This window comes from Taudactylus pleione, unplaced genomic scaffold (assembly GCF_031769625.1).
Source record: "Taudactylus pleione unplaced genomic scaffold, aTauple2 ptg000256l, whole genome shotgun sequence".
Lineage (NCBI taxonomy): Eukaryota > Metazoa > Chordata > Amphibia > Anura > Myobatrachidae > Taudactylus > Taudactylus pleione.
In genome coordinates, this window is record NW_028284658.1 from 19,971,715 (window position 1) to 20,115,893 (window position 144,179).

A 144,179-nucleotide genomic window follows, 5' to 3' on the forward strand; every position below is an offset into this window, starting at 1 on the left:
GATCATACGATCTATCATTCACATCATCTAGTGCGTACGAACTGTATCGTGTATGATGCGCGCTCCCGTGCGTCGTAAGACACATCTTTCGTCATCTGTACATGCAGCCCAATCTGGCAATATCATTAACGATTTGTAGCATATCTTTGAATGTGTACGCACAACCAAATGACTAAACGATATGTGGTATAGATTTATGGTTTTATCTATAGTTTAGGAGAGCAAACCACATATTGTTATCAATGAAATGATTAACCGACGACCGATAAATCGTTTGATCGTTTGTTAAATCATCTAATGTGTATGCACTATATTGTCTGTCCGGAAGTTGAAAGGAAAACGTTAACGATGTCGCAGCGTTTGCACTTCGTCTAGTGTTTACTCAGCTTAACAGAGCATGTTTTCCATGTATCCTCACAGAATCACAAGTGAAATAATTAGCTCCACCTGTGGATCTTTTAAAATTTGTCAGTCAGTAATGCATACAGTACATGCCTATTATCCCAGGAATGCCGAGAGGCTCCCTAAATCGTTGGCGCTCCCAGCAGCCAGGAGTAGTAGACAAATCTCCCGGCCAGCCGCCACCTCCTTGCATCTCCCTGGATCGCCACGGCTCCCCTCCACATCCCCATACACACATCCCCATAGCGGGGGGCCTATGATGCGATACATGCTGAAACGCGCCATCGTGGCCCCGCCCTTCACAATGCCGTTAATCTCCCAATACTGCATCATCTCCCTGCCACACCTCCTTTATGCCACAACACGCCCCCCCGCCATAGAAGCCTGGCTGCCCCTTGCCGGAAGGAGGGAGCTGAATGTTGGCAAGTATGCAGTAATTAATACAACTGTGCACCAGCTAGGAAAAATGAAAACCATGCACTGTTAGGCCAGTTGCCTGTTTAGAGGCAAATTGGAACGACATATTGTGTGGATTGCACATTGTGTATGCTCAATTGCGCACTCTCATGCTTTGTATACATCTTCTGGTTGGCTGTGCTGTACGGTCTGTCAGAATATATCGTGAACGATGTGGTGCACATCGTGTAGTGTGTACGCCAACCAGGTGGCCAGGTGATATGTCGTTCTGATTTGGCCTCTGAAGAAGTCACACCTTAAAGATGGTTGTTCTAGTGTGTACAGGAGCAATGATAAATCGCATTACGATCAAACGACATGTTAAATCATTCCGTCGCTTCAAGGATTGCACCGTACACGCTCAATATAATTTGTTCTGGGATGAAGGATAATTGGAATGACCATAGCATCATTTGCACATCACTGATGTGTACCCAGCCTTAGTGCTTCCTGAGGAATGAGCTTTGGAAATACTGATCTAATAAAATGCAGCACACTTTTAATTAGTAATTGTACCTATTCCTTCATCATGCAAACACAGGGCCTGATTCACTACGGAATAACCATCGGTGCAATGGCAGCCTCCCGCACCCTTGCACGAACCCTGACCTTACTCAGAAATTGCTAACAACCATGCACGCTATGAGTCCTCACACTGCGTATGAGATTGCAGTGGATAATTCATGCACGCCCCTGCAATAGCGTGCGAAAGCACTGGCACACCTGCATTCGGCCGACCACCCCCCGTCACCAACCGCAAACGGCACTTCCTGCCAACACACTGAGATGGGTCTGCATAGTTGATGCGATCGCAGTCCCAATCACAGTGGCCGGTTCGCGCACACACACTGCGATGCATGCGCAGAAAGCAACAATCGGTCGATTGCGTGCGTATTAGCAACTGTGTTCCTTGCTGAATCAGGCCCACACTGTAGAATGTCCTAATTTACTTGATGACGTTCATCTACATAGACTCTTTGCACAAAATTTCGGGGATTTTTGGTTCATGACAGAAATGTCCTCGTTGGCAAAGATAAAAATTTCAGCTCAAATCACTGCCTACGATAACACTTGGACTATCCCCTTAAAGGATGAAGCCACTAAAATGTAAAATACAGTACTGTATGTCATAGCAGAATTGATGTGAATGTTGTTATTTCCAAAAATATGCCTAATATATGGGGAATAAATGGATCTTTCATTCGACTCTTTTAAGTGGATATGCCTTCAACTATGGAACATCAAAACTCCTTAAAGATCATTAAAATATTATGTCCTGGAAAACAAAATCCTGTTTTTACAACCTGCATTTTGAAGGAGCACCCTGTACGATCCACGCTCAAACAACTTTTGCTAGTCATAAATAATTAATTATTAATTAATCTGTACACACATCAATGCAAAAAAGGCCAAAAAGCACAGGAATATGTATAGGATGCCAAAAAACAGGAAGAAGTACTTTTTGTGATACGCTTCAGAATAGTATTGCAGATGTATTTGACTCTCATTGTAGGTCAGACAATGAAGGGCCACATAGGTCAGGATTTACAGAGCTTCCACTAAAAATACATTTGATTGTTTTGTTTTGGCTCTATTGACTCCAACCTTGGTGCTGGTTCCTTTAGACGATATTGATCAAATGAAAGCAGTGATGTCTCAGAGTGTGGTGTATGAGTTTGACATTTATTATGTCGACACTCAGAATTTTGACAATAGAATGTCGACATTGTCTGAATGACGACAGGGTTTCAATGTTGACATTTTACTATGTTGACACTGACATAATGTCGACAGTTTCAACATGTCGGCAGTTCTAACCCTAGCCACAGCCTATCCCTTTCCCTAACTGCAGCTTTACCTTTATATGTTCATAATATAAACACATCATAATGTTGACATTTTGAATGTGTCGAAATTTTGTCAATGCCGACACTCTTTTTATTCTCGTATCCACCTTCCCCCACTGTGTCCCTAGGCCCCCATCGTAAAATTATCTTCCACCCTCCAGTGTCAATAAATTCCCCAGCAACAACAGATCCACAGTGGTGATATATCCAAAGTGGCAAAAAAAAACCTCACCCACCAGTGTTCAGAGACCCCCTGTATTGGTGCCTCCCCTTCCCATGTGACACTATATACATGTATAATTGTCTCCCTCTAGAGTAAATATAAAACTCATTTTAGGCTATAACACCTCCCCCTCTCCTGCCCAGTGGCAATGGATCATTCACTGTTTCCAAATCCCCCCCTCTGGTAATGCCCCTCCCCGTGGCATTGCTCCTCCCTCAAGGAGGAGATCCATTCTCATACCTCCCAATTTGAATTTTGAACTGCGCTGCAGCCCCGCCTCTTACCACGGAAGTCCAGGACCAGAGCATTATGTCCCTCCTGGAGAGAGTCATCTTGGGAGGTATCCATTTTGCAATCACTCTGAAATCACGGGGGGATGCAGCAGCAGACACAGTTGTATGGGATATGACCATGTCAGCGAAAGCCCAGCTGGCCACAGTAGCAAACCATGGGACCATTCCAGGAAAGTGGTTAAAAGTAATTTTTCACTATTTTTAAACAGATTAACAGAACAAGCACTTATCAGAATATACTGTATAATTTGACACTGTGGGGTAGTATTAGTAAAGGTTGATTTAATAGATTTTAATATGTTAAAAATCAAAGAAAATTGATCAACATCGATGTTGGATTTCTGGGGTTAAATCACACATTTACTAACAGACAAGTTTTTAGATGTTTTTTTAAGTATTAATAAATGTGTTATTCAGCCCCAGAAACACGAAACGATTTTCATTGATTTTGAATTGATGAAAGTCGATTAAAATTGACCTTTTGTAAATATACCCCTGAGTCTACTTAAATTAAACAAGAATATGTTTAAAGGTGTAAAAACAAAATGTTTTTTTTGAAAGTTAAATACATTTAACTTTAACATTACACGACTCTGTAGACTATCAAGCTCATATAGGTCATATACAGTATATGTATAAAGCTATCTGAGAGATCTGCCTTTCTAAAAATATACGACTAGATGTACAACCGTAGGAATTAGTGAATGACACACTGATGATTTTTTAAGGGCACCTTTCAGAGCAACACCACTCCGTTCCACCTGTTCAGATTGTATATTAACACTGTCAGTTAAGGTGATGTCAACAAGGAACTCCAAGGAACAAGACATCATCACTGAAGGCCAAGAGTGGGTGGAAAAACACATAAGTCAGGATTATAACATCTGTGCACTATTTCAAAGTTTAAAGTAACAGATGAATAACTGCAAATCAACTGACCTCATAGGCAGGGGCACCGGAAGCTACTTGCAGCAGCAATGTATGTAGCAGCAGTATGAACTTCTACTGGGCCCCAGGAGCCCAGCTGTGTCTCCTGCTGTATGACTCAGGTCTGCTTGTAACTTTGTATTTCCTCATGATTATGGAAACCCCAATACAGCCTATTAGCAGCTATTGGAGACTTTCTAATTTTAATAGACTCTAGAATACAGACAGTGGGACAAGACTTAAATTTTGCACTAGGGTGAAGGAATTCTTGAATATACTAAAGGCTACTTTTCTTAATTTATTCTATATTATTTTCATACCTGCAACTTACATATTTCCTATATTTGTAAAACTGTAAAATCACAAATAAAATTAAAAACCAAAAACCAACATTTTATCTCAACACAAGTGATGAGACCAAGTTTTGCAATTTCCAATACAGCTGAGTTGTAAACTCTATTCCACGACTGTTTGTTAAATGTTACCATTTTAAATTTGGCTATATGTTAAAGCTGCACAAATCAATTAAATTAACTACCTTTAAATGGCAGCTAATAAGGGCATGTGAGTGGGAGGGCCAGGCATATGTCGTAATCTCTGGCAATCTCTTGTGGCTTGTGATTAGTCCTACTGCTCCCGCTACACTCCAATTCTCTACCAAGAGTGTAAGAGGAACAACGGCCACCAGGGCTCTGACTAGGGGGAAGCAGGGCTATGTACTTCCCACTTTTACTATGTGTTAGAACAGCCTTAATACTGTATATTTCTCTATATATAAAATAAAGTCCCCGTTTTAGAGTCTGCCTGTTCGTTTGGGCTAATCTCTTGAACAACTGGACGGATTTTGATAGAGTTTCGCTATTTCTATACAGCATTGGTCGAGGTAGGTGTAGCTATATGAACCATTCATCTGAGACAAAAGTTACTGAGCATTGACATGTGAGTGACTGACTACTGCTGCTGCTATAAGGGCGAGGACTGCACTCTGATTGGCTATCTGAGACAATACGAGCCAGTCAGAGCCAGCAACGTGCCCTGTTGCTTAGTATCAGTCTAGAAAAGAGTCAGGGACTGAGCAGAGTCAAGTGTGAGGCAGACAGAGAGTGAGACAGCCTCCAACGAACCCATGAAGATGCCCTGATGCAGACACAGTACCCAGGAAGGAGCCAGGCATAGCTATCAGGAATTAAAAAAATAAACAACCATCAGAACACCATCGATTGATTTCCATTTAATGGTGGCAAACACTGCCACCATTAAATGGTAAAAACACTACCATCAGAACAAAAATATTGATGATTAGTAACCACTGGATTCCGATGTCCATCCTTACGTTGAACCTGCAGACGGACTCGGCCACCACTCCTCCACCGTGAAGTGGTCCCTCTCTAGTGTTATGTTCCTGTTCAGCCACACATTCTCGGTGAACAAGAGGCACCTCCCATGGAAGTCAGCGCTGTTCTTGGACAGGGTACATTGTACAAAGAGGAAATTGCTCATCCCCATGTTCTGCAGCCGATGAGGGGTGCGCATGGAGGCTGCGGAAATTTGCAGAAGTGACCCAGCCCCAGGGACATGCTGCTATTATAACATCTGTGCAGTAGCTGTAATACAAATCTCTCATTTTGATCCTTCTGCCCTTCCCAACACATCCCAGTGGCCGGGTCCCAGTCAGCTGCAGGGCAGAAGCAGGGGGGGTTGTGGTGATATAGGTGAGATGCAAGGGCGTATTAAGAGAGGAGGGGGCCCGTGTGCATTCCCCATCTGGGGCCCCCTCCTCTCTCCCCGGCGGCCGGCAGCAGACTGACGTGGCTGACCGGCGACCGCAGCTTCAGTAGACTCTGGGCACTAGTCTGTGCCCAGATTCTACTGCGCATGCGCAGGTCACCGGGAAAATGGCCGCGGTGGGCATTTTCCAGAGTTTTGTGCAGGGCAGAGACACTCAACGCGAGTCCTCAGAGAGGTATGAGATAGTATGGGTGCAGGGTGTGTGGTGCGGGCCCCTCCTGGACCCACGTCTGCACACACTGCACCAGGAGTGAGGACAAGGAGTTAGGACAAGGAGTTGTGGTGAGATGCAGGGGGCAGGAGTGAGGACAAGGAGTTGTGGTGAGATGCAGGGGGCAGGAGTGAGGACAAGGAGTTGTGGTGAGATGCAGGGGGCAGGAGTGAGGACAAGGAGTTGTGGTGAGATGCAGGGGGCAGAAGTGAGAAGCAGGAGGCTGTTGTGAGATGCAGGGAGTAGGAATAAGAAGTAGGAGGCTGTTGTGAGATGCAGGGGGTTGTGGTGAGATACAGGGGACTGTAGTCACATGGCGTAGGTTGTTATGAGATGAAGGGGTCTGTGGCAAGATGAAATTGCTCCTGTGTGAAGCCATGGCGGGTCGCTAAGCATATATACATTAGAATATCACTATTATATATACAGTATAGCAGATACAAGTATTTGTTGCCAAAATAAAATAAACAGTCTATTTTGTTGCTTATTTAAATCTATGTTGGTTTGTAACTTTTTTATTATTGATAAGCAAGGCATAGTAGGGGTTAATATTTACCTAATGTAGAACACTGTTTGCAGGATTTGACCCCCAAGATCCTGAACCAAGCTGCACAACTCTCTTTTCCCCACTTAAATTCAAAGAATTTTGTTAACAGTGCAATAAAAATTGCTGTGCAGTATTACAAGGGGAGATAAAAGAGACCCTCTTTTGTATGTGCAGTTTTGTGCATTTCATAGTACAGACAATGTTTCTTTAAAAAAAAGTCTGCATCTGCAAATCCCATTAGATGCGGATATAAGGTTACTGATGATTAATAGTAGCCCTGGTTTGCTTTGGTTGGAGGGATGCAATGTGTGTCGTTAACCCCTCCCTCCCCTCTCTCACATTTCACTTCACAAACTTGTCACTCTCTCTCCCTGCATAGTATTTAAACAGTGGAACCCCTTTGGATATACATACAGTACAACACTCTTTTCAGGCACAGCTTGCTGAACACTATAAGCCTGTCAGACTGGCCGGCACACGTGTAGTGTGAAGATGCTAGTGTCTTAAATGAAGGTCTGGGCTTTGAATATTTTTGTTTTTGGTGCGAAAGACATTTAAAAAGTCGCTGTAGGAGACATTTTTGAAGCTCTTGGAAGTGCAGGCAAAGCACATTTTTTTGGTGGCCTGACACAAGCAACTGACGTATCTATGGATCCATCAGCAAGTAGCTGTATGAGAAATAGCCACACAGGTGCCCCACTTTGGGGTTGCATGAGGAGTCCCCAAGGAGAACTAAGTTCAGCTTCTCCACTGCACCCTTACCAGCAAGTATCGTTCTTTCACCAGAAGCCGGACTATGCGGCATATTCAGATTTCTCGGCGTCATGCCTAGCGACTGCACCCCACAGCTTCCCCCGTGAGGAGAGGTTGTACGCAGAACAGCACCACACATTTCATCATTCAGATTGGCACTTTCCAGCCACCGAAGCCCGAAGACGACTAAACCCCGAGCTGGGCTTGAGCTCTGGAGAAATAGAAAGCAGTAGTCCAAATTTGGTTGACGGTTCTGGCTGCATCAATGAAGATTATGGGGTGTCAGGTGGCGCGTCTCAGGAGACAGAAAAAAAGACTTTAAAGCGAAAAAAAGACACTGCAGGTATGTAGTAATAAAGTATTTCTTGTTTTCACATTTCTTCATGTTTACACGTGAAATCTGCTACTATTTGTTTCACCTTTTTGCTCAAATATACTTCATCATGCTATATATTCAAATAGCTATATCCTAAGTGACTGTTGAACTGTATCGCTGCCAAGGGAATCGCCAGGTTTGGATATCAGTAAATGGGTTTGCGCAGGTGTTTCATTAAAGATCTAAAGAAAAGAATTTAGATTTACACCATATTTGGACATGACTCATTGCATTGAAAGTGGTGCATCTTTATAGGATTGTATTGAAGTTTGTTATAAAAGTAACAGAGGGTTTTGAGTATAGGCTAGGAAAGATCAGTATACCGTTTAATATGTTACATTTGTAACTTTATTTTATTTATGATTATTTTGTAGGAAACATATTAAGGCATATAAGAAGAAATGTATGTATACTGCATATGTAATGTAAAATACCATGCATTACATGTATCCATGTGTTGTCAATCAGTTGTGTGTGAAATCTGCATAACACAGATGAGTTGTGACTCTCACATGACATACACGTGACAGAGTCATACATGTGGCATGCAGTATACCTATACATACTGTATTATTTTGCTGTAGTACAGAATGCAAAGTTACCATGACCAAATAGCATATATAATGCAAGACAACAACTTACAGTGTAAAAAGATCACTACAAATTTGTACAGTAAAGCTACATATAAAATGCAATTTTTTTATGCAAGTAAAAATGCACACCAAACATATATGTGTCTGAGAACCATTTGTTATGAATTATTACTTTCAATTTAACACACGTTTTAGAATTGACTGTAAAGATTTCAATAGCGTTGAAGCGCAACAGATGCACGGGACAAATGGAAAAAGTAACTTTTGAAGAATTGAACTGCATTCACTTGGAATAATGACTTTAGTGTTATATCAATTCTATATATACATATAGCATGTAAAATGCATAGGTTAAACGCAAGTGGGTATGTAATAGATATTTGCTTTTACAGGGGTCTATACCTTTCTGTAGCAAGCACCTGTTTATCACTCCACCATCAGTTTTATTTGTAGTTTCCTAATACTCATCCTGATGCTACATTAGCTAACAGCAGTGAGTGTAATGTGTATTATGTATTACTGTCCCATAAATGTATCTGTTATAATCAGACTGAGACCAGTATAGACTCAAAATCCCAAATTACCAGCTACCATTTGTATTCTCTGCCACATAATGTTAATATTTTTTATGTGATATAGCTAGCCATAAAGGTTGTATATAAAATATATGTAAGCATTTAAAATAATTTGGACATCACTGTAGTTTAACACTTTCTTTTGTATTAATATCTTAAATTAAAAATTACAGAGGCCCAACTTTTATTTGCTAAAGATGCAAATATAAAAAATTAAACTTAATTGATAAAATAAAACATAGCCTTGTTGGCTAAATATTACACTAAACAGTTATACGGCAATACTTAATGTAAACTTGGATTAGCGCACTTTGTAGTCCGGTGGAGGAAGGTGTCTAAGGGCCCAGGGCACCTGCACTATCTGCTCCTAATTGCACTGCACTTACACTTGGAACACTTTGATTAACAGTTATTAACGTATTATGTTTTACAATATTCGCACTATAGATTTGCGGCAATGTATTTAATTACTTTCACATACATTGTGCTTTTACCAACACATTTAACACATATATTACATGTTTAACTTTTGCTTAAGGAATTATTATTGTGTAAAATGAAGCAATCAATTATTATAAGTTTGTCATGTGTGCAGAGGTTAATAGGAAATAAACTGACACTTGAAAAAACATGCTGTCTCCACAGGCCATTAAACTCTTCTTGGTAAGAGCTGTTAGTCAAATCTGTGAACCTATTAAATCACTAAGGTGGACAGATCAAAGCTGACCCTATATCTACTGATAGCTATGCAAGAGGAAGTGAACTGAGATGGTGCATTCTGGGTAATGTTAGTTTAATTGTGTTCTGTATCCTTTACTCATACATACTCCTCCATACCCCTATTACTTTTCTTTTCCAGAGAAGGAAGTTATATGTCTCATGTAGCTGTGTCATAGCTGTGTGATCATTATTATTTTTTTAATTCCCAAGGGTCTATTTATTAAACGCCAATGCTAACTAATAATATGTCGCTTACTGCAGCGATACAGATTTTAGCAGCGCTGGAATCTAGTGAAAACCCTGAACCTCTGCGAGGGTTTCCTCTCCTTCACTGGGAGCCTAACACTGCTGCTATAGGGTCACAGTATAGAGTACACACATGGCCAGCTGGTGTGCATGTGACTAGTTGTTTGATCTGGTCTGGAAAAAGGTTCCATTGCCGGGTATATGGTGATACCATCTCAAGATGTTTTTACTAACTCAGCAAAAAAAGCAAAATGTTTTGCTGCTTTAAGCTTTCATCCCTCGTCTATGGCTAAATAAGTGAGCAACTTTTTGTTAACCTTTTGATAAATATACAAAAGTTGAGAAAAGTCTTAGATCATTTCTCGGTTTAGTAAATAGATCCCTTAATCAGAACTAATATTCAGATAAAAAAAATTAGATAGCAAATTATTGCTACGCTCTAATTTTCCCATTGTGTAGTTAGATATCGTCTATAAAAAGGTAAATGTGGACTGTGCACTATAGAAACATTAATATCAACTAATCAGGGGAGGGTTTAGAACGATGCAGACTAAGATGACTGCTGTAGGCAGCAAGATTAGGCAGCAGCACATTACAGTAAATTATTTATAAACGTTAACAATTATTAGCATTGAATAAGCTACATCTCCTTTGGACATATGTAAATTTATTAAAACTTCAACTTGTAGATATATAGTTCTAGTATATGTTCGAATGACAAACGATATATCGGTAGCGGACCGGCGTGTGTGAACACCTGATATGTCTGTGAAGGACGTCGTTCACAGACATATTTTAGTTCAACCGTGCAGCACAGCCGATACCGATATATCATGCAGATATATCGATACGTCTGGCTGTGTGTACAGGCGACCCACCAACTGCCCGCACACTGGCTGCAGAGACCGCCGACACTGACATCACAACTGGGAGGGAAAATTTAACTGCCCACCCAGTTGTGGTGACCTGACATATTGAGCTGCCGATAGGTGTGTATAGCTTACCAAATTGGCAGCTCATTTGGCGTGACAGCTGAACGGCCATATCGTCTGATAAGTGTGTACCCAGCTTTAGCAATAGCAACCAATCATGTTCTAGCTACTACTATACAATTTATATTGTAAATTCCAGAAAATGATAGCTACAATCTGATTGGTTGCATTGGCAACACCTACACTTTTCCTTTATAGAAGTGTTACAAAACCTAGCCCTTGGTGACAGCGCTAACTAAGCATCAATGACAATATTTACATATTATAGTTTGTGATACAAATCTTCAGATGGCGTTGGCCACTCTAGTCTATGGGCTACACTTCGTACAAATTACCAGGAATGGCTGCTAAACATGTGTGTTCAGCAGACCGCATATGCGTAGTAGCGCCATGGGATCCCCAGAGAAGTGAAATGATCGCATTAGCGACCATTTCACTTCTTACACATCGCAGGGATGAACTACTTTCGGACCTCCTGTCGCTGCATGTGTATATTAGTACATTCGGGAGAACAATAATTTTTTATTCCCACGAATAGTGGCGATAAGAAATTAAAACCATTGGGTATAAAACCAATATATTTGCCCCCTGCAATACAAAACATTGCAGAACATATGATGCAAGCTATATAACCACTGCTACACATGTAGTCATAATACCCACAAAAGCAGCAGCAAACGAACCTAAAGGTTAGCAGTAGGCAGGAAATAACATCATCTCCAAGTGTCCACTGTTAGACGGAAGACCCGGGTCTGGTGTGAAGGGCGATGACCCCAGAATATCCCGGGTCCATCAACCAGGTGTAAAAGGGGGTAAGTAATACAACGCTGGTTTCAAACCGTGTTCAGTGTCCAAGGTACCGGGCCAGGTTAAAGCTGGAGTTTATGCCTGAAAGTGGTATTAGGAAGGAATACATCTCATGTGATAAAATGTGACAGTAATAAATACACCTATGCACCAACTAAGGTGGTCTAGAAAATGTGAACTATCAGGGGTTCTTGAAGACTGTGTTAGATAATACTGGTATAAGTAAGGGAGAAAATAGCACATGAGAGGGCCCTGTTTGTCAGAGCTTGCAATCTAAATTGTAAAGGAAAAAATTAAAGGTGTCATATACAAAATTCATACAAAATATAATAGTGATAATTGAAAAGTACCACCCATTAGGAGTTACTATATTTACTAGCAAGTGTAGATGTGCAATCACCCAAGCAACCAATCAACAATTAGGTTTTGCTAATCTACCTTATGTTATTGACTGAAAGAAAATATCTGGTTGATAAGAGATATGCTGTCCATACACCTAGAGCTAAAACTCACCATCAGACAGACAGACCAATGACATCCACTGTCACATACGAACACCAATTATTGCATCTGTCACACATGCTGAAATATTTATCTTGCCCGACAGACAATAATTACAGGTCGGACGCGGCCATAGACTATCTAATTATCGGCCTGGTCAGGCAATAATCGGCTGATATTTACACAGTGTATGGCTGCCTTTACTTCATGTTTACATTTTACTACTAAACGTCTTTTATTGCTTTCTAGGGAATAAGCATACTTAAGCTGCAACAACACTTTTTTAAGTGTAAAGCTCTGTTAAAGTATATGTCCATATCCATAACCTGACTGCAAGGATTTGAATATAGCCATGTAGTGCATATCATTACTTTTTCTATAGCTTGTAAGCTCATCTGAGCAGAACCCTCTTCCCTTTGTCTTCTCTATATAATTATGCTAAATGCACACTGTAATTATGTATCTATTTGAATTTATATATTGCCTGTATTAGTCTGTAAATATGTATCCTGTTGTCGACTTTATACCATTGTACGGCGTTACAGACAGAGTGGGCAATTTAATTCTTTGTGGCAGCCACGTGTTGCCAACATTTGTCCCCTTTCTCCAGCAACTCGTTTAACCAACATTGCATATTTCCCATCATAGCGCATAGAGCTGTGCAGGAAGACTGTGGTTACTGTTTTGTATTCGTGCTCATCACTGAGAACTGAATCTCCCCCAAACTAGTGGCAACACTTGTTGGGGTGCTGCGGGTGTGGACTGCACCGGGTGTCACTCTCTGAAGGGGTGACACTAAAATGCCTGCTCCTCCTCACTGGGAGCCTGGCACTGCACATGTTATTGTGCAACACCCTGCACCAGGTTACTGAGGAGAAGTAAGGGAGAGTCTCTGGGGGTAGTCCAGCATCTCAAGGAGTGCTGGGCATGCACCAAGAGTGATGAAATGGGGGTGTGCAGTAAGGCCACACCCCTGCCCATGAGACCACACCCCATTTTTGTCCGCCATTGCCCCAAAACTGTTTATTTTTATCAAAAATACTGAAAATGCCATATAATATATATAATGTAGGGGGTTATGCTTCAAGCAGTGAAAAGAGTGAAGTTGCCCATAGCAACCAATCAGCTTTGAAGTAGCATTTATCAAGTACAGTCTACAAAATAATAGGTAGGAGCTGATTGGTTGCTATGGGCAACTTCTCCACTAGTCCACTTCTCCATGCTTTCACTGTTTCATACATAAATCCCATAATGAGAAATGTTTTTACAAAAAAACTAGGACCTTATTTATCAATGCTTCAGCCAATAAGCTCCAACTGTTTTAAACAGATGACAGTTTGGAGCTGATTGGCTGGTGCACCATTATCACACACAGCGAGTTTAATCACTCATTTTGAGTGATAAAACTCATTGATAAATAAGGCCCTTAGTCTCACAAAGAGAGAGAAAATGTCCTACTCCCAGGAAATGTGGATAGGGAAATGCAACTGAGCCCGTAATACGGGCTTTTTTTATATTTGCTTTATGTCAGGCTGCAAAGAAATATGTAACTAGGATGCTTTCTTCTAAATGTATAGCCACATTTAAGTGTCCAGATATTTACTAACGGTTAGTATTACTGGCTCACAGCACTGAGGTCTTAAGTTCCAATCCCAGCATGATCCTAACTGTGTGGCGTTTGTATACTCTCCCAGTGCTTGTGTAGGTTTCCGTTGGGTACTCAGGTTTCCTTCCACACTCCAAAAATATAGTGGTGTGTATGTATATGTATGTGTGCATGTGCTAGGGGACATAGGGCCTGATTCATCACGGATCACTATTGCGATCACGGCTGTGTAATCGCCCGCAGTTCTGCTGCAAAAATATGGTAATATTTGCAACCTCTCAGCCAGCATAGAGATGCTCACTACCGCTTTCTCACATCTGTAATACCTCGCAGTCCTCTGTACACATCGGTAACATCGGCCAGTCACGCAGAATTACAGCAGCCCCGACCTGTCTTAAAAATTGCAAGTCTCGTCGCACGCAGTGAGTACACAAGCTGCGTATGCCATCGCATACGGATAGGCAGGCCTGTGTTTCTCCGACCACTCCCCTGTCACCACCCCCCAAACGCTGATGTCCCGTCACGCACCCTGCGATGGCTTTCTAGGTGCGTGTGCGTGATTGCAGTGCGATCGCAATGTATATATATATATATACTGCTCACGTGTACTGCGGTGTATACGCATGCGCAGTACACACCATCGGCTGATCTGCGTACGCGGTTGTGATCCATGCTGAATCAGGCCCATAGATTGTAAGCTCCACTGGGGCAGGGACTGTTGTGAATGTGAATGTAAAGCTCAGCAGAATATGTGCGTGCTATATAAATAACTGCTAATAAATAAAATAGATAAAAGCTGCATGTAAGTTATACATTTTATAAAGATGAGACATTACTTATTGTCTTTCTGTTATGTAACCAGTGGTAGTAAAACCACCAATTATGCTGCTGCTAAATATATAAACATCTTGGTGCTATGCTTGAGTAAAAAGAGAATCTGCAAATGTATCATACAACGTAGCGGACTGCCAGTGTACCATATACTGTTTATATAAATATTATATATATGATTTTCTGCTTCGTCAGATACTATGAGTGCCTTATGGATACATGTTATCTATTATTAAAGTCAGTTATATATAACTGTGTAGTATGTCAGTATTATAAGACTGCCGATAAAAAAAAGTGTTTTAGGTCAACAAATCTTTAAAACTTGTGAATGTCCTTGAAAACTACAAATAAAAATAAAAACAAAAACAAGATTTATATGTGACTGAAAAAGCTTAAAACTATTGTAACTTGTGCTAAACCTAATGTCTGGCTTGTAGTGATATAGTGACAGGTAATAGGTTAAATGCATTTGATGTGTTTAATGACAGTAATATAGTTGCCATGTGTCTATTTAACATAAACATTATAAAAAGTGTGATACATATAATGTACAATTTATGTAAAGCAATATACTAATGTTGTAGTAAAGTCTACACGTCCGATATTTTTCATGATGCTTCACTAAACTACTAGCTCCCAATCAATCTTGCATGCTAAAACCTTGCACCAGCTCTTGGCTGGGTCCAATAAACTACTTGCAGTCAGAGAAAGTGACACAACATTAGTGTAACTAAGAACAGACATTACTTTCCCCGGATTTGCTTTATTACACTTGGTAAATCACAGATTATCATTAACAGGACTGTGTTAGCTTCATTTCACACAAGTGTCCTAATGGAGTTTAGTGACTTTGTGGGGCAGCTTCTTAACTATTTCCCAGAGAGCTCTGCAGTACTGCTGTAATACTGTATACAATAGATAATAATATGAATGTTTACATGGAACATCAATTATATGTACAGTGCCCCTGATTATTAGTATTACAGTAGAATGTTTGTGTTTTGTATTTTCTTAATCTTGAAAATATTTTATTAGTTATTTTGTATAGCAATGTTTTGATCAAAAAAATTACATTACAATTTCTTTTTTGTGCTACAAGTGCACATACATACATACATACATACATACATACATACATACATACATACATACATATATACACATTAGGGAGCAAAACATGAGATTTGTCATTTAAACCTTGCTGCAGATTTTTTACTAGACTAATTTGCAATTTAAACCTTTGTTATATGTTGTCCAATTCATTATTTAATAATTCATTAACATTTATTTAAGTAGCACACACATATTCTGCAGTGCTTTACAGAGAATAATTCAGTCAGTTCCTATGTAGTTCTTGCAATCTATATTCTCTATCACTTTGGCACACATACTTACTAGTGTTAATTTTATGTCTGAATCCAATTAACCTAACAGCATGCACCAGGAGGAAACCCACATATACACAGAAAGAACATGCAAACTCAACACAGAATGTACATTGGTAAGGAATTCAACTCATGGTGTCAGTGCTATGAGGCAGCAATGTTAAAAGTAACCTGACTGCCCTATAGAAGAGTGCCACACTATTTACTCTGCAAATTGGGTCCCATAGCAAAACCCTGTGGGTTAAAACCCGTTTGGCTACAATCTAATACTAAAAGCAGTTACTGTAGTACTGTAGCTTGGGCTGCTATCTCTATTTTAAAACCTGCCTCATTTAAAGTACTGCATGACGGGGCATGGTAGCCCCAAAACGTTGAAGTAAAAAACAGAATATATATATATATTAGTAATGTTTGCCAACATAAGACTTTCCCCTTACAGTACAGTCAGCAGTACAGATTGACTAAAGAGGGGGTTAATATTTCCAATACAGAAGTGGAGAATCACAGCGTGTGATCTAGAGCAGCCAAAAGGGCTGATGTTTGTTTGGAAAGTGAGTAAAAAACCCAAGGGGGACTGAGAATAGGATTGATAGGTGGCAAGGTAGGAGGAGGTGATAAACTGTTGTTTTCACAGCTTACAAGGTGCTAGGAAAACAGGAGGTTAGATAAAAGAAATGTGTAAGGGAACAGAATTTTCTGCATAGATAAACAGGGTTTGAAACCACTGCTAAAATATGTGTTATGTTACAATTTTCACACCAAGTGATTGTAGCATTGATTTCGTGCAAGTATTTTTTTCAAAGCGCTGTAACATTATGCATATATAATATAAACTAATAGCACATGGAACATTAGTTTTAGATATTAAGTATACAGGAACTATATGTAATGTGATTATATATATATATATATATATATATATATATATATCTCACATTGTTCAAATGTATCTAAACCAATAGGTGGGAAACATGGACCAGACTATGGGCCTGATTCAGAGCCGTTCGCTATTTGCGGTCGTTCGTTCAAAAACAAGGGGTGGCTATTCAAATGATCCGTTCGCAAATTGCAGTCTGTTCACACCTCTAAGTCTGAACGAGCGAGCAAAACATACGCTCGTTTATTTGTTCAAAACGCCCCCTGGCCGCTCGCACCATACGTCATGTCCGCTATTTATTAGATTAATCGAGTACATCGACCAGCGTATGAACTGCTCGCTATTCTTGTGGTTGGTTTTTGCTACCACAATCTTGCGAGCAGTTCTGGCTATAAAATAACCCAGTGACGTGGTCAATGACGCTGCTGTATTAATTATGCACACCCATAAAACGCCCGTTTTGACCTTTAAGCACGCCTGCGTTCGGATCTCCACTCCCCATTTTCAAGCACCTTCCCCTGTTACCACCCACATACGCCTCATTCTGTCACTCAAAATAGCAGGCATTCGCTATATTGCGAGCACATGAATTTTGGCCGCACTGACTGGTTTGCGCATGCGTATAACGATCCGTACGCATGCGCAGATGTGCGAACATCGCTCGGAACGAGCGTTCTGCCGCTAGCGAGTGGCTCTGAATGAGGGCCTATGTACTTACTTTGAAATTCAGATTTAGGACATACTCCTTGAAAGCCCCATGGATCCCCCGAATAAGTACCATAACACCACTGCTTATGTGATGATTGGCATAGCACAAGGGGTCAGATGGAGACATTTTCAGCACGCAGGCACAATATGTATATATGTGCATTTGGCGGACACTGTTTCTATACTTGCCTGTCATTTTTTGACACATGAGTTGGGACTGTAATATCTTTTTTGAGCTCATCTGTGCTCAAGCTATGTACTCTTGATGCAAAGTAATAACTAGCCCTCTTTCTGTTCCTATTAATCATTCTTCCCTTTAAAGAGGACATATCAACTACTCATTGTGAAGGCTGCCATTATACAGTATTATACTACATGGTATTTTATATTCTGCTTAAATATCCACTTGGAACTATTGACCTCACTGAGGCATAAGGCACAAACCACTCTCAGCCTTGCATTTAAATCTTTGTAAAAACAGACTTAATATTCTGCCTATTTGTGCACCAAAAAACTTCTCCCAAGCACCGTGCATTTGGATACCTTTATGCACCGTTAGGATGAGCATTGCATTATTATTATTATTATTATTATTATTATTATTATTACCATTTATTTATATAGAGCACACATATTCTGCAGCACTTTATAGAGAGAATATTTGTCCATTCACATCAGTCCCTGCCCCAGTGGAGCTTACAATCTATGTTCCCTATCACATGCACACACTAGGATTAATTTTGTTGGGAACAAATTAAGCTACCAGTATATTTTTGTAGTGTTGAAGGAAACCAGAGTACACGGAGGAAACCCACGCAAGCACAAGGAGAATATACAACTCCACACAGTTAGGTCCATAATGGAAATTGAACCCATGACCTTATTGCTGTGAGGCAGTAATACTAACCATTACACCGTCTGTGCTGCCCGACATTAACCTCAGAACTCACTGACCGGTGTAGAAATTAAATTCACTTAAATTACCTTATTTTAATTTGCACGTGTGTATGTGTGTGCAACATTTTATTGTAATATTGCATCAAAAGCACTAGTTACATTTGTCTTCTCAACTGATGAGTTTTCCTGGAACAGCCACCTTTTCTTCTTACAATACTTCTTCCCCTTTCATTCTTTGTTGTACCAAAGTTAACAGAATGAGTTGGTATACAGATGTGTCCTCACTTACTGGGTGTCTGTAAGCTTATGGCCCGAGATGCCCAGCGTGAATGAGACACTATGTGAGGAGAAGCGTACCTTATTTTTTTATTTTTGTGCCTTAGTCGCATCTCGGATGCAGCAAAAAGCTGCTCACAGTGTACCAGAGACGCTAGCCTGTGACTTTAACCACAAAGGAATTGCTTTTACCCACGTACAAAGTCGGAGATGGATGCACTAAGCAACTTAGAGCAAGGAAAAGCCACAGCAGCTGGCATCTGAGCTTTCTTAACACAGATTCAGACTCAGGTGCACACAGACAGATGTACAAATGCCGCACGTTAAATCGCATAATTAAAACACATAGAAGTGTCAAAATTATATTGCTAGCATACACCGGTATGCTAGCAATATAGTTTTGATGCTTCTATGTGTTTTAATTATCCGAATAAGACGCATTTTGAGCGACAAAGACGCTCGTCATGTCCGAGTCGCACAGGACCTGGTGAGCCAAGAAGGGCTATTTGGTGCAACTGAAGTAACAGTAAGAAATAATACATCTGTAGGTTACTAGAAGTGTTTAATCTAATTTGGGACAAAAAGGAAGTGCTGGGGTGATTTAAGGAGACCATTCATTTATTTATTGCAATTAACCTTAATAAACCATTAAGCTAACATCATTAAAATAAGGACAATGATACCACTGCGTTGGATTAAATATCAAAGCTTATATTAATTGTAAAGACCAAATTTTAATTCAAAGTTAGGGGACGACTAAAACGCCACACCTCTATAAAGGCATGACTTGCACCTTGAAGGACTCATCACCCTTTACTATACAGTAAGGACCCTCCGAAAAAGAAACGCATTCTGCAGGGGTAGGACACACCCTGCAGGGGTAGGACACACCCGCCGTCCTTCAAAAAGCACTCAACGACCACTTACGCCACATGTGGCCGCTGGCTAGTAGCTCCTTCCCATCTTCTTAGCTGTGCCTAAGTTTACTAGACAAATGAGTAAGACAAACCAACTAATAATAGCGAAGGCTTTAGGACTTCCAAACTGTAAAGAGGCTGAACCAAATTCAAATCTCCCCTTAAATATCCCCTAAAAGGTGCCTGTTCTGAATTATACCCATAGGCTAACACCCTAACCAATCAAATAACACCTAGCAAATCTACTTAGCAACAGGTTCCTAACCATTAACCATTACAAAAAATGTTAACTCTTACATGCCTATACATCCCTCAACCAATCTTATGTCCCGAGTCAACGTAAGGTCACATGGGAACCTATTCATGCCCCCGAAGATTATCAGAGCAATTTAGTATTGCTCCAGTGCAGAGACAGCTGCTCTGAAAAGCAGCTGTCCCTGCAGAAGCATTACCGGGTATGGTGACACCCGGTGCGTGCCCGAAAAGGGGACGTGGCCTAACCCAAAGGGCATGGCCTTGCAGGAAATCCAGCACGTATCACTCTGGGGGTGTGTGCCTAGCATCCCCGGAGATGCTGGGCAGCCCCCAGACCCAGAGACTAGTTCCTGCAGCTGCGCAGTCAGTTCCTCCTCTGTGACAGGAACCAAGTGCTGCAGCAAGTGTCACACTGCAGCACCCGGCTCCTGTCACTGAGGAGGAGCCGGCTTTTTGGTGTCACCCCTCCGAGGGTGACACCAGGGTGCGGCCCTCACCTCCCTGCACCCCCATAGCGACACCAGTGTGTCCCTGAGATCCGTAATATTGCTACCTAAGTAGCGGTGTTAATTACAAGACGGTGCTGGCCTTCTGCACATGCATGACATGAGGTCACGCATATACACAGCTAAAGGTCACACTTTGTGAAGGCTGTGTTGGGATCCCTCTTTGCCACACTGGAAATCGTTCCCATAGGAAGGAGCGGGGTGCTGGGAATCAGAGCCATCTGAAGAGGCAAACTCTGAAAACTTTAAGCTTTCGGAGTTTGCTGAATATAGGCAGCCATGTTGGGCCCCTAATAATGCTTGGGCCAGTTACATAAAACATGTGGAAACTAACATTTCTGCATGTGTAATGGGCCCATTAGAGATGATGAATAGGCCCCAGAGTCTCCTGGTTTATAAACGGGTGCTCTAGATGAGATGACTGCTTCTTTCTATTCTAAATTGTGACTGTTAATTAGTCAAGTAGATCAGAAATTACAGCAGTGAGAATAACGTTAAACATAGGTGGATTTCTCGTTACTGAGTAATATTATGGATTTTCAATGTATTTTTCCAAAAGCAATTCAATGCAAAAAGTCCTTTTATTGAGTGAAGAAAAATTACATTCCAATGCTATGTTAAAATACCCTCATTTAAACGCACAGTTTACCCTGGCGAAGGATATAGAGCACATTTTAAAGTTGGCAGACACTTCTGACGCAGTTCCAATTGTTTGCACTGCGCTCATTACCCATTTCCCCATCCATCCCAAAAGCCTCTTTGAGCCAAGTGCACTAAAACTGGGTGCAGCAAAAATCTGTCTGAGACGGGACACACGTTAATTAAAGGGAAAAAAACCTAAAAGCCAAGACTCTGTGCCTTCATATTGCAGTCTTTTACAAATTTTATTGACTTGAAAAGCATGACTTGCCAAGTCTACTCCGAATGCTTGACATTGGAGTTGTGTGTATTCTTTCAGAATGTCATATGTGTAATTACCTTTTATGTGACACAGTAGCATGTTTTTGTGGTAGAAGGATTGCCGGGAAGGAGCTTTCACTCTGCGGCAACCATTCTGATCAGCCAATAGAACTGGAGACACATGACTCTATGCTGCTGCTGCCAGCTCTTATGCCCAATAGGAATCAGTATTTACCAGAGAGAGAATAAATGAAAGCTTTATTTTCCCAGCAGTGATCCACTGTTCTCTGGGACTAATTTGTGACACAGGCATACTTTATGTAAGCCTGCACTGTTTCTTACAGTGAACTTTTCTTTTAACCTTTTTGGCAAATTGTATGTATAATCTGCACGCTAATGCAAGAAGAGTAAAAATAAATAAACTAGAGATAAAACAGTAATTGTTTACTGACATAATAGACATAAGATATGCTTCAATATTAAATTAATTAGTTGCATTACTTATGAAACACTAGCTGTAAACCTTAACTTCACATAGCATCAGATACATAAATGCCAATGCTAATAAATTGTATACTGTATTATACCTAAAACTGATTTGAAGGACCACATAAAGGATAAGCAAGCAGACACACTGTACAGTATATATATATATATATATATATATATGTATATGTACACTATATATCTATCTATCAATCATCAAATTTCCTGACTGCCTGATCATCACTCAGCCCAAACCCCTGGACCTAGAAACATGAAAATCAGGGAGAATATCCTTCTATAACGTAGGTGCCCACCAAGAAGGGATTTTTAAAAATTCGACTCTTAAGGGGGTGAAAAGGGCTAAAATGTTTCCTCCCCCTGTGCACTGTCCTGTCTGACTGTCTCATCGTGGCTGTAGCACAGTTCATATTTATACACCAACTGTCATCCCAAGTGCTGGCAGTAGTTGCTGTGCTGCAGTAGTTGCTGTGGCTCCCCTATTTTAATAGTCAGTGAATGGTTGGGGGTAAAGATATAATATTGGGTCCAGGGTTATGGGATAAGGGTACAATATTGATAGCAGGGTTTAATGGATAAGGGTACAGTATTGGGTTAAGTGTTCAGGGATAAGGACACAGTATTCGGTGCAGGGTAAGGGGGATAACGACACAGTATTGGGTGCAAGGTTAGGGGAGGTAAGCATATAGTAGTGGGTTCAGGGTTATAGTATGGAGTGTAGTATTAGGGACACTCTGTGTTACTACATAGGTGAGAGAGGAAAATGTGTTACTACACAGATGAGGGAGAGGTATGTCAAAAAGGTAAATTTGGGCGAATGAATATGTTGCTCTAGAGGTAAGGGAGGCAAATAAGTTACTACAGGTGTGAGTGAGGGTAATGTGTTACTATAGGTGTGAGGGAGGGGTTGTATTTCAACACAGGTGAGGGAGGGGAATAAGTTACTACAGGTGTGGGTGAGGGTAAAGTGTTACTACAGGTGTGAGTGAGGGGTTGTATTTCTATATAGGTGAGAGAGGGGAATGTCGAATGTGTTACAACATGTGCGAGGGAGGGAAATGTGTTATTACAGAGGAGAGTGAGGATAATGTTTTACTACAAAAGTGAGGGAGTGGATTGTGTTAGTACACAGGTGAGGAAGGGTAATAACTTACTATAGCAGTGATGCATTACTATAGAGGTGAAGGATACATGTGTTACTGGATAGGTGAGATGGTAATGGAAACAGCAATAATGGTTTTACCCAGATTAGGAATTAGGGATGTGCACCGGACCATTTTTGCCCGAATTGGATTTGGATTTGGTTTTAATTTGTCATCCGGCTTTGGATTTGGATTTGGATTTGCCAAACTGCGGTGACTGGCTTTGGATTTGGATTTTTTTACAAAAATTGACAAAAAAAGCTAAAATCACATAAATTGGTCTTTTTTTCCTTCCTAGAGTATTATTAACCTCAATAACATTAATTTCCAGTCAATTTAGAACACCTCACAGCTTATAATTTTGTTTTCAACATTATTGGCCAAAGGCCAGTGGGGTACGGCCAGCAGAATCACAGTACTTGTTTACAAAGTGGGCTACGGCCTAAGGAGTCACAGTGCACAATCTTATTCACATTACACCGCACATAGTGCCCCTGATTCACATTACATCATAAAAGAGTGTCTCTTATTTATGTTACGACACACTGTAGTGCCCCTTTTACACAATGCCCACAGTAGTGACCCTTTTACACAATGCCCACAGAAGTGCCCCTTTTACACAATGCCCACAGTAGTGACCCTTTTACACAATGCCCACAGAAGTGCCCCTTTTACACAATGCCCACAGTAGTGACCCTTATACACAAAGCCCACAGTAGTAATGCCCCTTATACAATGCCCACAGTAGTAGTGCCACTTATACAATGCCCACAGCAATAGTGTCCCTTACACAATGCCCCCAGCAGTGGTGTCCCTTACACAATGCCCCCAGTAGTGGTGCCCCCTATGCAGTCCCCTTAGTAGTAGGGCCTCCTATGCAGTGCCCCCAGTAGTAGTATGCCCCCCAGTAGTATGGCCCCCCCAGTAGTATGCCCCCCATTAGCAGCCCCTCCAGTAGTATGCCCCCCATTAGCAGGCCCCCAGTAGTATGCCCCCCAGTAGTATGCGCCCATAAGCAGGCCCCCAGAAGTATGCCCCCCAGTAGTATGCCCCCCATTAGCAGGCCCCCCCAGTAGTATGCCCCCCATTAGCAGGCCCCCCCAGTAGTATGCCCCCCAGTAGTATGTCCCCCCAGTAGTATGCCTCCCATTAGCAGGCCCCCTGTAGTATGCCCCCCCAGTAGTATGCCCCCATAAGCAGGCCCCCAGTAGTATGCCCCCCCAGTAGTATGCCCCCCATTAGCAGGCCCCCAGTAATATGCCCCCCCAGTAGTATGGCCCCCATTAGCAGGCCCCCTGTAGTATGCCCCCCCAGTAGTATGCCCCCCATTAGCAGGCCCCCTGTAGTATGCCCCCCCAGTAGTATGCCCCCCATTAGCAGGCCCCCCAGTAGTATTCCCCCCCAGTAGTATGCTCCCCATTAGCAGGCCCCCAGTAGTATGCCCCCATTAGCAGGCCCCCAGTAGTAGGTCCCCCCCAGTAGTAATCTCCCCATTAGCAGGGCCCTCCATTAGCAGGCCCCCATACACACATAAAAAAAAATCTTACCTGTATTCCTGCTCCAGACGCCGTCCACTCTGCTGCCACGCGATGAGGAGGGAGCCGGAAGACGGAGCTACTGAGTGAGCTCCAGCCGGCTCCCTCCGTGCAGCAGCCAATGAGAGTCTGTGTGATTCTCATTGGCTGCTGTAACAAACACACAGCTGCCGCTGGCGGCTGTGTGTTTGTTCTGTGTAGGGCAGACCGCTATCACAGCAGTCTGCCCTACACTCGAGGAGCCCTGTTGTCAGATTCTCTAGCAAGAATCCGCAGGCGGGGAACACCCGAACAGGGTTCGGGTGGACTCAGATCCCATATGTTCGGAGCGGTTCGGATTCCACAGAATCCGAACCGCTCATCTCTATTAGGAATACGAAAAAATTTAGAAGTGTAATATAGTATATAGTGCAATATAGCGTAATATTGGTTAAAAAGCTGTTATTTAAAAAATAAGCTTACAATGATAAAAACAATATTTGCTTATCTCAGTAAGTATTAAATGGAGTGTCCGTCAAATGTGTACCAATGTGTTTCGTCCTTAGGACTTCCTATACTATATTCTGCACATTTTCCTTATCAGAATTCAACATACTTAACATAACGTTGTGATAGTGGTGAGAAATATTTTATCCATGCACAGCAATATATAATTGATTTTGTACTATTAGTAGCTTGAAGGTTTGTTTTACATTTTGGTGACTGTCTAACCAAAGCAAACATGCCACTGGATTTGGACCAATCAAACAACATTGTGTTCTGTGCATAAACAATACAACTAAACATACAGGGCCCTCTTACTCAGTATAATGTTAATGTTGATTCAAATTGTAAAGCGCAACGGAATTTGCTGCGCTATATAAGAAACTGTTAATAAATAAATAAATACAGTATTAATGTAAATGGCATGTGATATATGTACACACTACTGGTCAAAAGATTTAGAACATTCCCATTTGTGCAGTTTTTATTAAAATTTCCATAGTTTAACATCTCAATGTAGTCTGAAATTAAACTGTAGAACAAATAAACATGTTTAGGTTAACAAAATGTAATCTACATTTTTGACTCATCAAAGTAGACACCTTTTGCATATTAACAGTCAAACACACTTGTCTCATTCTTTCTACAATGGAAATCAAATACTGTTTGGGAAATTCTATCCAACAATGTTACAGAAGTTCCCATAAATGTGTTGCACTTGTTAGGTTGCTTTGCTTTCACCATTCTGTCCAGTACATCCAAAACCAGCTCAACGGGGTTTAAGTCTGGAGACTGTGCTGGCAGGGGCGCCGAGAGGGGGGGGAGCGGGTACAGATTACCCGGGCCCAGGCTTCCTGAGGGGCCCTGCGGAGGCCCATGTCTGGCGCCACCTCAGAGCAGCCCAGCACACAGCCTATGCTAAGCTGCAGTGGGAGACTGCTCGTGGCTGCTGAGCAGCAGCCACAGCAGTCTCCTATGCCTGTGGGGGGGAGCGACCACACTGATCGCGCCCCCCCATGGCATTGTGCCGGGCTGAGGGGCACAGAGCGCCCCCCCCCTCCCCAGCGCTCAGCGACTTTGCATAACTTTTTTTCTTTTTCCGGGAAGGGGACGTGGCCACGCCTCCCGCAATTAGGCCACGCCCCCTGTTACCCGTGTCTGCCGCTGCTCTTGGCGGGCCTGTGTGCTGGTCATTCCTTGATTTGAAGCCTGCTGTCTTATTTCCTCAAAGGTATTACTGACATAACCTGGAAGTAGGTTTTGAATCATTATCTTTCGGAAGATGAACCCATAACCAACTGTGCATAGACCAGAGGATATTGGATGGTGCTGCAAAATGCTGTGCCAGGTTCAGTGTGCCAGTCACTCTGTGAAAGTCAACATCTGTGAATCCAACAAAAGAGTCCCAGACCATCACACTTCCTCCTCCATGCTTGACAGTTGGTGACATAGGGGCATTTATTTAGTGGAGCATTGTAAAAGCCGCTATTTTTCGGCGTGTTTAAGCCTCAAATTGAAAAGGACAATGCTTTTAAATGCATGAATTATTATTTCATGGTCTACAAATTTTACTGTATTGTACCATTGTGTTACCTTATTCAGATCAATGAGTATTGTTGAACCTCCTTGTGTGTATGCAAGGACTTCCATGTGTCCCACTTTACCCAGAACATTCCCTTTTGTTTTTAACCTGAATTTACCTTACCATTTTTATTTGGCAGACCTTTGGGGTCTATTTATCAAGCAGTGAAAAGTGTGGAGAAGTAAACCAGTGGAGAAGTTGCCCATGGCAACCAATCAGCTCCTACCTATTATTTGATAGATTGTACTTTGGGCCTGATTCAGACCCACTCGCGAGCGGCTGTCCGCTCGCAAGTGGGTCGATGTTATGCACTGAGCATGCGCATGACGGAGGGAGCTCCGTCGTGCGCATGCGCCAGACGCGACGAGCGAAGGAAAGTCCTTCGCTCGTTGTGTCCGATCAAAGGGGGCGTGCTGTCAATGTTGATTGACAGCACACCCCCTTTGGTGGGCGTGCCGGGGGCGTGCCTCCCTGACGGGAGCGTTCCCACGGGAACGCCTCCCGTCAGAAGCCGGCCCACTGACATCACTAGTGATGTCAGTGGGAGTGATTTTGGCTCTGATAGAGCCAAAATCACTCCGGAGCTTGCGGTTGAAAACCTCAACCGCAGGCTCCGGCTCGCAATTTCGATGGTTGCGATGGTCTCGACCATCGCGGCCATCAAAAAGCACGCTCGTATAGCCTGTGGGTGGTGACCCACAGCTATACGAGCGTCCAGGAGGACGCTCCATGAAAATGGAGCCCAGCCCTCATTCAGAGCGTGCGCTCTGCTCAGAGCGTACGGCTCTGAATGAGGGCCTTTGTACTTGATAAATGCCTCTTGAAAGCGGATTAGTTGCTACGGGCAACTTCTCCACTGGTCCACTTCTCCACACTTTTCCCTGCTTGATAAATAGACCCCTTTATCCGTTTTAGGCAGTATGTAGTGGATTACATTCTCAGCACATTTCAGGCCACGTTGGTGTCCTGGTTTTTCATCATTACCAGAGATTTCCAGGGGGAATTTCTGAACCTCAATAGCCTGCACACCAATCACCCAGTTACAAACCTATTCTAGCTGGGCTGCTGGAGAACAAACTTGTAGACTGCATTTTCTACCACCATATTTTCAGCTTTTTGCATGAGATATAGAACTCATAGGGGTCTATTTACTAAGCTGTGTTAGGAGATAAAGTGAACAGTGAACAGTGATAAGGTACCAGTCAATCAGCTCCTAACTGACATTTTTCAAACACAGCCTGTGACATGGCAGTTAGGAGCTGTTTGGCTGGTACCTTATCACTGTTCACTTTATCTCCTAACTAGGGGTGAGCGGGTTCGGATTTCTGAAATCCGAACCCCCCCGAGCCCCCCCGATCCGAGTCCGATCCGAATCAGGCTCGACTTTTCCCGCCTGACTCGGATCTGAAATCGAGGCAAAACGTCATCATCCCGCCTTCCGAGTCTCGCGGGTTTTGGATCCTATATAAGGTACCCACGTCGGCGCCATTTTCTCACTCGGCTGTGGACAGTGAAGAGGGAGGGTGGGAGTTAGGGCTGTGTAGTGTAGTGTAGTGTAGTGCTGCTGTTGTCCACTACTTCAAAGTCCATAGGGGCTGGCTGTGTTGTGCTGTGCTGCTGTTGTTAATAGGGGCTGTGTCCACTACTTCAAAGTCCATAGGGGCTGGCTGGACTGTGTTGTGCAGTCAGTTCTCCATAGGGGCTGTGTCCACTCCAAAGTCCTGTGCAGTGTCCCAGTCCTAAAGAGGTGCTGTAGTGTTGTCCAGGGGGTGCTCTGTCCATCAGGGGTGCTCCCCCCAAGTGCTAAAAAAATAATATATTTTCTGTGTTTGTGAATTGTGTGCGCAGTAGCCGCACGTGCATCAACAAAGTAGTGCCAAGCGTGCGCCTGTGTCATAAGTAAAGGGCCGGCTGGCTTGACCGTTAAGGGTGCTGTAACCCCCGAAAGTACACTCCAGTCCAAACCAAAAAAAAAATTATTTTCTGTGTTTGTGAATTGTGTGCGCTGTAGCCGCACGTGCATCAACAAAGTAGTGCCAAGCGTGCGCCTGTGTCATAAGTAAAGGGCCGGCTGGCTTGACCGTTAAGGGTGCTGTAACCCCCGAAAGTACACTCCAGTCCAAACCAAAAAAAAAATTATTTTCTGTGTTTGTGAATTGTGTGCGCAGTAGCCGCACGTGCATCAACAAAGTAGTGCCAAGCGTGCGCCTGTGTCATAAGTAAAGGGCCGGCTGGCTTGACCGTTAAGGGTGCTGTAACCCCCGAAAGTACACTCCAGTCCAAACCAAAAAAAAAATTATTTTCTGTGTTTGTGAATTGTGTGCACAGTAGCCGCACGTGCATCAACAAAGTAGTGCCAAGCGTGCGCCTGTGTCATAAGTAAAGGGCCGGCTGGCTTGACCGTTAAGGGTGCTGTAACCCCCGAAAGTACACTCCAGTCCAAACCAAAAAAAAATTATTTTCTGTGTTTGTGAATTGTGTGCGCAGTAGCCGCACGTGCATCAACAAAGTAGTGCCAAGCGTGCGCCTGTGTCATAAGTAAAGGGCCGGCTGGCTTGACCGTTAAGGGTGCTGTAACCCCCGAAAATACACTCCAGTCCAAACCAAAAAAAAATTATTTTCTGTGTTTGTGAATTGTGTGCGCAGTAGCCGCACGTGCATCAACAAAGTAGTGCCAAGCGTGCGCCTGTGTCATAAGTAAAGGGCCGGCTGGCTTGACCGTTAAGGGTGCTGTAACCCCCGAAAGTACACTCCAGTCCAAACCAAAAAAAAAATTATTTTCTGTGTTTGTGAATTGTGTGCGCAGTAGCCGCACGTGCATCAACAAAGTAGTGCCAAGCGTGCGCCTGTGTCATAAGTAAAGGGCCGGCTGGCTTGACCGTTAAAGGGTGCTGTAACCCCCGAAAGTACACTCCAGTCCAAACCAAAAAAAAATTATTTTCTGTGTTTGTGAATTGTGTGCGCAGTAGCCGCACGTGCATCAACAAAGTAGTGCCAAGCGTGCACCTGTGTCATAAGTAAAGGGCCGGCTGGCTTGACCGTTAAGGGTGCTGTAACCCCCGAAAGTACACTCCAGTCCAAACCAAAAAAAAAATTATTTTCTGTGTTTGTGAATTGTGTGCGCAGTAGCCGCACGTGCATCAACAAAGTAGTGCCAAGCGTGCGCCTGTGTCATAAGTAAAGGGCCGGCTGGCTTGACCGTTAAAGGGTGCTGTAACCCCCAAAGTACACTCCAGTCCAAACCAAAAAAAAAATTATTTTCTGTGTTTAGCCGCACGTATATATCAAATCGATATAACATAAATGGAGGACCAAACTTTCTCCGATAAAAATAAAATAGAGAAAGATCAAGAACCACTTCCTCCTAGTGCTGAAGCTGCTGCCACTAGTCATGACATAGACGATAACATGCCATCAACGTCGTCTGCCAAGGCCGATGCCCAATGTCATAGTAGAGGGCACATACAATCCCAAATGGCAAAGTTCAGGAAAATGACCTTGAAAAAGACATTTAAATCAGCTGAAGAGAAACGTAAACTTGCCAATATGCCATTTACGACACGGAGTGGCAAGGAACGGCTAAGGTCGATCCCTAGTATGTTCATGACTAGTGGTTCAGCTTCACATGACGATGGAAGCCCTCCTCCCACTAAAAAAATCAAAAGAGTTAAGCTGGCAAAAGCACAGCGAAGAACTGTGCTTTCTAAGAAGATATCACAAATCCCCAAGGAGAGTCCAAGTGTGGTGGTGGTTGCGATGCCTGACCTTCCCAGCACTGGACGGGAAGAGGTGGCTCTTTCCACCATTTGCACGCCCCCTGCAAGTGCTGAAAGGAGCACCCACAGTCCACTTGCTGATATGCAAATTGAAGATGTCACTGTTGAAGTACAACAGGATGAGGATACTGGTGTAGCTGGCGCTGAGGAGGAAGTTGGCGAGGAGGATTCTGATGGTGATGTGGTTTGTTTAAATCAGGCTCCGGGGGAGACAGTTGTTGTCCGTGGGATGAAAAAGCCCATCACGGTCATGCCTGGGCAGAAGACCAAACATTCCACCTCTTTGGTCTGGCAATATTTCTATCCAAATCCGGACAACAACTGTCTTGCCATATGTACCATATGTAAAGGTGAAATAAGTAGGGGTAGGGACGTCAACCACCTAGGAACATCCTCCCTTATACGGCACCTGCAGCGCGTTCATAAAAAGTTACTGTCAAGTTCAGAAACTTTGGCTAAGACCGTAAGCAGTCCAGGGACACCTAAATCCCGTTGTCCTGTTGTATCCAAGCGCCTGCAAACCACACCGTCAACTCCCTCCTCGTCAATTTCCTCCTTAGTCAGGATCGGAAGTAGTCCTGCAGGCCATGTCACTGGCATGACTGACTCTCCTATCCGGGATTCCTCTGGAGGATCCTGCATTGCTACGCCTACTGCTGCCGCTGCTGCTGTTGCTGCTGCTGGGAGGCGTTCATCATCCCAGAGAGGAAGTAGGAACACCACTACTTTTACTAAACAATTGACCCTCCAACAGTCCTTAGCGAGGAGGATGAAGTACGACAGCAGTCATCCTGAAGCAAAACGTATAACTGAGGCCTTGACTGCTATGTTGGTGTTAGACGTGCGTCCGGTATCCGCCATTAGTGCAGTGGGATTTAGACAATTGATGGAGGTAGTGTGTCCCCGGTTCCAAATCCCGTCTAGATTCCACTTCACTAGGCAGGCGATACCGAGACTGTACAGAAACGTCAGAAAAAGTGTCCTCAGTGTCCTGAAAAATGCCGTTGTACACAATGTCCACTTAACCACGGACATGTGGACAAGTGGAACAGGGCAGACTAAGGACTATATGACTGTGACAGCCCACTGGGTAGATGTATCACTTTACGCAGCAACAGCAGCAGCGTCACCAGTAGCAGCATCTCAGAAATGCCAGCTCGTTACAAGGCAGGCTACGCTGTGTATCACCGGTTTCAGTAAGAGGCACACCGCCGACAACCTCTTAGAGAAGCTGAGGGAAATCATCGCCCAGTGGCTTACCCCACTTAGACTCTCCTGGGGATTTGTGATATCTGACAACGCCACCAATATTGTGCGGGCATTACATCTGGGCAAATTCCAGCACGTCCCATGTTTTGCTCACACAAAAAACTTGGTGGTGCAGAATTTTCTGAAAAGCGACAGGGGCGTGCAGGAGACGCTTTGGGTGGCCCGAAAAATTTCTGGCCACTTTCGCCATTCAGCGACTGCGTGCCGAAGACTGGAGCGCCAGCAAACACTCTTGAACCTGCCCCGCCATCACCTGAAGCAAGAGGTTGTGACGCGGTGGAACTCAACCCTCTATGCTTCAGAGGATGGAGGAGCAGCAAAAGGCCATACAAGCCTATACATCCACCTATGACATAGGCAAAGGAGGGGGTATGCACCTGACTCAAGCGCAGTGGAGAATGATTTCCGTGTTGTGCAAGGTTCTCCAGCCCTTCGAACTTGCCACACGTGAAGTCAGTTCAGACACTGCCAGCTTGAGTCAGGTCATTCCCCTCATCAGGCTTTTGCAGAAGCAGCTGGAGAAAGTGAAGGAGGAGCTAAGACGGAGCGATTCCGCTCGGCATGTGGGACTTGTGGATGAAGCCCTTCATTCGCTTTGCCAGGATTCCAGGGTGGTCAATCTGTTGAAATCAGACCACTACGTTTTGGCCACCGTGCTCGATCCTAGGTTTAAAGCCTATGTGGTGTCTCTCTTTCCGGCCGACACAAGCCTGCAGAGGTGCAAAGACCTGCTGGTGAACACACTGTCAGCTGAAGCGGAACGTGACACGTCAACGGCTCCTTCTTCATTTTCTCCTGCAACTGGGGCTGCCAGGAAAAAACTTAGGTATCCTAAGCAACCCGCTGGCGGTGATGCAGGGCAGGCAGGACCAAGTTTGGACATCTGGTCCGGACTGAAGGACCTGGCAACAATTTCTGACATGTCTACTGTCACTGCATATGATACTGTCACCATTGACAGAATGGTGGAGGATTACATCGGTGACAGCATCCAAGTAGGCATGGCAGACAGTCCATACCTGTACTGGCAGGAAAAAGAGGCAATTTGGAGGCCCCTGTACAAACTGGCTCTATTTTACCTGAGTTGCCCCCCCTCCAGTGTGTACTCCGAAAGAGTGTTTAGTGCAGCCGGGAACCTTGTCAGCGAAAGGCGTAGGAGGTTGCTTCCACAGAATGTGGAGAAGATGATGTTCATCAAAATGAATTATCAGCTCTTCCAGGGAGACCAGCCTCCAGAAGGTACAGAGGGACCTGTGGTGGTGGATTCAAGTGGGGACGAGTTAATACTTTGTGAGGATGAGGATGTACACACTGAAGAGGGTGAGGAATCGGTGGATGAGGAGGATGAGGATGACATCTTGCCTCCATAGAGCCAGTTTGTGCAGGGACACATTAATTGCCAGCTTGTTTTGTGGGGGCCCAAACGAACCAATCATTTCAGCCACAGTTGTGTGGCAGACCCTGGCGCTGAAATGATTGCTTTGTTAAAGTGTGCATGTCCTGTTTATACAACATAAGGGTGGGTGGGAGGGCCCAAGGACAATTCCATCTTGCACCTCTTTTTTTTCTTTGCATTATGTACAGTTTGGGGCCTAGTTTTTCAAACTGCCATCCTGTCTGCCACTGCAGTTTCACGCCTAGATGGGTCACGTGTTTGTGCCGCCCACTCGTGTCGCTTAGCATAGTCATCCAGCTACCTCGGTGCAACATTTTGGACATAAAAACACTATTGTGAGGTGTGAGGTGTTCAGAATAGACTGGAAATGAGTGGAAATTAAGGTTATTGAGGTTAATAATAGCATAGGAGCAGAAAAACCTACAAATTCTGTGATTTTAGCTGTTTTTATGCTTTTTTTAAAAAAAATACAGATCCAAAACACAAAACCCAGAACCCAAAACACGGAAGGGTGGTTTTGGCAAAACCAATCCAGATCCAAAACACGAAGAAAGATCCAGATCCAAAACCAAAACACAAAACACGAAAAGTGGCCGGTGCACACCCCTACTCCTAACACAGCTTAATAAATAGACCCCTTAAGCTACTGGACTTTTATGTGTTTGCCTTATTACTATAAAGCTAAAAGTACTGGACTACAAACCCTACATTTCAAATTATACATTTCACACAGGTTTTCTGTGATACGTGAGTTGTCCTGAGACCACCATAAGCTTCCCTAGGCCAGAATGGGAGGGCTTCATATGATAGAAAGAGACTAAACTCTTATATCACACTTGGGGCAAAAAAAAATAGGGTGAGAGTTTAGAAAATGTGAGAGTTTAGCAGTAAAACTCTCATACTACTAAATTGATCGAGTTATATTTTCAAAACAAGAAACACCTGGATGAGAGTTTAAATCTTGAGGGTTTTTTTGAGTATGAAAATCATGAACGTTTGCACGTTCCGTGACTTTATTACATTGGCTGAGTTTAAAAATATGACTTTTGTCTCTCACATTTTCTAAACTCTCACCCTATTACATTTGGTCCTTCGCCCAGACCCCCTCCATCCTTCCCCAAGCATATCCACACAGATAGGAGCAGCATTTTCTTGTATAACATGGTCACATTTCATCCCGCACTGTGACAACAATTCATCAGATTGAATAAAAATAAAAATGACCATGCTTTTGGCCACGAAAACCACCCTGTACCTTATTATAGGTCCCAAATATTGTAAAACGGTTCTAAGTGCCTGATTCAGCAGCATACGCAATGGGTACTACGGACATAGATCGAGCTATTGTTTGCCATTGCGCACGCGTATAAGCTGCATTCCGCATGCGCAGCAATTGCATTGCTATTACGGATGCATATTCATCACAAAGTGAGTGACAGGCTGTCAGCGTTTGGGGAGGGGATGACGGGGGACTGGTCAGAAGAACACAGGAGCGTCTGTCCGCTTGAACGCCGGTTCGTGGGGATGTATATATTAGCCAGTGCGATTGCGTACTCAGCATTAGAGCTCTCTGCGTGCAGGGAGACTTGCAGTGTTTGCACCTGGTCAGACTTATAGTAAACGCTGCGTGACTGACCAATGTGCGTCGATAGTACCGATGTTTACGCAGAAGAGCAACATTGGACGGATATGAGAAAGCAGCAGTGGGCGTCTCTATGCTGGCTGGGCTTTGGCAGGCATTAGCACATTTTCACAGCTGCGTTCCGTGCAAAATCACAGCTGCAGTCACATTAGCGTCCGCTGCTGAATCAAGCCCTAGAGAATCAAATTTTACACATCTTGTTAGAAAGGATACAGGATAATAAACTTTGTGGGAAATCTAAGATCCTCTCTCCATGTATGTGTAGTGGTCAGATCAATATATCCAAAGGGAATCGGTATGAGATGGTTCAAATACCTACAGTGAAAGCTCGAACGCCGAAGATCCCGACTAGGGCTAGTAAGTAGCCTAACCCTCCCTTAGTGGTGCCTAACCCTAACCCTCCCTGGGGGGGTGCCTAACCCTAACCCTCCTTGGGGTACCTTAACCTAACCCCCCCATCCCTGGCTAAGCGCACATACTTACCGATGTCCAGACGTTCGAGCTTCCGGCGGCCGGGATGCAGACGCCGGTAACCTGACATCCATTAGGCTATTGGCATCGGGATTCCGCGGCAGGATTTCGACTGCCGACTTCCCGTCCGCCAGCGTATCAACTGCATCCCGTCCAAAGTGCTATTTAATGACAACTGAGGCTGGGAGCCATAATCAGTCCTGACATATAAAATCAGACCTAAGAAATGTGTATTGTTGTTTCAGAAGAAGTGGAATCAAATTGCAGACATATTTAAATAATACACTTACTCTTTTTTTCCAGCTTTTATTGATCTATTAAACATACAGATTTTCATTTATTTGAGCCATTTCTTTTCACTGTGGTGTAATTTGCCTTAAAGATATATAATTCCTTAATAGAATAAAATGCGCTGCATCCTAAACCACTGCACCACACAATTCCAGCCTAACAACTCCTCAACCACAATCAGAGCAGATGTTCTACATTATAGCTTAGACCACAGCTAATAGTGATATCAGATGTACTTAAGTATAAGCAGGATGGGGTCTTCCGTTCCTCCAGTTTGTAATGCAATAGTCAAAGTGTAAATTATGACAAACTGTGGATAGTAAATATTATCTTGGGTCATAAAATTTTCATCCCAATAAAACCCAGACTACACATTTGTGACTTCTTGCTGTCGTTTCCCAAGTAGTATTTATGTATTTTACACAAAAACAGGCAATATGGTGATTGATAGATAAAATATTAGCGTAATGCACATATCATTATATTTTATATTCTGTAAAAATGTAAAGCAAGAATATTGTATTTGAGTTCTCCTGAAAATATATTAACAATATTATCAGAAGTAGTAGCAATATTAACAGCAGTGACAATAATGATAATTATTATTAATAATAATAACAATAATAATAATAATAATAATAATAGTAATAATAATAGTAATAATAATATCTATGTATTTATTCTTACTTCCTTGAATGTATTTTTTAAAATAAAATATGAAGCACCTGTTCAGAAACTGCAGTATATACTCTCAACCATAAACAATTAAAATACCATAATAAAACATTATTAAGTAAAGTAAATGAAGATTTGTAACAGTACAGAGACTAATCCATAGATTTTTCAATATCCTAAACATGAGTGCTTAAATTGTAACTTCTCATAGTATTATAGTGCAGTGGTTTCCAAACTATATTGAATCACGGTGCCCTAGAGTATCAGTATTTTTTTCACAGCACCCCTGGGCCAAAAGTTTCTTATTGAGAAATTCTGCAAAAAATATTAAATTAAGTCAATTGTGATTATAGGTCTTCTGTAGGGTCAGTTATGTGATAATGGAGAGGGTTGTCATTCTGTTTGTCCACATATTTTATGATTGGCAGCCACTAGCTCTGGTTTTGCCAAACACATTGACCATAAATAATTTGATTTGGTCCTGCACCACCAACCTGTGGCACTCCTGCAAGTGTACTGCAGCACCCCAGTGTGCCACAGCACCTAGTTTAGGAACCACTGTTATAGTGTATTGCAGGGACCAATACATATAACACCCCTCTGTCTTCAATGAACACATTTCTAAAATCAGAGTTGCCTCTGTTATTGATGTGATGAAATCATTATAATTAATTTAATAAACTTTTGTTAGAGAAGTGTTTTATTACTATATTTGAGATGCGGTCATTCACCGGGGTCGTGCACCCACAAGTTCTCCTGACAGGAGCATATGGGTCTGTGCAAGTCTACATATGTCGCATTTCTGCCAATATGCTCACATTGTAGTTTGTCATGCTTTCCATTTCATCCACCTCTCATATCACAGGCGGTCATAAGCGTCAGATGCAACTGAGTGTTTAAACGGTCACAATCATAAATAGTGCACAAGCACGGATGTCAAATGTATATTTTACACATTCAAATGCATTTTCCTTTAATATGAACATTACCCCCAAAATGTCTTTCATATAACAACACTGAGTACTTGTTATTATCATTTTGAATGACACTTTGATGGACCAACATCTAAAAATACATATTTTGTATCAAGCTTTTTTTTAAAAAAAAACATTTCCTAACGCCTTGAATGCTGTTTCCTCTGTTCTCCTGATTTATAAGCTAAACATATTTACTTTTAAGTCTGAGGAAATCCCTCTACAAATCTATGCAACCTGAAGTTATTCAGAAAAGTGACTCACATGAAGCTTTCATTCTAGACAGATGATGTCACAGTCCTCAATATAAAGCTGGAGAGATGCATGAAATAATAAATAATATCATGCAACAAGCATGGGGTTAATGCTCTTCCAAACCCCACGTGACAAGCATGGGGTTAATGCTCTTCCTAATGTAAGTTATATGTATTTTAGATGCATTATTTATTTATTAATAGTTATTTATATTGAGCACACTTTTTCTGCAGCACTTTACAGAGACTATTTAGTCACATAACATTATTTCTGCCCCAATCAATATAAAACTGGAGTACCCAGAGGCATGGGCACCGAGAGAGGGGGGGGGGTGGTGGGTACAGTTTATCTGGGCCCGGGCTTGCTAGAGGGGCCCGGCGGGGCCCAGGTCTGGCGTCACCTCCCTCACAGCATCTCAGCACACAGCTTGTGCTGTGCTGCAGTGCGAGACTGCTCGCGGCTGCTGCAGCCGCCGGAGCAGTCTCCTATGGCTGTGGGGGGGAGCAATCACATTGATCACACCCAAGCTTAGCGCTGGGCTGGGTGGGCTTACAGCGCCCCCCTCCCCAGCGCACAGTGCCGCTGTAAAAATGATTTGTTTATTTTTTGGCAAGGGGACGTGGCCACGCCTCCCGCAATTAGGCCATGCCCCCTCCTTTACCGGGTCCCGGACGGGCTCTCTACGGCCCTGCCCAGAGGAAACCTATGGAATCACTAGGAGAACATACAAACTCTACACAGGGCTTTGGTGGGAATTTAATCCTCAGTCCTGTGAGCTAGCAAGCTAATAATTGAGCCACCATACTACCAAGCATACTTTCCAAGAATTGAAATTACAAAAAGGACCCCATTGCATCATGCTGGGGGCATGACCATATCATAATGGGTTTGGCAGTTTTTAGAAGAGCTAGGCTGCCCCATCCTCTGAATTGTATTCTCCTGACCAAGGACATACCTCCCAACATGCAAGTCAGGACGAATGTGCTGTCCTGTCTGAACTTTTAGTAATGATATCCATATCTATTAACTGGTACCAGCGGTGCCAAGAGGGGAGGGGGTACTAATTACCTGAGCCCGGGCTAGCTGAAAGGGCCTGGTGGAGATTTGGGCCCGAAGCCATCCCCCTCCCTCTTACCTGTCAGCTGAGCAGCCTGGCACACACTGCTCTGTGCTGGGCTGCAAAGGGAGACTGCAGCAGTGGCCTCTGCCTGTGGGGGGGGAGCATTTATCCTGATCATGCCTCCCTGGATTTGAGCTGGGCTAAGGAGCTCATAGCGCCTCCTCCCCAGTGCCACGCTGCAACTAGGTTTTTTTTCCCCAAAGGAGGCGTGGCCATGTTTCCTGCAATTAGGCTACGCCCATCTTACCCGGGCCGGCTCTTAATGGCCCTGACTGCTACTGAGGGATTTAAATCAGTACCCATCACACACTTTGGATGCTATCAATGTAAAGCCTATGCCTATACATACTCGCTCCATTAACTTTCTAAATTATGTTTAAAAGTGACCAACACACAAAACATCTAATGAAGTTCACATATTTAGAGTTACTGTAAACATTAGACGTTACAGAGTTAAATACTGTAAGGAGTTTACTTAATGTAATAATTCTAACTAAAGGCGTGTATACACTTACTGACAATGAAGGACTGAATGATAACGATATCGTTATTGTTCAGTCATTCATTATACTGTGCAGTGCCCACACTGAACAATATGTCGTTCAGTGCAGGCACCCTCCCTCATCCCCGAAGATGCTCAACCTGACTATATCGTCAGGTTGACCATCATGTTCGGGCGATGAGCGATGCCGACAACGAACAGCGGAAGCGTGAAGCGCTGGTCGTTGCCGGCTTATCCACTGCACACTTAATGAGCGACTGAAAGATAACGATGTCGTTACCGTTCAATCGTCCATTTATTTCGGCAAGTGGATACTCGCCTTTGCAGAAGAATCAATTATTTTCCATGTATAATGCCCATAAATTAAAAATTACTCATTTGGTTACGATGCAGTTAAAGCATTATATTTACAGAAAAATAGTATAAAATTCACTTTTGTAGGTTAAGAAATAATGACCCTTGGCAAAATTAACACAGCATGAAATGTAAAACGAGATGAAGCCTTCGGAGGGGCAAATTGGTAAGGATCCCTGGCAGCAAGAGGGTTAAAAATGCAGTATTATATGTCACTATTATACCATAGGGAATACATATTGGAATTTCAAATAAATCTTGTAATAATAATAAACGTACCAGGAACAAGATTATCTGGTTTGTATTTTGCTTTCCATTTCTCTCCCCGCAAATATTTTGAGACTTTTTTTTTTTAACAATTGTCCTCCCAGTCTAGAATATTTTTACATAGAATTGACATCATGTATTTAAGTCTAGTGGAAAGATCCCATAGCCACAATGGATTTGAAAGTTATTCCCTTGTTCGACGCGGACCATTTAATTCCTGCCCCACATCTGATGCTGTGTTTAGAGGAATTTATACAGCAGTTATTAAAATGAAAGATTGAATTTTACGGATCTGATTGTTTTCCAAAACTTGGATTTTTCCACTGAAAGCTCCAGAGGAATTTTAGGAAATGTGTTCAACATATAAAGACACTTTTAGCTTCCATTTAGATGTACTCTGAGGCATGTCAATTAAGCCTAGGAAATGGAAATTGTGTGTGGATAATACCAGGATTTATCATTTTGCATCCTCCATTTTATACAACATTGTCTGCTGTCTTCTTACATCTGTTTGCTGCCAAATGTCCACTCATTTAATGTTTTACTAAATCCAACCATAACTTCACTTGATCTTTATGAATAAAAAGGAAAGCTCAGGGAGGGTATCTATATCAGTGTCACTGTAACCCCACCCCAGGGATTGTAAGCCAACTGCAGGGAAGCCGAGGGGAGGAATCACCCAGGACACCTGCATTCTGGGCTTCCACTCTTATTGGCTGTCAGCCAGTCTATTCCCTCTCCCACTTCTTAATCTATGGAGAGTAAACTAAATTGAATGTTATATTAAAAGAAGGGAAAGGCCCTAGAGAAGTTTCATTGCATATCTTTAATTAATATACTGAATATATAATCTCTATATTGAATACTATATTTTGTGCTTTTCCTGCAACAAACTATATTAAATTCATGACCAAAATATTTTCTGGTCCTCTAATAACTTTAAATGGTGTTTAATTGTAAATTAAATTTAAAATGTAGACATTAAGTTGAAAGCATTGTACTGGTGGTAAGATTAAGTTATCGTCCCTCAAAACACAACATGTTGTTCATGGTTTAGCCCTATAAACTATTAAATAATGCATCTGCATATATGATACATCCAGTGCTGTAGAGACATCTGTGGGATCAGGGTACTGAAGGGGGCGTTACCAAATACAGGAGGCGTGGCCATGCCCCATCCAGAAAAAAATACACTGGAAAATACTATGTACGGAATCCTGCAAAGACTCGGAAGCAGGCCAGGGTAATTAGCACCTTCCTCCCTCCTCCGCTCGGTGCCCCTGTACAGTATATATCAGACTATACATAAAAATTGTGCTGCCCGTGGGTGTCCTTCGCCGGCTTTTTGGGGTTCCGCAGCCCAGACTTTAACTAAGTATTAGGGACTCCCAGTATACAGAGATGCCGTGAAGTGGCTTGAAGGCTTAGCCATATTTTTTGCAAATATATGCAACTATCTCTGAATTATCTACCGCCATGTAGTTTTTCAAATCTTATTGCTGATTTCATTTCGAATGCTGGGGAATACCTTTTGCTATTTCTTGTATAGTGTTATTACAGAAGTGATTGAGCAGCTACTGATATGTACTGCTATGCAAAAAAAAGTTTTTTTATCAAATAAGTGACCATAAAACAGTGGTAGATTGGGGGTGGTAGCTGCATACATTCATCTATCCACATTTGCATCACATCTTATTATCTCTGAACTTGTTCATACAGAGGGGGATTTGTGTCAAGCCTTGGAGAGATAAAATTGAGAAGTTGCCAAAAGCAACCAATCAACTTCTAACTGTCATTTCAAAGACTGTGCTAGATAAATGACAGAAGCTGAATGGTTGCTATGGGCAACTTTTCCACTTTATCTTTTTCCAAGGCTTGATATATTTACCCCAGAACCTTAGTTTGCAAGTATAGCTTGCTTCAAATTTTACACAAAAATGTGACCTTATTTTTGAGCACTGAAAAAGTACCACATCTTCCCTCTGTACACAGGATGCCCCGGACTAGGAAGGCAGTATTGATAGAGTAGCACTTTACACATTATGAATATCAATGCTTTTGCATTTATGTATTTTAGACATTTAGGGGCATAATTTTCAAAGACTATGGGATATCTCCCCGAATACTCCCATTTTCAGGGTGTTACCTACAAATATTAAGTATCCCTTAAATGTATGTACTAAAGTGTAAGTGAAAACTAAATTCAGATTTTTAAAGTTTGCTGATGCTGGGATTGCAAGTTTGGGACATGTTTGTTTTAAATAAATAAGTAGAAACAAGTTTTGGTGTAAGACCACTCATTGCTATACTAAATGTAGTACCAGGCAGATCTCAAAAGACTGACAATGCTCTCTTGTCAATTTCTTCCTGCTCTTGTTACCCTCCATTTCTGGTAATGGTGCTGGGTCATTTGGAGATCAAGTCTGTCCCACAGGATTTTATTGCTAGAAGAGGCCATGTGTAGTCTCTCTCTGTTGGCAAACTATGTGCAAATCCTGCCACCAAAGCATGTAAGAGTGAGCTGCATGCCGGCTTAAACCTCTGACCCTGCCACCAGATTTTATAAGGTGTTCACTTGCCATATGGGCCATAAAGAAACAATTAAATGAAGAATTATTTCTCCGTGTTTGTTGTTTGCAGACCCAAGTAGATGATTGTCAGAGGGAATAAGTGAAACGATTAAAGACTTTATCCTATTTTTAAAATATTTTTTTGGCTATGAATATTATATTGATTTTTCTAAACAAACAGACATAAGACCATGCTGGTGAGTTGTTTGCATCATGTAACACACAAAAGAGTTGGAGGTGGAGCACTCCCTGCCACTTAATAAAATATTGTATTTGTTTACCATGATTAGACAGGAAACTGCAGACATTTCTGCAGCAGAAAGATGGTCTAGATCAGCGTTTCTCAATCCCAGGACCCCTAACAGTTCACATTTTCCAGACCATTCCAGACCACCTGGCTGGGCACAGGTGTATTGCCAACTGTCACTTTTTAAAGGTCCGCAGGTGACCTAGAAAACATGAACTGCTGCGGGACCGAGTTTGAGAACTATTGGTCTAGAATCAATGAAAAAGGGCAGTACATTAATGTTATATTATCGGCTCACATCTAATCCACCTATTTTAAAGTTCTGTGCCTCAGAATCGCATTTTTGAACAGAGAGATCAAACTTCTATGTGTCTTGACCAAGGGGGTGATATATCAAACCTTGGAGTGAGATAATCCTAGATAAAATGGAGACAGATAATGGGGGAAATGTTTTAAACCTTGGAGAGAGATGATGTGTAAAGAGATAAATTACCAACCAATCCGTTTCTAACTGTCACTTTACAGGCTGTGCTTAAAAAATGACAGGAGTAATAGTTATAAATGAGGTATATAAAAACAGACACATATATGGTGGAGCTATACCATACATCCTAGGTTTTGTCCGATTTGAGGGTGCTTGCCCACATTCTATGTAAAATTACTTTCATCCTGATTTGGGGACAGTTTGAGGATATGTCCTATTACTGTAAGCATTACCCACTCAATACCATGCCATATATACAAGTGACTGGTGCAAGCTGTATTGAAGGGGTGTAATTAGGAGAGGGATAGGGGCTTGGGGCTGGCACGGTGCTTCCAAAGCATGGATCACACCATCAGTGTGATGTGGCCATGCATGCCTATGTCCCTTTCTTGTGTGGCAGCTCAAATATTAAACCACAATTGCTGGGATGTATGATATACGAAGCACATAGCCATGAGGTTACGTTTTTGCTTGTGAATTACTGTATTTTATTGCCTTTGCTTACATGTGCTTTGTGCTCTATTTGCACACATAATACTATTAAATTGTGGGAAAGAAGACAAAGCTGTTCTGGTGTATGAATATAGGCTGCATGATTATGCTGTGTAAATTGGTATAATGATATGCCTTGTGTTATACTTGCGTAGCCCTTAATGTGTTTATTATCCATAAATATTTATTGACTCTGCATTTGCTGATTTTAGGATTTTTGGATTTTTGACCTACTGTACAGATATATACTGTATATTATTAACACACTATCAGCCTGCAGTAAACTAACACATCTGTATCATCATTTTAGCTACCAGCACTCCACGCTACAAGAGTTAGGCAAACAAATTGAATGTAATTTATTGAAGATGAATTGTCCACATTTCATGGCATTGATCCCAAATGAATCAGTGCCAATTTCATCTTTTAAAATGTCAACAAAACATAAATAACTGGAGCTCTCTTACTTAGAAAACATCTTCCATTTACACATGCTTTTATTTTTTTACATAGTAGTTTTGGCAGGAAAGACCCGTATTGCAAGTAATGCCTCATTTATCTGTTTCCATCAGCCCTGCTCTGGATCTGCAAAGAGCCAAGGCCACAAAATAATCTGGAATAATTTGTTGATTTTTATAAAGAGCAGTTTCATGCGTACTGTAGGCATGGCGTTGTAATGATTGGCTTAATAAAAAACACAATATTGAATTAACATTTGACAGTTAATAATATTAAATATTAATCTCAGTGTTATTTTTTAGCTGTATTTCTAATAATATTTTAGGATACTATTTATACAACATGTATGACATACTGCTGGGAGCTGTGTTTCTACAAGCAGTAGAGTGTGTACAGAGACATTAATGGCATATTGAATATGCCTATTCCTAGGTTAGTCCTTATATCCTATGTGATATAAAACAACAACTGAACATTATTCAGCACATTCAATGGAAACTTACAGGTCAGATATTGTAAGGCACTACTTTCAATCATACTTGCCTACTAGTTTCAGGGAGATTATAGTTGGTAATAGAATGCGGAACGTGGCGTGCTGTTAACGGGTTGTGCCATGCTCTGCTCAGAGGGCGTGTCTAACTCCACCTGTGGGCTTATCTAATGCCACTCAGGGTGTGTCCTGCATTGAACCAGGAGACTCCCGTAGGATACGGGAGAATAGGCAAGTATGCCCCTTACCTATGCAGTGCTCAGCATACACCCCCATACCTATACAGTGCTTAGCAAACACCCCCATACCCATACAGTGCTTAGCAAACACCCCCATACCCATAATGTTCAGTATACAACCCCCATACTTACACACTCCCCAGCATACACCCCCCCATACCCATAGAGTAATCACCATGCACCCTCCCATACCAACAGTGTCCAGCATACACCCCCTCCATACCCATACAGTAATCACCATGCACCCTCCCATACCAACAGTGCCCAGCATACACCCCCCATACCCATACAGTAATCACCATGCACCCTCCCATACCAACAGTATCCAGCATACACCCCCTCCATAACCAGACTCACACAGTGCCCAGCATACACACCCCATACCAACGCAGTCCAGTATATACCCCCACATATACCATACAGTGCCCATACAGTTCCCAGCATGCACACCCCATACCCATACAGTGCCCAGCATGCACACCCCATACCCACACTGACACAGTGCCCATCATACACCCCCCATACAGTGATCAATATACACCCCCTATACCCACAAACTCAAAGTGCCCACCATACAGTACCACTATGCACCCACCACACCCATAGTGCCAGACACACAACAGTACAGTAATACTTTACTATTCTAAACCTGTAGCACAGCCACACAGCATCTGTCATAGCCCTGTGACGAGCAGCAGCAGAGAGTAGGGATAACTGGAGGAGAGGGTAAATACTATCCTCACTGCAGAAGGCCATGTTGCCAAAGCTCTATAATTCTGGATACCTTTCTTTCATATGCTCTCCACCTGGTGGCCGCTGGCAGCAACTGCAGCTAGAGAAGGTGTACTACAGCAGGTTATTCCCAACAGCAGAGGAATGTGGAGGTTTTAATTCATTTTCCGGGGCATCGGGAGACTGTGCCTTGATCCGGGAGTCTCCCGCAGGAATTGGAAGGGTAGGCAGGTATGCTTTCAATTCCCTTGAAAACCAGATCGAGGTTGGTCATTGCAGGGCTTGTGCCTTTTTTCAGGTGGGGGCGATTGTGGCCACTGCCCAGACTATCTAATGCTTGGGCATGTTTCCCCTATAACAGGGTGGGGCAGGAAGAGAAGGTCAGGACTTGCTGTCCATCTTTATATTATTTAAATTTTACCAATAGCGCTATTATTGGCATATTTATGTATTGTAAATTATTTATGTACTGTAGTGTAAACAATACAGGCCCTTTGAAGCCAGGATTGACAATGAGATCTGTGCCGAGAGAGCTGGCACCTTTATTGCTATGGAATCAGTCACCATATACCAGAGGTGCCCAAACGCGGTCCATGGTTGAGCACAGGTGGTTAAGTAAAATTGACTGAGGTACTAAATAAGTCACCTGTGGTCAAGCATAGATATCCTTAAAACCTGGACTGTTAGGGTTCCTTGAAGAACGAGTTTGGGAACCTGTGCCCTACACTATAATGGCAGAGCATTGGTTATTGCTGATCACCACTCTTTTGTACACAGAGACAGAGTCCAAATTCAGAATTCATCTGAGTGTTTCTATAAGTAAATCTGGGTACACAATAAAAGATTTTGCCCAACAATGCTAACGACTAAACCGATTGAGACTGACCAAAATGATCCTGAAAATGGCTGACATACACCATACTCACTCCCCAAAATTGTTCAGTTCCTAGCGATCCTTTCAATTCCAAATCGCATTGTCTAATTAATTAGCAAACATCGGGCCATGCACACTGCGCCTTCTGAACGATACCAAAATTAAGTGAATTACATACTGTAGCGTGCAAGGCACTCACTATATCGGGAGCCGATCCGATCATTTTTAGACAAACCATCGGGATATTACCATGTCGGGCTAAGAATCCCATAGTATGCACCTATCTTAAGATTGTGCCTATGGCAGCATTATTTACTGTCAGCTAAGAATTTGTTATATAGAAATGTTGCTTACCTACTTACTTACTTGTATTTGCTACATTACTAACAGTCTCTTTTTCCCAGTAGAATATAATGGAGTTGATTGAATTAGCCACGAGTTCCATTAACACGAGTTTCCGCAGGTCAAAGACCTGCAGTCTCAAATTTTTGTTATTCAATTAGAAAACTGCATTAAGTTAATGCGTGGGAGTTAATGCAGATTTTACTTTGCATCTCCTAGGTAGGTGAAAAGTAGGTAAGGTGAAAATGTCAGGACGAGGTCTATTTATCAAGCAGTGAAAAGTGTGGAGAAGTGGAGCAGTGGAAAAGTTGCCCATAGCAACCAATCAGCTCCTACCTATTATTTTATAGACTGTACTTGATAAATGCTACTTCAAAGCTGATTGGTTGCTATAGCCAACTTCTCCACTGGTTCATTTCTCCACACTTTTCACTGCTTGATAAATAGACCCCTTAGGGTCTGATTCAGAAATGGACACTAATGGATTACCCCTCCCAAACGCTGACTACCTGTCACTCACTTTGTGAATAGATCCTCTGCATATACTATAACAAGACAATCGTAGCGAGTGCACAGTGGCGGCTTATATGCATGCGCAATGGCAAGAAATCGCTAGACCTGTTGTAAATTCATATTAGCGTCCGTTTCTTCATCATGCCCTCGTGCAGAACCTGTTACCCGTTACTAAGACTTATGTGCCCCTTTTTTGGGTTCATGGTGATTTCCCCACTTTTTCATGCACTTTGCCCAGGTCGCGCACTGTACAATTACCATGTGACATTGCAGCAGGTGCCACAAATAGTATTTTACAATTGAAATGCGTGACTCTCGAGAGCCTGCTTCACAAAATGACCCCCGGGAAGTGCGTGGTAATGTAACCCATGGCTCGGAACTGGCTTTACATCTGTTGGAGTTTTCAGGATTTTCAGACGGTACCTTAAGATCCCTTATATGGGATAAATTATATAGGATCCTCAGGCGTTTTCTTCCTTTGATTGACTGTAAACTAAATACCACAACTGCTATATTCTTGCCTTAATTTCTTACTGTGGCAGTCTTGTGTACTTGTCATTAGTAAATACTGCAAAAGATTTCCAGATGCCACATTTTTTCCCGCAGTGTGTGTAGAATCACTTGACTTTCGACTATCGGTTTAAATTCAATCTGGCTGATTTAGACCAAAAGTCCAGAAGATTATGATTATGCTCAGCACTACCAGTAAAAGAAGCACCCATACTGCCACTTCATTTGTGCTTACTGATACCAAACAATATTCATGCTTGGTGGTCCTTCCTGCCTTGTTACAGCTCTGATTGGTCCTATTTGTAAACTGTTTTTGAAAGCATTATAAACAAGCTAACAGTAGAAAAGCCAAAGAAAATACACGAATGTAACCAGTAAATTGCATTGTTTAGTAATGTACAAATCCTGAAGAGACTGGCTTGTCTGTACTTCTGATCCGATTACAAACTGTTCATTGCTTAAGATGGGCAGTATACCAGCAGGGGCGTAACTAGGTATTTGTAGGCCCCATAATAAAGGTTTGTGAGGGCCCATATGTAATCCCAATGGTGAAAAATGTATATAACGCATGTAACTTTGCCAAGGAAGATGGGCCCGATAAGCTCTAGGCCCCATAACAGCTGCATCCCTTGCACCTATGGTAGTTACTCCCATGTATACCAGGTGTAATTATACCTATAAACCCTGTTGGGTATATTCCAGATTCATTAATGCCTGCAATCCTCTATAGCACCACTACAATAATCTAACAATTGTTATATAACATTATAGAACCTCTGATACAGAACTGACACAGTCAATGTACATGTTCCTGTAACTGGGGCTAATATAAAACTGTGATACATCCAGCCTCATTATAAAACAAGGCCTAGGATCAAATATGGATTAAGCTTTTACAAATAGACCCAAGAGGATCTCGCCTAATTCAAATTCCTTTTCTATATTATAAATGCTCTTCCCCTAAAGCATACAGCACACTGTGCTAGTAAATTGTTAATAGAAGCGTCTGTTCTTTCTTGTTCATAATAAACAAGGTCACATCGTTCATATTATTATTCAGGGAAATGATTTAAGATTTCCTGCATTTGTTACGTAACCACATAGGAAAATAGCCGAGGAAAGACAATCCAAACTTCAGCTATATGCAGGAAATTCCACTACATTCTGAAGTGTCTTTCTCACCAGTTCACAACTTCAAAGGCTGCCTGTGATGTCATTGTCCAAAATAAATCCACCAATACTTACATGTATCGGGAAATATGTGCTTTCAGAATAACTGTTCCTGGTAACTCTTCAGAGAATTAAAGTGAAGCTGTTATCTCCATGTGATAGAGGCAGAAATTCTGGGAATTCAGACTCGTTTACATGGGAGATTGTGACATCATTGAGGTACGAGTCTTGAAGTCTGCAGCTTCTGGTGATTTCACAGACAGAGTATTGGTGCAGCCTAAAAAGGGTGTAGCCCATCGTACAGTATGTAGGAGTCATGTCGAATTTAATATTGGTGCTGTATGTTAATTATAGAGACACACTAAAGGAACATTTACTCAACGGATGATGTACAGTATGACACCAAAAAATACCTGTGCCAAATAAATATATTTCAGGGACATTCTATTACTGCAGGCATGTACCATGTGCAGTGCAGTCTTGTTGAAACGTTGGGTTATTATTATTATTGTTATTATGCTTATTTTATATGGCGCCACAAGTGTTCCACAGCACCTTACACAGTACATAAACAAATAAGTGAACAAGAAACCAATGACTTATGGTGCATACACACGATCAGATTTTTCCTTCAGATATGAACGATAACGATTTAAAAATCGTTCAGTCGTTCATATCTGAAGGAAAATCGTTCATATCTGACATGCCTGAACGATGGACGATCAACGATGCGCGTTCCCGATGGTCAGATAACGATTTCTGACATCTGATGGGTTTGCAGTCAGACTTGGACGATTCCATTCATTTTAATGCAGTCAAAAATCGTTCAAATCGTTCAAATCGTTCAAAACTTTGTTAAAATCGTTCAAATCGTTCAGATCGTTTAATCGTTCAATCGTTCATCTGACAAATCTGACAAGTCTGACAAATCTGACCGTGTGTACGCTCCATTACTGACATATCTGACATGCCTGAACGATGGACGATTTACAATGCGCGTTCCCGTTTGTCAGATAATGATATCTGACATCTGATGTGTTTGCAGTCAGACTTGGACGATTCCATTCATTTTAATGCAGTCAAAAATCGTTCAATCGTTCAAATCGTTCAAATCGTTCAAAACTTTGGTAAAATCGTTCGAATTGTTCAAATTGTTCAATCGTTCAATCGTTCATCTGACAAATCTGACAAGTCTGACAAATCTGACCGTGTGTATGCTCCATTAAGCTGCATACACACACAACGATTTTGTTACCAACGATTTTATGAACGATTTTTATGAACGATTTTCTGTCAGATTATCTGTCAGATATTTTAAAGTGTAATGAACGATTTTTATGAACTACAAACGATTTTTGCATATTCCCTTAATGAAAATCGTTCAGTTGACAAGTCTGACTGAACTACAAACTACAAACTACAAACGTGAACTCGCATGAACGATAATCGTTCATCATTTGACTCAGAAAGTGAACGATTTTTTCAAACGATTATCGTTAAACGATATCGTTTAACGATTATCAGTCAAAAAATCGTTGTGTGTGTATGCAGCTTTACAGTGCAATACAATGCAGGACAAGGGCATGGTTTATACACATTGCTGCATTAGTGATTATAACACTCAAAATAAGCAGCAGGTGGTCAGCAATCAAGTGTTAGGTGCCCTTGTGGGGAGTAAGGAGTAGAAGAAAATATAAGTAAGAAGAAGCACATGAGGGAAGAGGGTCCTGCTCGCGAGAGAATACATTCTACAGTGGAGGGGCAGATAAACAGGTGTGACACAGATGGGGTAGACAGTGAGGAAAGAGCATGTAGTTAGGGTGTCCTACAATCCATGACATGGCGTGCAAACTGAATTTGGTTATAATGAGCTTTTGGACAATAAATGCGGTATTAATATATAAACCTCATATAATAAGGCTATATTGTGAAAATTGCATTCATTATGCCATTATGAAAAAATCTTTGCGGTATATGTACTAAGCCTTGGTAAGAGATAAAGTGGAGAGAGATAAAGTACCAACCTATCAGCTCCTAACTGTCATTTTTAAAACACAGCCTGTAAACTGTCAGGAGCTGATTAGTTGGTACTTTATCTAGCTCCACTTTCTCTCCAAGGTTTAGTATACCTAGCCCAATAAATTGATACATTTTGAAAAATAGGCACATTTTCATGAACAAGTCATTATAACCTGAAAAATATGGATAGCTAGCAACTATACTCATAACTTTCATAAAAAGAGCAGCTAAGATTGTGATCAAGAGGGAAGGTTTTTTACATACACACAGCAGACTTTGTGACAATACTTCATATGGGCAGCACAGATGGTGTAATGGTTAGCATTACTGCCTCACAGTGCTGAGGTTGTGGGTTTGATTCCCACCACGGCCCTAACTGTGTGGAGTTTGTATAGTCTCCCTGTGCTTGCGTGGGTTTCCTCCGGGTGCTCCGGTTTCCTCCCACACTCCAAAAATATACTGATAGGTTAATTGGCTCCAAATATAAATTAACCCTAGTGTGTATGAGTGTGTGCATGTGATAGGAACATAGATTGTAAGCTCCACTGGGGCAGGGACTGATGTGAATGGACAAATATTCTCTGTAAAGCGCTGCAGAATATGTGTGCGCTATATAAATAACTGGTAATAATAATAATAACTGGGAACACCACAGTACAAATGTAAATAGTATTTGTACTATGCTAGTTTAAGAAATATTAGTTCCTAGTTATAAATTAACTTGTGTTTCAGTTTGACTGGTCCTTTAAATGTCATCATATTAATCATTTTTGTTTTTCTTCGCTATTTCCCTGTGTACCCTGCTGGAGTATAGCTCACCATTGTTACCTACTAGAATTTGACTCTTTTAAGATCATACCTCCTGGTGTACTCCTGTCAAGGTACTAGCATGCCATGTACTGTGCTGGCATCTCACGCACTGCTAATGATATACACAATATCTTGAGTCACGCAAACATGTGGATCACATTATAATGCTGTGCTAAAAATCCATAATCATCCAGAGCCAAGGTACTAACTTCATACAGGTGCCAAATAGAAGCCAAATCTGTTCACTTTTTTTTATACTGTGTGTGCCAATACCAAAGTATCAAGTATACCACTCATTGTTCTCTCTAAACTGAGCAATTTTGTTTTGCAAAGAGAGAGAAAAAGGGGGAAAAAAATGCATTTTGCCAGGTTGTGGTGAACAGTAGGTGCCAAGAGCACGGGATTCAGCATGGAATTCTTATAAGCAGAATCTTTTAAACATCCAGTTCAGTTCAGCTTTTGGGCCGTGGTGGTATACAAAGACTAAATGCCAAAATAGCTGCACGCTGTATAATTATATATTATGCAGTAACTCCCAAACACATTTTCATGACACTTTGGCACAAAATGTAATGATTAAAAAGAAAAAGCTTAATAAAAATTTTAGCTGCATTTATGTCATTTACATTACGAGGATTATTTATTTTTTCATTAAAATAACACCACTTTGCAATATATTCTCAACTTGCCATGCTAAAATGCATTAAGGCACTGAACCATAAAGAAGACAGTATTCAAAATTTTGATACACATATCAACCTATGAAACAATTTTTGCAAAGTAATTCAGTGTTGTTGAAAAAGAATATCTCAGAATATTTGTATTTTTCTAAGTGCAGAATATTTGGGATGCATAGGCGTCTTTATAATGGGTGCAAGGTGTGCGGTGCCCACACCGCACACCCTGCTACCATAGTTGATAATATACTTACCTCTCGGCAGATTCCAATGTGCTGCCCTGCAGCGCCGGACCAGCGTTGCAGAGCACGAAAAACTCACTGAGAAAATGACGGCACCCATTTTCCCAGTGACCTGCGCATGCGCAGAAAAGATGTCCCCGGTAAAATAGGCACGGGAGCCATTTTCCCATAGACCCGCGCATGCGCAATAGATTCTGGCATGAAGCCAAAATCTACAGCGTTCAGTGCACTGACAGAGAGGAGGGGGCTCAAACGGAGGCTGTACACTCTTAAAATGCCCCTGTCAGGATGCATCCATCTTGTCAGAGAAGAAGTCAACTAATGACTCTTTATTACAGTTCAAAATGGCAGAAATACAGAACACAGCTCTTTTATTGGGGCTTAAAATGTCCAATAGTTTGAACTGTACTTTGGCGTTGCAGCAACAATTTTTTGAATTTATTTTTTTTTTTGCTCACTTCAAAGTAATATTTTTCTTTCCACCTCTACAGAAGGTGCAATTTTGTTAGTAGAAGCTAACTATCACAGGGTTTACGAGCAGTAAGAAGGCGCTTGAGGTGTGATCTCTGCTAAGCTTCACTGTGCAGAATCCAGATGCTGCCTGATTTGTGATCCAATGTGTGAGTCTTTTCAAGTGAAGCCTGAGGAAAACACAGTGGAAAGTGTCTCGCACTTAAAACAATGTCTTAGAGAAAAAAAAAATACAGATGAGACAAAATATTCCATGAGGATGGCTGCAGTATGTCAAGGAGTTCCAAGGATAGTACTGCAGAAATGATATCATACGGCAAATGTCTGGATGGCTGTCTGAGTACGGTTTTAACATCTGCTAATCCTCAATGTCATATTTTATGTGGAGTTGCTATATATGTTGTATTCATCAAAGTAATGAAGTAGACGAAGCTGCATATATATTTTTCCCTTTTGCAATAATATCTGACCATGCCTTTACGACTCAGACAAATCTTACTTACTCTTCTATGCCTATGGATTAACATAATTTAGTCATTTTTAAGACTATATTTTTAATAGATGATTAAATTATGTTAATTTATAAAGAGTAAACCTAGAAAAGTAACATTACTGCTATTCTGCTACAGTAGTTTAAAAAAGTAAAACAATTTGGAGCTTCTCATTTGGAGGACAAATGGTATTTTTTGTTTCTTTCCGATAGATGTCCAGTTACAAGCAAGGGAGCAGAGGAAAGGGGGCAGTTATATAGTACCCTGGCCAGTGCTGCAGAGAAGTTGCAGCCATACTGCCAAGAGCACACACCTTTTTCGTGGGCAGCACAGCATGAAAAGAGGATATAGATATTCACCATGGAGTGTGGCCATGCTACCACATCTGAACCACACCTTGTAGGGTGGCCATAGTATATAGATCTAGCAGCATCCCTGGTAACAGAAAGTTTGGTAGCCCCAGGTCCAGTTCTCAAAATAGGCCACCCAAATCCATTTTACCGTAAAGAGCATACTTCTGTAACATTTTCATTATATTTGTTACTAAAAGCAGACATATTCACACTCCGTGCAGCAGGAGGCATAAAGGGTCGTTTAATAACCACAAAAGCTACAACTGCAATTTCTCTTTATGCGCAAGAGTACAGATGCATGTCCTATTAAGTGCATTTCAATGTGCCGATCCACTTCATGCTTTTTTGAGAGTACAATTGTGAACTCATTCTGCACCTAGTTTCCCATGTAGGCGGATGCTCCAGAAAATGTCCGATACAGTAAATAAATCACTTCAAAGACCAACCTATTTCCACTGTAGGACCACCTCCTTTATGTATGTATGTAAATACTTCTGGTTTTCTCCTAAAAAATTGCCTTAAATGAATAAAGAGTAAAGGAATATTAGGGCTGTTTTTATTACAGGTGAAATTTGTGTTGTACTGAACTTTTTTAATACATTGCTTAAAGTTAACCCAGATATATTCTTTTCTGCAGAAATGCAACCGGAACATGCAATGTGATATTAATTTTAAGTATGGGAATGAGCAAGATATCTGGAACATAAGAATTGCAGTGGAATTGCTTTTGCGGTTTTGGGCCTCCAGCAGCCCTGCCATTGGCAACTGCTAAATTTTTTTACTCCCGCAGACACATCCATATTGATCCTCAAATCCATTTGCTTTCCTGTATATTACGACAAAATTGTTGATGGATGACATCACAAAAGAGCATATGCAAAACAGGCTTCTTTCTAAAGGAAACAAATATATTCCTTATCAAAGAGAGAAACAGACTAAGAAGGAAAATCATGCACCATATATTAACATCTACTACTACTACAGTACTACTATTATTACTACTACTACTACTGCTACTATTACTACTGCTACTATTACTACTGCTACTATTACTACTGCTACTACTACTATTACTACTACTATCACTACTGCTACTATTACTAATGCCGCTACTACTACTATTACTACTGCTGCTACTACTACTGCTACTATTACTACTGCTACTACTACTGCTACTATTGCTACTACCACTACTGCTACTATTACTACTACTACTGCTACTACTAATAATAATTGTTATAATAATAATAAAAAAGACGGGAAAGAATAGATAAAGCAACCATCAGAATAGTCCTGTCACTTTTGTTTTACAGCATCATTCCCATCAGCCAATATGGTTGTTTTTGGACTAAAACATAGCTGATGGCAAAATGAATATATTGAAGTTTTTAAATTTCTGAAGATAGCTGTATTGGAATTAGTACAAAGCAATAGCTTTAAAAGGATTTACTAAAAGTATTCTGTCTCACAACCCATCAACACATGCAGCAAATATGCAGACCAAGGCCACTTTCCTAGTTGTTAAATGCTCAAGTAGTACATGTGAAGGCATTAATGCACATATTTAAGTATATAAGTCATATGCACATTTTTCTTTATTAAGTATTGAAGAATATGTGTCCTCCATAGCATTGTCAGATGCGCATTAGTTAGTCAAAGCACATCTAATTACTGTACACATGTTTATGCATATGTTAAAGGGCTGTAAGTTTACCTTATAATGACATATTATATTTGCTTGCCATGATCTTTACAAAGAGATTATGACATAGGTTATGAAGTTTTATTGGGGGGCTGGCAACCAAGAAATAATTGTTAATGAGCCACATATAATATAACCCTCCAGGTCATAAATGACATCAAGGAGGACAGAATAGTGTTGAATTACAAATATGCATTGCTAACAAATGTCTATAACAGGTTTATTTCTGTAATGTGTAACTAATGCATACAGCACTGATATGACAAACATGTACTGTAGATGCTACTATACTGTAAATATACATAGGTTATTCATGGTGACTTTGAAATATAAAAAATGGTAAGTATAACACAGAAAAATGCAACAAACAGCAATTAAATTCCCATAAGCTGTTGAAATATCTTCAAGGGTGAATGAGCTCCATTCATGGATGACCCCTTGAACAGATCAGTTATCATACACTTGAGTTGTTTTCAGGACCATCCCTGGCTTTAATGCCACATGAAGTAGTCACTGTTGCCACGTATCCCGCCTTCCAGACAGAGGTTTCAAGTGTAATTTCTGGATAATAAAATGAAAGCATAAAATGGGAATCACTGAAGATCAAATGTATGCTGGAAGGTGGCAGTGTAGGCAAGATACTGCATCACAGCATAAATGTACTCGCTTCCCAGTACCTTCTGGCATTGTTGAATAATATTGAGGAAAAATTTACTTTAGTTCAGGCTGATCAGGGCTCCAATCCTCAGTCACTTTAAAGGCTACACACTATCCATTGTTTAAGATGTCTATAAAGTGGATGATTAAACTATTTTGTTTTACAATTTTGTACCTATCAATGACCACTATATGCAATGGTGTCTAACATTCCTATTTTTCTCGGGTTCATAGAAACTGGGGATTCTGTCACCAAGCCAGAGACTAATAGCAAAGCAAGAAAAGAAAGAACGGCCTTCACCAAGGAGCAGCTACGAGAGCTAGAAGCTGAATTTGCTCATCATAACTACCTTACCCGGCTTCGGAGATATGAAATAGCTGTAAACCTTGACCTCACTGAAAGACAGGTATGGGCAATCAGGTGCCTTTTGAGAAAGGTTACATGACAGAACATTAGACATTATGCCTATCATTTGTGTATGTCTCTTCAACATAGTGAACCCCCCCCACAAAGTACCTATATGCCACCATTATCACATATAAAGCTTGTATGCTAGATAATATCATAGTCACAGGTATTAAAGTGTAAAGCCACATACACACTAGACGATGTGTGTATGCGGCGATGTGGTCAGTAACGGGGTCCGGCAGGGGTGCCGGCAATGGTAAGTGCATACACACTTACCGATGTTGGCCATGACGAATGACGGCGGGGGGGAGTGGTGCCATGCTGCATTCAGCAGCATGGCATCGTTAACAATATTCCCAGATTAAGCTGCATGTGCAGCCAACCGACCTGCGGGAGCGCGCATCATTGGTTGTTCAGTTCATTCATACACACTGGACGATATGAACGATATACTGTTGAACGATATCGTTATTGTTCATAAAAATTATCTAGTGTGTATGAGCCTTAAGAAAAATATCTGACATTTTGTGCTTATCTATCTATCTCTATATCTCTCTCTCTCTACTATCAATCTATATACTAGCTGATGTACCTGGTTTCACCCGGGTAGACCTTAGGGGGTAAGTTTACTAAAGTGAGAGTTTTTAGAAGAGAGTTTTAAAAGTGATGTTGCCCATAGAAACCAATCAGATTCTAGCTATTATCTTCTAGAAGGTGCTAGTTAAATATTAAGTAGAATCTGATTGGTTGCTATGGGCAACATCACTTTTAAAACTCTCTTCTAAAAACTCCCACTGTAGTAAATTTACCCCTAGATATTTACTGTTTCCATTCCCATCTCACCACTACAAAAACACATTAATCCTTCACCTCTATAGTAATGTGACACTGCTATAGTAAGACATTACCTTCCCTCACTTGTGCACTAACACATTCCACTCCCTAACCTCTGTAGTAACACCTTTCCCTCCCTCTCCCTTTTTGTAACACATTCAACATTCCCCTCCCTCACCTCTGTAGTAGCACATTATACCCACTTACTCCTGTAGTAACACATTCCCCTCCCTCATCCATATTGTAACACATTCCCTTCCTTCACCTGACAGTAACACATTTGACATTCCCCTCCCTCAACACATTTTCCGCTCTCACCTCTGTAGTAACACATTCCATACCCTTACTATTTAAATAGGGGAGCCACACCTAATGTCAGTGATGTTTGGCAGCACTTGGGATGACAGATGGCATTTTAAAATGAATTGGGGGGGGGGGTAGTGGGGGCCATGCTGCATTCGGCAACATGGCATTGCTAGTGACAGCCTCAGATCATTCTGCATGTACAAAAGATCTGAGGATACGATGATTGACTCGTGGGAGAGTACAACAGCATCGTGATAGTGGGTACACACTACGTGATTTGAACGATATGTCATTCCAATGCATCGGAATTGGACAAATTGCTCAAGATATTGTCTAGTGTGTATCCACCTTATGACTAAAGTGTCTCAGCAAAGTTACTTTTGACTAGTGAATTCATAAGATACATTAATTGTTTCATCCCACAGAATAGTTACCTTCTCTATGACATTACACTGTGACAACGCACTACTGTATGCTCATTATGACTAAGCATATTCCTTATTAAATGCCAATTAATCTAATTTTACTCACAAAGGTAAAAGTCTGGTTTCAAAACCGAAGAATGAAGTGGAAACGTGTGAAAGGTGGGCAGCCAGTGTCTCCGAATGAACAAGATGCAGATGACTTGGACTCTACAGCATCTCCCAGCTCCGAGTAGCATGCCTTTTACATGCTCTGTGAACTTTCCTCTTTGATGCCCTGTCAGGACAACACTCTGTGTTTGGTCTACCAATTTACCATTCTTGATCATATTGGTTAACCAAACTTTGTTTTACTACATTTATCTTTACAACACTTTTTACAGTTCATAAAATGGGTAGGACATTGGAACGTTGAGTTGCTGAAACAGTCAGACCTTATAATGCTTCGACAATCAATTTTCTTCACATGTAGTTGTAAAATACTTATCAAGCTACCATGGACATCATCGGTTAAGGATATATTGTAATTGCTATTGCAATGATATTTTTTTTATTACAATTTCAATCCAATTTTTTTTACCTTATTCCAGGGTTAAGAATGCTGAAAATGTGTTTTAGATTTTTCTACAATATCAATTTATCCCATTGTCTCATGTGACAGCAATATCAGAGACTGACTTGTATATAGAATAACGTGAATGGGCTCATTCCAGACTCTGGATTGTTGTCCCAAAATCCTGTATTTTTTCTTATGTTTTTTTTTAACATGTATAAATCATCTCATTTTATTGACTGGCCCATTAATGACAGAGAAAAACGTCAAAAGTAATTTGATGTTTTTCAATCATCATTTTACATAAATTCATGTTCAATTTTTTTAATTTTCTATGGTCACCTTTTAAAAAAATAGATTTTTTTAATGTTTAAAATTGCAAGAATTTCTTTGTAAAGCTTCTCTTTTATAACACATTTTTTTATTAATAAAACTTATTATTTGTAAAGCAGGTGCAAAATATTCTCAATATGTGGTATGTTAAGACAATCTGTTTATCACATTTTAAACTTGGATAAGACAAAGTACAGACACAAAGTAATATAAATAGTATGCAAGTCTGTTTCTAGCTCTTATGTGTTGTTTGTCAATATACAGTACCCTATTGTTCACTCCACTGTAGCCAAGTTCCTTTCTACTAGTGGTACCCAACATTTATGGTATTACAACACTCTTTTTTTAAACAGAAGGCAAAAACATAATTTCCAGTATGTTTTTATTGCACAACAAACATACATTTATGTAATAGAACCTGAGAATTATTAATATATATATTAGTATATTACTAAATGAATAAACATTACAATACTTGAAAACAAAATTAAATTAACACCTGCAGTTTTTTTATTGAAGAATTAATTACTTAGACATACTGTATGGATATGTCCACACTAACCTATCTTCAAATCATAGTAGCCCTGTATAGTGCACCACAAAAAATATGATTAAGCAATGCCTCCTGTCATTCAGTATTTTTTTTTATGAATTTGTACCTTTCACACTGCCAATACTAGAAAAGCACAGTATGCATACCCTGTACATCACTAATGGGTTTGCGTGCTATAGCAGTGCGACAAAGACTATAATCTGAGAAAAAGGAAAGAGACTGGGGACCGATTGAGCATATTCACACTGACACTGTTGCGAGAATAGTACAGATTCTAAATTCACAGTACTCTATAATCCGGTTTGTGTGCGACTGTCATGAGAAAAAGATGCTGAAGTGGGAAAGTCCGAAACTAATTATTTGTCTAAGCTGCACCATGCGTCTCATGTCATAACGCAAAAAAGGACACATCTGTATGCACATGGAGTTTTGACAGAGCAGACTGCTTTGGGCTTTGTTGCAGCTGCACCACCTGGTACTTTGGTAGTTACATGCTTGTTCTCCACTAATCTCTTTTCACTATCTGCAAGTCAGTCCTACAGAGCAGCAAACCTAGTGTATATACAGTACCTGGTCTGTAATCTGTCATTTTCTATAATATACAGTAAAGGCACATTGGCATAACAATATATATATATATATATATATATATATATACAACCACAGACAAAGTGGCAGACAAAGTGATTATTAAACATTTTTATAGATGTCCAAAAAAAAATCAAACACTTTGATTTATGCAGCAGAATTGTTATACCGGGTACAGCATCGTGTGCATATATACATATGTGTCCTCAATCTAGCTTTTTTGCCACTATATGGCACAAGACACTTTGTGCAACTTAGTTGCTCCACCACATGTAACAATTTGCACTGTTTCCTAAATTTTGTGTCTTCTTTGCATCATAACCACATACAGGGGCATATTCAATTGCGGGCAAAATTAAAAAAAATTCGAAGTGCAGGGGTTTTCCCGCAGCTGCTAGGTTTTTCATATTTAATTGGAGGAGAGAAATTCAAGGAGGTAATTTTCTTGCAGTCCCCCATCAGGTGTAAAATCAGTAAAAATCCATATTTTAAGTTAAAAATGTCAAGACTTTTTTAAAAACCCTTGGCCACCCCCCAATCCTCCCTAATGACTAGGTAATTGGAAGTTTCCAATTATCTTATTTAATCCAATTATTACATGTCATTATTAATGTTAACAAAAAACATCCTTAAATTTCACCCAAATAAACATTTTCATTAATTTATGCACCCCAAATATAATTAAAGTATTTATTTAAATGAGAAATAATTGCTATTTATCTTTTTTTTCACTTTTTTTGTATTTAAATTGGCCACAAATAACCCCCCCCCCAAATAATTACCTTTTTTAACTTTTGTGTGCATTTTTAATTTTTTCATTAGTATTTAAAGAAAAAAGTTTGCTTTTTAATATTCTTCATTTTTTTTAAATGCGCAAATCAGTAATTTGCAGCATTTTTTAAAGATCATAATATTTTTCTTTGGGACAGTAATAAACATTACTGTTAACCAATATTTTTTATATTTCTTTAGGGTACAGGCTGCTCCCCAAATTTTGAAACAATTTCCTGCGGGTATTTGCTGTAAAAATTACGGCAAACATTTTTTTCAATTTGATATTGCAGAAATCGGAAGCACGTATACCTGCATCAATGAAAGAATGGTCGTGATGGCCATGGTAAATGTACACCTAATTGGATATGCCCCACAAAGTCGCTTGCAGTATACTAGGCACACTAGATTAGTACTTTTGGTGAAAAGGAAATGCTATAAAGTCATAGATTAAGCATAATGACATGTGAATTGAAGCATAGCACAGTGGCTTGTATCAGAATTCTGTCTTTTGCATTTTCATTAGCAACACTCGCACACAGAAGTATATGAAATGGCAGCATCAGTATTCAGTTTACACTTGCATTGTACTTTTGTCACATTAGTGATGAGAATAAAATTATATTTTGAGAAAAAGTCTCTGGCAGGATGCTTCGTGCCGCTTAGTCGCAAAGTCTGTGGCATGCCAAATGGGGCTATTTGGGCAAAAGGTGTATCTTTTTTCTTTTAGCATCATTTTTCACAGTCATTAGTTAGACATTCAGATTTTAGTATTTAAATTGTGAAGCATTTAAGCTGTTGTCTGAATGTATGATTTGCAACATCCTATTAGGAAGAGCTAGGGTGTGCATTCCAGGTCCCCTCCCCTTCAACATCCGCAGTCTGTAAGAAGGTACCAGGGCCCAAAAACAAAGCCGGCATGCAGACAGGGGCTTGCCGAGCAGCCACATCCCCTTGACCCCCATGCCACCCCGTGAGGTATGACCATGCCCCTTTTCCTTGCACCTACAGCGTGCGCACACAGAGGGATGCCAGGGCTGTTTTACAGCCCCAGTCAGTCCCTGGAAGGTACTATACCACATCAAATATAATTATGTAGAAAAGGGCCATTTTGTGATATAAACATTTAACGAAAGAAACTTAAAGTGCAATTAGATACAATAATTATTGAAGAATATAGTTGACACATCGGCTGAGGAACCTATTGATGACAGGATCTAGAAGGATTAGGGCCTTATTTACTGAAAGTTGACTCACTGTGCATAATGTTTACTCACAGCAACAGACGCGTACTTTGGCACTACAATGCAAAAATGAGTGAGCAGATATTGTGAAATTTTTTTTTAAAAATGGAGCCACTTCCCCTCAAAACAATTTAATTTCCTATGTTCTCTGACGTGGCAGTGATTAAGTTTCAGACTTTACTGGTCAGTGGGCAGGGGCATAGTGAAGGTAGAGCCAGACTAGCTAGTGCTCCAGCCACCTGTTTTGGCCAGGGCCCCAGAGATCAGCTGTCCAACGGAACTGTTCCTGTGGACCACCAGGAGCATGGGATGGTTCTTGCTGGGCCAGTACCATGCTTCCCTCAATGGTTCCACAGGTCCTGGCTCTCCCCCACCCTGCCGGGCCAATTCATACTTGCCGACGTTAAATGTCTGGGCCTGCTTCGTCCATTATCGAGGTGAAGCTAGCCCAGACACCATCCAAATGGATTATAATTTGATTTGCAGAAGAGGGAGAGTGTTAATTCACCTGTCCTGCTAATTGCAAATTCCCAGTGGCAGCCCCGGTATTGAAAGAAAAACAACTTTATGTTTTTTGTAAGCACAGTCCCCGGCTGCATATTCCGACAGCCAGGGTCAGTGCTGTGGTGCGGCAACAACAGCTGCAGATGTCGTAATGGTCAGTGCCAATGACTGTTTGTACATTGCCACACCACTTCGACACCCTATCTAGGCATAGCACCCCTGTCATTCTGATCACTTGTCTGCATTTCTACATGCAGGGAAGCGGTTACTGCAGCACATAACGTGCGCACCAATTACACCTATAAATCCTCCATTCATTTCTCCCTATGTCTCCAAGCAACCAGAAGAAAAGAATCAATTAGTTCCTACAGCATAGGTTGATTAATGGCGGAGCTCTCAGTCGCCATTATTGCCTGTCTGCTACATTCGACATCAGAGTACCAGGACTGCCAAGATGACACAGAAAGGCAATAGCTGATCAGCAACTTCCCAGCATTCAATAATAGTGTGGTCAAATGGATGCAGTTAACTTTTCTAGAGTAATGATACAACTCGCCAACTTTCTGATGTTTGATAGCCACAGCCAACAGTCACTGTCAATGGATACATATAAATCCTACAGAGACCAATAAAATAAACCAACACACCATTACCTTACATACATAGGTGGAGTCTATAAATATCTGAGGCATCCAATATGTCGATGACCTTAGAAGAGTAATGGGTAGATTGCAAAGTCTTGGGTTTAGTTATAATGCTGCTTTGAAACATAATCCACCTGCTGTATGATTGTGTTCTGATAATCCCTACTTCAAAGCTGAAAACATTTTTATTTTATTATCTAGTCAGTGGACTTTCTAGTAAGGATAAAACCAGATGTTGGAAGATAGTAGTCCCCTTGGGTGCAGTTGTAGTCTGGTGTGATGTTACTGCAGTCATTGATTAATGATCTTTATAGTATAGAGAGATGGGATTTCACCGTTTGCTGTAATAACACAATCACACATTGCTAGATGACATGTAAAGTCTTCTTGCAATTAATATTGAAAATATGTTTCCAATATAATATGTAGCACAATCTCTGTGGTTAAATAAATCTGAAAATTAAGTGCTTTCCCCATATTATCTTTGAACATTGAACATTAATATATGATCTATTTTTTAAAGACATTTTAAGCCATATTCACAAAATAAGTTTTGTTTTTATGGCACAATCTGCCAAAACTAAGGAAAAAAAGGAAAACGTTCTTTTTTACATTTGCGAATAGAAAGATCTATCATTCTTTTTAATTTTTTTTAAGTAGAAAAAAAATGTGTTAAAAACAATGATTGTTTAGCCATATTTACAAAGTAACTGTAGATTTGGTGAAAGCATGCATGCTAAACTTGTATTTTTAGTGCTAGAACTGGCAAAAAAGTATATGAGAATTAAACACAGAGGAAAAAGAAAGAAAATACAACTAAAGCAAGATCCCACTGCTTTATTGTAAATTACTTTTTTCATATCAATATATTTTGTAAAGCAAGAAATCTGAAAATTTTAGAAGAGAGTACAGGTTTTTTTTAAATAAATACAGGCAGGTTTAGAGACACTGATACTCAATACAGGAAATTAATGTTTTTAATAGATTTTCAATTTGTAGCTTGAAAGGTATGCAATTCTCACAAACAAGTATATTTATTCTTAGGCTGCACAACCAAACTTATCATGTATATGTATATATTGTACCAGATGGCCTCCTTTGCAGAATGCTAGATACAGTACTTAGTGGTATATTTACTGTACTGTGGGTTTTTAGAAGTGGAGATGTTGCCCATAGCAAATAATCAGATTCTAGCTATTATCTTCTAGAGTGTGCTTGATAAAAGATAAGTAGAATCTGATTGGTTGCTATAGGCAACATCTCCACTTCCAAAAACCTGCACTAGTAAATACTGTATACCCCTTAGTCCACCCCAAGAAGATGGATAGTGCAAACAGACCTTTACCCCTAGTGATATGCTGAATTCAGGCAATTCATTATCCTGCTTCACACATTATTATTGTTGTTAATTTGTATGGCACCACAGTGCTCCGAAATACAGGATAGACCTAAAATAGGACATACAAGATTTACTAAATAAATACAGACATGAAAGCAAAGGGTAGGGAGGGCCCTGCTCATGTTAGAGCTTGCAATCCATTTTGAAGGACAGATGAGACAAATGGAGTGTGGCTCACAGTTGAGATTTGGAAAGTTTTGAGGATGCATTAGTGTGGGTAGTGTAGGTGGGGTGATACATGTTAGACGCGACATGGGAGAAATCTTGTAGGCAGGAGGGGAAGGAATTATCATAAAAGAGGCGGTACAAACGTCGGAGGAAGTTCTAAATGAAGTCGAATATTTTCAGATAAGATTTGAGCTTCATGAAGGAGTGATGTTGTTGGGAACAGTAGTTGGTAAGAAACACTGGGTCATGAGATGGTTTCTTTAAGATTGGAGACAATTAGGCATTTTTAAAGAAGGATGCAAATGTGCCAGATGAGATCAACAGGTAATTGTCATAATTTATTTACAAGTGACCACAAAACTGCAGCACCAGACAATCAGTGTAACAAAAAACAACTCACTTCCAAAAAATAAATCATACATAAAAAAATAGTAAGTGCATATGAGGCTGACGCAGTTCCAGAGCCCAAGTAGCACAGCTGACTATATTTTGACTATTCAGTTGTCCTGAGAAGTTCCTTCTCCAGTTAGTGGAGATGTTTTTTTTTTTATTATAACCTGGGCACATAGTGACCCAAGCCAATAGAGTGCCTGTTACAACACCAGATAGGTGAGGGCAGTTTTCAGCCATAGACCCCTCACCCAGGTTGGCTGGTTGGGAGCTGGGTTCAGCCCCCCATCTTCATGACAAACTCACAAGTGTCCTACACTACTACAAGGTCTGGTTTATCGCCAGTTGATTATTTCATCATCCACTTCTCTGTGGAGAACGTTTATTAATTTGGTCTCATGATGCTTCAGGTGGTAATGGGATAGGCCACCTAACTCTAACCTGGAGGCTAATGTAGTGTGCCAAACAGTTTAAAGCCTGCACTTTTTTTATTGATTTTTCAGTTTTTAAGAATTGTACAACTTCAGCAACTAGACTTTATAATATTACAGTAAGAAGCACCACCACAGGGAAATGCCTTTAGTGATGGAACTCACCGCAAACTCTCTGTGTAACACCACGTACTGTCTGGCCCCACTTGTTTAATTAGTAAGTCAACTTTTTTCTGCAATGTGTGGTAAACAATTATCTGGTGTGATAGCTCCTACGTATGAGTTTCTAAGTTCCTATTCTTAAATCGAAGTATTTAAAAAAAATGGGTTAAGGTTACTTAAAGATGTGAAAATAATATTTTAAATTGTAAACAGAACAACTCATTGACAGGAGTGTTTTACCTCTACATTGCCCCTGTAGAAGTGCCCATATGATAATGCCCCCATAGTAATGCCCCTGTAGTAGTGCCCATATAGCAATGCCCCTGTAGTAGTGCCCATATGGTAATGCCCCTCTGGTAGTGCCCATATAGTAATGCCCCATAGTAATGCCCCTGTAGTAGTGCCCATATGGTAATGCCCCATAGTAGTTCCCCTGTAGCACCACATACACAAAAAAAAACAATACTTACCTTAAACCACGCTCCTATGTCTGCCACTGTCCGGTCCTTCCTTCTGCTCCTCGGAACTATGGGAGAGATGTCATGACGTCTCTCCCATAGTGCCCATGGGGAGAGCCGGAAGCTGGAGTTCAGGAGAGAACTCCAGCCTCCGGCTACCGCGGTGCAGCAGGGAAGGATCCGGGCGCTGTTGGTAATAAAATCTCAGCAGGCGTCCATCTTGGAGACCCCCTGCAGCGCCAAGCTGGAGGACACTGGCGGCGGGTGCAGCGGCGCACCCAGTGCACGTGCACCTCCAGCCCCCCCCTAGTTGCAGCCCTGACTTGGCTAAATTAATTTTGTACATAGGTGAGAGGTGAGTTTGGCAGTCATTATACAAGTGAAAATACATATTGTATTTCTCTTATTCTATTCATTGAAGTCAGAGCCACCATTTAATTAGGGTTGCGTTCAGAATGTAGATAATAATGACCAACTGATACAAATTAGTGTACAGATTTCAGCAGTCTAAAACATGGACTAAGGGCCTGATTCAGAGCCGAACGCTCTGACCAGAGTGCTCGCTCTGAATCAGGGCCCTCCTCCATGAAAATGGAGCGGCCTCCTGGCCGCTCGCATAGCTGTGGGTGACCACCCACAGCATATGCGAGCGTCCATGATGATGGTCGCGATGGTCAAGGGCTTGCGACGGAGACCCTGCGGTAGGGTCTCGCTGCCGCAAGCCCTGGAGTGATTTTGGCTCTATCAGAGCCAAAATCACTCCCACTGACATCACTAGTGATGTCAGTGGGGCCGGCTTCAGACGGTAGGCGTTCCCATGGGAACGCCTCCGTCTGGCAGGCACGCCCCCGGCACGCCCACCAAAAGGGGGCGTGCTGTCAATCAACATCGACAGCACGCCCCCTTTTGTGCGAGACCCGGAGCGATGGAGAGCCCGTCGCTCGCCGGGTCTCGCACATGCGCACGACGGAGCTCCCTCCGTCGTGCGCATGCGCAGTGGGGGAACGTGGACCCGCTTGCGAGCATCCTGAGCTCGCGAGCAAGTCTGAATGACCCCCTTAGTGTATGAGCAGGAGGCTTTCAGAGTTGATTTTCAGTCACACCTATTAAAAGGCTACAGTATATCTAACTGCTCAGCTCATTGATAATGATATTAATATTTAGGCTCTCAGTGGATAACAGCAGATTGTAACCCTAAAAAGTTACAGAACTTACTAAAGAACCCCCATCTGTCTATATCCCATCTCCCACAAAGCTGGGCTACAAGTATCCGGTAACTTACAGTAACTGCTGCTTGTAATAGGCTTATTACTGCTGTTACTAAGATCATCCGTATCCTCTTCTTGTTTCCTCAGCAAATCACTGCTTATTAATCACTTATATATGTCAATACATTCACAAAAGCAAAAAGCTTTCTTTAAAGCGGGCTTTGCTAACTAACCAGATGCCAAGATTGTTCTTGGCCTTGTTGAAATGATAATCAATATTAATCAATAATGTATACTTGAATCTTTTAATTTCTGCCTCCTGGTGTATTTCAAAAACTAAACAGAGAGAGCATTAGTGTTCATGTTGGTAAATTGGTATAGCGGATTGCATAAAATATACTCACCTGACATTAGTGTAAATTACACATCTATTTATCGTGATTATTGCATCAGCAAGGCCTGCATTTCATATGCCTGCTGTGGATTAAACACTTAGCATGTGTCTGACTATATTTGGTTTAGTAGTGGTTAAAAAATGTTTAGGAGTTTTGATATGACCATTCTTTAAATTTAGCCAATCAACTGTTTAGGAACATGTAAGTGGGTGTGGCTGGGATAGTTATTCTGGTTATTTCTGTGTAGAGGAGGTCGCTTGTTTACTGGACATTCCCACCTCATCCCGTTATTTTGGCTTGTTTGTTGGTATTAGTTGTGGGAAACAAGGGTAGTAGTGCTGCCTCACTATTAGGTCTTGAGGTTCTCTCCCCAGCCAATACACGGGTTAGGCTGATTCTACCCTACTGAGATCAGCAGTACCACCGGTCCTTGTGGGCCTTTTGTGTGTCATTGGTAGGAGAGTTTGAATTCCATAGGTGTGTGTATAACTGGCTGGCAAAAGCCCCTCCCCAATCTAAGTCAGATTAGCAACACTGCTGTGTGGGGCTGTTCTTTCTTTGCCACCATTACTTTCCCTCCTCTTCATATCTTATTATTAAATAAAAGCTTACTCTTTTCCCTGCCAAAAAGTCTCTGTGTATTTAATTGTTATGTTTATAAGAGGTTGTATTATTATCTGCACAAACAATATAGACAGAACTCAGACGATAGGAAGTGTTTTCTCTGGAACAAGGTTGTATTTTTCAATGTTCTTCTGGGGCAACCACAAGGAACACTGTAATCTGCTGACTGACTGACAGACTGACTGACAGCCGGGGTGCAGCGATGCATGGAACTTCAGCACAACATTCAGCGATAATTTGTAGTAAAATATTAGTGCAGCAGTCATTTGTCCATGCACCATGTGCTGATGGAATTTTTACTGTCGAAGGTCAAAATGCTTATTTTAAGTTGAAAATAGACTGTCAATTTTATTGCCATTGCACATTGTTTTCTCACTAAATCCCTGACACAACATGGGGTTCTGTAGATCCCAGTTTTAGAAAAACTGCTGTAAATTAACCAAGCGTTATATAGCTAAACTACATTATGTATGTATGTATAAAGTTCATTCAATAGTAACAGCTCAGAATACATTACAGAATATGCACACTGGACAGTGCTGAGCTGTTTGTAAGGTGCATTTGAGTGATTAAATAATTCCATCCTTTATTATGAGTATTGGGTACATAATTTCACTTTAAATAAATGTAATAGTGCTGGTGAAAATAAAATCTTTAGGATAGAATAAATAATACATATATGTGATAAGTGCATTGGAGGTAAAGGGCCAAATGTAATAACCCACTATGTGTAGGAGCCTAGGGCGTAACTACCTTTGGTGCAGCAGGTGCAGCTGCTATAGGGCCCACAGATGTAGGGGGGGTGTCTTCCTTCTTTTTACCATGTTTCCACAGTATGTGCATTTATTTGCCATTGGGCAGTAGATGGGGCTCTTTCATAAGTTGCTATGGGACCCACAAATGGGTTAGATATGGAATGTCGGTGCTCGGAATCCCAGGGGTCAAATTCCCAACACTGGCATCCTGACAGGGTTTGGATTTGACACCTGTGGGTAGGTATCCTATCCCTACCCCTCTCCCTACCCCTAACCCTACCTCCCCGGGGCCTAAATCTAACCTCCCCCTAGTGCCTAAACCTAACCTCCCTCTCCCAGCACCCTGAAGCTAAACCTTCCCTCTTAGTGCCTAACCGTCCCCCTGGGGACTAACCCTGCCCCTACACCTAACCATGCTGCTTAGCTTTGAGATGTTGGTGCCGGATGCTGACAGGTGTTGGGATTCCAGCACCGGTATTCTAAATGCCGGCATCCCATGTGTCTGGGATACTGACCATATCACCCATAAATAATAACTAGTTACACCCCTGGCAGGAGTCAAAGCGATTTCGGCGCGATTGGCTCTAGATTTAAAGCACCAATTAGTTTAAAGGCAAAAGCAACCTAGTTTTACCTTTAAACTATTTGGTGCTTTAAAGCTAATAACTATTTTGCCATAATTACACCAGCTCCTGCAAATCTCAAGCTATTACATTTGGCCAAAAGAATTGCCTCTAGTGTTTTCAGAGCCTAATTGTAATGTGGCAGGGATTGAGAAATTCTTCTTCACTACATTGAGTATCTATTGGAAAAATTTTATAGTTAATAATACTGGGTAACAGTCAATCTGTTTCCAGGCATTTAAGAGTCGATTTCGATTAATTTTGTGATCCTGATCATGAATATGCCATGCTTATTTTTCAATTGGCTCTAGTTTTTGAGATATGCATATGTCTTTAATATTTATGAAAAATTAAATTAAATAATGTTAAAAATAGTTAAAAAGATATTTTTTTATTCTGTGATTAAATTTGATTTGGAAAATGTTATAAAAAGACACAGGATAATTACATACATAAGTGTTAGGAAGCTATGAGAACTGTTTTTTGTAGGATTTTATTTTGTATTCCTGTTGCGGGCAGTCCCTCTGCAGACTCCAACAGTAATCAGCCATCATGTGATGATCCCACCTTCCTTGATATCTTTCTTCCATTACCTGAATATCCTGGTGGAACCGTTCACCCTGTTCTTCGCTTAAATCTCCTAGATTGGATGGGAAGTGATCTAAATGGCTGTACAAAAAATGTACTTTATTACTCATGTTAGCACCTACTTTCTCGAAATATTTTAGCATGTTGGGGACTAATTCATGATTGTTATCTGCCTTGTGATTGCCTAAAAATTTTTGAATGACAGACACATAACTCAGCCATGCTTCAGATTCGGTTTCAGACATAGATGTGGTAAAATTTGGATCCTTCACCAGTTTCCGTATCTGTGGGGCATCAAAAATTCCTGCCTTTAATTTTTCAATACTAAGAGATGGAAATGTTTGACCAATATACGTGAAACAATTGCCTGACTTTTATAAATTGTTTAATTAAACCCAGTTTGATATGGAGAGGCGGCAGTATGATTTTTTCCCTTTCAATTAAGGCCTCATGAATGATGTTGGCTTCTCCTACAATTATAACTTCTCTTGGAGGCCATACGGTTTGCTGCCAGTGCTTTTGTTTTGCATGACTATCCCATAAGCATATGTGACAAGGATCCTTAGTATATCCACTTTGTTGCCCAAGAAGAAAGTTTATCATTTTTAAATCACAAACAGACCACTGATGCTGTGAATAAGTAATTTTTCTAAGACTAACTTGATATTTTCATACTGTTCTTTAAGTTTTGTTGAATGACCGAGGGAATCGACACAAATTTATTCCCATTGTGCAGTAATATGCATTTTAAGCACCTTTTAGAACTATCCAAAAAGAGCCGCCAGTCTTCTGCTTTATATTCTGGAAAGCCCATCATCTGGAGAAGTTCCGTAATATTGTTGCAATACACAAGATTGTTATCTTGGCTAAAGAACGGCAGAATGGCTTGCTCTCTTTTTTGAAACAACGTAATAGTAACATCTAGTTCAAAACAGTGCTTTTCTTGAAGTCTGGATGCTAAAAGCTAGGCTCCTTTTTCGATAAATTCAAGTCATGATTTAAATCGTTTAGTTCCTTTTGAGAAAATTTGTTTGGAGTAGAGGAACTTTCTTTAAACTCACTTTCATCTGTGTTGTCACTTGCACTGGATCAAATTAACATTTCCACATCATCACATTCAATTTCACACAAAGAACTGAATGATGGTATAGGTAAATCTTCGCTATGTGGTATCGGTTGTTTTGCAGAATTCATACTTGGGTATTCCCATTTGCGTTTCTTAAATCAATTCATACCCTTCACATTTACAGCACAAAAATAGCAGTCACTCAAGTGATCTTTTGGCTCACAACACATCATAGGTATGCCGAAATGAAGTCTTCTTTTATCACTTTTAGTCCAATTGCGGAGTGATTCTTGTCTTGCTGGTTTATGTGACATCCAAAATAAGCCTGATAAGCTTGTTTTACGAATACAGTTATATTTTTTCTTTCTTTTGCAACACTATTTTTGACACACATATAACAAAAAACATCAGGTTTGTTAATACTATGTCTCTGAGAAGAACTAATTTTTACAGCAAAAATATTTTGTTTCACACATTCAGCGCTAACTCCCAACAAAAGCCGAGGACATACTGAACAAAACAAGCCCAAACAACGGGAAATTGGTTGTGGTAGGACAGAGAGAGGGCCGAACAAAGGAACAGGAGGTGTGCTGACTGTGTCACTCGGTCCTCTAAATTGCTCCTCTCTATATGCTGGGAGGAGGCTTGGCTGTGGTCTGAGGATGTCCCAGCAGGCTCAGCAGTGCACTGCCACGCCTCCTCCCAGCGTTAGTGAGGAGATTTGAATGTGTTATGTGTCTCAAACGTGACTACCAGCTACGTTTTCAAAAATAAAACAAATTTTTGTTATTGTTGAAATAGGATAGTTGTTAAAAAAGCAAAACTAATTCTGTTAAGTAAAGCAGGCCTAGACTAGTAAGGTGCTTCAAATGGAGAAAATAATGGAATTTTATAATTTTGCATTAATTTGAAATCTAGAGCCAATTCAGCTATAGCAAAGATCTAATGCGAAAATAGGATCTGCGAGTACTCTTAAACCGATCTTAAATCCTTCGCAAGAAAAAAAAATTTTTTTTGTTCCCCAGTGTAATCAATGATTTTTCTGGATGGAGAATTGCATATAGTGTCACACAGCAGCTGGTGGACGCTTTGCTTTTCCATTTAAAAGAGATGTATTGCTCCTGCAGTGATAGATTGGAGTGAAGAGGAAATGCACCACCCTGTCACATAGGAACACGTATGCTATGGAGACGTGGCACAATGTGCTAAGCTAACATTCATGGCACCTTTCAATTGTTGGCATACTATAGAAAAAAGGTAGTAACCTTAAATAATTTCCAGAAATTGACACCATGACTCTCCAAAATGAGATCAGCACCTATTCCTTTATAATTCAATTATCCTTGTTCTACTGTAGGTACTTCAGGCAGGCTACAGATAACTTCATATAAGTTAAGATTATATTAAGCATGCATTACATAGTAGGAATTGAGCAATCATTTATTGACTTAAAACTGGCATAATTTGGGATTATCGTTATTTTTATTTATTAATATTAATCCAATTATGTACAGAGACTATGTAATCATTTACATAAGTCCCTGCCCCATTGGAGCTTACAGCCTCATACCTCCCAACTTTTGGGAAGAATGTATGCAGACTTTGTGAATGATTTATGGTATTGCACTAGAAGTATGCATTTTATATATATTGCAGATGACTGTCATAAAATATTAACAAAAGTTAAATTAATTTAATTAAATAACGTATGCTCTCCTGTTATCCATTGATAAATGTATATGATCTCACAAACTAGTCCTAGCCTATACTGGGGGCCAAACAAACAGTTTACGGCCAGCAATATGAAGTCACAAAGTTCAGATTCACAAATCATAAGAATGATTAGGTCAAAAGCAGAAAGCAGGTGACAACTAATCAGGAACAAAGCAGGAGTCAGCTCACATTACAAATGAATATAAAAAACACACACTTTGGTCTCAGCATAGGATAATACATGAAATGCAGTAAGATAAGAAGACCGGGCGAAATCCAGCATTTATAATTATATTATGGGACCTCACTTATAAAACATTGTGGTAGATGTTTTATTGTTGTATTTTGATAGCACCTAATTATTTATGTTGAAATACAAAAGTTAATAACTTTCATACTCTACACTGTCTCTGCTGGACACAAAAATGTTGATCTTGTTCCACTCTGTTGGATGTTCGATGGATTTCCTTACGGGTGCAGAGAGAGATGCCTTCTGCTTCACAGGAAATACAGCTCAAACTCTAGGGAATAATATCAACAAATTTACAGTGGAATGTGACTCATAGAAGAGGAAGCTTAAGATGAATCCTAAATCACATATTTCAGGCAAGAATGAGCAAGTGCTGGTCTTACTTGATTAATTAGGTAAGGATCCCATATGGATGCATCTTCTCAGCTTGTCCTCAGAATTCTATCTTTCAACAGAACACCAGATGCTGAATGTACATGTCTATTCTAATAGTCAACGAGCTATGACCTTTCAACTAATGTTAAGGAGACTGTCAGAGGATATAAGAGCAAGGAAGGAAAATATTAACCATGTTTGAAACTATCCTATACTTTTATATAAATTATGTATGCAGACCCATACCATGTGAAAAAGATGTATGCTACATGCTACAGTACTTAACAAATCCCGTAGACCTTTTAAAAATCCTGCAACATTTATGTATTTCTGAATGCATGGTAGATCTGGCCACTGTACTAGTGGAAGGTAATTGAAACCCAAACCAAAGTGATCTTCTGGAGTTGCCAATGTCTCCTAATAGAGGCAGCCAAGGTTGTTGTGGTGATAAGTGTACAGTACATTGCTCTTAATTAGTGCTTCTTTTTATTTCTCTTTTCAAATTTTTTGTGTGTCCCCACAGGCAATGATTTGGGAGAATTACAATATACTGCAAAACTGTTACTAACTAAAGGTTGTACTCCAGAAATATAGAAGACATTAGTTATCTGCAAAGATGATGGTTAATTTTGAAATAAACAGAATCATCATTTTATAATGTCCAATGAATCATATAGATTATTGCACAGAGAATATTTTTAATTTGTTCTTTCAAATGGAAAGTCAGGACCCTAGCTGCAGTTTTAGTTAGGGAGCTGTCTGTCATTCTTTTCTGTTGAATGGTTATTTTGCCTATGGCTCCATGGATTTCAGACTAGTTGTTCTAGGAATTGGTTATAATAATTATATAATACTGTACTATATTATAATATTTATTTATATAGTGCGATTATCCAAGAAGGCTCAAAGTGCTTTGCATATAACCCAAAGGACTAAACATCCTCTTCAGTGGTGTATCTGCCAGGGGTGCAGGTTGTGTACTGCAAGGGTGCCTCGTGCCAGCATCTAGACTTATTAGTCCACCCTGCACCCACAAGCATGTACCTACTCAGACAAGTATGTTTTATCCCATCCTCTCCCTGACACTTCTTCTTTTGCTGGGTGCACCATGTACGACATATTGGTCGCACAGCCAACAAACAATATATTGTTTAGTACATTGGTTCGTGTGTACACACGATAGATCTGTGAACTACGTCGTTCACAGATATATTGTGTCGCTGTGCAGCACGGCAGATGCGATATATCTTGCAGATACTGTATATCGTGCGCATCGTACGGGCAACCGACCGAACCGTTATGCTGGCAGCACGAACCACCAACAGTGACATCACAACTGGGTGGACAAATTTAAATGCCCGCCCATTTAAGATGTCTGTCCAGTCATATTGAATGGCCAATTGGTAAGTGTATCTTCCAGGTGTGTACCCCACATTACTCACATAGGACTGGATGTTTCATTTGAATAAAATAAAACCTCTCATTTTCAGAAGTTTACCTCAATACATATGGATCCCATTCCCCATATGTATTGAAAAAAGGCCACAGCAGATATTGGAGATAAGTTGGAAAGAAACAGGCTGTGCATGAGCATTTGTAACTGCATCGTCGAGACAGATCGCTATCAGAATAACTGACCTGGTAAGTTTCCTACATACCGATGATCAAAATGCCGGATGCAGTCAATTAGGGTTAACATGTATTAAAATTAGAGATGAGCGGTTCGGTTTTTACTCAGTTCTTTTCACCAAATTAGTGCAAGTTTGGATTAGTTCGGATTTATCTTATTGGCTTTCCAAAACACGTCAGAGTCGGATAGCCAATATGTTGCCGTTTTTCAAATCTGAACCTAACTGAGTAAAACCGAACTGCTCATCTATAATAAAAATAGATTTGCAATTATTGATACATGTTCTACATAGTGAGAGCTGATCACATGATGCAGTGGCTCCCAGTAACTGATTGCTAGAATTCCAAAGCAGCACAGACGGTGTAATGGTTAGCATTACTGCCTCACAGCACCGAGGTAGTGGGTTCAATTCCCATTACGGCTTTAACTGTGTGGAGTTTGTATATGCTCCCTGTGCTTGCATGGGTTTTCTCCAGGTACTCCAGTTTCCTCCCACACTCCAAAAATATACTGGTAGGCTAATTGGCTCACAACAAAAAATTAATCCTAGTGTGTGTGAATATAATAGGGAACATAGGGCCTGATTCAGAGACGGACGCTCTGAAAGAGCGCTCGCTCTGAATCAGGGCGTTTTTTTTGGAGCGGCCTCCTGGCCGCTCGGATAGCTCTGGGTGACCACCCACAGCTATAAAGAGCGGCCAGGTTGATGGTCGCGATGGTCAAGACCATCGCGACCATTGGGCTTGCGACGAGACCCTTGTGGTAGGGTCTCGTGGCCAGAAGCGCCAGAGAGCTTTTGGCTCTAACAGAGTCGGAAGCTCTCCCACTGACATCACTTGTGATGTCAGTGGGGCCGCCCCCAAACGGCAAGCGTTCTGTCGGGAACGCCTCCGTTTGGACGGCCACCCCCCCGGCCCGCCCACCAGCCGGCTCCGTCGTGCGCATGCCCAGTGGGCAAACATCGACCCGGTTGCGAGCGATCAGCGCTTGGGACCGGGTCTGAATCAGGCCCATAGATTGTAAGCTCCACTGGGGCAGGGACTGATGTGATTCTCCAAGTATTCTTTGTAAAGCGCTGCAGTATGTGTGTGCGCTATATATATAACTGGTGCTAATCATAATAATAAGGCTCCCAGCCTATCAGTGACTAGAAGCTGTTGTCACAGGTGATCAGGGACTCTTGCTGAGGAAGGCAGTTCAGGCAGGAGGTTTATGTGGCTGTAAGAGTAGGGTAAATTTTCATGAACCAAACTGTGCTATAACTATTTAATACTACAGTACATTTTAAAATAAGGTGACATTGCTGAGTGTCCAGCTCCCTCCCCAATTGATTCAAAAGTAGTTTGCCACCTGTTCACAGTAATAAATGTGTATACATTTCTTTGTTAATTACATGTTTATGGTTTTGTAGTTATTATTTAAAATTCAAACTTAATAAATAACAAATAATGATCAGTTTTGTTAAAAAAAAAAATGCACTTGGCCCTAGTCTGAAGCAATGACGGATTAAGGTGTGTGGGGCACCAGGACAGAAAACTTGTAGGGGCCTCCACCAATAAAAATTGTGCTTTCAAGCATCTCCCATTCCGCTAATCTCCCTCCTGAAATTAACTTACCTCAGCAACACGTCCTCTGGCTTCAGAGTCCGGACTGCTCCTCCCTGCAGTATCCTTTGATGGCAACATTGTAACATAATTGAAGCATAGGGCTGAATAATGCTGGGCAAACACGGCCAGATAAAATGTCTGTCAGACAGACATTTTATCTGGCCGGCTGCCAGCCGCAGATGTCGCCTTCATACACTGTGAGATTTCTCTCACAGTGTATTGGCAGACATCCGCACTCCGCCCCCGGGGGAGGAGACATTTCCCTGTTCCTTCCGTAGGAAGGAACACAGGAAATGTCTGTCTGTCGGCCACGGCTGGGCATACACTGCCCGATGCGGCCAACAGTTTACCGGGAAATATCGCATCGGACGGGCATGCTGGACAATCCGGCATGCCCGGCCGAGCAATATTTAACCCTCGGTCACCCCCCCACACGCTACAATTATCGGGGTGATCCGCCGATATCAGGCGAATCGCCCGGATAATTGTAGCGTGTATGGCCAGCATAAGCCAGATCAAAATTAAGGTTGTTAGTGTTGTGCCCCTTTAAGATGCTAGTGGTTCCCCTTTTATATATTATGATTATATGATTATGCAGTGTATAACTTAGATACTTCCTAGAATAGTTTGTGTTTAAGCAACGTAATGTAAAGGACAATGCATTGGCATCTTGTCTGACCTGATAACACATTACCTCATTTATAAATAAACTTGATGGTGTGTTTTACTGGAGAGTAAGATATCTGGGGTGGCTCAGCACTTCTCCAAACATGCCCACTAATCTCTTAAAATGCTCCTGGTTCTCCTGAAGCTAGTGAAGCATTGATGAACTCCATGGAAATATAAATCAAAGGCAGGTTCAGTTTGTAGAATCTCAGCTTTGTACTCACTAAGTATGTCAGTATTCTAGGAATATTCTGCAGACCTTGATGGATTTTCATTGATGCCACAGATAAGGTGTACTCTCTGTAGGTAGGAGGTAAAACAGGAAAAGGTCCAAGAAACATTATTCGGGAACTCCTGTCAATAATTGGAGTATGTTTCTGACACCAGCATTGCAAAAGTTGTGTACAAGAAATATTTTCCGAACCGATCTTGATGAGGCCTTCACCTATAGCAACCCCCATTCCCATGGATCGCTATGTGTTCTCCTGTACTTGGCTGTCCCCAGGACTTAAACTCAAAGTTTTTATAATTTATCAGGTGCATTTACACAGGAGACACAAGACTAGAAGATACTAGAAACTAATCTGCAAGTACAGCTCCATGGTATAAGAAGGGAATGGAGAATACAGTGGCAAGGGTTGACAGCAGATGGCGGTGGGCTGGGCTGGAGGGGCAGGGTCTTAGATGTCCGCTGGGCAAGTCCCAATTTCAATGCTTTTGGCAGCTACAGCATGGGCCACGTGCTGCATATTGCCATAGTGATGCAGAGCGCTCCCTTCTACACAGTCATTGCCTTTGTTTTGAAGACCTGCCCTCGGCTTCTTATATTGGCCGCAGAGTAGTATTGGCCCACTAGGGTATCATACCATATTTGTGCAATCCAGCAAAAATATTACAGGGCAACTTGCTCCCTGCACCATGGACATCAACTGTCAAGGTGTGCCAGACAAATCGGCACTCGCTTACCTGGTCCAGCAGTGCTGATCAGTGGCTAGGCAGTGGCCGGGAGTCCCGAGCGAATGCCACTGTAATCCTTGGCGTCTGGCTGCAGTGTACAGGCGGCCGCGGTTTCCCTAGGCGCTTGTGCGCCAACCTGTATGAAGACTTAATGGGGCAAGCAGACAAAAAAGTGATGTCATATTTAATGTAAGGAATTAAACTATTCTCTATAAAAGAGAGTCTCTGAGCACTAGACAGTGCCAGAGTATAGACTCACACCTACTCCAGCATTCCTATTTACTAGTGATTTTCTAATACTCATTCTTGACCTTGGCTTAGCACCTGACCTGATTCCATCTCCTACCTGGTATTTGGCTTGATGATTCTGGATTGACCATGGCTATTCTCAGATACCGTCTGCCTGGCTCTGACCCGGCTTGTCAACTATGCTTTGTACTTCCAACCACACTCCAGTGTACACCAGCACCTGTACTAGGGAACTAAGTTAAAGGTCCGCATCCTGCGTTTAAGATGCAGCTAAGTCCAAACCTCCTTGTGGGGGTCCCTGATGAATACCGCCGGCACGTTAGACTCCGCTCCTCTGTACGGGGGCCTAGTCAATCCCAAAGTATAGGCAAGCATTCACTATCTATCCATGAGTTTGTTACATAAACTAATTACTGTATATTGTGATACTTGTCAGTGTAGAGGAGCTGGGTTGAGACTGCAAAGAAGCTGCAGACTGCATAGGATGGAAGTATAAGGTTAGTAAAAGTATTGTCAGTAGTGCAACACACAGGTTTCAAGAAAACCAGGGGTGAGAGGAAGGGATAATATCTTATGTATGAAACTATTTAAAAGATCTGTTTTTATAACATGAAACTACACATTTATTTTAGTTACTTGGCTACTGAGCCCTGTCTTTAAGAAAGTAGATTTTAGATTGCGTTGACCAGTTTTGGCCAATTTGGTCAGAGGGCCTGATTCAGAGCCGGATGCAATTAGCGCTCGCTCGTCCAGAAAATAGGGGTGGCTATTCAAATCAACCATTCGCTCTTTGCGGTCTGTTCACTCCTCTAGGTCTGAACGAGCGAACAAAACTTGCGGTAGTTTTTTGAAAAAATACGCCCCCTGGCCGCTCGCATCCTACGTCATGTCCGCTATTTATTAGATTAATCGAGTACATCGACCAGGGTATGAACTGCTTGCTATTCTTGGGGTTGATTTTTGCTACCACAATTGTGCGAGCAGTTCTGGCTATAAAATAACCCAGTGACGTGGTCAATGACGCTGCTGTTTTAATTATGCACACCCATAAAATGCCCGTTTTGACCTTTAAGCACGCCTGCATTCGGATCTCCACTCCCCGTTTTCAAGCACATTCCCCCGTTACCACCCACATACGCCTACTCCTGTCACTCAAATTACCAGGCATTCGCTATTTTGCGAGCACATGAATTTCGACAGCACTGACTGGTTCGCGCATGCGTATAACGATCCGTACGCATGCGCAGTTGGGCAAACATCGCTCGGAGCGAACGAGCGGTCGCTTACGAGCGGCTCTGAATCAGGCCCAGAGTTCCCCTCTCCAAGAACATCTAATCCTGATTACAAAGTTTTTGGAAAGTCAGTGCATTAGCAAAATGATAAAAATTGCAGTATTTGCAGCTGTTATGGGGTCTGATTGAAATGCAGGCCCCATAATCTTCTAACTTAATGTAGCCAAGACTCGTGCTTTTTAAATAACAAACACTGTAACAAGCTGTCTACCTGCCATTGTCAGCTACCTTAACATAGATTTTTTACAGCTGCAGACTAGCAAATTATACAGTAGTGGGTATGCTTACAGGATCTCATTGCTTTTAGCACTGGTTATCTAATTTGCACCGACTAACCATGGATGGGCCAGGGTAATGTTTCATAAGCAGAAGATGGGTAGTATGGTGGAATAATATACCAATGTACGCTTTACATCAAAGGCATTCAGTTATTATTTTTAGTATTTTGAGTGGGCCACTCTGAAAAGTTGGGATGATTTCAGAGGTTTAACAATTGAGTGTTTAGATAAGAACAAAGTAAAGTTAAAGTATGTATTTTACACATATACACTGAAAGTGTTCAATAAATAAAACAGAATAACAAAATTGAACTAGTTACTTACATAATATATGAACAGGAGTCAGAACACAATCCCCTCTTAAGATGACAAATTACATTTCTTATTCAGTGCTATTTTATGAAAATTTGGCTTGTATATAGTGAGAGCAATCGGAAACCAGTCTTGTAGCCTCTCATTGCCTAATGAGCTTTGTGTGCTGTACTTTATTGCATTCATGTATGAAAATGCTAACGCACAAATGTACAGTAAGTAGATCCAAACATTGTTAAAAGCAAAAGCCAATTTGTTTTAAATCCGGAAATTGGTCTTGACATCTTGGTCAAAACTTCACTAAGCGTGTGTTTCTGTACAGGTCTTCAAGTGCAGATGAAGATTGCTCATCTATTACCTCCAAGTGTAGATAACTTTCAGTTGTAGGTAGCAGCTGTGTACATAAGCTAGAAAAGTCATCACACTGCAAAGGGGAGAATGGGTTGTAAACAAAATACATCATTTGACTAGCCACACTGAAGACTTTAAAACATTCTTCAAAGTCACCATTAAGGTTAACAATGAAATCTATCTTGAGTGACACCAGATGAAGAGTTGATAAAACCAAGTTCCCTTGGCTGAGTGGCAAACAAACACCCCTGCGCAGCATTCTGGGCTGGCCAAGCGTCTCCTCAGCTTCCTCAGGCCAGACAGCAGACAAGCATATGGTACCTTAGGTTTTCCAATTTTTATGCCAAATGGGAAAAAAACGCTGACTACACTTCTTGAAGTTTACATTTCTAATTCTGATTTTGCACTATATTGTAATCAACCAACTTGAATCATGATTTTTGGTCACTAGTCATATACATCTTGACCTCACAGTAGCTTTTTACACAGTAGACCAACCAGCCTCCTTTAAACACTTCATTTGTTTGGACTCTGTAACGTATTTTCACCTGGTTTGTCTCCTACTTGTCCAGTCACTCCTCTATCTCCCCTCCACTTCTTCTTTCCTGTCTGTGTCACCTAAAGTTTTATCCATGGCCCTTTCTCTTCTCCCTTTCCACATTTCCTCTTGGCGACATTATCAGTTCCCTTGGTGCATGATATAACTTCTATGCCGACAATAGACACATTTACCTTCTTACTCCGATTTCTCTCCCATGTCACCTCATTTCTGTCAGCCATCTCCTCCTGGATAGCACAACATTTTCTGAAACCTAATCTTTCAAAAACTGAACTAATCATTTTTCATACAGCCAAGGTTCCTTTCTCTCCCACCCTCTTCCTCTCTATTGATAACATTCCCCGCCCTCTGTTCTCCAATGTCTTGGTCTCATCCTTGACACTACCATTTCTTATCCCCCACCTATATGAATTTTGCCATTTCCATATCTGCAATAGTTCCTGAACCAGTCTCTTCATTCCCCTAGAATCTTTAAAATTCTCATCCACACCCTCATCATTTCAAGCTTAGTTTACTGTAATGTACTCCTTTCTGTCCTTCCAATCTACCACCTCTTCAGCCTATCCCTAGCTATGCCATCCACCTCATTCTACTCCCCCATGCTCTCTCTCTTCCACCCCTCCAGTCACTCCACTGGCTCCCTATCCCACTCAGAATCAAATTAAAGCATCTCCTCCTTTCCTATGAAGCTCTGAAACCTCAGGCCTGATCACAACTTCCTGCTTCCTCGATCAAGATTCCTCATGGGCTACTCCTACCCTCTGAAATACTCTACCATGCTCCATTAGACTTTAATCCAGCCTGCCAACCTTCAAATGTGCCCTTTAAACTATTTATTTCATTCTAATCTATCACCTCTCCTTCTAACTATGCAATATCTGCCTTCTTCTCCACTCATACAGATTGTAAGCTCATGTAATGTGAGCCAGGCCCACTCCTGTTTGTCTTTTCTTCATAATTATGATAACTACATACTGTAATTATGTATTTATTGTAGAGATGTGCGATTCTCCAGAAATCTGAATCCACCCGAATTTCATGAATCCAGGTAAATCCAAGTCGCGGTTCTGATCTCCTGAGATCTGGGTAAATCCAGGTCGCGGTTCTGATCTTTTTACGGTTTGGAATTCGGATTTTAAATCCGAATTACGAGTTTTGGATTGCATACATTACATGATTTTAGCTGTTTTTAAAACTTTTTATCTATTTTTTTTTTTAGAAATCCAGATCCAAAACACTTGAGGGTGGATTTCCAAAACCAAATCCAGATCCAAACTTTGAAGGAGATACTTAACCAAAACCAAAACAAGGGGGTCGGCGCACATCCCTAATTTATTGGTAAATGTTACCATGCTTATATTAGTGTGTAGTCATATGATTTATTGTCAGTTTTATTCCTCCTGTATGGGACTATCGAAAATTTTTGGTGTCTTATAAATAATAATAATAATAATAATAATAATAATAATAATAATAAATAATAGAGCGTTAAAGATATTGAAAAATGTGATTTTTATCTACAAACTTTGTTCCCTGAAGCACAGATCTACCTTATTACATAAAGAGATCAGATCATCAAAATTTATCAGGAGATCGCAAAATGGCAACTTTATTGCAAGAAGACAGAGATTAATTATTTCAAATCAATGTCCATGGTAGGAGACTGGCAGATGCAGAAGACACAAGTCATAGTTGATCAAAAATAATGAATAATTTAGAAAAAAAGTGGAAGGAACCAAGACGTGGGCCTAACCAGAAAACAATTTATTGAAAGCTGCCTTAAGCGGGCCATACACGGTGCGGTAGGCACTGTGCGACTCGAAGGGGGGATCTGACGTCCGACATTACAGGCGGTCCCCACATACAGTGCGATCGGGTGGCCGACCGAACAATATGCCGGCTCTCCCCTCCCCTACCCGCATAGCGCTGAATGGGATCGCACATCGCATCCCCTGATCAACTGAACCTGCAGTAAGATTAGGGGGTGTGATGTACGACCCCACAGGTGCGCACTCGGTCCGACATCATGCCCATACACTGTGTGATATAGCAGCCAAATCGTACCAATCCGTCGGATCGGCTGCTTTATCGCACCGTGTATGGCCCGCTTTAGTCTGTTTGGGGTAGAAATTCACTGGCTATGCTTCAAAGTGTAATGAACCCTGCAGGTCTGTTGATCTCCATTATAGTAAGGCAGTGGTGGAAAATGCAGGTTAGAGATGGAATGACTTGGTGCAGAAGCTGGAGTACCACTGAGAACTCACATGTCAATGGCCAGAGAAGCCTGAAATGCTTCAACGCAGCTAAAAGACCTTGCAGAAAGTGAATAATCTGGTACTGTTTATTTTCCTTCTTTTCTACACATACTCAGAGAGATCCTGCAATGTAGAGAATGGTAACAGAACATCATTGGGTCCAATTCCCAAGCTAAATGACACAGCACATTTAGATATGAACCCACTATTTGTAGTCTAATGAAGACAATGGTCTTTTCTAGGAACCACTACTGGACTTAGCTACAGTATGGGTTCAGAATATTTCAAACAAAGCCAAGGGACAGGATCATAAGCAGTACACTCAGTTTTGTAGTAGTATAATAGAGAGCTTCAGGTAATTATGGTTATAGAACCAGTTACTCAAAGTATGACATTTATTCATCAGCTACACATTCAGAATACAAATCAATCTGCCAGAAATGCAGAAAACCACACAATTGATAACAATGACATTAGGTCCACAAGCGATAAGTCAACATTCACAAATGTTGACATGGTTTAAAATGTCAACATGTTCATAATGTCGACATACAGGTTTTTTTTGCATATTTTAGCATAACCCTTGCCCTGAACGCTAACCCTAAACCTAACCCAAAAAATAACACACAAATGTACTGTTGATCTTATGTTCATGTTGACATTCTGACTGTCGACAATCTGACAAGATGCCATTTTGCAGCGACAAGTGGCTGATATGATATAGATTGGACTACTGTAACCTCCTCTTATCTGGCCTCCCTGACTCCCATCTCTCTCCACTCCAATCTGTCCTCAATTCTGCTGCTTGGCTCATCTTCCTCTCTAAACATTCTAATCTGACTCCCCTCTCTTAAAAGCCCTCCACTGGCTCCCCTTCCATTTCAAACCCAATTCAAAGTGCTTCACTCACTTACAAAGCCCTGACCTAATCCTCTCCCATTTACATGTCTGACCTCATCTCCCTTCACACTCCTATCTGCCCACTTCGCTCAACAAATGAATGCTGCTCCTTTCTCCCTGTCTACCCCATCTGTGTCACAACTGTTTGTCTGCCCCTTCCCATTAGATTGTAAGCTCTCGCGAGCAGGGCCCTCTACCCTCTTGTTCTCTTTCCCTTCATCTACTCCTCACTCCCCACTTGGGCACCTAATACTTGGTTGCTTACGTCCTGTTGCTTATTTGAGTGTTATGATCGCTAATGCAACAATGTGTATAATCCTTGACCTGCATTATACTGTAAGTCACTGGTTTCTTGTTCACTTATTTGTGTACTTTGTAAGGCACTGCGGAACATTTGTGGCACCATATAAATAAAGGATAATAATAATAATAATATAGAAGCTCTTTTATGTCTTCTCATGCCCATAGTCCAATAGTGGTGTTGGAAGGGGATCCAGGGTGTGCTACTGCGCCTCCACGTATCTTCTTAGTCTGTCCTCCATGGTCAGAGTATGTGCCCCTTAGTGTTTGCGCCACATACCAGAGACTGTGCTGTGTAAGCTCCTGGCTGGATCTGTCTTGCTGTCATATGTGCATGCCTGCATTAACCCTGTGTTACCTTACATCCTGTTATCTGCTGGTTAATAAACCAACAAGCCTTGTTAAGTTATCTGCTGTGTGGTCTGATCTCCATCGCTGATACCTATCATCATAATAGGTTCTGCCAATAGTAGGAAACCTGAGGTTGAACACTCCATCCAGATCGTGGACCCATTTTCTCTTTTGCTAAAACATCCTGCCACCAATGCACAGGCATATCCAGCATTGACAACATCATAATTATCAACTTGTAACCCCATGCAGGTTACCATACAGTAAACATTAATTTTATATGTTTCATCCATTTCTTAACACACAGAAAGATAGATTTTTAAAATGTTAATGAAAAATAGACAGTTTATTTATAAGAACATAAAAAGGGAACACGCTAGAAGCAAGGCAAACTAATGCTTTGTCACACACAATCACAAAGCATCCTGAGATGGCAGTGATGTCTATGGAAATCATAAATGTATGTGGTCCCAGATCTTGTAAATGACAGGAGCTCTAGAAGTTTTGTCTGCACCATTCTGCATGAAGGAAGAAGTAAGAAGAGCAGCTTTTTCCTTTAAAGAATAAAAAAAAGAACGAATCATGTAAATATTTTCCAAAAGGAAAATGCTACAAAGTGCGGAATTTCTAGAAAATATAGGACTTAGGTGAACGTCAAAACAATTTGTGCAAATGGAGCTGTTTAACTGGAAGAGACATTACGTTACTCAAACATATCTATCCATAGGAAACACCTTTGTGTCATGGTTCCTATTAGGGGAATTAATCATTACCAGCTGTAATTATTGGACACATTGGAAACACTGCTGGAAAACGTTTTATAACTTGATTAAAAAGTAATAATTATATACTGTACAAAGACAGTAACCAAAACCCCCTAAAAAAGAAATTGTGCAACTCTGCGTCCACTATTTTTCTGTGGAAAATATATTGTAGGTGAAGAAACAGCAAAATAAATATAAAAATGTAAATCAAGATAACATAACATGGCACAGCACAATGTATGTGACTTGTTGGCCTATACCTGTCATGATTCTAACTTATTTTCCTCATATTTTACTAGTTTGTCCTGTGACTTACCTCTGTGACCTGTTCTGCAGGTTAGGATATCCAGATTTGCCTGGGAAATCTGTTCAGCATACAAGCTGCAGCATGTGTCTTTATTGCTAATTGCTGGATTCTCCTTCTGGACTGATTGAAAACCTGAGGAGATGCAGTCAGGATACTGGCGGGCGCTTTCCCATCCGCCTATATCCCGACATGGGACTAAAGATAAGCGTCAAAATCCCGACGCCTATCATTAGCCCCACTACGGAATCCCGACACCCAGCATACCAAACAAAGGTATGCCAGGTGTCTTAGCGTCTAGCTGCGGGAGGAGGAGGGTTAGGTTTAGGGAACCCCGGGGGGACTTAGGGATATGCACCCCCCGGGAGGGTTAGGGTAGGGGAAGGGGGGGTTAGGCTTAGGCACCACTAGGGGGGGTTAGGCAACCCCCAGGAGGGTTAGGTTTAGGGTGCGGGGAGGAGAGGTTAGGGTTAGGCACCCCTAAGGGAGGGGGAGGGTTAGGGTTAGAGAGGAAGAGGGGAGGGTTAGGGTACTTACCTTCAGCTGTCGGGATTTCGACCCGCCAGGCTGCCACTGTCGGTATTTGATCCGGTGGCTAAACAGCCATCGGCATTACATACTGATTCTCACCTGAGAGCCTCTCTGTCTGTGAGAGCTGCAAACTCTTGATTACAAGCAGAGTTTTGCAATCCATCTGATATGCTGGACCTGAACTGCAGAGATCATGTGGATGCATTGTTTCCAGTCTTTCAGTGCTTACCATTCTCTCTGCATGTCCACAGTATGCTCCATGCCTGCATTCCCTCCAAAATCAGAGATGGGCACAGCCATGTTGTTTCCAATCAGGTGACTAGCTCACAGCCAATGGAATCCTATTCTGCCATCACCTGACTGCCCTATCCAATCCCTAGCTAGCCCAGGGTATTTAAGGAAGTTCCCACCACTGTGCAATGTTGTCTTCAGCCTAGCTTGAGATACTGATTGAGCTGCTGCAGATTTCTCTGTTACTCAGTGCTGATTCCCATCTTGCTGCACTGCTGGTTCCAGTTGCTATCCGGTCCCATTCCGGAGTATCCAGTCTGGTCCCATTCCGGTGAATCCTATCCGGTCCAGACATTTACATCTCTATCCAGAGTGTTCCTCATTGTCACAGTCTCAACTCAGTACAGGGAAACCCAAGCAGCGAACCACAACCTGCACATCGGGCGCAGCTAAGCCCAAATCCCCTTGCTGGGGTCACTTCTGACTCGGGTCTGAGTCAACTTCCCAGATACTGGTCTTCCTTCAAATCAGTTATCATTCCATGAGTCAAAACTACATCAAACCCCCCAGTTTCACTGCCCACAAACAAATCACACAAGTGTGACAGTACCAGGGGCGTTTCTAGAGAGGAGGGGGCCCATGTGCAGTTTCCGACACGGGCCCCCTCCTCTCTGTCTGGCGGCCGGCAGTGCACTGAGCTGTGCGTGCCCAGTGCCGGAGTTACAGACTCTGGGCACTAGAGTGCGCCCATAGTCTATAGAGGATTTGTTGGTCACCATGAAAATGGGCGCAGCGGCCACTTTCCCTGTACTGCACATGCGCAAACGTCGGGAAAATGGGCGCGGCGGCCACTTTCCCTGTACTGCACATGCGCAAACGTCGGGAAAATGGGCGCGGCGGCCACTTTCCCTGTACTGTGCATGCGCAAACGATGGGAAAATGGGCGCAGCGAGCCTTTTCCAGTCATTTTTACAATGCCGGACCCCCCACGCCGACGTGGGACTCCGGAGAGGTAAGTAATTCTATGGGTGCAGGGTGTGCGGTGCGGGACCCCCCTGGACCCAGGGGCCCATGTTCCCCACACACCCTGCACCCATTATAGATAGGCCCCTGGACAGTACTATAATACAGCTCTGAGAATAAGGTACATTGCTACCAACCAGAGATGATTTTATGCCTAGGGTGTTTTATTTTCTACTTAGTATACAGGTACAGTATGTCTGCATCTACAACCATACATCCTATTCCCATTCTCCCTGAATGTTTCCGTATCTCATTCGACCCTACCTGTATGTACAGTACCAGGCATAAAGTCAGTGTATACACTATGTATGGTTTTTATGGCCTCAGTATTGGTATGACTATTTACCTGTTTATTCTTGACTCTCATTTAGGACCTGATTATGAGTTGGATGCAGCAGCGATGTCGGGTGCAGTGGATCGTTGTTTTTCATCTGCGTATGCACTTTTAAGGGTCTATTTACTAAGGGGCACTTTAGCGTGGTGTAAAAGATGCTCCTGCTTCACCTGCATACTGCTGCGAAGCAGGAGCTGGCTACCACGCTTGTTACTAATAACAGATCCACAGAGGAGAATGAATGTTAAGTCACCCCCTCGGCCAGTGCTTAAAGTGGTCCAAGAGACGTGGTGGAACTCGTACCCCCCATCCTCGGCACTATCTTAATAAAGGGACAACGCTCGCCTGCTGCAAAGAGGGCCGTGGTCTCGAAAGAAAGGGATGTGGTCATACAATAGTATGCCCAATTCAAATTATGCCACACAGTAGCACAATCTTATTCACATTACACCACACATACTGGCTGATTCCCATTACACCAGATAGTCATGTTATGACACACAGTAGTGCCCCTTTTACACAATGCCTTACTTAGTGCCCTCTATGCACAATGCCCACAGTAGTAGTGCCCCTAATACACATAATCCCCACAGTAGTAGTGCCCCTTATACAATGTCCACAGCAGTAGTGCCCCTTATGCAATGCCCACTGAGTAGTGCCCCTTATGCAGTGCTACCAGTAGTGGTGCCCCTTATGCAATGCCCACAGTAGTTGTGCCCCTTATGCAATGCCCCAAGTAGTAATGCCCCAATAGTAATTCCCCCAGTAGTAGTGTCCCCCTGTAGTAGTATCCCCAATGGTAGTGCCCCCAGTAGTAGTGCTCCCAGTAGAAATGCCCCCTGTAGTAGTGCCCCTTACACAAAAGAACTTACCTTAAGCCCCACTCCAGCATCCACTGCCGTCTGGCAAGCCGCTCATGATGTAATGCACAGTTGCACACTACGAGAGCTGGAAGCCGGCGCTCAGGAGAGAACACTGGCTGTCACTGTAGGGAAGGACCAGGGCGCCCGTTGGTAACAGAATCTGGTTCCGCCTCCAAATAGAACTGAAGGAACCCATTCCAGCCCACTTTATCCCCTGCCCTCGGTGGTGTAGGCAGTATAACAGAGACTGTACTCACCAGGTCTCCAGAGTCCCATCCTGTGCAGAGGAAGCAGAGAAGTTTGTTGAAAAAATAAAAACTTTATTGACACACGGCTAAAGTTACAGAGCTCACGTCCAGCTTCTCCAGTGAGGCGAAGCAGGTACTGGCAGCTATATCAGCAGACACCAGACGGTAAGTGCCGTCTCTTTCTAGTAACAACTGGGACACTTAACGCTGCCATAGGTGTGTATGGCAGCACTAAGTGACCCAAGTGCAGTGCGATGCTGTAGCCTGCACTTAGCGCTGGCAGGCTGCAGACAGAGAAAAGCCCTTTAATACATACGTAGAAGTGGTATGTACAGGGATTTTCTCTGCCTTTAGCGTTTTTCCCCCTTTTCTCCTGTTTGTACATAGACCCTTAGACACATACTGGCAGATATATGGGGCGTTCCTGGAAGGTAACTGGGATGTGACAGGAGGTGGCTAAAAAGAGGAGATGTCACGTCTTATGGGAGTGTCGCAGGCGTGTCGCTGAAAGAGATTTGTAGCGACATTAGCATAGACGTGACTGCAGCAAAGGATGCAAGAACAGCCGCGACTGCATCTGACTCAGAATCAGGACCTCATTCAGAGTCGGTCGTTGCGGCCGCATGGTCATAAGGTAAAAGGGGCCGGATATGCAAATGAAGCACTCGCAAGTTGCGTCGCTAAGATGGGATCGTTAGCTGGACGAGCGAGGGGAGGATGTGGCTGTAAGACTAAAAATACGCCCCCTTTTCGTTCGCATTATACGTCATCTCCGGGCATATAAGGATTAATCGAGACCATCGGGAACCATTGGAACTGGTCGTAGAGCTTAAGGTTGACCATACCCTCTCTTAAGCACTACGATCAAGTCAGTGTAAAAACCTCCCATGTCACATGTGCCATGACACTACTTAGTTAATTATGCACTCCCATAAAACGCCGTTTGCATAGTCAGGCACGCCTGCGTTCGGATCTCCACTCCCCCGTTCACAAGCACCTTCCCCTGTTACCACCCACAAACGCCTCATCCTGTCACTCAAACTAACGACCTGGCCAAGTTGAAGGAGAGAGAAATTTCTGATCGTAATAGCTAGTTTGCGCACGAGCATTGCGAATTTTACGCATGCACAGTTTAGCGAACATCGGTGGCGTACGACCGTGCGGCCGCAACGACCGACTCTGAATGAGGTCCTCAGTCCCTTAATTATTAAACGACTAATGGACAAATTGGATGCATTGCAATTATTTGTGTGATATCATGTTATTAATTCTTAATTTTCAAATGTGATCCAGCACTGTTAGGTTCATTCATTTATTAGCATTGCACATAGGGCCTGATTCAGCGTTGTCTGTAAACCCAATGGTTTTTACACACAACTCCAATGTTTGATGAATGGCTCATGCGCAGGATCTGTACTGCGTATGTGCTGTTCAAGGTGTTCTGAGGCCAGGGTCTGCGTCTTCTGAAAACACTGGCTATCCTGAGGGTAATGCTCCGTACACACTTATAGATATATCTGTCCCTTCTGTCTAGTGGGAAGGAAAATCTGGTTCATGTTCCAGTGTTTGGGAGCAAATTTCTATTGTAATTTGCCCAATACATTACCAGATTTTCCTTCTCACCAGACTGATATCTATAGGTGTGTAATTATGCAGCTTTACTCAGATGGCCCATGTTTCGCATTAATCCAATGCAGCAGAGGAACACAGAAGCTGGCAGGAGTGGTCTATTTACACAATACGCCTCCTACAGCATTAGCATATTTACACACAGCAGCTGCGGCCAAAGACACAGGTGCTGTGCACACATCATAGCAGGGCCGTAACTAGGGTGGTACTGCTAGTGCGCCCGAACAGAGCGCACGTGCTCTGTGGGCTGAACCGGCCACTTCCACCCACGATTTCCCCCTCTAATTCATCTACAGCGGCCGCCTGCTGCAATGAATAATAGTAACTCTGTGCCCGGCTCCTTCTCTGCCTGGCGTACCGCTACTCTTACACATAACAGCGGGCAGCACTGCAGCTGCCTGTCCCCTGAGCTATTGTGTGGCATAATGTGTAAGGAAGGGGGGAGATGTGGGGGTGTTGTACTGTGTGGCATAATGTGTAATGGAGAGGGGGAGGAGTTGTACTGTGTGGCATAATTTGTAAGGGGGTGGGGGGGTGAAGTTTTACTGTGTGGCATAATGTGTCGGGGGAGTTGTACTGTGCAGAATAATGGGTAATGGGTGAATTTGTACTGTGGGTATAATGTGTAAGGGGCATTACTACTGCGCGGCGTAATGTGTAGGTGGGAATACTACAATTTAGCATAATGTGTATAGTGGAACACTACTACAGGTATGTTGTGTAATGTAAATAAGGGGCACTACTTTGTGGCGTAATGTGAACTGGGGGTACTATAGTGTGGTCACAGGGCACCAAAATATCTAGTTACGGCTCTGCATTGTACAACTCTGATTCAGGCCCATAGGCACAAACTTTACACTGAAAGACACAATCAATCAGCAATGAGCTATCTGTCTAATGCAATTTTAGACAGAGAAAACAAATAACTGGTTCCTGTGTTTCAGTGCAAGATTTACATATAAATGTAAATCTACTAAATAACCTACAGTTCTCATTGGAATTCTGGCTTTATACTATTTGATTGCTTGTCTGAAAATCTCTGCAATCTGTTGCCTAATTGCCAAGTCATCTCTTCTTTCAGGTCCTTTAATAATCAGCACTGTAGAACCACATATTAGTTTTACTATTTTGCACTGAGCCAAGAGCAAGCATCTAACTAATTATACCACATGTTTCCCTGATCCCCCAACTACACAGGCCAACATATTCACACAGTTATTAGGGGTTTTTATGTTCTCCCTCTTTTAGGTCTGATTTCCTTCAATTCCTCCAGTTACCTCCCTCAGTCCAAAACATACTGGTAGATTAATTGGCTTCTGGCAAAATGGATCCTAGTATATGTTTGTATGGTGGGGATTTAGGGGTCTATTCATCATCACTAAATTTCTACAAAAGCAGGTGAAAATAAACATTTTAACATACTTTCGTAGAAATTAAGTATCGGAGCTATTCAATATTAAGGTAATGCAGGAGATATCACTGATATCCCTTGCTTACCTTTCAGCCCCGATCTGCCCACTGTCCCCGTGCACTAGTATGCAGAACTAAATTCATCAAGCTCTGAAAAAATTATATTTTCGGAGCTTGACTACAGGAGCAATCGCCATCTTCAGGGGAGTCCCGGGTTGCAAAGAGGAATCCTTTCCCTCCGCCCCTGTCCAGCTCCTTCCGCCAGGGCTTTTTGCATCTGTGTGAAGCCCTGTTTATACAGGTGCACTAGCACTGCCGAGTCAGAGTTGGCAGTGCTAACTTTTACTGCTATGGAAGTAGCCATGAAAGAGATCGCATGGAGACAGCTGATACAGCTCATAATGAAATGAAAAGTTGTGCAGATTGAATTGTCCTTGGGCCCTCCCATCCACCCACCTTTATGTTGGATATTAAAAAGGACATGCACAGTTTAGCAAACAAGAGACAGGGTCTGCCACTTGTGGCTGAAGTGTTCGGTTTGTTTGGACCCCACAAACCAAGCTACCAATGGACTTAAGGCTGCTAACAGCATTGTTAATAATTTCTACACTGGGAAGATGTAATTATCATCCTTACTCTCCTCACCCTCATTAGTGTTAACATCATCGATACACAATATTAGTTCATCCCCACTGGAATCCACCATTACAGAAGTCTTTGTAATTTGTTGCATTTGGTGGCAAAGGTCTTCCTCGTAGAATTTGTATTTCATTTTTGTGAAAATTAGTTTTTCCACATTTTAAGGAAGTAGTCTCCTATGCTGATTGCTCACAAGGTTCCCGGCTGTGCTAAACACTCTTTCCGAGTACACACTGGATTGTGGGCAGCTTGAGTACACCAAAGCTAGTTTGTACAAGGGGCTAAAAAATAATTGTTTTCCTCCCAGTAATCAAAAGGACTGTGTGAAATGTTAATTTGTACATTCTCATTAAATTAAACCTCAACCATCCTATTGATGCTTAGTGTATAAAATTGAATCACGGTAGAGGTGTCAATAATTGTGGGCAGATGTCAAAATGGTGTTTCACTTTGGTGCACTGAGTTGGCTCATCATCCTCATCCCCAGTGGGTCTATTGAAAAAGGTCATTTTTTTCCTGGCAACAGCATTTGCAGGAGAAACTGGAGCAGGAGACGTCATCATATCATGTGTCCTTTGAGTTGACAATTTGCTGACAAGGAGCACTTTACATCTCTTAAGATCTGTGTCAGTTAAACAGAAATACATTACATATAATTTAAACCTAGAATCAAGCATGGTTACAAAAATTTAGTGATCCAGTTGCAAGATTTTGAAAAAGTTTTGTTCCTGGCAAAGTGAATAAAGAAGTTGATCTACAAGTCCAGCGTACTTAGAGGAATCACTTAGTTTAATCTCCTCCTTTAGTTTCTCTAGCTGCTTTTCTAGTAGTTTTATTAAGGAAATCATCTGACTTAAGCTGGCAGTGTCTGAACTCACTTAATTTTTGCTTTTTGATAACCAGAGCTGGTTAATGCTCGGAAGGGGGAACCTCATGTTTTTGTAGGGGTCCACACTTTCCAAGGATTGCCTGCTCACCAGTTTGGGGCTTGTTTAATGATTTGGCTGGAGGTCCCCATGCTGTGTGTCCTCCTAGTGTGGTATTGTGTAGTTGTGTTACATAGGGTGCAGCCCCACCCCTGGAGCTACCACTGGTTGTGAGTGATAAAACTTGTTGATAAATGAGGCCCTTTGTGTTTCTTGTGCCACACAGTGTTGAAGCCACAGTACACAGTACACCTGCCTTAACAGTGCTCCTAATCATTTTCGTTTATATATATATATATATATATATATATATATATATATATATATATACAGTGGTGGCCAAAATTGCAGACACTTTTTGAATTGTTAATGTTTTTCAACTTCGAATGCTTATAAAAACTGTTACACTTCATGCAGTGCATTGATTCATATATCAAATGAAAGGAAATTTAATGCTGAATTCAACACAATTAACAGAGGTCAGATATTTGTATTACAAGGGAAGTTATGCAGTGAAAACAACATCTAGGGTGAAAATCCATGTGTACTTATGATGTTACTGTCCTATCAGTATTTCGTTGGGTATCCTTTATTTTTCAAGACAGCAGCACAGCGACGTGGCATTGAGCCAACCAATGTTTGGAGCTCTTCCTTCTTTATTATGTGATGCCATGAGACAATTACAGCCTCAATTAATTGTCTTTTATTGGACGGACGCCTCAGATGTACCAGTTTTTTCAAACGGAACCACAAGTGTTCTATGGGGTTCAGGTCTGGGCTGTTTCCTGGCCATCCCAGCACCTGTGTGTCATTCTCCGTGAACCACTGTTTGCATATATGTGCAGTGTGGCAGGGAGCTAAATCCTGTTGGGGAAAAAAATGGGGCATTATCTGGAAAAAGATCCCTGATAGAAGGTAGAAGTTTTGGTTGTAGGATGGTGTCAATGTACTTTCTGCTGTTCAGCGTGCCATCTATGACATAAAGGCAGCCTACAGCATCTGCTGTCATACATGCCCAGATCATAACACTTGTAGGATTCTTTGTTGTTGCTTGAATGTAGTCTGGATGAACCTCTTCCCCGATGCAACGTCTCACATATTTTCTCCCATCACTACCAAATATCGATATTTTAGTTTCGTCACTCCATATCACTTGTTTCCACTGACCTTCTGTCCATGCAATGTATTCTTTTGTCCACTGTATTCGTTTCTGCCGCTGTTTTTTAGTCAGCAATGGTTTTGTTCAGGGAATCCTACCTTTTAGGCCAGCCACCGTTAGTCTTCTCCATACCATTCTTGCACTGACAAAAACACCAGTTGAACTCAGTTCACCGCTAATGGCCACAGATGACATCCATCTGTCCCTGACACAAATTTGTTTTATTCTCCTATCATCAACAGCTGTTGTGCACTTTTTCCGGCCTTTTCCTTCTTTGTTTTGTATAGATTGTGTTTCCTGATAGCGGAAACAAAACTTTCGTACTCCTGATGTTGTCACATTCCCACCAACTTCTCTCGCAATTGCTGCATACGAAAGACCATTTACATGTAACACCACAATCCTGGATCTCTTCCTGGCTGACCAGTCACCACTTTGCCTGAACAACATTGTTGTATTTATTTTTTACACCGTCAATAGCACTAAACAATACACACAAACATCCAACCATAATTGCACTTCAATAACCAACTTTATTTTGCAAAATGAAACAGCCAAACTGACCTTTCCCCAATTTTGAACATGACCTTGTACCTGCTAATAAACAACAGCTGATTGGTCCTCAGAACGACGATTCCAATTGGCTGGTAGTAGCTGTTACTACAATCCGCTTCTTCAATATCACGCATCTGTGCTTCTTTGTCTGACAAAGTAGCATAACTTCCCTTGTAATGCAAATATTGACCTATGTTTACTGTGTTGAATTCAGCATCAAATTTCCTTTCATTTGATATATGAATCATTGCACTGCATGAAGTGAAACAGTTTTTATAAGCATTCGAAGTTGAAAAACATTCAAATTTCAAAATGTGTCCGCAATTTTGGCCACCAGTATATATACAAAGAGCCCCTATATACTGGAATAAGTGCCCCTATATAGGTTTATTCCTGTATCCTCCTCTTATTGGCATTTATCCAGTGCTGCAGCCCAGGCTCCACACCCTCTCCCTCCAGTCTCCATGGTGAAATGGGGCCCAATCACGAGGAAGGCACTATAATATGCAATTCAAAACACGCAATATCCGACACCGGGAAGATGATGTTTTGCCTCATTTTGAGACCTGAACATGACGGGAAGATCCAAGCCCTGGCTTGGTTCGACTTGTAACCCCTAAGTTCATGTGTGTTCGGTTGCTGTGGAAACTGAACAGCACATCTCTAGTTCTGGTCAGTCTAGCAAAAGACTATGTTAATACTACACACTCTGGTTGGCCAGCAGAGAAATTGAATTGAAACGTTAGAAGAATTTTTCAGCTGTGGGACTAAATATCCTGCAACTGCCGAAAAATATTTACAGTTGTCTCCTTACATTAACAACACAGAAACAGGGATTTTATAGGATTTTAACCAAATCCTTTTTTTAAGGTAGCATTTGGATTCCAGACCTCAATGTAATTACCAAACTGTCTCTGCTGTCATATCTGGTAGTTAGCATGACTGATTACCTGTGAATCTGAGTTCTAATGATGCATTTCCTCCAGCGCTTTTCTATGCTCGCATTTTCTAGTGTAATAAATAAAAAAAATTGGAACATACCAGAGGATAAATTAAACAAATTTGCTGTAAGCAATAGCATTGCTAATTTCAAGCTTGAAAAAAATAACACCATCACACATAAGCTGACATTAGACATAATAAATAACAAGTATCAATAAAGGCCAGATTCAATCCAGAGCTATTTAGCAGTTTATTCGTTACACACCACAGTCGCAGTCCCGCTGCGGAACATTTTTCCCCCTAATTCCAAATTCTTTCTATCAAGATTACAGGCTGGTGAAAGGGCTTTAGAACGGATACCTGGTTGCAAAACCGTGCATTTCTACAACCCTCGTAATAATGGTGTCCAATAAAAATACTATACTTCCTTCTCTGAAAGGTATTACTTAAGTGGGTCTGACTGTATTTCATCAGGGAGACAGCTTGGTGAAAAATTGAAAGCAACAGCTCAATTTCCCTTCAAACACTTTAAACCTATGACATATCCTTGTTAATGTTTTCTTTTTATTTTTTAAACCACCTGCTCATTTTTTCTCTCTTTCACTGACAGTATCCCAGGCAGCCCACAATGGCAAAACTGTTTTGGTTCCCTTCTGGAACTCGGGAAGAAGGAAAAAAAAAATGCTGCGCTGTCTTGCACACATCCTCTCCAGAGGCCTATTTCTCGGAGAGCAAAAAAAAAAAAAACAGTCTCTAGAAAAAAAATATTGAAATCTCAAGGTCTGCGTGTCTATAAGATGTGCACAGCCAAAAACAGTGCTCTTGTTTTTTTTTTCTTTTTAAACAGTGAAGTTTGTGATCCTACAGGGACAGATAACACTACCATTTCCACCAGGCCCAATCACTCTGGACAAGCTACAATCACACAACACGACATTAAATTACCTGCCCTTCCTGCGTTTTCTCTCCCTCCAAAGATTTGTTCTGTATAATTGATGCCAGGATTTTCTCGGGCAGACAATGACGCTTTATCTGCAAGGGATCTGGGGTAGATGTTTTGGAAAAGGAAATTATTAGACAATGTTTTTGCAGTGAGTGCCAGAACCCCGCACAATACTATGTCATTCTATATCACTGTACTAAATAAATTTGCGGTGTACGGTTTAAAGAAAAAATAGTAGTGGTAATTTTGTATGGGGGAAGAAATGCCATGTGGAAAAATTATGATTTACATTGTGCTTCCGTTCTAATGTTCCTGCACTTAAAATGTTTATTGGTTTGGGGGAAACCTGATATGTTCATTTCACAGCCCCCTCTGCTCCACAAAATCCTGTCTTTGGCTCAGTATACTTTACATGGTAGGTGTATTTTTGTGTTTGGACAAGAATCTAACATTGTACTGAGGAACATAAAGAAATTTTATAGCCTATAGAATATCTAGTTCAAAAGTAATCTTCCATTGTAACTGCATTGAAAAGGACAAGGCTAATGCATCTGCATTATTGCAGAGCGACATTACAATGTATTGCTATTTTCAGTAGCAATTCTAGGTATGACTTGTAACATTGATCAAACAGCATACATCCATACAGTATATACTTTATGTGAGGGTTAAATACTCAAGATCAGTCTCTGGTGCAGCAATGGCCTCTTGTTCAAGTGGGATTGGCTGACTTGTATCTATGCATGCTTTTATAGCTTGACATATGTGAAGAAACTTTGAATCAACATTTTACACAACCTTAGACAATGTCAGTACTGTACACGTAGTATGATTTATGTCAGGGGGCCTAACAAGAGGCTATTGGTCCCACAAAGGGACTACACATTATCTATGAGAAGTATCAAGTCATATTAAGAGATCAGAGTACCATGTGAAGTGTACATGCAGCCCAACAGTAGATCACAGTCAAACTACAATTGTCTAGACAAGACATCACCATCCAGCTGTAGACTTCCTTGCTATGTAGATTGTTTTCTACTCACAAAGTATCCTCAGAGTTACTTAAGAAGATAAACTGTGATCAGTATTGCCTTACACTATTTCAAGGGGTGAGTGTATATCCCAGGTCACTACTAGTCTATACAGAGTTATCAATGGGTCAGGCACACTTTTAATATGAAAAAATGGAAAACATGGCAGAAACTAAACCAGTAGGTGAGATAGAAGGTTCAAATCAATCACAAAAACTCCAAGAAGTTTTTATTTATTGAATGGCTGTGTGGCCTGAGCTAGAGACTGCTCCAAGGTAAAAAACAACTTCTAAAAGAACAGAGCGTATATGTTCATAGAACTCTGTAGGCTATATGTCAATGTAAGATAAGGGTGATATGTACTTCTGTGGTACTTAGGGGCTGAAACCTAAAATTTAAATAAAACAATACATGCTTGTGTGACAAATTCACAAATTCCCTTTCATGTGATGTTAAAAAATAACTTTCTTCCCCATTTGGTTTCTTACCTAATTAAATTTCTTATTAACATACATTTAATTTGGTAATCGATTTTCATGTAGAACTGTGGCTAAGCTATCTGTTCTCCAACTGCTCTATCAGCTGTTGTATCCTATTTCAACATTCAACATTTTATATTCATAAGAAATAAAAAAAATTCTGATTATTTTTGGATTGTTTTTTTTTGTTAGCACCTTATAGCCCAATAGAGGCACTGAACCTGAAATGAAAAAATTTAATTAATATTTCATTTCAAAAGTTGTTCGCTCATTCTTACAGTAACTCTGATATTTTGATAGTTAGCCTTTTTGGTTGTTAATTAAGTCATATATAGTAAACATTCTAAAAACCCTGCATTGAAAGTCAAAAGATTCAATATGAGAAATAAACAAAAAATTTCAAATTTGAGAAAAAAAAAAAGAAGTTAGACACATATGTACCTCTTCAGAAGTAATGGACTTGTAATTAACCAAATGTGTCAGGCATTATGAGATTAATGACATTTGAATCATGCATTTTCTGCGCATTTGTAATACATTTATAAATTTGTCTTTTAAGGCAAATTGTTTTCAAATGTTACCTGTTCCTTTCCTGTGAATTTGCCACTTTTCTACATATTTGAAACTATGCAAATGAGAAGAAGAGAAAAGACTCCCTGTTAAGGCACTCTTGACACGTTTATGAGTCAAAATAAATGACTTCGAGTGTACTTTCTATTAGATAAATTTTAATGTTCTACTTTAATACTTAAACAGATCAAGTGTGTCCCAACATGGAGTCTTCTTTCTTTTTCACATTTGTATATGAGATCAACCCTGGACTCCTGTGAGCACCATCAACTTGTTCTAATGTACTTAATTTTGAAGACTAGAACGACCTTCTTCGCCTTTTCGCCCTGAAGTCCTTCATTTGGTTTCTCTTGCGAATGGAAAAAATTAGCCACCATCTCCATGACAGAGAAGATAAATTTTGTCAAATGCGGGACCCTTGGCTCTGTCCCTTTCTTTCTCTGAGTGATCCCTGCATCACCAATCCTATATACAGTTTATCATTATATCCTTCCCCTCTTACGTCCTTCTTCATACAATCCATTGACTATCATTGAGGAACATCCCCCCTCCCTGTAATGGCCACATCTCCTTCCTTTCTTCTCTTTTCACCCCCTCCCTTTTTTCTTCTCCCATTCCCTCCCCTCCATTTTACCAAGTTTAAAGTAAAGGTTCTTCTATATTGACATTCTTGATATTCTTTACATCAGTATGGACAAATAGCCTATCTGTTTTGCCAACACTTGCATTTTATATGTTTCAAAGGGCGGGATGAACTATACTCAAAAATGCATTCAGACCTCAGAAAATGGCATTTTCAGGAGTGTGTCCACATTCCCCATATGCATTAAGCTCCGGAAAGCAAAACTTACCTGAGCTTGTTCCCGATAAGCAATGTCATCTATAGATGGTCTTGCCTAATAGGCTGATAACAATAGTCACTAGCGGACTGGCTGCTTAATTAGAGAATTCTCTAATAAACTGGAAAGGGATGTATGGTGCACTGATCATGTAGATGATATTGGTATATATTTCCATCCAGTTGATTTCCCAGCAAGGTAATATACAGTATAGACCATGAATAGCTGTTAGCAAGGACAGTCCTCGCAGATAGATAGATAGATAGATACCACGGGATCCTTCTATCTTGCAAAATTATGTATCCAACAGCGCTGGCCTAGACTTTACTGATTCTGTACCCATCAATTGGGTGGACACATTGGTGGAGGATGGGAGATAGAGGAACAGAGGTGCACTGGTGACAAGGATATGGCTAGGATGAAGAGAGGGAAGAGGGCCCTTCCCATGAAGGCAAACAGTCTAAGAGGGAAGGCTCTAACCATTAAGGTGAACTGGCAAAGAAAGTAAATTGGAGACTAGAGGAGTAGAGTATTAAGCTATGAAGGAGTGTTTTTATGAAAAAGCTAAAGTAATTGGCTTTCCCTCAGCCAAGGTCTTCTCTCCTCAAAACCATCTCTCTCTCTTTTGATAATGTCTCTCTCTTCTCTGTTCCCCTATTCCTTAGTCTGGGTGTCATCCTTGATTCTGTCCCCCCCACCTATACTGGGAACTTCTACAATTCTTATTCATCTTCACTCACCTTGACTTCTGAAGTCTATTATTCATTGGCTTCCCACCTCCCGCATTGTCCATCTTGTCCAATCTTTAATCTACTGTCTCCTTAAAACTGATGACTACCTAATTTTTAATTTTCATCGCTCCACCCTCTGCCAGTCACTTTACTGGTTCCCTGTCCCACTCAATATCAAACTTCTATTTTTTGTCTATAAAGCCTGCAACCACTTTACTCATCTCAACTTCTCCACTCACACTTCTTTTCACTAACTTCACTCTGCCAGTAGCAAACTCCTCTTCCCTAATTACCTCCTCCTGCTCTCACCTTCAGAAATTCTCCCTTGCCTAATCTTATACTGAGGAATACTCTCCCATGTCGAATTCAGACTTGCCTCCAGCATCCCAGACTTCATTGAAATCTACAACCCGTTGTCCTAATCTCTAGCCTCTGCAGTCCTCAACATTGTTCCATGCACCGTTTTTGTGGCCACTCATAGCCCACTAGATTGTTTGTATTCTCTACAAATTTATTTAATCTGAGCACTGCAATTATGTAAATATGTATATTTGCAAAATTGTGTTTTGTTACCCTTTTGCATGGCACAGCAGAGCTTGTGTGGCACCATTTGAATAAAATATAATTATATATTTATAAATGGGGTGTGGATACTCGAAGAAGAGCAATATGTAATTCTGGATTTTTTAGGAGGAGTCCCTGCACAGAAGAAACTGTGGGCTCTATTTATTAACATTATTTTTACTAACACAAAGTGAAAGAGGGTGTTTTCAAACCCTTTTCACATTATTTTAGTATCACCTAAAGTTACTAAAGTGCAATTGGAGTAGAATTTGTAAAATTCTACTCCAACCTCTAATTATCACTTATTTTTAGTAAGCAGATCGCATTTCCCATAATTGTAATGGGAAATGTGATCTGGCCAAAGTTACTAAAAATAAATTGTAAAAAATACCGGGGAAAGCCATGTGATAATAACGACACCTGGAGGTGGCGTTATCCAGAGTCTTCCCCGGTTAACGGACTCCAACAGGCAGAGCAGAGCCTAACAGGCAGAGCAGAGCCTGGAGCCGGCCCCACTGATCAACTGTGTGGTTTAAACAGACCACAAGCTGATACACTGTAAAAAAAAAGATTCACAATGCGAATTCAGTCGGTAATATCATGCTACAATCTGCATTCAAAATGCGGATTGTAGTAAATAGAGCCCTGTATGAGAACAAGACAAGTCACCCCACAACCACAAGACCCATCAAAAGTGTCATGACAAGGGCCATCTTTGTCAAATATTTATGGTGCCCTAGATAAGTCCCGCAATTCACAATTACAATATACTGTAATTGGGATCAAGATATGTCCAGGCACATGGAAAATATTCTGCACAATGCATGTATTGCATCAATCTCAGATGTGAATTGCAAACAGTTTATAACGTATATATTTTAGAGCTTAGTCCAACACAGATACAATTACTCTGTAACCTAGGGCAAACTATGCTTTATCACAGCTACAGAACACAATTTAACAACATATACCAGATACTACTTCGGTTTCAAGCAGACAAACTGGAATCCCGCCTACTTCCACTCAGTGGAGTGTGAGGACCAAGATAGGGCACAGAGCACGCTCCTGTGCTGTCTCCCTCCAGTATCCTGTAGGTGGAACTGAGCCGCCGGTCACTAGAACCCGACATAACTCAGTCAGGAGCAGTCGGACCTCAACATGTGCTCCATGCATTTTTACTAGGGGTGAGCGGGTTTGGTTTTACTCGGATTTACTCGGATCTTTAAACGCCATTTTATTGGCTATCGCCTATCATGTGTTTTGGATAGCCAATATAATAAATCCGAATTTGCGGTAAAGTGGCGATAAGAACCGAGTAAATCCGAGTAAAACCGAGCCTGCACATCCCTAATTTTTACTCTCCAACATCCATGAAGACGGGATGGACTCCAAAGTCTCCCACCAGAGTACATGCCTGAGCAGCCAGTAACAGTAACTGCAAGTACCCTACACCACTGATACACAGAGGAACTTTGGGACTATCATCCACCAGGAAATTCGCCCAGCTCACACCTGGTGCACAGCATTACCTTAAGATCTAGGCTGCTATATTCCACACAAATTGCCTATTTCGGTTACACCTGTGATATCCCTGGGCCTTATATGTTACTTGCTCTTCTGCCAGATTACAATAAGTCTAAGAACTTGTTATGCATACCTGGTGTGGACTAACCACCAACACCTGCATTACACAAAGTATACTATCAGCATATTGGCCAATACAAGTGCACCTGGGTTTAACTCCATATCTGGAGGAATACAGCACCAAGTACAATCTGCTATGCATACAGGGGCAGAAGTATTGGAGACAATGGAATCACCTGCCGCTGAGCGCCAGCACTGAAGGGACACCTCCTCCATCACCCACAATATATTCACCCCACTTAGGGCTGTAAATATGGGGGATGGGGGGGCACTAAATGATAACTTGCCTCCGGGCACCTGGAATGAAATTACACCACTGTTTACATATGTGTGACAGTACACTCTGCTATTACTATCTGCTGTCACCCTACACTCTGTTACTATAGGAGAGGATTATCTCCAAGTACTGATGGTCCTGTATCATGTGCTTAAAAAAATATTGCATAATACATTCTGTGAAAATATAAAATTTTATTCAAGAGAAAACATATTTCTTAATACTAGAATGTATGTCTTCCTTGTTGTACACATGTTGGTAACATTATTCAGTTTTTCGGGTACTTAACATTTCACTCTGCCACTGGCAGGTATAAACTACATGGGATGGGTATGTGATGCCAGCGCTCAGAATCCCGACACTGGCATCCCGATTGGGTTAGGATACTGAAACCTATTGGTCAGTATCCTAACCCTCCACCTCTACCTACCCTAACCCTCCTTCCTCAATGCCTGCACCTAACGTCCCCCCTAGTGCCTAAAACTAACCTCCCCCTCCCAGCCCCGCACCCTAAATCTAACCCTTCTCCTTCAGTGCCTAACCTTAACCCTCCCCCTTTAGTGCCTAACCCTAGTCCTCCCCCTAGTGCCTAACCCTAACCCCTAACACTTAACTTCAGGATTCTGTTGGTCGGCATGCCAGCGCTGGGATTCTGACAGGTGTCGGGATTCCAGCGCCGGCATTATGACTGACGGAATCCCCGCGGTTGGCATATTGACGGAATCCCAGGCTACACACATGATAAAAACAGGTTCAAGCTCTACATATTGGAAATAAATGATATTGGTTAGTTTAACTGTCACTGATTAACAAGATTTAATTTTTTTGCTAAATATTTCCATGAAAAATAAATTTGTATGAGGTTGTTTCTGATCTGCTTCCCCCCTCTGTATTATCCATGTGAGAAGATGGTAATAGGACCCCTGGTACCTCATTGTATGTTATGATAGACCACAGTCAGACCAACATGGGCAATATTATGTAACATACAACAAGTGTTCACAATATTCAGCACTTTACAGGGGCATAGAGGAACACACACCTGATTTGTCAGGGCACCTGAGCGTGGTGGTTATGTGGGTCTTATTATCTTTGTGATGTGTAGTAGTCTATGGTATTAACAGTGGTGTCTCATTAACTAGGAGTAACATTCATATAATGAATCACTTGAAATAACACGGAGTAAACATGTTGAAATTAGGGGTGTGCACCGGCCACTTTTCGTGTTTTGTGTTTTGGTATTGGATCTGGATCTTTCTTCGTGTTTTGGATCTGGATTGGTTTTGCCAAAACCACCCTTCCGTGTTTTGGGTTCTGGGTTTTGTGTTTTGGATCTGTATTTTTTTTTTAAAAAGTATAAAAAGAGCTAAAATCACAGAATTTGTGGGTTTTTCTGCTCCTATGCTATTATTAACCTTAATAACCTTAATTTCCACTCATTTCCAGTCTATTCTGAACACCTCACACCTCACAATAGTGTTGTTATGTCCAAAAGGTTGCACCGAGGTAGCTGGAAGACTATGCTAAGTGATACGAGTGGGCGGCACAAACACGTGGCCCATCTAGGAGTGACACTGCAGTGGCAGACAGAATGGCAGTTTGAAAAACTAGGCCCCAAACAGTACATAATGAAAAGAAAAAAAAGAGGTGCAAGATGGAATTGTCCTTGGGCCCTCTGACCCACCCTTATGTTGTATAAACAGGACATGCACACTTTAACAAATCAATAATTTCAGCGCCAGAGTCTGCCACACGACTGTGGCTGAAATGATTGGTTCGTTTGGGTCACCACAAAACAAGCTGGCAATTAATCTGTCCCTGCACAAACTGGCTCTACGGAGGCAAGATGTCGTCCTCATCCTCCTCATTCACCGATTCCTCACCCTCTTCAGTGTTGTGTACATCCTCATCCTCATAGAGTATTAATTCATCCCCGCAGGAATCCACCACCACAGGTCCTTCTGTACGTTCTGGAGGCTGGTCTTCCTGGAAGAGTTGATAATTAATTTTTATGAACATCATGTTCTCCACATTTTGTGGAAGCAACCTCCTAAGCCTTTCGCTGACAAGGTTCCCACCTGCACTAAACACTCTTTCGGAGTAAACACTGGAGGGGTGGCAACTCAGGTAAAATAGAGCCAGTTTGTACACCATTCTGTCTATGGTGACAGTATCATATGCAGTGACAGTAGACATGTCAGACTTTGTTGCCAGGTCCTTCAGTCCGGACCAGATGTCCAAACTTGGTCCTGCTTGCCCTGCATCACCGCCAGCGGATTGCATAGGATACCTAAGTTTTTTCCTGGCAGCCCCAGTTGCGGGAGAAAATGAAGAAGGAGCTGTTGACGTGACACGTTCTGCTTCAGCTGACAGTGTTTTCACCAGCAGGTTTTTGCACCTCTGCAGGCTTGTGTCGGCCGGAAAGAGAGACACCACATAGGCTTTAAACCTAGGATCAAGCACGGTGGCCAAAATTTAGTGGTCTGATTTCAACAGATTGACCACCCTGGAATCCAGGCAAAGCAAATGAAGGGCTTCATCCACAAGTCCCACATGCCGAGTGGAATTGCTCCGTCTTAGCTCCTCCTTCACTTTCTCCAGCTGCTTCTGCAAAAGCCTGATGAGGGGAATGACCTGACTCAAGCTGGCAGTGTCTGAACTGACTTCATGTGTAGCAAGTTCGAAGGGCTGGAGAACCTTGCACAACACGGAAATCATTCTCCACTGCACTTGAGTCAGGTGCATACACTCTCCTTTGCCTATGTCATAGGTGGCTGTATAGGCTTGAATGGCCTTTTGCTGCTCCTCCATCCTCTGAAGCATATAGAGGGTTGAGTTCCACCGCGTCACAACCTCTTGCTTCAGGTGATGGCGGGGCAGGTTCAAGAGTGTTTGCTGGCGCTCCAGTCTTCGGCACGCAGTCGCTGAATGGCGAAAGTGGCCAGAAATTTTTCGGGCCACACAAAGCGTCTCCTGCACGCCCCTGTCGCTTTTCAGAAAATTCTGCACCACCAAGTTTATTATGTGAGCAAAACATGAGACGTGCTGGAATTTGCCCAGATATAATGCCCGCACAATATTGGTGGCGTTGTCAGATATCACAAATCCCCAGGAGAGTCTAAGTGGGGTAAGCCACTGGACGATGATTTCCCTCAGTTTCTCAAAGAGGTTGATGGCGGTGGGCCTCTTACTGAAACCGGTGATACACAGCGTAGCCTGCCTTGGAACGAGCTGGCGTTTCTGAGATGCTGCTACTGGTGACGCTGCTGTTATTGCTGCTTAAGGTGATACATCTACCCAGTTGGCTGTCACAGTCATTTAGTCCTTAGTCTGCCCTGTTCCACTTGTCCACATGTCCATGGTTAAGTGGACATTGGGTACAACTGCATTTTTCAGGACACTGAGGACACTTTTTCTGTCGTTTCTGTACAGTCTCGGTATCGCCTGCCTAGTGAAGTGGAATCTAGACGGGATTTGGAACCAGGGACACGCTACCTCCATCAATTGTCTAAATACCACTGCACTAATGGCGGATACCGGACGCACGTCTAACACCAACATAGCAGTCAAGGCCTCAGTTATACGTTTTGCTTCAGGATGACTGCTGTCGTACTTCATCCTCCTCGCTAAGGACTGTTGGAGGGTCAATTGTTTAGTAAAAGTAGTGGTGTTCCTACTTCCTCTCTGGGATGATGAACGACTCCCAGCAGCAAAAGCAGCAGTGACAGCAGTAGGCGTAGCAATGCAGGATCCTCCGGAGGAATCCCGGATAGGAGAGTCAGTCATGCCAGTGACATGGCCTGCAAGACTACTTCCGATCCTGACTAAGGAGGAAATTGACGAGGAGGGAGTTGACGGTGTGGTTTGCAGGCACTTGGATACAACAAGACAAAGGGATTTAGGTGTCCCTGGACTGCTTACGGTCTTAGCCAAAGTTTCTGAACTTGACAGTAACTTTTTATGAACGCGCTGCAGGTGACTTATAAGGGAAGATGTTCCTAGGTGGTTAACGTCCCTACCCCTACTTATTTCACCTTTACATATGGTACATATGGCAAGACAGTTGTTGTCCGGATTTGGATAGAAATATTGCCAGACCAAAGAGGTGGAATGTTTGGTCTTCTGCCCAGGCATGACCGTGATGGGCTTTTTCATCCCACGGACAACAACTGTCTCCCACAGAGCCTGATTTAAACAAACCACATCACCATCAGAATCCTCCTCGCCAACTTCCTCCTCAGCGCCAGCTACACCAGTATCCTCATCCTGTTGTACTTCAACAGTGACATCTTCAATTTGCATATCAGCAAGTGGACTGTGGGTGCTCCTTTCAGCACTTGCAGGGGGCGTGCAAATGGTGGAAAGAGCCACCTCTTCCCGTCCAGTGCTGGGAAGGTCAGGCATCGCAACCGCCACCACACTTGGACTCTCCTTGGGGATTTGTGATATCTTCATAGAACGCACAGTTCTTCGCTGTGCTTTTACCAGCTTAACTCGTTTGATTTTTTTAGCGGGAGGAGGGCTTCCATCGTCATGTGAAGCTGAACCACTAGTCATGAACATAGGGAAAGACCTTAGCCGTTCCTTGCCACTCCGTGTCGTAAATGGCACATTGGCAAGTTTTACATTTCTCCTCAGATGATTTAAATGTTTTTTTAAGTCATTTTCCTGGACTTTGTCATTTGGGATTGTATGTGCCCTCTACTATGACATTGGGCATCAGCCTTGGCAGACGACGTTGATGGCATGTTATCGTCTATGTCATGACTAGTGGCAGCAGCTTCCGCACTAGGAGGAAGTGGTTCTTGATCTTTCCCTATTTTATTTTTATCGAAGAAAGATTGGTCCTCCATTTATGTTATATTGATATATACATGCTGCTGAGGCGCACACAAACACAGAAAATAATTTTTTATTTTTGTTGGAGACTAGTGCACTTTGTGGGTTACACCACCCTTTAAGAAATGAGCCAGCCGGCCCTTTACTTATGGGACACAGGCGCACGCTTGGCGCTGCTCCTTTGTTGATGCACGTACAGCCACAGTGCACACAATTCACAATCACAGAAAATATTTTTTTATTTTGTTTGGATTGCACTTTGGGGGTTACAGCACCCTTTAATGGTCAAGCCAGCCGGCCCTTTACTTATGACACAGGCGCACGCTTGGCACTATTTTGTTGATGCACGTGCGGCTACTGCACACACAATTCGCAAACACAGAAAAAATATTTATTTTTTTGCACTTTGGGGGAGCACCCCTGATGGACAGAGCACCCCCTGGACAACACTACAGCACCCCTTTAGGACTGGGACACTGCACAGGACTTTGGAGTTGACACAGCCCATATGGACAACTGACTGCACAACACAGTCCAGCCAGCCCCTATGGACTTTGGAGGAGTGGACACAGCCCCTATGGACAACAGCAGCACAGCACAACACAGCCAGCCCCTATGGACTGGAGGAGTGGACACAGCCCCTATGGACAACAGCAGCACAGCACAACACAGCCAGCCCCTATGGACTTTGGAGGAGTGGACACAGCCCCTATGGACAACAGCAGCACAGCACAACACAGCCAGCCCCTATGGACTTTGGAGGAGTGGACACAGCCCCTATGTACAACTGACTGTACAACACAGTCCAGCCAGCCCCTATGGACTTTGGAGGAGTGGACACAGCCCCTATGGACAACAGCAGCACAGCGCAGCACAGCACAGCACAGCACAACACTACACTACACAGCCCAGCCAGCCCTAACTCCCACCCTCCCTCTTCTCTGTCCACAGCCGAGTGAGAAAATGGCGCAGACGCAGGTACCTTATATAGAATCCAAAACCCGCGAGACCCGGAAGGCGGGATGATGACGTTTTGCCTCGATTCAGATCCGAGTCAGGCGGGAAAAGTCGAGCCTGACTCGGATCGGCCTCGGATCGGGGGGGCTCGGGGGGTTTCGGATTTCAGAAATCCGAACCCGCTCACCCCTAGTTGAAATCAGTAAACCTATATGGCATTTAGGACACGTGAAGCATAGAAAATATAAAACAAATGCACCAAACATTTTTTTAAACAAATCTAATAGCCTACTCTTAGGCATTTCTCACAGATGGCTGACTGGTGCAGAATATAGAAATCCTATAGTGGTAATGATGTCTGTTGATATATAAACATGGCCCTCAAGTGCTGTACTCTCAGCACTATGTGCATACAGTACAATCTATGGACAAGGATCTCTGAGACCCTGAAGAAGATTACTTTAAGCTCCTGCCATTTCTGATTCCTAGCATGGATAGTACATACTGTATGTGTGTGTAACACAGGTTTGAGGGAACTTTACACTTGGCTTAAGTGTAGTTAAAATACTGCTTGTGTAATACCTAACGTGTTTGAACTCACAGACTGAAATGAGCCTGTGGTCATAGAGTGTAAGCCTCACAATCATTTTTGCAAACAGACACCGTGCAATTCCTCCTGCCAGAAGTTCTAATTCACCTGATAAAGATAAATGAGGTTGGTGCAGTTGAGCAGAATTACCTGCATGATCTTTTCATCTAAGGGAAGAGACACTTCAGGGCCAATAAACCTCTAAAACCATGCCTAGCAGAGGACCTACAAAGACTCTCTGGCCCTCATTCAGAGGCGGTCGCTCAGGAGCGATTGGTCGCACCCAAAGTGATCGAGAATATGCAAAACGAGCGCTCAATCGCAATGCACATCGTAAGTGCGGAAACACCCACAACAATTAAAGCACACCTCCTATCTCTACGGCCTAATTCAGAGTTGGTCGCAGGCAGCAACCTACGTCAGCACGATTAACACCTCTTACAGTGTTAATTGCCTACAGACATCGATTGAGGCAGAAACCATCGCCTTCACTCGCAATGCTTAAGGTAGACCCTGGGCTACCTTTTGCACTACGAGCAGTAGCATCATTATTGCAACGAGATGATGTGTGTGATGACTCGCTCAGTAATATATGCACGCCCTTAAAACGCACTTTTTTAAGGTCAACCACGCCTGCGTGCGCACCACCACACCCCCGTTCACAAGCACCTTCCCCTGTAACCACCCACAAATGGCACGAAATGTCAATCATAGCTACGACCTTGTAGTGACTAACGAGCAAGAGGATTGTGATCGGAAAGACAGGCTTGCGCACGTGTACTGCCATGTACACGCATGCGCAGTTGAAAAAAACATCGCTTGCTACGTCCAATCGCTCCGTGCAAACGCCTCTGAATGAGGTTTTTTGTATGTGGTGCTGAGGCTCCATTACTATAGGGGGCATTACTATTGGGGGCACTACTACAGGGGGCATTACCACTGGGGCACTACTACAGGGGGCATTGCTACTGGTGGTATTAAAAAGGGAATTACTATTGGGGTATTACTTTTGAGGGCATTACTACAGGGGGCATTACTATTGGGGGCACTACTGATTGGGGACATTACTTCAGGGGGCATTACTATAGGGGCATTACTACATTGGGCATTACTATTGGGGGCATTACTACTGGGGGGCACTACTACAAGGGACATTACCACTGGGGTACTATTGCAGGGGGCATTGCTACTGGGGGCACTACTTCAGGGGGCACTACTACAAGGCATTACTACAGGGGACACTACTACAGGGGGCATTACTACTGGTGGTGTTACTACTGGGGGCACTACTAATGGGGGCATTGCATAGGGTGCACTACATAAGGGGCACTACTACTGGGGGCACTGGATAAGGGGCACCACTACTGTGGGTTCTGCATAAGGGGCACTACAACTGTGGGCACTGCATAAGGGGCACTACTACTGGGGGCACTGCATAAGGGGCACTACCACTGTGGGCACTGCATAAGGGCCACCACTAAGGGGGCACTACATCAGAAGCACTACCACTGTGTGCACTGCATAAGGGGCACCACCCATACTAGGGCACTGCATAAAGGGCACCACTACTGGGTCATTGCATGAGGTACAGCACTACTGGGGGGCATTACATAAGGGGCACCACTACAGTGGGCATTGCATAAGGGGCACTACTACTGTGGGCATTATGTGTAAGGGACACTATTGCTGTGGGCATTGTATAAGGGCACTACTGCTGTGGGCATTATGTGTAAAAGGGGCACTGCTGTGTGTCATAACATGAATAAGGGATACTCCTATGTGATGTAATGTGAATCACGGATACTATTGGCCTGATTCAGAGCCGCTTGTAAGAGGCCGCTCGCTTGCTCCGAGCGATGTTCGCACATCTGCGCATGCGTATGGGTCATAATGCGCATGCGCCAACCAATCATTGCGGTCGGAAATCGTGCGCTCGCAAAACAGCGAGGGCCTGCTAATTTGAGTGACAGAATGAGGCGTTTGTGGGTGGTAACAGGGGAAGGTGCTTGAAAACGGGGAGTGGAGATCCGAACGCAGGCATGCCAAACGGTCAAAACGGGCGTTTAATGGGTGTGCATAATTAACAAAGCAGCGTCATCGACCACGTCACTTGGTTGTCTTTTAGCCTGAACTGCTCGCAGTGATTGTGGGAAATAAAACCTACCACAAGCACTGCGAGCAGTTCAGACGCCTTTCGATGTACTCGATTAATCTAATAAATAGCGGAGATGACGTATGATGACGTATGATGCGAAGTCTTTACAAAATAGCGAGAGCATGTTTCGTTCGCTCGCTCAGACATAGAGGCGTCAACAGACCACAAAGAGCGAGCACTCAATTTAAATAGCCGGCCCCTTTTTCTGAACTACCGTTCGCAAATAGCGTCCGGCTTTGAATCAGGCCCTATGTGTGGTGTAATGTGGATAAGATTGTACTACTGTGTGGCATAATTTTAATTGGGAATACTATTGTGTGATCACGCCCCTTTTTTCAGTGCGCTCTCTCCCTTTATTCAAAAAGCGCTGAGGGGGGGGGGGGGGGGGTTCAGTTCCACCAATTCTCTAGGACCACTCTAAGCACTGCATATAATGTACATAAAATGAAGACATTTACATAACTATTCTACAAAAGGAAAGCACAATCAGTCCCTCTTCTGTCTCAAAATATATCAGTATCTCCCATCCAGTGTTAGCAGGCAATCCTCACTGATGTCCACTCACCAGCCTGTGTCATAATGACACAAATCATGCCTTCAAACCCCACATACTTTGTCTCATCAATTTGTGTTCTCGCCTTCCAGATCACTATGGTTTGAAAAGTAGGAGATTATGTGGTAATCATTACTCATGAAACAGATACACCTTACACAAATGGGAAATTTAGTATGGTGGTCTTTAAAAACCCTAGTCATCAAGGGACTACATGTTCTTAGAAACTTTCGGATGTGTATATTCACTGTATTCTCCGTATCAATGGTGATGTAGCTCCTCCTGAACAGTTTTCAGTACAAGTCAGGCACACTGCCTTTCTAGTTTTCTTCACAACAATTATTATCATTGTTTATCATAATAAATTATTGTAATTTAATTCCTTCATAGCACAACTTTAGACTGCTTTTGTGGCCGGAGGGAAGGTAGCCATGAGCAGGTGGCCAGGAGCCAGAGAGAAGGTGGCCAGGCAGGCAATCGCACAGCAAGGCATAAGCACGCCCACTATATCTTGGCGTGCGATCCTGACAGTGATTGGAATGACATTGTAGCTGCATTTATTCATTAACCTACAATTTGGTCACCCCAGTGGTTTGAGCTTAGATAGATAATTTTTTTTATAATAACATGTATTCTGCCTTTACTAGACCCAATGCAGTTCTCATTGACTTTTAGACACTGACTAGTCAGTAACGATGTCCCCTATCAGAAGTGCAGTGCATTAATATGGTATGCATAAACAGTATCACAATCAAGTGCTTAATTATTATACATATGTAACTTTATACTGCATTAACAGGTCTATGGTGTATTTACTACAGTTAATTTCTGTTATCATTCTGCTGTATTATCATGCATGTACTATCAGTATTTAGTATATCTATATAAAAATTGTAGGAGGTCTGTCCCATCTTCTCATTGCATGCTCAGTGGAAACCTGGGCAGATGCTCCAATGGTTCCTATTGCAAAGGATATAGTACAGCTCTGACAGAGGAGTACCAGCCACTGGGAACAAGCTAAGAATGGGAGCTGGGTGAGGGGCCTGATATGTAGGAAGAGGACCATGAAATGTGGTCTGTGTGGCTGTGAAATGTATGAAGAAGGCCATGAAATGTAAGGCGTGGGGCTATGCAATGTGGAAAGATAGGTTATCCAATGTTGGAAGAGGACCATGCAATGTGGTATTTGGGACTGCGCATTGTGGGAAGATGGCTATGCAATGTGAGGTGTGGGGCCATCCAATGTTGGAAGAGGACCATGCAATGTGGTATTTGGGACTGTGCATTGTGGGAAGATGGCCATGCAATGTGAGGTGTCGGGCCATCCAATGTGGGAAGAGGACCATGCAATGTGGTCTTTGAGACTGTGCAATGTGGGAAGAGGGCCATGCAATGTGGTGTCTGGGACTGTGCAATGTGTCAAGAGGACCATGCAATGTGGTTTGTGGTGTTCTGCAATGTGGGAGGATGGCCATGCAATGTGAGGTATGGGGCTATCCAATGTGGGAAGAGGACCATGCAATGTGGAGTGTGGCATTGTCCAATGTGAGAAGAGGACCATGCAATGTGGGATGTGGGGTTGTGCAATGTGGGAAGAGGACCATGCAACGTGGGTTGTGGGGCTATACAATGTGGGATTTGGACCATGCAGTATGGGTTGTGAGGCTATCCAATGTGGGAGTAGGACCATACAATGTAGGTTGTGGGGTTATCCAGTGTGGGAAGAGTATCCTGCATTGTGGGAAGACCATGCATTGTGGGATGTGGGGTTGTGCAATGTGGGAATAGGACCATGCACTGTGGGGTGTGGGGCTGTGCAATGTAGGAAGAGGTCCATGCAATGTTAGGGGTGAGGCTATCCAATGTGGGAAGAGGGCCATGTAATGTAGTTTGTGGTGTTCTGTAATGTGGGAAGATGGCCATGCAATGTGGTTTATGGGGATATCTAATTTGGGAAGAGTGTGGGGTGTTGGGCTCTGTATGCTATGCAAAATAGATTAGAACAAACATCAATGCTTTGTGGTGCATACATTGAGTTCCACTATGGATGAACATATTGTTATGTCGGAGTCTGTTGAGGTCAGTTTCAAATTTTTTTGTGGGGCCTAGTAATCCTAAATTATACTCTTGATGGATCATTAAATTCAATAAACTAAGGGCTTTAATTTTGCACTTAAAATTTAGAGTAAATATTAGTAAGCATTTTATTTCCTCTTGCATACTCCGTGCTGGACTGAGATAATGGTTTCCCTTATCATATCACTCATTCATAATGGTTCCTATAGTACCTTCACATGATCAAGTAATTGGCTAGGAAATAATAGCAACATGCAAGTACCTGTATGCAGGAAAATCCTATAGATGTAAAAAATGGAAACTAATGAATCCCATATGGAAACAATTTAGACGTACACAGCTGATGTATTGCAGGTTAGATTTATAATAATTTATTACATACATGAAAATTTTAGCAGATGAGATACTGATAGGAACAACTGATCTGTGAGACTCAAGAGAAACATAAATCGGGTATATATTGCCCCTCTAGTATTTAAGAAGCAAAAATATTTTATGGAGTTTTTTTTTATAAAGGATGTTATTAGAAAACATATTTATTACATTTTCATATTAGATTTTATTGCAAGTTTTAGGTTGAGACAGAAATTGTGTTTTTGGAGACTTTATCTCATCATTTCAGGAGTCTGGTTTTAGTTCACTTCTGGTTTTATTCTCTTTGAAATATAACACAATGACACAGAAAGCCCGTATTTAATAGCTGAGATTTTGGTTGAACATAAACCCAAAACTATAGTAACTGAAGTAATCTATCTAATACAGAAGTGGATTTAATAAGCATACCCCTCCCATCATGTTGCAACCATACCCTTGTTGCTCACCTAGACACTTTGCAATTGCACACACCATATGTATGTACAACATGAAAGGGTATAGCCATGCTCCCTCCAGTGGCCATGTTTCCCCAATATCTGAGCCCACTTGATGTCTTCACGTTTCTGGCTGCCAGTAGGTTGCTCTGCAGCACTAAACCAACCAAATCTAATGAAAATCAGTGGGCATTCTCAAGTGTATGTTAAAGAGGTTACTGCTCTTCAGAGGCTCAAATTGCTTCTACCAAATAGGACAGGGGAGGGGGGTGTGGGGGGGAGTAACTCAACTTGTAGTTGTACCTGGCACCATTAATGGGAAAAAGTTATTTTGCTATTTTTTACTTACAGACTTTTTTCTGGAATCTGGAATATTTTTGCAGGGGGTCTTAATAAGTAGTAATAGGTTACACTAGCAACAGTGAAGTCAGATGGAGGACTCTCCTTATTTTCTATTATGCATCTATAATTTAACATATTTGACTTATGATTAATTTCAGTCTAAGTAATTTATTATTGTTTTTGTATTGGGTAAGAAGATTGCCCACTTAACCTATTTTCCTCTTGGCTAGGATCAAGTGTAGTAGCTGAAATTAAGAGTTTCTCTGCTTTCTGTCCCAAGGCCTCCAGTGATTCGGTGTTCTTCTCTTATAGCTGGCCATAATATGTATATATAATTATCAGTATGTTTAACTTATTATGATTCATTGCAGTGGCAGCAATTTATTATTATTTTTTGACTTGGGAAAGAAGATTGCCCACTTAACCTCTTCTCCTTGGAGTCCCTGGTGATGCGGCTGAAGGCTGAAGTCCAGCGGACGACAGAAAGTATACAAGTAAGCCGGGTATTCAGAAGCAATTACAGAAGCTAAGCCAGCAGCCCAAGTCAGTATCCAAGCAGGTTGTCAGATGTATGCCAAAGTTGGTACACAAGCAGGTACTCACAGGTAAACAAGTATGCAAGAGCAAGTAACAGGAACTGAGCAAGCAGAATACTCAAGCATGGTTTAACTCAGGAAGTGCCTATTTATAGGACCAAACAGGAAGCAGGATCCTAGATAGATTTTTCAATCCTGGTCATCTTGGATAAGGGCAAAACTAAGGGCAATTCAAAACAATAATGACCTCTTGTGATTATCAGATACAATTTCTAACACTCCTATTGGCTAGGATCAAGTGTAGTATTTGAATTTAAGAATGTATCCTCTTTTCTGTCCCTGGACCTCCAGTGATTCAGTGTTCCAGTGTTCTTCTATTATAGCTGGCTCTATTATGCATATACAGTACCTTAATATGTTTGACTTATTATGACTTTTTTCAGTTGCAGCCATTTATTATTATTATTATTATTATTATTATTATTATTTTCTTGCTAAGAACTTGAAGTTTGCCAACTTATTTTCCTTTCAAATCTTATGTATAATCTGTCATAAGCAGTTTGTAAATGTGACTTTCTTTTACCACAGAGGAGCTTCACCACAAACAACAAATGACAAACTCACAAACAAGGTTCTATTTGACAATATCAAATCACATGTTGATCCAAGAGGATCGGTCGGTCTTATACAACTTGGTAACTCCAACATTGTATAAATGCTAGAGTTAATACATATAACAGACTTTTAGTTGTATGCAAATGAAAACATCCTAATTTAAACTTAGATACTAAGGACACTCAAGGTAGTGGAAAATATAAAAAAAAAGTCAAAATTTTGAAAATTAGAATGCCAAAAAAGACAGATAGACACCATGTCTCAACTCAAGAGTCACCTTTTGGATTTGAATTACATTTTTTTTATTTGAGTTTGTCTTTTTGGAGGTGTCCATTTTCATTGTCCAAAAAGGGTGAGCAAGAAACAAAAACAGAGCAGGATGCTCCAGTTGAATACATTAATTTGATTACATAATAATAACTAAGAGTTAAAAGTAATTATTTTATTGCTGAAGAGTAAATTATAAGAAATAAGAATAGGAATGAAATACATAGGGGGCATATAGTTAATGGATAACATTGAGATGGAAGTAGAGCTTCAGCCCAAGTTTTTTTAATTTGATGGACAAAATATTAGATTTGAGTTGATTAAAATATTATAATTAATTTTATATTGAATTATACTTTGACTGCAGAGCTTATTGGCCTCTGGTGATGAATGTGGTCAGGGTAAGGAAGAGATGTAGCATGACACATTGACTGCAGAGCTTAGTGTCCTCTGTTGATGACTGTGGACATGGTAAGGAAGAGATGTACCATGTAGCAAGCTTCTGCCCAATACTTTTTGGATTGAAAAAATTATTAAAACGGTAGTGGCAATTGATTAGTGTAGAATAATTACTACTATTAGATCTTGACATCGGTGTATTTTTTGGGCTGCCAGTATGCAACATGGCAAATTAACACCTGCTCAACTCTTACCCATTTGGCACAACCTGAACACAATGGCTAGTAATCTGAATTAAGATCAGAGGTGTAACTATGGTCTTTGGAGCCCAGGGAGAGTTGAACCCCCCCCCCCAATAAAACAAATTATATATCACCTCCCCACTGCATAGTCTCTCAGCCACACCATCACACATTGACACAGATACACACAGACACACACACACTGACACAAATACACACACACACTGACACATACACACACACTGACATATACACACACACTGACATATAGTCTCTCAGCCACACCATCACACAGACACACACACACTGACACAAATACACACACACACTGACACATACACACTGACATATACATATACACACACACACTGACACATACACACACACTGACAAAGCCTATACAGACACCCGCCCTCCTCACCCCACCCCCGTGACAGTCCGGCCCCCCTCCCCCCATGGGCAATAAAAACTAATACACATGCTCCGGAGCAAAGAGGGCACCGGGGAAGGAAGAATCTGTCACCCGGAGGCAGCTGTCGGGAATGGATACAAAATGGGAAGGCTGCACGCTTCTGCTGCAGCTCCCCCTACAGGTAGCCCAACCAGCACCAGCAGGCACACTTGCCTCTTATTAAAGTGACATCAAAATGTTCTGTCCCGGCGCAATGGAGGCGGCGTTGGGAGTGGGGTGGGCCGGTGCGGGTACGATGCCCTGGCCAGTGGCGCCCCCCTCTGCTGGGCCTGACACGATGCCCAGCTCGACCCCCCCTAGTTACGCCACTGATTAGGATGCTTTAAATCCTCCAAAGAGCGCCTATTGATGGTTCAGTCTGGTACCAGAATCAGTCTTCTTATTTTTTGACTGTATGTAATGTATGATTTTTTCTATTTAAGGGCTGGGAATAATGTGAATAACCAAACATTATCTGCATAATATATTAAAAAAATAATTCACTACAAAGAAGAGTAAAATAGTTATCTAGACTCCAGGACAGCTGATGCCAGCAACATCCTTCCTATTTTTTGGCTGCATTTCTCCATTTCCTTCCCCGCTCCTCAGCATTAGTTTAGCTTGAATTAAAATGTTTGCAGTTTAGCTCTATTTGCCCAAAATATCACCAACCTTCAGCTGATTTATACCACTGCTTATGGGCTTATCACTTAATTAGACACTTTTGGTTGTCTTCTGGAGATTTGCTTTTGTTCACTTAATTATGCTCCCTTAACTCCTGATTGGACAATCTTTGGTATCTTACCACTTGGTGCTAGAGTCTCCAGAGATGTCCGGAAGCTATTGTTGGCAGTTTCCTGGGCTGCCTGTAAGAGTATTTTGCATTTATGAAACCAGAATTCTCTTTCCTCTCTGGAGCTCTTTTTTCCTTTTTCACATGGATTGGTTGGAGGCATCTCTCCAGAGGGAAACCCGCACAAAATTTTTTTTTTGCTATGTGGGAAAGCTTTATTGATATTCTCCCCCCCTTCCACTAAAGAAGCCATACACCTTTGCTTTCAAAATATGTTATGGTATGAAACTTGTATGTACTTACAATACCCGCCCGCCTATTTCTATTTAAGTCTATATGACACCAGACCTTGACTTCTGTATGCTTTGTAATGTCTTATGTGCTGGATAATTACCCTCTTACCAGTTTGTACATGACTTGTTACAATGTACCTAAATTTTGTTTTTGTCAAATTACAGTTTGTTTTAACGTGAATGACACTTCTGTACTTCCCTTTTGCTTCAATAAACAAAAATGTTTTGTTTTTTTAATTTAAAAAAAGAATGTTTGGCTTTGCTGCTGAAGTGAAAATGCTGCAGGCTTGTGGGAAGAGCCCCCTTACCTTGCCATTCCACCCCCAACCTTTTTCTTAAAAATGAAGGCTGCCCTCGAGGGGTGGGGTGGGGTAGTTAGGATGCTGACAGTCAAGGCTCTGGAGAGCATTACATATACATCATGCAGCCTTAATTTTTATTATTTATATTTATTAATTTTTAATTTTATTTTAAAAATGTAGCACTCAGTCATAAGAACTGTGAATCTATAACAGTGTAGACGATGGTTATTTAAAAAAATTTATACCTCCAAGTTTCAACAAGCAAACTCATAAAATGACCAATATGGTTTGTATTTGCCATTTCTGCTGTGACAGAGGGGGAATTGTTCAGATTGCAGACTGTTTGTTTGTTTGTTTGCTTTTAGGGCACCCCACAAAAGAAATATAAAATTATTTTAGCATGACATTTTTTGTTCTTGTTGCAAGGTGGACCATAACAAAGTTAATAAACATCCTATAGTTGTTTGGCCTAGGTCTCAGTGGTCATCTTCCTCACTGTTGACATTGATAATTTCATCATCATTGTTATAGGCATCATCCTCTTCATCACTGATGTCAAGAATATCATCTTCTTCCCCCAATATTTGTTCATCCCAACCAACCAGGGGCATTTCTACAGAGGAGGGAGCCCGTGTGCAGTCTCCGACACAGGCCCCCTCCTATCCCTCCGGCGGCCGGTAGTGCACTGAGCTGTGTGCGGCCAGCGCCGCACTTATAGACTCTGGGCACTAGAGTGTGCTTGGAGTCTATAGCGCATGAGCAAGTCACCAGGAAAATGAAAGCGGCGGCCATTTTTCACTGTACTGCGCATGTGCAAATGATGGGAAAATGGTCGCGGCGGACATTTTCCAGCCATTTTTACAGCGTCGGACCCCCGCACCAACGTGGGACTCCGGAGAGGTAAGTATACTATGGGTGCAGGGTGTGCAGTGCGGGGCCCCCCTGGACCAAGGGGCCCGTATGCCCCGTACATCCTGCACCCATTATAGATACACCCCTGATCCCAACTGGAATCTATACTTGCATACCCATTTTTAGAAAGATGATTATGTTGTTCCTAAAACAATTTTTTAGTTCATTTTGATGAACACCAGTTTCTGAACATTTTTGGGTATTAGCCTCCTACATCGATTAATCACAATATTCCCTGCTGTGAGTTCACACTGGAGGGTGGGCAGCTTAAATACTTCATAGCTTGTTTGTACATGATGCTCCAAATTTCCTTCTTTCTCTCCCAAAATTCCAATGGACAGTCTGGGGCAGATTCTATTAGGTGCAGTGTTTGTCAGCCCTAAGCTATTCAATCAAGACTTCCTACCTTGCATGTTAAGCCACACAGGGTGCACTTAACGCAGATTATTCCTTACAGCTTCACAGTGTCCTTATATGTGATCAAAAAAACTCAAGCACAGAGAATTATTGCAAAATTTAGTTTAACCTGCTTCACCGCGGAATTGGATATGTGATCAAAAACTACAGATGAGCGGTTCGGATTCTGTGGAATCTGAACCACTCTGAACATTGGGGATCCGAGTCCACCCGAACCCTGTTCGGGTGTTCACCGCCTGACTCGGATCCCCGTTCGGGGTCGAACAGCGGCCGCCTGATGTCGGATTCTCACTAGAGAATCCGACATCAGGGCTCCTATTGTGTAGGGCAGAGCGCTGTGATAGCGCTCTGCCCTACACAGACACAAACACACAGCCGCCAGCGGCAGCTGTGTGTTTGTTACAGCAGCCAATGAGAGTCACACAGACTCTCATTGGCTGCTGCACGGAGGGAGCCGGCTGGAGCTCACACATGAGCTCCGTCTTCCGGCTCCCTCCTCAGCGTGTGACAGCAGAGCGGACGGCGCTGGAGCGGGGATACAGGTAAGGTTTTATTTATTTATTTTTTACTTGTGTAAGGGCCGGGGGTGCTACTGGGGGGGGGGTCTGCTACTGGGGGTGCGGGGGTCCATACTACTGGAGGGGGGCTATACTACTGGGGGGTCTGCTACTGAGGGGGGCTATACTACTGGGGGGGCTATACTACTGGGGGGGTCTGCTACTGGGGGGGTCTGCTACTGGGGGTCCATGCTACTGAGGGGCCTGCTACTGGGGGGGCTATACTACTGGGGGGGTCTGCTCCTGGGGGGGTCTGCTACTGGGGGGGCCATACTACTGAGGGGCCTGCTACTGGAGGGCCATACTACTGGGGGGGCTTACTACTACTGGGGGGGCATACTACTGGGGGGGACTTACTACTACTGGGGGGGCCATACTACAGTGGGGCTACTACTGGGGAAGCCTACTACTGGGGGGGCACACTAATGGGGGGGCCATACTACTGGGGGGCCATACTACTGGGGGGGCTGCTAATGGGGGGCATACTACTGGGGGGGCCTGCTAATGGGTGGCATACTACTGGGTGGCATGCTAATGGGGGGCATACTACTGGGGGGGCCTGCTAATGGGGGGCATACTACTGGGGGGCATTCTACTGGGGGCACTGCATAGGGGACCCTACTACTAAGGGGACTGCATAGGGGGCACCACTGCTGGGGGCATTGTGTAAGGAACACTGCTACTGTGGGCATTGTGTAAAAGAGGCACTACTGTGTGCATTGTGTAAAAGGGTCACTACTGTGGGCATTGTGTAAAAGGGGCACTACTATGTGTCGTAACATAAATAAGAGACACTACTTTATGGTGTAATGTGAATCAGGCCCTATGTGCGGTGTAATGTGAATAAGATTGTGCACTGTGACTCCTTGGGCCATAGCTCACTATGTAAACAAGTACTGTGATTCTGCTGGCCGTACCCCACTGGGTGGGTGCACTACTTTTCATTTCTGCCACTGCTGTGTGGCAATGTGTCATACATGTGCTTTATACTGTGGTGTCTGTGTCGTTGTGCCGCTGCTTTGTCGCTTAGTAACCAGTCAGCTCACTGCAACCTTTGGCCAATAATGTTGAAAACAATATTAGAAGCTGTGATATGGTCGAAATTGACTGGAAATTAATGTTATTGAGGTTAATAATACTCTAGGAAGAAAAAAAAAGACCATTTTATGTGATTTTAGCTTTTTTTGTCAATTTTTGTAAAAAAATCCAAATCCAAATCCAAAGCCAGTCACCGCAGTTTGGCAAATCCAAATCCAAATCCAAAGCCGGACAACGAATTAGAACCCAATCCAAATCCGGCAAAAATGGTCCGGCGCACATCCCTATCAAAAACGTGAGATTTCCAGGAAAATGGCGTTTAGCCTCATTACAAGGTCCAATCTTGTCACGAAGATCCAAGTCATGACTCATCTCTAACAAACATTCTTCTTCTTTTTAAATGAATAATTTTATACAAAATTAGAACTGGATTCAAAATTCCATTCCCTTTATGGGGTCAATCCAATTGTACATGAAGAGTGCAAGTTGCCATTGCCACGGAGTTAAAACGCCGGCGATGACACCTCAACTCGCGCTCCTTGCGGCCTGCTCCAAGCTCAAATTTGCTAAATTTGGCTTGGAGTAAAATGGGGCTGTGAGCACTTTGTGCGAGTTCGAGCTGCTGTGAAGTGCGGCTGTTGCCGCGATGACTAGCATCCGCAACTTCAACCCGGCTAATTGAATTGAGCCCTGTGCATTTATTTTGGTAGTATGTTTTTAAATATTCTATTTGGATTGGATTGTGTCATCACTACAGAAGGAAATCAATAAACAAAAGTTATTTGACGTGTGGGAGAGTTTTGTTGACATTTTATCACCACGTGTTAATGAGCAGATATACCATTTGATAAGAAACTTAGTTGTATGATCAATCTCCTAGTGATCATGAACTTAATCTATCTATACATTTGTGATGGCTCCTGGATGTTCCGACCTGTATAGGCATAGTTTTGTATTGCTAAGCATGGTGTTCTGTGTCTATGGTGTCTTGAGATTGTGTATAATCCCTTTGTTCTTTACAAGCTTCTTTTCTACTCGGTATATCAGCTATTAATATACAATTTGTAACTGTATTTTGTTATGGATGCTTTGACTAATAAAAAACTGTTAAAATATTAAATGCATCTCCGTTTTATATTCTCCAATAATGATATCCCTTAATTATTTTCAAAAGGTCATCTCCACAATTCTCAATGCAAACCTTACTCAGGTACATTATTTGTGTTGTCATTATTCTGTATATGACATTTTTGTTACATATCACTGGTTGTTGCATTTTATTTTTCTATACAAATGTTTATTCGTGTTAGCAATTGATGACCACTAGAGGCCACCACTACAGTGAGTTTATCCAGTGTACTGATTTGTGATTAAGTTTCTGCAGCAAATTGGTCTTCGTACCAGTATCATGACAATATTTCAAGGAAAGGTCACTGTGTGTGGACATTTTACATAATGATATTGATTGTAAATTGCTGTGTGTGTCTTCTCATTTCAGTGGTTATTTTAAGTAGTTTTTGTTCCACCAATTTTGCCTGGTGCCCTGAAACCTATAAAGGTGTAGGTTGATCATGTTTTGTGACTGATGCAGAGTTGGCCGCAAAATGAGAGCATTCAGCTCTGTGCAGCTCATCATAAAGGAGTAAATGCATAAATTTAAGTAAAGCATAATGATACGCCCCTATTAAGTGTACCATCATGCTTTGAGATGCCAGTCATCATCATTTTGAGAGAATGTTAAAAAAAAAAAACAACACACTCGTCCAAGAATTACCATCATTAGCACACACTGCCTAGGTTGGTAGCTGCATAATTGTGAGGACAAACAGCTTAGGTCCCCTAAAAGTCTTTACCAGCACTAGGATATGACAGTCTGTGCCTGAGACACTATAGCAGGAAAATGACCTTTTAACCACTACTGATCTACAATAATAATGTATAAAAGGGCTGTGTACTATACCTATTTAAGAAGAAACCTAATATTTCCCAATAATTTTAAATCACACTCAATAGTTATCTTTACAGATTAGCTTCAATACATAATTGGCCAATATTGCATTATTATCTTACCTTGGGTAATATACAATATTTAATATTGGTTTAGGTCAGGACTTTGCCCATTCCAAAAATGACTTCAATTCTAGCCACCATGTTGTCATTTTAGGTATTGATAGGTTTGGGATTGTTGTCACGCTGCTGGAAGCAGAGTATATTAAGCTTCAGCTCCTGGACACATACTCTGACATTCTCCTGTTGCACTGGTATAAACCAGAATTCATTGTGTGAGCATGAGTGTGAGCTGATCCTGAGCTTATAGAGCCAAACCATGGTATTTCCACCATACTGCTTCATTAAGCTATGCTGAAATACAGTATTTATATTTTCCAAATGTGTTTTATCCTACTAAAATAACACTTTCTAGACCATCCACGTGGTATACACTGTAGAAGGGCAGTAACATGGTTGTTTTTTTTAATCACTCAGAATCTTAAGTGAAAATCAACCATTAATGATTTGCCACAAATAGTTGATGGGTCTCCAACGATGGCAGGGATGCTCAGATGGTTTCTCCTTTATTTTCTCCTGATGCAGGCATAAAGTGGGCTTAGCCCCACTCTAGGCACCACATTTAGCTCTGCCCTCTTCTCTGATTGTCCCACCATTTAAGCCCATCCTCCAACCCCCACACAGTCTGCTGCCCTATGTGTCCTACTGCGGACTAGCCATCGATGATTCAAACCCACTGATAGTTTCATGTCATCGATATCAAACACCGATGAGATCATGCCAATAATCTACAGATGCCTAGAGGTAGAGGAACACAAACATTACTGAATTTGAAGCAGTCAGTTTAATTAAACACAACATGACCATTAGCTTCTGGGACTCAGCTGGGGGCCTCAACCTATCTGCACACACAAATTGCCACCCAAGCACCCCCTTGAATTAAAAGTGACAGGGGAAGTACTGTATGTTCCTAACGGCGCACCGACTGAACAATAAAAGTGAGTGACAAGTGGGCCTGCCCAGCCGTGCAATAATGTTTTTTTGTGATACGGCGTGTGTGAGTGACATCATGACATAACGTCAAGCCGATCAAAGAAAGAGGAGCTGCGGTGTGTGAGAATGGAGCAATCAAAACAGAGGAAGGAGGTAACAGGTAAGTGACTTGCATGTCATGCAGATGCGGGGGCTGGCTAGAGCTGGAGAGTGGAGACAAAAGCCAAAGCAGAGGTGGAGAAACAGAAGGGGACTGGCTGGAGTTAGGGAGACACTAGAGGGCTGGAGAGACAGAGGGCTGCTGCACTGCTGCCAGGGACTAGGGAGGCTGGAGTTAGGGAGACACTAGAGGGCTGGAGAGACAGAGGGCTGCTGCACTGCTGCCAGGGACTAGGGAGGCTGGAGAGATTTGACAAAAATAAAATGTGTAGGAATAAGGATGGAGGGGCTGTCTATTTTGTCAGACCCTGGCCCCAGAATTTCTGATGGCAGCCCTGCCCCTCAGCACGTGTCTACAGGGAAATCCGCCACTGTGAAAATAACTCAGTGGATTGGAGTAGGCAGATACACTACAAACTTTAGGTAACTCTGCATTACATTCAGGTACATGGATCCCCAAGGGTTATCAAATTAGCCCGAATCTGACCCGACGCCGGCACTTATCAGGGATTTTTGTTTGGGACCTGATGTGAATTGTCACTGATCCTATATGTTTTTGGGTGAATTATCCTATTTGTTCACCTGAAACAAATAGGATAAGGTGGAAAAAAAATGTAGAGAAACGGAGATTATTGGTGAAAAATCCGAATTTTTCGTCCCTGAAAAGATATCAGTGCTAATTGGATAAATTCATCCCCAAAGTAACACAAAAATGCTGCTGAATCTGGGCCTGATTCAGCAAGGATCGCAACTGTGATTACGCTCGCAATTAGGCGATTACGCTCGCAATTAGGCATTCTGCGCATGCATCAAAGTGTGCATACGCGAACACTCCACTGTGATCGGGACTGCGATTGGAGTAACTACGCAGACCCATCACAGAGGGTTTGACAGGAAGTACTGTTTGCCGGTGGTGAAGGGTAGTGGTCGGCGAAACGCAGGCATGTCAGTGTGTTTGAACGCATTGCAAGGGCGTGCATAAATTATTCACTGCGATGCCTTACGCAGCTTGTGTACTCACTGTGTGCGACAAGGTTAGCAATTCCTGAGTAAGGTCAGTCCTTGTGCAAGAGTGCGTGAGGCTGCGATGGTACTCGATGTTATTGATGGTTTTGTAGTCTTGCTAAGTATCATGGATGTGTGTAAGGTAAAGTGGGCCTCCTTATATTGTGCTGTGATGGCATAGCGATCGCAGATGATTAGCACATCTTCGCAGGGAGACTGTGTGCGTAACCGCTATTGCATTCGCAGTTGACAGCCGTACTGAATCAGGCTCTCTGTTTCATCTTTCTGATTTGCATACAACAAATTGTTTACAGCTGTGTTTGACACCATAATGTACCTGACACAGATTAGCAGGACCTTACATCACTGTTTTGTGCTGTTGTTGAGCCAGTTTCTGTCTACTAACTTTGGCCCACTTGCCTCCATCCACTTCCGCAATCATTACACTACCCCTGCCACATACAGCCCTGATGTCACTCATATTCACACAAGTGGACAGGTCACAGCCCATAAAATGATGGGGCCTCATCTAAAGTACTCTGTGCTGCTGTGAACATACAGATGATCTAATTGAAAATAAGCTTTACTATGCCCACCTACTTCACTGGGGACATAATGCGTCTGATTCAGAGTCACAGGCAATGCCAATATTCGTGCAAATTGTCAATGTTTTTAAACTGTGTATGATTCTAAGTCATACTTGTCTATCCTCCTGAAATGACCGAAGGCTCTCTAAAAGTGGGCAAATCTCCCAAAGGTTGTAGTCACATGGCTGCGGCTGCCCTCTTTGAGAGCGAAGTGGGTGGAGCAGGCGGTGATGCAATTTCCGTTTAATCACGTGACTAACCAATGCATTGTATAGCGGGGGAAGGGGGCTATGATGATGCAATTTCGTAGCCACATCCCCAGGTCTGCCCACTTCCAATGCGTGCCCCCAATCCCCGCAGTACTGACATGGCTTTCCCCTCCCAGAGAGTGCAGCCAAAAGGCTTAGTAGCTAAAGAGTAGCACAGCGCATGCATCCCACGGTGTGCACACACAGAGGTACAGTAGCGATTAAGATGCACGGCATCAGAAGTGTCTTGGAAGTGTGCTGGGAGTTACTGGGCGTTGGCTATTCAGACACACGAGGATGGTCCGTCTTATGGACGTTTTATTGGAGTGACGCTTCATGTCATTAACCTGGTGTCGAACTCAAACGCTTTATAACTCACATTGGAAGCCATACAAACATGGAGATTCTCTACAACTAGCATGGGGCTGGTGCAAGCTTCAATGGTGTGACCGATGGTTGCGTTTAAAGATGCGCAAAGCAGTATTTAGGCATCTAGAGATGCTGAAAGTGGGGATCTTAGTCCTTGCACATACAGATGCAAGGATATACAGGGAAGGGCTTGAAGTGGTATTAGCATAAAGTCACACATGCTACACCAACAAAAGATGCACATACGGATGCGGTAGCATCTGATTTAGAATCAGCCCCAATGAGTGAGCAGGAGTTGAAGACTCTAGTCGAATGCACTTTAAAAATATTAAACATATGTAATGTCTCAGTAATACAAATAGTACATAAAAAGTAACCATACATCACACTTGCTATTAACTGAGACAAAATCAGTTTGTGATACTACGTAGGTTCATTTTAAGGGCCATAAAATGTTAATGTAATTGAATTTGTCTATAGCTAACAAGGCGCTGCATGTACATTTCTTTTTCAAACTTCTTTAAAAACATAAAAGTTTTTCTGTCTTTTACGTTGCTCAGGTTTTTATTTTCTGTAACAAAAAGGTCTTTATAGCCCATGACACACAAATTATATCATTTATCAATATAAAATAGCAAAGTTTTTTTTACAAGGCTAGCACTTCATAAACATGTATTTTGCCACTATCTAGGAGAAAATCCAGCAGGCAATTTGTATAAAAGTTTCCAAAGACGCTAAAAGGGAACAACATCATTAAATTTACCCAATTACTGGCTGGTAAATGGAGGGATAAAGATATAAAGTTACTGTGCACAGATCTCACACAGAGACTTTCAAGGAGGTTTCTGAAGACAATTACTGGGAAATTTTGCTGCTATTATTCTTATTTTTATGGGTTTGTCTTTTCTGCCTCTCGTTTATTTTATCTCTTTTTCTATTGTACCTTTATAAAACATATTTTATTGAAGTTTGAAGAAAAAAAAAAGTTTCCCCACGGAGATTCCTGTACTTGCACACTGAATGACCTGATTTGTTACTAAAGTTTAGGTCAGTAGACATTTAATATACCTGCAAAAAAATCATACTGTAGGACAGACACAATGGGGCATATTCAATTGGGGGCGAGCTAAAAGACATTGTGCCCCTTGCACTTAATTTTGGATTACCGTGAATATGCACGCTCCCTATACCCGTGGTATCTAATTTAATAAAAAGTGGTCACAGGATTTTCCCCTACATTTTGTCACTGGGGAGGGGGCTGTTGGGAGTCTCAGGGGCTGCTGGGGCGCTCGGGGCTGCTGGGAGGTGCAAGGGCTGCTGGGAGATGTGGTTCTCCAAGCGCCTGTTACAGGGAAGGGGGGCTACACACTCCGGGGGTCACTCACACACAAACTCATGCACACACACACTCACTCATACACACTTACAAACACTCACATACTCACCCTGCTGCAGAAGACCCAGATCCCAACACTGGAGGAAGAAGACACCGCTTCAGAAGGTGTGTAACTAAATGGAAACTTCCAATTGCTTCCAATTAATCCTCAGGGGGGGTGCCGCCGGGGTTCCAGAGCAGACTTTCTATGGAGAAACAACACTGCATCCCATTTTCAGTCATGTAATTGAATAGCATAACCCGTCTGCAATTGTATTCATCCAATATCTGGTAACCTAATGAGTTTAGTCATTTAGGAGTAAAGTAGCTGTGATCTCGATGGGAGAGGGTGAGAATTAAATGGATTGAAGCAGAGCCGTAACTAGACTTTTTGGTGCCCTGTGCCAGAAAGAGCATTGGCGCCCTCCTCATTTTTCAAAGGGACATAATGCACCCAAAAAAGGGCCATGGCTTCATGGGGAAGGGCCAGGGAAGAGATAGGAGAGGCCAGGAAATGCTGGGGATGAAATAAGAGGAAGCTACAAGAAAGAATGATAATAAACAGAAATTTCACAGGCCCAAACAACGCCCCCTGACTTGTGGTGCCCTGTGCGATGGCACCGGCCGCACTACCCTAGCTACGGCACTGGATTGAAGTGTAGCCCAATATAGTAGGAGTTATTCGGACAGGATAATCTAATTTTTGCTTGTACCCCATAGAAGTGCAAACAAAAACTGGGAAGGTTTTGCCCTCCTGTAATTGGACGCAATGTGTGCAGCTGCACATTGCGCAAACTTGAGACTGTGTTGCTTAACTGAATTGATATAACCAGTTTGTACACAAAATATAAACTGAATGCATTATGTGACTAGTGTTTTATGTTCACAAACAACATGCATTTACCTTTGAGCATTTATTGTTACAGATGTGTGAAATGACTGAGGGCTCTATTTACTACAATCCGCATTTTGAATGCAGATTGTAGTGTGATATTACCGACTGAATTTGCATTGTGCATTCAGCCAATATCTCAAGGATTTACTAAAAATCCCTTGCAGGGACAGAGCTTGCAATAAAGCTCTGTCCCTGTGAATCCCCTCCGCACACTTATCACACCATTTTCACAAACTGACCGACCGCCGCTAAGTCCTGCCCCCCACCGCTAAGCCCCGCCCCCCATTACCATGACCCCCCCTCACTTAATTGCACTTACCTCCAGCAATCGGGCTCCGGTGATGTCCTCCATGGCTCCAGTCAGCTGATCTCCCATCCTGCACTGGGACCCAGTCACCTGATGACATGGTCCCAGTGCAGGATGGGAGACCAGCTGACCGGAGGGAGGATATTACCAGAGCAGCGATCTCCAGTCCCTGGACTCAGGTAAGTTATTTTTTTTTTACTATTTTTCTTATTTTTTTTAGCAATGATCATCGTGTGGTCACACAGCTGATCACTGGGGCCGGCTCCAGTCTCTGCTCTACTTCCAGGTGGCGTTATTATCACAGGGCTTCCCCCGGTAATTTTTTCACATTTTATTTTTAGTAACTACCAGGCAGATCGCATTTCCCATTACAATGATGGGAAATGCGATCTGATTACTAAAAATAAGTGATAATTACAAATTCTACTCCAATTGCCCTTTAGTAACTTTAGGTGAAACTAAAATAATGTGAAATGGGTGTGAAAAGACCCTTTTATACCTTATTTTAGTAAAAATAATGATAATAAATAGAGCCCTTAGTGAACTATCAGTTTCAACAAATTTCAATGATTTACAGGGAAGAAAATACCATGAAAAAATCAAGCAAAACATATACACACACATACATATTGGGCGGGATGTACTAAGGTTGCAGTGACCATTCCGTCAGTCACCGCAACCTTACTAATCACATATGTACTAACATATGCGATTAGTATCACAAAGGACAGCTCTTGCAATAACAGCTGCCCTTTGCGAAGCAGCCGATGCCTGGTGACGTGGTCTCCGTGGGAGCTTCCTTGCTGGTCCATGTGCAGGAAGTCCCGGGCTCCTCCTCCTCCTCCCTGCACCCGGAAGAAGATTAGGAGGAGGAGGAGATGGAGGACCCAGGAGGAGCACGGGCCGGCAACTATGGACAGCAGGTGAGTGGGTTCCAGCGCTGTGGGCGGCAGCGAAGCGTCGGGTGCGGGGTCCGGTAAGAAGCCCATAGGCTTCTATAGGGTAACACCAGGTTTTTCTGGTGTTACCCTCCGCGCCAAAAAAAGGGTAGGCGGGGCTTAGTACATATGGAAATGCGGTAAAAACCCTGAAAACTGGGTTTTTACCGCCTTTTTCCTTTAGTACATCCCACCCATTACCTTTTTAAAATTATGTTTATATATAAAAAAAAATACCAAGCTTGACACATTTACACTATACATTCTTTTACATATTACTTTTAGTGATCTTTAAATTATGTTTTGAACTAAGGGGCCTATTTATCATATAATATTTGTTGGTTATCCACTGAAAACACACATTTTCAAGTTGCTCTCTCAAACATTTTGTATCCTCTGTATATATATATATATATATATATATAAAAAGGGGGGGTGGATTCGGCGCCAGTGAATATTAGTGACAAGTGTGAACAATTTAAAATGTTCGTATAAATAATGCGGATAAGCCCAAATAGATATATCTAAAAGGGTGTCAGCTCCATATCAATAAAATGTAGTATTGGTGAAAATACTACTAAAAATTTTTAGAGAAAAAGGGGAGATTGACTTAGGGCGACAATACCGCTATTAACATATATTGAAAACCAACTTATAGTCTAGATAAAGTGCATATTATTGACACATTCACATGTAAAATATGAAATAACTCCAGTTTAAAACCAAACACTAATTTAAAAGCATAAACCCTGCCATTAATATAGAGTCCAAAATGTCTATATTTACTCCATCACCTGAACAGTACTGCAGTGAGGATCGTTAAGAAAGTGAAGAAAGGAAAAGCTGCTACAGCCAAAGACAAAGAGATCAAAATAGAAGATTTAAGAATTAAGATATCTACAGATTATCAGCAAGGAAGCATTATATGAGACTAAAAAATTCCCTTTTTTTTCTTGTTTGAAAAGACTTATGGACAGCATCTATTTGAGATTTTTTTTTTTTTTGTTAAATACCTTCATAACACAATACACATTCCTTTCTATTCATAGTAACTATTTAATAATTCTTATTACAATAGATGCAGAGTCATCATACTGAATTACTAGGTGGTGTATAATTTTAATGTTATAATATTCATGAATGATTCTGTGTTCTCTTTAGAAAATTGTTACAACGTTAAAACGGAGGATGTCCTATATCCATATAAATCAAAAGAAGGGCGGTAGTTCAATCCGTACAGTTAACTAAGGGCGGAAGTCGATCCAAGAGATGTGGTAACACAGAGTGAAGTCCTGGAGTCACGTGGTTCAGCCAAGCGACGTCACATGAGAACAGGGTCTGGTGGTCACGTGCTCGGGGGCACGTGATCGGAGAAGATGGCTAGAGCACGGGACCAGTGAGGGTCCAAGAGTGGATTACACGATGCGGGATGACGCGGAAGCCTGGCGCGAGTGTCTTCATGTGAGGGCGGAAGTGACGGATCGCTCTGGATCGCGGGGCGGAAGTACAACAAAACAAACTAAGGATGTCTTTACTAGATTATTGACAATAACTAAATTCGAATTTGACTTGAATTGGACAATACCTAATCAATGTCTACTAGTGTTTACTCCCTTAATTATATTTAATTAGAATACCTTATGTTAGGGTCACAGTCCATCTGGTGACCCGGAAGTAATCAGTCCCTAATTGGAGGAGTAGAGGGGTATAAATAGAGGATCATCACAACCCTACCTCCATCCCCAGGAAGAAGTCAGCGGACGAAACGCGTTGGGACCTAGCTCTTTCCCTAAGGACTTATGCAGAATCTCTATATCTTTTAATCAGATAAGCAGTTTTCTCCTCATCTTTTACTAATTTATTGTATTTGCTTTTATTGTATTTATGCTATCAGGTTTACCCCAATGTGCATGGGGTAACCATCTGTCATGAACTTTTTGTGTTTAGAATAAATTATCTCTTATTTATATATTGGTATATATATTTATTTTCACTTATGCACTTTAGGCATTAAGCACTTTCACTAGCCATTAAACTGAATGATATAAGGCTATTTAGCCTATATTAATGGCAGGGTTTATACTTTTAAATTAGTGTTTGGTTTTAAACTGGAGTTATTTAATATTTTACATGTGAATGTGTCAATAATATGCACTTTATTTAGACTATAAGTTGGTTTTCAAAATATGTTAATAGCGGTATTGTCGCCCTAAGTCAATCTCCCCTTTTTCTCTCTCTCTGTATATATATATACAGGGGACCGCAGCATATATTGGTCTTGTCTGCAGTTGTCCCCCATTTTCAACCACAAAAGCAGACCCCATAGGTTTCTATGGGAGATGCTTCATTGCCGAATTTACCAAGCTTGACCATGGTAGCTATGCCATCTGAAGCAGACATTAGCCATTGTAGCCTATAAGCAACAGATCTCAAAAAGTACCTGGAGAGGGATACATAGGATCTCTCTAGTCATAGATTTGCAGTCAGCAGACCGCGCATGTGCAGTAGCGTGGCTTACCCGGAAAATTAAGTGATTGCTAATGCTTCTCTTTACTTTTACTCATCGCAGGGATGGGCTACTATGTGAGACACTGCCCCTGCATGTGTTTGATGTCGACATTACATATTATCTTATTTCCAGGATAAACATCAATAACAAATTATAATTATTGAGTCTAAAACCCAATAGTAATAAATGTGCCCCTAAAAGACTTATACATTGATTGACTTAAAATTGAACTATTAACCCAACTGCAAATTGTTTCATTGCACTTAATGATGGAAAATTTATCTAAATTTACTGTTGGTACTTCATGATAGCCAAGCTCTGTAAAACAGTGGGCCTGATTCAGAGCCGGACGCTCTGACCAGAGCGCTCGCTCTGAATCAGGGCCCTCCTACCTAAAAATGGAGCGGCCTCCTGGCCGCTCGCATAGCTGTGGGTGACCACCCACAGCTTTTGCGAGCGGCCAAAAAGATGGTCGCGATGGTCAAGACCATCGCGACCATCGGGCTTGCGACAAGACCCTGCTGTAGGGTCTCGCTGCCGCAAGCCCAGGAGTGCTTTTGGCTCTATCAGAGCCAAAAGTACTCCCACTGACATCACTAGTGATGTCAGTGGGGTCGGCTCCAGACGGAAGGCGTTCCATGGGAACGCCTCCATCTGGGCAGCAACGCCCCCGGCACGCCCACCAAAGGGGGCGTGCTGTCAGTCACCATCGACAGCACGCCCCCTTTGGTGCAAGACACATAGCGACAGCTTGGCTGTCGCTATGCGGGTCTTGCGGCGCAAGCGCACGACGGTGCTCCCTCCGTCGTGCGCATTAGGGCACCATCGAACTGCTTGCGAGCGCTCAACGCTCGCGAGCGGGTCTGAATTAGGCCCAGTGTCCATTAAGTTTTATTTTACCATATTCAGAATGTATGGAGCATGGACAAGTACAGAATTGTTATTGTTATTATTATCAGTGATTTTTATGTGGTGGTACTCACGGGTACGCAGTACTGGCACCTTTTTTTTTTTTGGTCTAATTTAAAATTCTTATAACCAGTTCCAGAGACAGGAAGAAATCAATTAAATAGTTTCAAATATGAATAAAATAAGTCCAGTACCTGCACACTTATGGGAATATTTTACGAAAGTGTGGGTTTATAGAAGTGGAGATGTTGCCCATAGCAACTAATCAGCACCTTCTACAAGATAATACAGTAGCTAGAATTTTTTAAGTTATATTATGTCAAATTTCATACCAGCCGCGGGTGTGGGAGAGAGGGAGGGATTTAGAACATAAATGTCCATCCCATTTGTTACTAAACGTTTTCGGAGAGATGTACTAAGCCTTGGATAGAGATGAAGTGGATGAAGATAAAGTACCAACCAATCAGCTCCTAACTCACTTTACAGGCTGTGTTTAAAACATGACAGTTAGGAGCTGATTTACTTTATCTTTCTGCAAGGATTAGTACATCTCCCTCTTTGGGTGGGATGCATGATGCATCAGATTCGGTATGTGATGCATCCCATCACTCTTCTCATGCATGGCGGCGTTAATTATGCCAGTATGCATGAAGAAAATCACAAGGACAGCTCTCTCTGTAAGAGCTGTCCTTTGCGAATGATTGACTTCCGGGTTCCTCTGATGTAATTCTGCGCATGCATAGATTGACACACGCGCTGCTGGGGGGGCTGGGAGGGATCCCTCTGACAGCCCTCTCCGAATAGACACCCATAGGTTTCTGTTGGGTAATGCCATAAGAAGATGGCGTTACCCACTGCATCCAAGCAACTTGGTGGATATGAGAAATGCAGTCAAACATCCATTTTGGGGACTTCACTGCATTTCTCCTGTTGCTGTATCCCGCTCCTTTGTGTGTTATTATGCTGTAAACACATGTACACACACATAATATATGAGCATTGTACAATTATATAGTATGTATTAGGGGTGAGCGGGTTTGGATTTCTGAAATCCGAACCCCCCCGAGCCCCCCCGATCCGAGGCCGATCCGAGTCAGGCTCGACTTTTCCCGCCTGACTCGGATCTGAAATCGAGGCAAAACTTCATCATCCCACCTTCCGGGTCTCGCGGGTTTTGGATCCTATATAAGGTACCCGCGTTGGCGCCATTTTCTCACTCGGCTGTGGACAGTGAAGAAAGAGGGTGGGAGTTAGGGCTGGCTGGGCTGTGTAGTGTAGTGTAGTGCAGAGTAGTGTTGTGCTGTGCTGTGCTGCGCTGTGCTGCTGTTGTCCATAGGGGCTGTGTCCACTACTTCAAAGTCCATAGGGGCTGGCTGTGTTGTGCTGTGCTGCTGTTGTTAATAGGGGCTGTGTCCACTACTTCAAAGTCCATAGGGGCTGGCTGGACTGTGTTGTGCAGTCAGTTGTCCACTCCAAAGTCCTGTGCAGTGTCCCAGTCCTAAAGGGGTGCTGTAGTGTTGTCCAGGGGGTGCTATATCCATCAGGGGTGCTCCCCCCAAGTGCTAAAAAAAAATATATTTTTTCTGTGTTTGTGAATTGTGTGCACAGTAGCCGCACGTGCATCAACAAAGTAGTGCCAAGCGTGCGCCTGTGTCATAAGTAAAGAGCCGGCTGGCTCATTTCTTAAAGGGTGGTGTAACCCACAAAGTGCACTACTCTCCAGCAAAAATAAAAAAATATTTTCTGTGTTTGTGTGCGCCTTAGCCGCACGTATATATCAATATAACATAAATGGAGGACCAAACTTTCTTCGATAAAAATAAAATAGGGAAAGATCAAGAACCACTTCCTCCTAGTGCTGTTGCTGCTGCTGGGAGTTGTTCATCATCCCAGAGAGGAAGTAGGAACACCACTACTTTTACTAAACAATTGACCCTCCAACAGTCCCTAGCGATGAGGATGAAGTACGACAGCAGTCATCCTGAGGCAAAACGTATAACTGAGGCCTTGACTGCTATGTGTTAGACGTGCGTCCGATATCCGCCATTAGTGCAGTGGGATTTAGACAATTGATGGAGGTAGTGTGTCCCCGGTTCCAAATCCCGTCTAGATTCCACCTGCATCCTCAAAGCAGCAGCGACAAGCGTGCGTCTGTCTGTTAAAGGGTGGTGTAACCCTCAAAGTGCGCTCCACAAACAATAAAAATATTCTTCTTTTTTTCTCTATGTGAAATGTGTGGGCTGTAGCCGCACCTGCATCCTTAAAGCAGCAGCGACAAGCGTGCGTCTGTTTGTTAAAGGATTACATCGGTGACAGCATCCAAGTAGGCATGTCAGACAGTCCGTACCTGTACTGGCAGGAAAAAGAAGCAATTTGGAGGTCCCTGTACAAACTGGCTCTATTTTACCTGAGTTGCCCCCCCTCCAGTGTGTACTCCGAAAGAGTGTTTAGTGCAGCCGGGAACCTTGTCAGCGAAAGGCGTAGGAGGTTGCTTCCACAAAATGTGGAGAAGATGATGTTCATAAAATTAATTATCAACTCTTCCAGGGAGACCAGCCTCCAGAACGTACAGAGGGACCTGTTGTTGTGGATTCCAGCGGGGACAAATTAATACTCTGTGAGGATGAGGATGTACACAACACTGAAGAGGGTGAGGAATCGGTGGATGAGGAGGACGAGGACGACATCTTGCCTCCGTAGAGCCAGTTTGTGCAGGGACAGATTAATTGCCAGCTTGTTTTGTGGGGGCCCAAACGAACCAATCATTTCAGCCACAGTCGTGTGGCAGACCCTGGCGCTGAAATGTTTGGTTTGTTAAAGTGTGCATGTCCTGTTTATACAACATAAGGGTGGGTGGGAGGGCCCAAGGACAATTCCATCTTGCACCTCTTTTTTTTCTTTGAATTATGTACTGTTTGGGGCCTAGTTTTTCAAACTGCCATCCTGTCTGCCACTGCAGTGTCACTCCTAGATGGACCACGTGTTTGTGCCGCCCACTCGTATCTCTTAGCATAGTCATCCAGCTACCTCGTGCAACCTTTTGGATATAAAAACACTATTGTCAGGTGTGAGGTGTTCAGAATAGACTGGAAATGAGTGGAAATTAAGGTTATTGAGGTTAATAATAGCATAGGAGCAGAAAAACCAACACATTCTGTGATTTTAGCTGTTTTTATTCTTTTTTTAAAAAAAATACAGATCCAAAACACAAAACCCAGAACCCAAAACACGAAGGGTGGTTTTGGCAAAACCATTCCAGATCCAAAACACGAAGAAAGATCCAGATCCAAAACCAAAACACAAAACACGAAAAGTGGCCGGTGCACACCCCTAGTATGTATATTATATTCATAATGGTGTTGTTTTTGAAAAGGTGTGTTTTGCTTCATTGCATCCTAAGTTTTTGAACAGATTATACATATTTACATATTACTAGCATGAACCCAGGAGACCCTACAAGATTCATGTAAATGTGTTAGTAATATCATCATCTTCCTGTCTATTAAACCATTTCCCCAAAAAGCTACATAGTGTTATCTAGTTTCCTCTTCCACACATTTGAATTCTTCCCTGCTGCCAGGAGGCCAAAATATAAAAATAAACTGTTTTGTCTCTGCTTGCTGAAGTACAGCCCCGAAACTGATGAAGACACACCTTTGCCCCCAGTCAAGTAACAATATGATCATGTAAACAGAAGCAAGAGAATACAGATACACTTTTTCCAATGTACTTGGACCGAGATGAAGCTTTTGAACATTGTATCACAGAGTCACAAAGGAATGGTAAAACGTTCGAAGGGTAACTTGCACACTTCCTTCATTTATTTAGAAGGCGGAATGCTATAAATAATGGATGTGGCATCTGCCATCAAACATGTTTTTCTAAAGTAACTTGTGTCAAGGTCATTGGAGGTTACAGTAAACCAAGGAGGTCCTGTCCTATGCTGAGAAATGACTTTGATTGCATAATGTTTGTTGTGAATATTCTGTATTAGTTACATTTATTACGTTTATAATTCAGACAGTGTAACATTTTTTGGCATGATCTTTACACCCGTACTCGAATTATACTAGATTATAACCTGTCAAATTCTTGATCCGTTAGTGTTGTCACTTTTCCCCTGTTCTACTTTTCTGTTTTGCTTTACTACATATTTTGCTACTTATTTTCTTATTTTAGGTATTATGCTATATTTTCCTGCTAATTTTCAGTTTTCTGGGTTTTTTTTTATTAAAAATGCCCTTTAAAAAATGGCTTTTACTTCATGCAAGTGCTTTCATTTAGAGTTAAACGGTATTCATTACAACACCACTTTAGTTCTTTTAACAGTTGGAGTAGCATGAATCAAAAGTCACAAATGAACCACAAGCACGTAAAACAATGTAGTTTCAAAAAGACACCAAGAACAATGTTATATGTTGATTCTATGACAAAGCTAATGCCCTCGGCACTTTTATTATTATTATTGCATTTTATTTATAGGGCACCACAAGTGTGTCCGCAGTGCCGTACATACAGTAAAGGCTACACAGAACATTACAATACAGTAACCAAATTATAAACAGAGCACAAGTAGCAATTAGAAACACAATTCTCCATCCACAATACAGCTGGGAAGGTGAAGGCTGTCATAGAAGTGCTAGAGAAGAAGGCTGTGCGACAGTGGGGAGCAGGACCCTGCTCCTAGGAGCTTACAATCTAGAGGAGAGGGGAGATAGACAGATGATATGAGGCATGAGTGTATAGAGGGGGACCTGAGTGCAGGAAGTAGGTGAGGTAGAGATGGCTGAGGCAGGAGGGACAGAGACTTGGTGACACGGTTATGTGGTGGAAGGGTATGCTTTGATGAACAGGTGGGTTTTCACTGCATGTTTGAAGTTCTGCAAGGTTGGGGAGAGCCTGATCGAGCGAGGGAGCTCATTCCAGTGAAGGGGGGATGCACGAGCAAAATCTTGGATACAAGCATGAGATGAAGTAACCAGGGTGGAGGAGAGGTAACAGTCATTGGCAGACCAGAGTGAGCGGAAGGGAGTATGTAAGGATAAAAGGTTGGAGATGTAGGGAGCAGTAGAGTTAGAGAGGGCCTTGTATGTGAAGGTGAGGAGTTTGAAGAGGATTTTCTAGGGGAATGGGAGCCAGTGCAGGTTTTGGCAGAAATTGAAGACCTCCTGTGAAAATAAATAAGCAACATACAGATCAAAGCACATATACAAAGTAATGTATGAAACAAAAGTATTAAATAATTAGTCCAACATAAGTAGTTGACCATGTCATGATAAGACCTACTCTTAATGAACCATGTTAGTTTATTGTTACATGTTCTGGATTAAAAGCTCACTAGCTATGCTGCTAGGTGTTTAGATCCTCCACAGGTCCCTGATAGGTAGTCTACAACTAATGTTATCTACAGAGTTAAAAAATTAGGACCTCATTAAGCATTTGCTAATAAAACCTCTAATATTAAGCTTAATATGGAGGAACCTTTTTATAAGTGCCTGCATGTGTGAGTGTGAGAATATTGTGTACTTTCACTAGTATGCGTTGTGCGTCTTGTATATTATATGTATTATCTAATGTGCGTATAGGTTTCGATTGAACTTTCAACAATATGCAGTAGTTAAGCAGACGCACGACGCTAATAACCAAGACAAGCGTCGTACCCGATGGTATTGTGCTGACTACACAAAATGGCGTCGTCAGAGGCGACGCAAAATGGCGTCGCCAGATACTAATTTACAAAATTGGTCTCAGCCAATCATCCGGCTTTGACACAGCATAAACCGTTTTATGCCTATGGGGACATATTTGCAGGAGTGGGATCCACCATACTGTAGACGTTTCGCTGCAAACCGGGAAGCAGTTGGGAAGCGGACGGACGAAATCCTGACCGCCGGCTTCCCAACTGTCTAATTCTGGCAAGGTACTAATGACAGGCGTCAAAATCCATACGCCTGTCATTAGACCTACCAAGGGAGTCCGACAGTCGGCTTACCAATCAGCCATGGGGGGGTTAGGTTAGGGGCTCCCGGGGGGGATTTAGGGCTAGGCACCCCCCCAGGAGGTTAGGGTTAGGCTAGGGGAAGGGAGAGTTAGGGTTAGGTACCCCCAGGGGGAGGTTAGGATTAGGCACCCCACGGGAGAAGGGGGGGGTTATGTTTTTGCACTTAGAGGGGGGTTAGGGTTAGGCACTTGGGGGGGAGGTTAGGGTTAGGCACCCCTAAAGGAGGGTTAGGGCGTAAAAAAGGTTAGCGATACTAACCTTTTGTAGATTCGGGATTTTCACCCCTGCCGGGCTTCCGTTGTCCGGATTTGACCCGCCGGCCGCATGGCTGGTGGTAAATCATACTGATCCCCTGCAAACCACCCCAGGAAATGGTCTCCACTACAATAGTATTGACCTGATAGCCAAAAAGGGTGAAATATTTACCATCAAAATAAAAATGTAAACTGTAATGTCATGTCACGTGAACTCCTCCAGCGCACAAACCCCAAAACACCTATTGACTGTACTCACACTGTGAATGTAATCCGCAAACTTCTCACTGCATTTGAATAAAACTCTGATGAGACCACATCACCCCCCCAGAACTGTGGTGCAAGTAATAGTTGATATGCCAAATGCAAAGATACTTACCACTCAGGAAGCCAAATGTGGATTCTGGCAGATCACAATGGAGAAGGAATCATCCATGGTCACTATATTCATGTTACCTGTGGACAGATATACCTTCCTCCGAATGCCTTACGGCATATGTACTTGCCAGTAGCAGGTTTACTGCTAGGCAACATAAGTGGTTTCTTAGGGGACCTGCTGATAGGGCTGTGTAATGTAGGCAGACGCTCAGCAGTGCACATCTGCCAGGTGCTGCTCTTTCTCACTGTCTCCTATCCCCTGCACTATATTGTGCTGTATGTGACATAACATGCACAGGTAGAGAGGAACCGAGAACAAACTCATCGCTGCACTGTACAGTCACTTTTCCTAACTCACCGAACTACACTACAACAATAAAAGAAGGGGAGTGCTGTGCCAGTGTGCTTCAGTAACCGTGTGGAGGGGATTATTTGTTTCCAGCAGCACTCACCAGCTTCACTAGCTGAGAGGTGAGGGGGAGCTGCGGGTCACTCCACCTAATAAATGTACCTTTAAATAGATCAAGGATTCAGAGCACGCGGATCGCCAGCCGCTGCTGATTGGCTGCCGGTCCGCATGCTCCAATTGGCTCGTGACAAGTGCTAGATTTGAATGACAATGGCGCTGTTTCTCTCAACTCAAGGTCTGCGCTGCCTGCTGGTGCGGCATCAATCCAGGCAAGTGGCTGCTGGAGGCACACGGGGAGCAGGGTGAGAGGCGGGGGGGGCATTTGCTGTCGTAGGGGGAGGTGAGCTGCTGGGGGGGAGGATATAATGTGTCTGGGGCATTACTGTGTGGCATAATGTTATAAGGGGCATTACTTTTTGTGGCATGATATGTAAGGGGCATTACTGTGTCACATAATGTTATAAGGTGTCAGTCAGGATATCAGTAATGTTTAAAGTTTTAAAAAGTTCAACATAAAGAGGAAAAACAACAAATAATGTAAGGAGAATAAATCAGTAATGAAAACATAGTGTTATAGATTGTTTGAGTCAGGGGGGCCCCAAATCGGTGTCTTGCTTAGGGCCCCATGAGGTCTAAATCCGCCTCTGTTTTAGAAGGGGGGGATACCTTTGTGAGATTATTGTGGATGACATCCTCATTTTAGACACACCATCGAAGAACGCGACATACCCCTTTGCTAGGTCCTCCCTAGAATTGGTGAATCTACATGCAGTTGAATCCAGACAAGTGTCATTTCAGAGTAACTGAGGTCCTGTATCTCCTAACTTCAGATTGTGTGAAGCTGGATACTGCCAAGACTTAGGCTATCCAAGACATGCCTACCCCCACAGAAAAGTTGAGTCTGCAGCACTTTCAAAATGTCTGCCAAACTACAGTGAGGTCAGCTTTTGTACAACAATATTGAATTCTGTTGGTTAGACTGCCATGCTATTGCTCATTGTCACCGCTTGCTTCCTTCCCTGTGTTCCAATTTGTTTATTTGCTTGTTACTGTTATGATCATTTTTCAAAGGGACATAATGCATTAAAAAAAAGGGCCATGGCTTCATTGGGAAGGGCCAGGGAAGAGATAGGAGAGGCCAGGAGATCCTGGGGATGAAATAAGAGGAAGCTACAAGCAACAATGATAATAAACAGAAATTTGACAGGCCCAAACAGCGCCCCCTGACCTGTGGTGCCCTGTGCGATGGCACCGACTGCACTACCCTAGCTACGGCCCTGTCGAAAGGCATCTGAACTGCTTGCAGTGCTTGTGGTAGGTTTATCCTACCGCAATCATGTGAACAGTTCAGGCTAAGAGACAACCAAGTGACGTGGTCGATGACGCTG

General features: G+C 42.1%; 1 protein-coding gene across 1 annotated transcript; it reads left to right on the top strand.

Moving 5' to 3' along the window:
- The first annotated feature begins 7,089 nt into the window (after nucleotides 1-7,089).
- On the top strand, nucleotides 7,090-59,057 carry MEOX1 (mesenchyme homeobox 1). The gene is made up of 3 exons (XM_088480833.1): nucleotides 7,090-7,790; nucleotides 56,432-56,604; nucleotides 58,282-59,057. Exons 1-3 carry the CDS (start codon nucleotides 7,343-7,345, stop codon nucleotides 58,402-58,404), a joined length of 744 nt encoding a protein of 247 aa, XP_088336959.1. The 5' UTR covers nucleotides 7,090-7,342; the 3' UTR covers nucleotides 58,405-59,057.
- Nucleotides 59,058-144,179: the final 85,122 nt, after the last annotated feature.

Excerpts from the sequence above, each read along its gene's own strand:
- MEOX1 (XM_088480833.1), top strand. The coding sequence starts at position 7,343 with ATGGATCCATCAGCAAGTAGCTGTATGAGAAATAGCCACACAGGTGCC. Across the intron at positions 7,791-56,431 it reads GCGAAAAAAAGACACTGCAG|AAACTGGGGATTCTGTCACC; the intron begins GTATGTAGTAAT and ends TCGGGTTCATAG. Across the intron at positions 56,605-58,281 it reads TTGACCTCACTGAAAGACAG|GTAAAAGTCTGGTTTCAAAA; the intron begins GTATGGGCAATC and ends TTACTCACAAAG.